This window comes from Staurois parvus, unplaced genomic scaffold, assembly GCF_062004578.1.
Source record: "Staurois parvus isolate SC_StPar_1 unplaced genomic scaffold, SC_StPar_1.0 ptg000630l, whole genome shotgun sequence".
NCBI lineage: Eukaryota > Metazoa > Chordata > Amphibia > Anura > Ranidae > Staurois > Staurois parvus.
The window spans coordinates 1307320-1451498 of record NW_028318426.1 but is presented as its reverse complement, the minus strand read 5'-3'; the positions used below and the strand labels follow the sequence as shown (position 1 = coordinate 1451498).

Genomic DNA, 144179 nt, shown 5'->3' with positions numbered 1-144179 from the left:
GTATATAAAATTGTAAAAATCTAATTTCGTTACATATTTACACCAAAATGTATTCTGCTACATGTCTTAGCTAAAAAAAAAAAATCCCAATACGTGTAAATTAATTGGTTTACGTGAAAGTTATAGCGTTTACAAATGGCGGTATAAATGCTGGAATTTTTTTTGTCTTTACTACTCAGCGACTTATAGCACAACTGCGGCAGATATTCTGATACTGGGGGGAACTGACTTGATGTCACTGACATCCCCAAAAAAAAAAAAAAAAAAGCAGATCCAGAGCAGTGTGCCTGAGCTAACAGGGAGGAGGACTATGGGTAATCACCAGGCAACAGCGGGTAATCACCGACCGGGACCCGGTGATTGACAGCCGCAAATAGTGGAGCGGGCAAGGCTCACGGGCCCCCTACCCAGAAACACAAAATTGCGTATACATACACGTGATTTTGCGCACCCATACCGCCCTGTAGCAGTATATCTGCTGTAGGGCGGTCGGGAAGCGGTTAAAAAAAAGAAAGAAAAAATAATGAAAAAGACCTACAACAGGGTTTTGCAGATTTTCAGACTCATGCATAATATTATTTTACAATCATAACTTCCATGTCCCAGGCAGGTAGCTTGATACAATCTACCTGTGCCCACTATCACTGAGACATCTAGTAGCAGCAGCATGCTTTTTGTGTCACTTGATGGGGTTAAAAACCAAAAATTAGCCCTATTATAGTACAAAAACAAATATATTTCTACATGAAGCGTGTGTGTGTTGAGGGGGGGATATAAATCTTTATATATTAAAGTTGCTTTAAAGGCCGAGACTTTTTTGTATAGATATCATTTTTAAATATACTGTAAATTTATTTGTAATGCCCTAATTTTCCTCCACTCTGGCAGCATCCAGCTTCTCTGGGTCAGATGCTGTTCTTGCCTGCACAGAGCTTTTAAGGATTATTTTTAAAAAACCGCCAATGTTCACAAGCATGTTATGTTAATAGTTTTGCACAGAGCATTCCCAAATCTGCTCTTCTGGGGTCCCCAGCTGGCTCCTCCTCCTGCCTTCCCGAGAGCCACCATTGCAAGCCGCTTGCTGGAGAGGCACTTCTATGGACTCGCGTACTGTGTGCATCTATTAACATACACAGTGCAGCTAGGGCCCACCCCCTACTCTTTCAAGCAATGACTCCCGCTGCATCTGAGTTCTGTGAGGAAGGAGAGAGAGCAGCATTGCTGTTTGATCAAGATCAGGCTCAGGTAACTATATAGAGGAGGCGGGGGAGGAGGAGCTGCTGGTCACGGAAGGTTTTTTACCTTGATGCAGACTGCATTAAGGTAAAATTTTATAAAAATTTAAAAAAACCTTCTCCCTTTAGAAGCACTTTAAACCACCCCCTTCACCTGCCCAGGACTGCATGTCCCATAAGCAAAGATTGGAAGGATTTGTGAAAAAAAAATTGAAAAAATGTTTCCTTTTTTTCCCCCCAAATCCAGTTTGTTTGTTTTTCCAGAAAAAAAAAAAAGAAAAAAGAAAGGAGTGTGGAATTAGTTTTTTTTTTTTTTACAATAATAAATATATCTATGACATGGTATACAAACTATATAACATGAAAACATTAATAAAAGATTTCTGAGACTTTATTATTATTGCATGTTCTCTCAGCTAAAGACAAACAAATCCTGGAATACAATTCAAGTAACACCATTTCTCCATGCTGTTCTCAAACTAAAGGGGAAATGCTCCAGTTCAGTTTGTTTGTGGGCTCCATATTGTTCCTCCTACAGCTGAGTGATTGTTTGGATACAGTAGATGATAGTTTCTATTCTCTCAGGCCTTAACTGACAGGTAAATTGTCTGATAAATTACGTAGTTTATCTTTATAACCTTTACATGATTCCTATTAATGTTCTTCATTATCACAGCATGTTTATCTATGGTCTATGGCAGGGCTTAAAATTTCAAGTCCTGAGCTACTAGCCAGGCCTTAGAGTTACTCGCCACCAACAAACACACACAAAACAGAGACACCTGTACACACACACAGACATGTACATACACACACAGAGACACATGTATACACACACAGGCACCTACAGACACGCATACACACAGATACATGTACATACACAGAAATACACACGCACAGACACATGTACATGCATACACAGACACATGTACGTACATACACACAAACACACACACACGCACAGATGCATGTACACACACATACATGTAAATACACGCAGACACATGTACAATAGTACATGCATACACAGACACACACACACGTACACACACACCCATAAAAAGTTGCATCACTTCGTTGTTCACTCACAGATCTGGGTACTGCACTCTAGGAGGAGGCAGAGAGCACAGCACACACTCCTTGTTTTGCTTTCACTGCGCTCAGCTATTGAGCAGTCTGACGGCTCCCAGTGCCAATGACAGATCTAGCCTGAGTTCTGAGCCTGCTCAGCAAGACAGCCCTGGGGAACACACTTGTCCCCACCATAATTTTTACTCGCCATTGGCGAGCAGGTAATTGGAAATTTCAAGCCCTGGTCTATGGCCTATAGTATGGTCAGTAAATTGTTTTTTCTTTTCAAACTCAGTAAAATGGTGAGAACAAAATCTAGAGTTTGAAAACATTTCCACAGTGCAATTTCTGCTGAGAGCAAAGCTGCAATTAACAAATAATGTGAGAAAAAAATATTCATTTCCAAATGCCACAAGGATGACAAAACACATCCTTGCAAGCCAGAGGAGCCCTAAAGACATTAAAAATGCTTTATAGAATTAAATGAGGACCAGAATAAAAGAAAGTTTAGTTTATTTACTGAATATGCTGTAGTTTAGTTTTAAGCATAATACTTTTATACATACTGCATTTAATGTCCCCAGTTTAACAAAATTACTTTCAATTTGTAAAACTATTCCACACTAATTCTTTTTTTCAATTTTGTCCATTTTGTCTCGGGAAAAATTTCAACATTTCTGGAACTTTTACACCTCTACCTATAAGGCATTGATCCTCACACATTCACATGTTCTCAGGCATTTACTGGTGTACGGAGCTGTATGTGTGCTGCAATGTGTATACTGACATGTAAACAAATAATGCGTTCTGTATGCCGACCAAATAATCAATAATGAAGAAATTGTTGACAACTATTATCATTTTATAAATGATTATGTGGATTCGTTATTTCAACCCTAGTGGGAATATAGTAAAAAATGCATCTAACTGCATCTGGTGTGAATGGGCCCCTACTGAGTATGTAAAAGCCCTGTGTAAATTGTTGGCACTCTATAAATGCCTGTAATAAATTATTAAGAGCAGAAAACTGTATACACAAAATGTCAGATCACACAAAAGGAACAGATTTCGCTATCTAACTGTTGAACTGCATTTTGTCTCTTCATCTGACAAAATCAAAATGCAGTTTAGTTGAAAAGGAAGGGAGACACAATCCTTATTTCACAGGCAATTAAATTGTAAATGAATCTTACAGGCTGAATTAAAATTGAAAAAAAAAAAAAATACACATTTAAAAGTGATGTCCTTCTCACTTCAGGTGTGGTGAAATGGCCACTGGCTATAGAACTGAAGTGTAAAGTCACACTAAGGCCAACACCCAATTATGCCATATCCTATCTTCTTCAAATCTCCCTGTTCAGTTTCAGTGTTTGTGGAAGGATAAATATTCAGGATACATCTTTTCTACACAAGTGTATAGTATATCAGAGCATGATATCCAATCATAATTAGAAATAAATGTCAGTATCAATACATCCCTCATCCACTTCACAAGCAGATTTAATATACAGAAGTGGATTTTAACTCACAATTAATTTCACGGCAAAGGGTCTGATACCTAAGTTTTGGCATAGCTCAGAGGTGCCGCGAGAAGAGGATTGGGTGAAAAGAGTGAACCAGATATGTAGGATGGAGAAACTGTATTATATGCAAGAAGACAAGATGGGGTTATATTACGGGAGGTGGGGAAAATGGGAAGATGTTGTGTCCAAGGTGAAATATACGAAGTAGTAGAGTGGGATAGGTGAAAGTACATATTACTTAGGAAAAGATGTAATGAGAAGTGCAGAGTGGGTGGTTTTATGTGGGGGGAGGTTGGTTTTTCGGGGCGGGTGGGGGTATTAGTTAGGGGGGATGGGGGTAAAGGGAATAAAGATAGAAGGGGAATAAAAAGATAGAAAGGAATATAATTAATGGTTTGGATACATTGGAAACTTCTGTATGTTATATGAGAGTTATGATGAAATTTGTATTTTATATGGAAAATGAATAAATATTTAAATTAAAAAAATATATACAGAAGTATACCAAAAATAATTGTATGGGGGGATGTTTTACAAACTGTGTGAGACAGGCACAGGTATACATGTTTGATTTCTACATCATTAAGGGAGAGATGGTCTGCTGGAGCCTCCTGAATGCCCATCTTACATGGGTAGCAACAGAAGGATAGTGTGGGACCTTATATCATCCTTGTTTCATCTGGGATACAAAGCCTACATGGATATTTATTATTCCATTGCAACACTTTTCATGCATCTTTTTCTGAAACAAATCATAACGTTTGGTACAATGCGACCAAATTGCAAAGAATTTCCTCAAAGTTTTGTCAACACAAAGTTTTAAAGGGGGTAGTTGGCAGGTCTGTGAAGGGAGGAATGTTTGGCCCTCAAATGGAAAGATAAATGGGATGGGAAGTCTGTATCCATTGATCTAGCCGTGCAGATTCCTCAGTCCAAAGCCAGGAAAGCAATGGTCTGGTCCAAAAAGCGCTCTCCAGTCATGACAATCTACATAAGAGAGATGTACATTTAAATGACTGGATGATGAAACCATCCCTGGCAAGCCAAAGATCAAGTTACTGGTGCAAAAAAGGGTCCCTCTATTTCAAATGGCAATCTAAAATTCATATGTAATTTATAAATCTGTAGGAAAACCTGGCTCATTCCTAAAATATCAAGAAAAAATCATAACAAATCTAATTAAACAGGAGGCCCTGCACATGAAAGGCTTCATTTTGATGCAGTCAATAGGCTGCTGCATGAGAGGTCTTTTCCCAATGTTATCCCCTCTACCTAGGCAGACACAACACCCCATAAAAGTGTATGTAGCAAAAATGCCTCACATATATATAGCATCACCTGATTTAGGAAGACTAGAAGAATGTGTTTTGGGGTAGAATTCGTAGTATGCCTATGCTATGCATGAGAATGACCTTATTAACATAACTTTTCTTCGTTCATTTCTAAAATCTTGTGGAAAAAAACAAATCTTCACATGACTCTTAGCAAATACCTTGGGGTGTCTGCTTTTCAAAATGGGGTCATTCTGGGGGTGTTATACCTGTCCTAGCCATTTATGGCTTAAAAAATGCTATAAGCAGTCAGAACATCAGGGCTCAGAAATATATATATATATATATATATATATATACACACACACACACACACAGTATATACCTTGGTTAGGTGTAAGTTGTAGACTAAATTTTACACAGACTGTACAAAATACCTATTTACAGCACGTTAAAAAGAGCATTCATACCCCTTGACATTTTCCACATTTTGTCATGTTACAACCAAAAACGTAAATGTATTTTGTTAGGATTTTATGTGATAGACCAACATAAAGTGGCACATAATTGTAAAGTGGGAGGAAAATGATAAATGCACAACAAAGGTGGTGCTCCACTAATCCTAAATAAAGTGAAGACAAACTATACATCACTAATCAACAAAACAGTATGAAATGAAAAAGTGAAAGGATATGTCCACAGATCTTTGGTCATGAATAAAATAACAACATAAATGATCCAAGTAAATGCACCCTAACTCAAAAATAGTGAACACACAAAGGAAACAGGTGCTCCACCACCCCAGTAAAAATGGTGAACAGATCTAAAAAACTATATAAAAAAATACACAAGTGAATATTGAAAACATATAGAAGGGAGAACGTAGCAGCAAAAACGTGATCATAAAAATAACATACCATCCAATGATATATGAAACAAGATAAACCCCCATTGTGATGGGTGGTTGCGTGAATGTACAGGAAGAAATAAATATATATATCAAATAGAAAAAAAATGACAAATATAAATGCAAGTGAAAATTACATGGACAAACGCATGAACAAATGTGACTAACGATATAATATTGAAAACTAACACAGTGGTGTAAAGTCCGAAATAACTTTGTGCAAAATCCGATGGTATAACTCCGTGCAAGACTTGATTGGTGACAGGTACGGTGATCAACCTAATACATGTATCCACCTCCGGGTAAAATGCCTCCTCACCTCCAGGCTGTGACCCCTAGGGGCCAACACACATCAAAAAGGCGCTCAGCCAAAAGGTCTATATCCAATTTGGGCTTTAGGTAGTAATCCATTAACCGTTCACAACAGTGGTGGTATCACACTCCTAGCGATGTTGGACTGGATAGCCTCTCCAGCGATCCCCATAAAGAGGTAAGAACAAAGGACTTCCATAGTGTAGTAAGTTAGAACATTTATTGAAGGCAACAAAACGCTAAAATTTGCACTCACAAAAAATAAACAGGTTCTGCAGACCCACGTGCTTCAAATCAGCATAGACCACACAGGGTGTACTTGCATGGGTGTAGCAAGATGGTGGCTGCCGTCCACGCCGGAAATGACGTCACCACACCTCCATCCTACGTGTTGCGTCATGGGTCACATGACTTCCTCAGGGCCTTTTCACAATTTTGTACAAATAAATATCTGAAACGTGTGGTGTACAATTTGTATTCAGCCCTTCTGAGTAAATACTTTGTAGAACCACCTTTCATTGCAATTACAGCTACAAGTCTTTTTGGGGATGTCTCTACTAGCTTTGCACGTCTAGACAGGGACATTTTTGCCCATTCTTCTATGCAAAATAGCTCAAGTTCTGTCAGAGTGGATGGAGAGCATCTGTGAACAGCAATTTTCAAGTCTTGCCACAGATTCTCAATTGGATTTAGATCTGGACTTTGACAGGGCTATTCTAACACATGAATATGCTTTGATCTAAACCATTCCATTGTAGCTCTGGTTGTATGTTTAGGGTCGTTGTCCTGCTGGAAGGTGAACCTCTGCCCCAGTCTCAAGTCTTTAACAGACTCTAACAGGTTTTCTTCTAAGATTGTCCTGTATTTGGCTGCATCCATCTTCCCATCAACTGTGACCAGCTTCCATGTCCCTGTTGAAGAAAAGCATCCCCACAACATGAGGCTGCTACCAACAAGGTGGGGATGGTGTGTTCAAAGTGATGTGCAGTGCTAGTTTTCCACCACACATAGCGTTTTACTTTTAGCCCAAAAAGTTCAATTTTGGTCTCATCTGACCAGAGCACCTTATATTTGCTGTGTCCCCTACATGGCTTCTTGCAAACCGCAAATGGGACTTCTTCTGGCTTTCTTTCAACAATGGCTTTCTTTTTGCCAGTCTTCCATGAAGGCTAGTTTTGAGGAGTGCACGATTAATAGTTGTCCTGTGGGCAGATTCTCTGAGCTGTGGATGTCTGCACCTCCTCCAGAGTTACCATGGGCCTCTTGGCTGCTTCTCTGTCAGTTTAGGTGAACGGCCATATCTTGATAGGTTTGCAGTTGTGACATACTCTTTCCATTTTCAGATGATGGATTGAACAGTGCTCCATGAGATGTTCAAAGCTTGGGATTTTTTTTTATAACCTAACCCTGCTTTAAACTTCTCCACAACTTTATCCCTGACCTGTCTGGTGTGTTCCTTGGCCTTCATGATGCTGTTTGTTCACTAATGTTCTCTAACAAACCTCTGAGGGATTCACAGAACAGCTGTATTTATACTGAGATTAAATTATACACAGGTGGACTCTAATTACTAATTAGGCAACCTCTGAAGGCAATTGGTTCCACTAGATTAATTTAGGAATTTTTTCAGAATTTTAAAAATTGTGCGTAAGTTTTAGGTCCCTGGGGTGTTCGTGAATGTACATCCAGGAAACCATCATTGCACCACCACTGAAATTGGTACAGGCTTTCTTGGCCCGGGGGAAAAAGGGGCAGAGCAGTAAGGATAATAGGGGAAGTTTAGGTGAAAGTTAGTTTGCCAGAATATTATACAGAGCCCCAAATTTCCAAAGTGTGTGAAGAAGTAACTTAATATTTTGGGTTAAATAAATCCACAAACAGACCAGAGGTGCTTGATACTTGGACATGTATAACATACAGTTAGGAACCCCACATTCCTGTGCTGCTAGCAATCCACTGGAGAAATTGGAACCTGCGCTCTAAAGCCTAGTACACACGATCAGAAAGTTGTACGAAAAATACTACTTTCACAGCGATCGTACAATAATCTGATTGTTATTACACAAAACTTTCATTCGAAATTGATCGAAGGGACAACCACAAAATGTTTTCTCGTATGATACCAGATTGTACATATTTTGTTTAAGCAGTACAGTTTTCGTTCCGAAAATTTTATACAAATACATTACATCACTTCCAAATTTTTAATCTGTCATACAATAATTTTCGCAACCATTAGTAACATCTGCACTTTCTATAGGAGACTAGCACGCAAACAAATAAAACAGACATACAATCATTCATCCAATATTCTCATCATGTGTACGGGGCTTAAAGTGTTATTAAACCCAGGACCCTGCATTCACTATATCTGGTCTCCCACAGTACACAAAACATGGAAATGCAATTATTTTAGTAATTATAAACTTCTAAATACCTTTTCTCAGCAGCATATAGCAGTATTGTGACTTCTATCAGAGCACTGGGTAAAGCTTGTAGGAGGAGATTTCTTTCTGCTTTAGGATGCAAAACCCCTGACCTCTGTCTGGACAGTGCTGATTGGCCCTGTGCTGATCACATGAACTTTCCCAAGAAATAAAAGAAAAAAAACCTCTCTGCACATGCTCAGTTTGGTGTGTATTGCCAGAGTGTCTCCACACAATATGTCTGGAAGAGGGGGAGGATCAGAGAAGTCAGGATCAAAACAGTAATTTTGCACAATTTAGAGGATTAACCTCTTAAGTTCCACAGTCAGTATAACAAGCCTGCTTTACTGTATATACAAACTGATTTTTCTGCTGTGGGTTTAGTAACACTTTAAGTGTGTAGGCAGGGGTATTAGTAAATATAAAGGATAGGAAGTAAGGAGGTAGGGGGGTCCCCCAAATGGTATGTAACTAGAAGGCCTGGAAAAGAAGCAGACTGTGAATGTGGTAAGAAGGTGAATCAGGAGTGATACATTGATAACAGATAAAATGTTTGTACATTTGGCATGATTGTTCAGGACCTAAACATTCACAAGATCTCCTGGTTAAGGAAAGGGATAGGGAGTGGACTATCTTCACCTCTCTGGTCACAGATAGTTCTACAGCAGATTGTAAAAAGTTATGTCCTATATTGGGAGGAGAGGGGGTGTTAGGAAATCCGCAGGTTACTCCGATCACATCAAAGGCCACACAGGGTGAAAGAAATGATGTCTTATTCAAATTTTCAGGGGAATTATAGCACAAGCAGTTTAACCACTTGCTGCCCTGGCACTGTAGAAATACGGCGGCAGGGCGGCACTGGCAGGCAAAACCTCGTTTTAAAACGTGTGTTTTGTAAACAGATAGGGGGCGCGCCGCCGCCCTATCTGTCCCGCCGATCACCTCCGCGGATGTCAGTCGCCGGGTCACAGCCGGTCCTTACTGGCTGTTTCCCGGCGATCGGTGGCAAATAGTGACAGACAGCACAGCTGCAGTAGCTGTACTGTCTGTCACTTCCCTGACAGCTCGAGGACGAGCTGATCGAGAAAGAAGAGTTTCTCTCGATCAGCCTTGTCCCGTCCAGCACACACCCCCGCCCCCTAGTAAAACACTCCCCTCACTCAGATAACATTTCCATGCAAAATAAAGTTAACCCCTTCCTCTCCAGTGCCATTAGTACAGTGTCAGTGTTTTTTTTTTTTTTGCACTGATCACTGTATTAGTGTTTTTGGGGATGTCAGTGACCCCAAGTCAGTACCCCCCAATGTCAGAATGTCCACCGCAGTCCCGCCATAAGTCGCTGGTCGCTGCCATAAGTCACTGATCGCCGGCATAATTCGCTGATCGCCGCCATTATTAGTATAAAAAAAAAACTAAAAATCCCAGTATCTTTCCCGCCATTTGTAAACGCTATAACTTTCACATATGACTAAATTTGATTTTTACATTTTTTTTTTACTGTACATGTTTTATAGTAAAAAGTCCAAAATATTGTTTTTTTTTTCCTCAAAATTGTCAGCCTTTTTTTTTCATAGCGCAAAAAATAAAAACCGCACAGGCAATCAAATACCACCAAAAGAAAGCTCAATTTGTGGGGGAAAAAAAAGGATGTAAATTTCATTTATGTACCGTATTGCATGACCGCGCAATTGTCCGTTAAACTAGCGCAGCGCTGTATAGCAGAAAAATGGCGTAAATTGCAGTATCTATACCATAGTTTGTAGACGCTATAACTTCCACACAAAGCAATCAATATACACTCATTGGGATTTTTTTTACCAAAAACATGGAGCAGAATACATTTTGGCCTAAATTTTTAACCAACTTTGAGTTTGCTATATATTTTTTATAGCTGAAAGTAAAAAATATTGTTTTTCTTCAAAATTTTTGGCTTTTTTTTGTTTATAGCGTAAAAAATAAAAAGCGCACAGGTGATCAAATTACACCGAAAGAAAGCTCTATTTGTGTGAAAAAAAGGACGTAAATTTCGTTTGGGTGCAGCATTGCATGGCCGCGCAATTATCAGTTGAATTAGTGCAGCGCCGCGTAGCAAAAAGAGGCCTGGTCATTAAGGGGGGTAAATCCTCTGGAGATCAAGTGGTTAAAAAGACAATACAAAAATCTTTATGAACAAATAGAAGGAACAACCTTTGATGTGCAGTAGGAACCATCATTGGCCAAAACTGACCAACAACTTAAAACACTTAGTCTGATTAGTGATACAAAACGAATAATATCCCCCCATCCCCCACAGCCATTTCCTCCATCCCCCACAGCCATTTCCTCCTGTACCTCTACCCCCTCCCTCCTAGATTGTAAGCTCGAAAGAGCAGGGCCCTCTTACCCCTTGTGTGCTGTTTGATGTTACTGTACTGTTTCTTGTATTGTCCCCCCCTCTATTGTACAGCGCTGAGTAAACCCTTTGGCGCTATATAAACTCGATAAATAAATAAATAATAATATTACTAGCATCGGCAATAACAAATAAACAGGTTTCTCAAGGGAACTCATGGAAGAAATGGGTAACATTCTCTCTGTAGGAGCACAAATATCCTATAGAATTATTCAGGATCAGGTTAAAAAGAGATCCAGTAATCACAAGGATGTAACCCCGATTAAATGTTATCTTGTCTCTGCACAGATAGAATCATTATATTCAGTATATCCAGTAAAAAAGGTCGTCTTTGGAAAACTGCAAGTTTAATTAGGTAAAAACAACTTGTTATGAATTAAGGTTTTCCCTGTTATAATTATGCATGTGTCTCAGTGGGGTGGCATTAGAACATGAAGCTGTTGTTTTAATGTTGTTCTAATGTCAGGGACCTCACTATCTACAAGTGATAAAGGTAAAGATAGTGGGCTCCCTTGGTTATGACTGTAACCCTAGCTCAATGCCTTTAAATTTCAGATCAGTAGCTGGGGTAAATGTAAGCCCCGTACACATGGGCCAAATATCAGCCAGTTCAATAGAAACCGGCCAATATTCGGCCCATGTATACACCCACTTGTCCAACAGAAGCCTGATGAATGGCTGACTTCTGTTGAATGGGCATGCTGGAAAACCGGCATCCGATCAGTGTTTGCAGCCAATGGCTGCCAGCGCTGACCGGTGTGTTCTGGTGGGGGGACAGTCCACCCTGTCGGAATGGCTCAGCAGAGAGATCACTGTACTAACATCAGTTAGTTAGTACAGCAATCTCCTTCTGAGCTCTTTAGTTTTTTTCGTTCAGCCCACTGGGTTGACAAAAAAAAAAAAAAAATTATATTGTGTACCCAGCATAATTCTGACATCCCATTCGGAGACCTCAATTCCTGACCTAAATGTAGCAGAGATAATCACTGCAGATATTCTTCATCAGATACTGAACTCACCAAATATGATGCCACATCTACATTGTATGTGAAAGGGTTAATGCAAAAAAAAAAAGTTAAAATATTTCCTTTATGACCTCACTACATTACAATGAGGAAGGAGGAAATTGCATCATACAAAGAAGAGGGTACATAGATAAATTAGTGCAAACAATGAACATAAAGGAAGGCATAAGAATTACACAAAAATGTGATTGCCATTATAATTGCTATAAACAGCACCCTCCAGTCTGGTATTATAAAATAACACTAGATTATGAATAACATAGGGACAGCTATATGATAGTATGAAAAGAAAGCTGAAGATGCTATAAAAATCTGACCAAAAGAAGAGATACATGCATATAATGCAATAATCAGTAACTTTAAATATGGTGCCGTATGTAGTATCGACACTTCTGGCTTTCATGTGACAGTACAATCCCTACTAAATGCAGGTTTAAGTCCCGAAAGGGCAAGAGCAATTATAAGTTCAGTCATTGGCCTGATGAAAGTTTTAACAGTACTTTAACAATGTGTTCTCAACATATATTAAATAGTTATTAAAAATGTATTAGAACCTTGCTCCAAATTATGCAGCTTCACAACATTACAATTAACAGCACTGTTACCTTCCATAACCACTTGCCCTCCAGAGGATTTACCCCGATTCCTTACTAGGCCATTTTTTGCGTTAGGGCATTGCATTACTTTAAGTAAGTTGCGCGGTCATGAAACGCTGCACCCAGATGAAATGTACATCCTTTTTTCCCATGAATTGAGCTTTCTTTCGGTGGTATTTGATCACCTGTGCATTTTTTTATTTTTTGCACTATAAAAAAAAAAAAAGACCGACAATTTTGAGAAAAAATATTGACTTTTTGCTATTAAACATGTCCAGTAAAAACATTTTAAAAACAACATTTCCAGTGAAAAATGACTGACATATACTGTTGACAGAAGTATCATTCAACCTATCTTATCATTAACATATTTCATGTACTTGCAATCTACTTTTTTTCTGTTTCTTCTCTTTCTAACTATAATATACTTTTCTGAATTTTACTTTTCAAAAGTGCCTTGTTTTTACTGTAAATATTATTTAAAAATTTGCTGTTATTTTACTGTCTACTTTTATTCAATAAAATCGTTTGTAAACAAAAAAAAAACATTTTAAAAATCAAATTTCGTCATAAATTTGGGCCAAAATGCATTATGCGACATGTCTTTGCTAAAAAAAAAATCCCAATACGTGTAAATTAATTTGTTTACGTGAAAGTTGTAGCGTTTACAAATAGCGGGATATATACTGGGATTTTTATTTTATTCTTTACTAGTTATGGCAACAATCAGCGACTTATAGAGGGACTGCAGCGAGCATTCTGACACTGGGGGGAACTGACTTGGTGTCACTGACATCCCCAGTGACACCAATACAGTGATCAGTGCTATAAAAAAAAAAAAAAAGCACTGACACTGTACTAATGGCACTGGGCAGGAAGGGGTTAACATGAGGGGCAATCAAAAGGGTTAACTGTGTGCTGTGTCCGTGTGCTTCACTGTAAGCACACTGCTTTGCATGGCTGTGCTGTGCACAGCCATCCAAAGCAGTGTGCACGAGCTGACTGGGAGGAGAACTGTTTTGTTTACAATCACCAGGCGCCGGCAAGTAATCACCGGCCGGGACCGGGTGATTGACAGCTGCGAGCGCCCCCTACCCAGAAATGCGAAATCACGTATATATACGTAATTTTGCACAACAGTGCCGCCCTGTAGCAGTGTTTCTGCTATAGGGCAGTCGGGAAGCGGATAATACAGTCGAAAAAATTATACTCCTCTCTTTAAATAGAGAGCAAAGTATGTCTGTCCAGGAGGAATAATGTCTCCAAGATCCGACTGGTTGGAACGCAACAGACTCACTATATTACTGCGCTGTACCGCCATTCTTTAATACTGCTGCAAAGACTGGAATCGCTTGCCTAATTGAAGGAGCATTAGCATCATGAGTCGAAGAAGTATTTTTATCCAATCACTGTCCAACTAGTCAGATCTTGGAGACTGTAATCCTCCTGGACAGACATAATTTGTCCTCTGTTTTAATAGAGGAGTATACCTTTCAGAAAGGTGACAGTGCTGTTAAATGTACTAAAACATTTAAATACAGTTTAATGTTTTTTAAGAACATAGTATTTAGTTCACAAAGAGGGAAAAAGAGTGCAGGAGTGTTTTAATGTTTTATAGTGTGGGATTCCTGGTATTGTCATTTGTGACTGCTGCACTGCCATGAGTCACGCATGGTTAATTTTTTTTTGGTTAATCTTTTAACAGTACCTTGTCTTGCAATCTTCACTGCTGCCTTGTGTACTGTGCCATCAATATTAGTAATGCTCCAAATGGTGAGTCCCATGGGTCAGTCAATCCTCTAAGATTAATATTTTTTTTTCATATAGCTTTGAGAATTTTAAGTCTTAATAAACAACAAACAAAAACTATCACATGGTGTATACATCAAAGCAATAATCAAAACTGTAAGAACGATACAAAAATTATCAGTGTCTCTAGATCTGGAGTGATTTCACATAATAAAACCACTGTCCCGGTGTAATATTAGTACATGTGGAAGCTCCTAGTCCTAGTTCGACACATCCTTTTAACATTCATACTAAATCAACCTTCCGCCTCTGTATGGTATTAACAGCAACATATACCGAACTCTCCTCTAAGCTGATCTTAAGGCTAGAAAAGACTAGAAAATATTGATGTTCAAGTACAAATGATACATTATAAACAATAAAGGCCTTAACAGCATTGTAGAAACCTATGGGAGACCAGCGAAAAAGGGGTCAGACTTGGTACTGCCAGCCAGTATTTCCAAGGTTTGTAGAGTTTATTTGGTGTACCCATTGTGGCAGGCGTACACCCAGAGATGGACATGGTTCAACCATTTTGGCTTCAACCTCCATCTTGGCAAAGGGGTTAACCATCCTGACAAACATATTTCCCCCTCATTCTCCCCCTTTCCTCTCTGTTCATACATATTGACATATGGCCCCTGGGTTAGGAGTGTCACAGGAGGCCAGAGTCCAGCAGGGGGCTACGAGCTATAAAACCCCCAAGGGAGCTGGGGCCTAGCTGTCCAAAGAACCTGTGCAACCTAGCACCTCGTAAAAAGATAACACAAGCCTTCCCAGGAGTTCAAAGACATTCCAACGAAGCACGACCAGATAACACTTTTAAATTATTAAAATAAAAAATTTATTTAAAAATAAATTTTTCCCCTATGTCTCATATCTTGGAATATGAGAGACTTACATAAAAACCAGGCATATCGTCAGATTGGCCAAGAGTAGACGAACAGTTTGATAGGTCACTCTCCTTGGCTGGAATACATAGGAAAGCAGAAAAGTAGATCCTGTGAACCATTCAGTGTAGAATTTCATATTTCATGTCTAATCAATCCTCAGACGTGTCTGCATAATAATGTACCCGCGGGTGGAGTGTCACTTGTGCATAGGAAAAGTTATGAGCCAAAATATGAACTACAAGAGATTTTTGCTCTAGTTTAGGTCTACGCCCAGAACTTCCCGCCCTAAACGGGGTATTGGTCCTTGACTTCAGAGACACCCCCTGCTGGGGAACTACAAAATGAGCTGTCAGGCCTAAGAGAGCGAAGTTGAAGAATTCTCCCGTTTTAACATCAGAACCAACTTGGGAGACCCATGCCCTCTCCCTCTGAAACTTGATCTGCTAACCTAGGACTTTAACCCTCTAACTTCTCTCTGTTATCTCTTTGCTGTGCTATTGTTCTCTGTGTATATGTGTATATATATATATATATATATATATATATATATATATATATATGTTACATCTTTTTCCTGTAAATATTTTTTTTTTATTGCACCCTTTTGACATTTTCGTAATAAATCTTTCCTTCTGAAAGTGTTGAACTGTTTCTATAGCTTTGTATTGCAATTTACGAATGCCTGCCTCTAAAAGAGTGCTACTGTGTTTGTTTAACCCTCTGTATAACCAGCCTGCGGTGACCGTGTTATACAGACGATTATCTTAACCATTATAGTGTTATAGCTGATATGGCCGAGTTTCCTCTTTCTCTGCACAAAAAGGAGGTGGTGGCAGTGTGAAGGGTTAATTGCGTAATTAACCTGACCCAGTAACAATCACTCCCAGGCTGCCGGTACATAGATTGTGGTCCAATTAGCTGGAAAATCGTTGTGCAGGGTGTAGCTAGGCGTGGCATTGTTACGCACATGACATCGCGGTTTTAGATTGGCCAGTCCTTCGGTCACGAGTTTGGTGAGGTCAGGGGTCTGACGCAGCGTTCGTCACATATTGGTGGCAGCGATCATGGGATCGTCACATATTGGTGGCAGCAATCGTGGAATCGTCACATATTGGTGGCAGCAATCGGTGGGATCGTCACACCCATATTTTGAAAATTCTATTGTTCCTTCAGGAGAGCGACCTTGACCTGAAGATATCACTCTTCGTATATGGAAGGACCAGAAGAAAGCCATTTCAATGCAATAGTAAATCTATTAACGGGCACTCTACGATCATGTGGAAATGTCTCCTCATCTAGGTTTTCTAAAAGGCATATCTTAGGATCTAGGTCTAAGCGTGTTTGGTAAGGTTAATCATTTCCAGTAGGTCTCGCCAGTATCTAACATGTTTGGGGCACTTCCATAACATATGAAGTCAGCTGGATATCCTTGACATTGCAGACACTCCAGGGTGTCTCTACGACCCCACTAAAATAGCTTGAGTGGGGTCCAGTGCACTCTGAATTACAGTTAGGTCCATATATATTTGGACACAGGCACAATTTTAGCTTTTTTCAGGTATTGACCAAAACATATTCAAGCTATAGTTATATAATGGATATGGGCTGTAAGCGCACTCTCGGGTTTAATTTGGGGGTATATACATCCAAATTGGAGGAAGGGTTTAAGAATTACAGCTCTTAAGAGTAACCATCCCCACTTTTTTAAGGGACCAAAAGTATTTGGACATTTGAATATATTCATAAATAAAATGTTCATTTTTAATAGTTTGTTGAGAATCCTTTACTAGCAATGACTGCCTGAAGTCTGGAACCCATGGACATTATCAAAGACTGAGTTTTCTCCTGATGCTTTCCCAGGCTCTAACTGCAGCTGCCTTCAGTTTTTGTTTGATTGTGGGTCTTTCTGAGCTTAGTTTTGCCTTCAGCAAGTGAAATGCAAGCTCAATTGGGTTGAGATCAAGTGATTGACACAGCCATTGCAGAATATTCCACTTATTTTCCTTCAAAAGCTTCTGGGTTGCTTTTGCTGTGTATTTTGGATCACTGTCCATCTGTACTGTGAAGTGCCATCCAATCAACGTCGCTGCATTTGGCTGAATCTGCGCTGACAGTATATCTCTAAACACTGCAGAATTCATCCGGTTGCTTCTGTCACATCATCAATAAACACCAATGACGCAGTGCCACTAGAAGCGATGCATGCCATCGCACTGCCTCCACCATGATTTACAGATGACGTGTGCTTTGGACTCCACACTTTTTTCTTCCCGTCATTCTGGTACAGATTAATCCTAATTTCATCCGTCTAAAGAATGCTTTTCCAGAACTGGTCTGGATTTTTAGATGTTTTTTGGCAAAGTCTAATCTGGCTTTTCTATTCTTCAAGCTTATGATGGGCTTGCACCTTGTGGAGAACCTTCTGAATTTGTTCTTGTGAAGTCTTCTCTTGATTGTAGATTTTGACAATGATACGCCCACCTCCTGGAGAGTTTCCTTCGCTTGTCTGGATGTTGTGAATGGGTTTTTCTTTACCATAGAGAGGATTCTGCGATCATCCACTACTGTTGTCTTCCGTTGACATCCATGCCTTTTTATGTTGCTGAGCTCACCGGTGCATTCTTCTTTCCTCAGAATGTACCAAACAGTTGATATGGCCACTCCTAATGTTGCTGCCATCTCTCTGATGGATTTGTTTAGTTTTTGATGTCTTACAATGGCCTATTTCACTTGCATGGACAGCTCTTTTGAACGCATGTAGGTTCATAGCAATAGATTCCAAATGCAAATACCACACTTAGAATCAACTCCAGACCTTTTACCTGCTTAACTGATAAAGAAATAACAAAGGAGTAGCCCACACCTGGCCATGAAACAGCTTTTGATTGAACTGTACAATTACTTTTGGCCCCTTGAAAAATGGGGGGTGACTACTCGTAAGAGCTGTAATTCCTAAATCCTTCCTCTAATTTGGATGTACATACCCTCAAATTAAACCTGAGAGTGTGCACTTTCAGACCATATCCATTATATAACTATAGCTTGAATATGTTTTGGTCAATACCTGAGAAAACTAAAATTGTGCCTGCGTCCAAATATATATGGACCTAACTGTATAAACAATTGGGATAGTCTCTGCATGGGTGACAGGGAAACAGAGGCCACCTGCTCGAGTGTAGTTTGCAAAGAGTCATCTGGAATGTCCCCCAAGTCTTTCTCCCAGAGAACGACCAAGTAATTTCTCAGTAGTTGTCGATACAGGGAAGATGTAAGGCTCCTTTAATCAGAGGTCACCGCTAAGGAATCTATGAGTGGTGTGGACTGTAAGGCTATATTGGTGTATTTGGACTGAGCTTGCAAAGCATGCCGAAATTCAAGATATTGAAAGAATCTATGGGCAGGCAGCTGGAATGACTCTTGCAGGTCCTGAAAAAACCTCAGTGCATTTTGAGAATACAATAGGGCAATATATTGTACACCCAAGGTGTACCAGTGCTCAAACCCCTCCAGTTTACCTAATTCTTTATAAACTACATTCTCCCAGAATGGCGTATACAGATGTTTTCTCATATTTCATTATAAGTCTCATTTCATGCCACATTTTATGCATGAGTAACAGCTTTGGGCTATGGGAAACATGAGCATAAGCCCCCAACTCCATCTGGGCCAGGACTCTAAAATTATTAGTCTTTCAGCAGGACAAGTTCTCCAACCTGTAGATTTGGGTTGAGATTTTTGTCATTTTATGCATGTTTGTAGAAGAATAAGATATTTAATCTTCCACTGATTCTAGAATCAATTGGCCAGGTGTTAAACACACACGTTGACTGTGGTACAGTGGAACAGGATCAGTCCCAAACTTTTGGGTAAGAAGCATTGCTAAAGTAAATATAGCTGGGGATGCTGGATCAGTAACACTGAAACAAGAGGTCTTGAACTGATTATGGCAGTCAGTTCTACCAGAAGGTGGTCAAGGTCTGATGAGTAAGTCTTGTTTAACTAAAGCAAGTCAACAAGTGTGTTATGCCTATCATGTTTTCCCATATACAGCCATTGTCAGTTAAATAGTTCTGGATTGGCTTAGAGTTGAGTTGCAGCTCTCAGAGAGCGTCAGTAAAATTAGTTTCACAACAGCCGATCCCAACAGCTTTACTGGTCCTCTGATGATGTGAAAATCGCCTTACATTGATGACACTTGAGCCATCCACAGATTCTAAAACTGTACACACACTTATGCAGGTGAACAACACTGCCCATCCTTTACCATTTTCTTGCCCACCTCAGGTTCTAAGTGCTGTTACCATTCATGGCCCAAAAACATCTAGACCAACATGAGAAAAGGACAGGTCAGGACTTAACCTGTAAGCTGGCAAGTCTGACATTTGTTGTTGATGTTTCCCTCTGGGTTTGCGAAACTTAACACAGTGCACATAGGGAACACAGGTTTTGACTTCAGGATGAATCTTGGTGTTATTTTCAGTTTTTAATTTGAAGACTACAGCAGTAGTTGCTTCATCCACATGACCTAGCAGGACATGTTAACCAGGATGAATTTGCAAAAAAACAATTTTGGACCCTGGTGGCATGATCTGCAGGATTTATTTCAGGTTCAATATAATGCCATTGTTAAGGCATTGAGGATTTCCTAATCCTTTCTAATTGATTGCTGTCTAGCTCATGCAGTAAAAAAAATGTGCAATTTCCATAGCCAACACAGTCAACCCTAAGAATTGTTGGCTCTGGCTTAGGTGATAACTTTGCTATCAGAGAAAGAGAAACCCAACATATGCTTGATTGTAAGAGTACTTTGAGCAAGGCAACAGCCACTATAGCTTTGTGAATCTCATTTCATTGATGTACAGCAAGGGAAACTCAAGTGTAGCAATGTGGTATGGGGATCCCATGAAGAGATTGTTTCCAGTACTGCTATATTGATAATTTGTACAGTTGGTTGCTGAGTCTCAAAATTTAGCAGCTTCTGAAAACTGTCTCAGTGAGTATTGTACTGAAAGTAGACTACCATTTATTAAATGGTTTGTCTGCAGCGCTAACGTGAAAGCCAAATGCATGTTTCAATTAGTTTCACTATAAACTCAGACTTCTCTTTTAAGAAATTACACCCTGTGGCATAATTGTCTATTTAGAAGGCTTTCATAACAAAACTTCAGAAAGCATACCAGGTCAATGGCTTTCTCATTTGCGGGTAAAGATTTAATTCTGCCATCCACAAAGAAGTCTTTCTCAATTAAATTGCAAGCATCTGCTCCATATTTTCTTTCACCATCAAGAGCAGTCCTTTGTAGGCTATATGTTCCAACAAGTGAGGGACTGTTTCTGAAGACAATGGAAGATCTGCAATGGACCATCACCTTCAGTGTCAACCGTTATGGGGACTAACTTGCTTCTAAACCTCAGGAGTACTCATACACGGTTGTTAGATTAAGAATAATGAGATGATCATTCAAAGGTATAGCTTGATATTTGTTTAGGTTTACGTAGATGATGCACTCCAAAGAAAGAGAGATACTAGCTTGATTTTTGCAGCATAAAGGGGCAAAGGTACAACAACCCAGCTGTTAGACTCATTCTTCAAGAATACATTGGTCATTATTCTGAAGAATTTTCTGTCCTCAAATGACAGGGTTAATTTATTACCATCATGTTTAGTACAAAACATTGTGCTTCCTAAGCTGTCATCACAGAGGACAGGAGTGACACTGGGTACTTTAATGATATCCACCGGCTTCTGCTTCATGTCATGATGAGGACATGGTCTGAAGTGAGGTGTACATCCATTTCTTAATACATGAGTTTTAAAGGCGTTGACCTTAGATGGTTTGCACATCTTGTAGGAATACACTACATCACACACCATTACCCAGCCTAGACAAGTCTTTGTTCATATGAGGCATTGTCAGAACCACTGGCACATCTTATGTACTCTGAGAATGTCTCTTCCCAGCAAGACTAATATTTCAGCACATACAGTGGGGATCGAAAGTTTGGGCACCCCAGCTAAAAATTTGTATTAATGTGCATAAAGAAGTCAAGGAAAGATGGAAAAATCTCCAAAAGGCATCAAATTACAGATTAGACATTCTTATAATATGTCAACAAAAGTTAGATTTTATAGCCATCATTTACACTTTCAAAATAACAGAAAACAAAAAAATGGCGTCTGCAAAGGTTTGGGCACCCTGCAGAGTTAATATCTTGTACTGCCCCCTTTGGCAAGTATCACTGCTTGTAAATGCTTTTTGTAGCCAGCCAAGAGTCTTTCAATTCTTGTTTGAGGTATCTTTGCCCATTCTTGCTTACAAAAGTCTTCCAGTTCTTTGAGATTTCTGGGCTGTCTGTCACGCACTGCTCTTTTAAGGTCTATCCATAGATTTTCAATTATGTTGAGGTCAGGAGATTGTGAATGCCATGGCAAAACCTTCAGTTTACGCCTCTTGATGTAATCCCCCGTGGATTTCGAGGTGTGTTTAGGATCATTATCCATTTGTAGAAGCCATCCTCTCTTTAACTTCAGCTTTTTCACAGATGGCATCAAGTTACCATCCAAAATTTGCTGAAATTTTATTGAATCCATTTTTCCCTCTACTCGTGAGATGTTCCCTGTGCCACTGGCTGCAACACAACCCCAAAGCATGATTGATCCAACCCCATGCTTAACAGTTGGACAGAGGTTCTTTTCATTAAATTCTGTGCCCCTTCTTCTCCAAACGTACCTTTGCTCATTCCGGCCAAAAAGTTCAATTTTAACCTCATCGGTCCACAGAATTTGTTTCCAAAATGCATCAGGCTTGTCTATATGTTCATTTGCAAAGTTCAAACGATGATTTTTGTGGTGAGGACGTAGAAGAGGTTTTCTTCTGATGACTCTTCCGTGAAGACCATATTTGTACAAGTATCTCTTTATAGTGGAATAGTGTACCACAACTCCAGTGTCTGCCAGATCTTTCTGGAGGGATCGTGCAGTCAAACGTGGGTTTTGTTTTTCTCACAATCCTGCGAGCTGTTCTGTCTGATATTTTTCTTGGTCTTCCAGATCTTGCTTTAACTTCCACTGTTCCTGATGACTGCCATTTCTTAATTACATTCCGAACAGAGGATATTGACATCTGAAAACCCTTTGCTATCTTCTTATAGCCTTCTCCAGCTTTGTGAGCATCAACTATTTTCAGTTTCAGTTTTCTAGACAACTGCTTAAAAGAACCCATGGTGCTGATTGTTGGGGCAAGGTCAGATGAGCCTGGGCATTTAAAACCTTTGAGATTGACATCACCTGGTCTTCCCAGACGATGATTGAGAACAATCCATGACACTGGCAGGTCTCGGCTTTGCAAAGGGGGCAGTGCATGCTATAAATTCTGCAGGGTGCCCAAACTTTTGCAGACGCCATTTTTTTGTTTTCTGTTATTTTGAAAGTGTAAATGATGGAAATAAAATCTAACTTTAGTTGACATATTATAAGAATGTCTAATCTGTAATTTGATGCCTTTTGGATATTTTTCAATCTTTCCTTGGCTTCTTTATGCACATTAATACAAATTTTTAGCTGGGGTGCCCAAACTTTCGATCCCCACTGTATGTCCATAGCAGTAATTGGATCAGCCTTAAGTGGGGATGGTAACACACAATTTCCAGAGTAGGAATCTCTTCCCTGTTGTTGGGTAACTGGTCACATGAAATGTGAAAATCTCCCTTGATTGCAACAATGTACCCATCAGTCCTTGTGCTGAAAGTCTTTACACAACCAGAACAGGTGCTGAGTATATGGTGTGTTTTAGGAAAGGTAATCTGCCAAAGTGATGCAGAAAAGAGTTAAAACACATCCATTCACTGCCTATGCACACATGATCCTCAATTTTTTTTTAATCAACTGACAGGTTTGCTTTAAACGTACACTGAGATGCAAAGACCAGACTAACTCACAACAATTCAAAACTTATGGTTATGTGCCTGGGGTTGAATTTAGGTCCTTCTGTCTTTGGGGTGTGGCTCTGTTCGCTCTGTCACTGAGGAACCAGAGTCTCTCAGTATACACCTTGCATAGTGCCTCTACTCCTAGTACTCCCTAGCCCCACCTGTCTTCCAGCTGCAATCAATCTACAATCAGATTGACTTAAATTGCAGGACTTCCTATGGACTGTGTCCCTTTGTTGGACTGTTTCTCTGGGTGTGCTATACTGCTGAGCTACTGAACTTCTGGACTTTAACCTCTGCCTGATTCCTGGATTACTCTTTTTGCCTGACAATTCTACATCACTCTGCCAATCTGTGTATGACCTTGCCTATAGCCTACCATGCTTCCAGATTCTGACTTTGTACCTTGCTGCCAAGATTTGATGCTGATCTGGCCTGCCTGACTACAAGAACATCTCAAAGCCTTGGCTCCACGCTGGACTAAACCTTTTACGGGAACATTACATACATGTAGAGTATATGCTAACTGAGCCTTCTGTTTTCTCAAAAAAAAAAAAACACTTTTTTTTTAAAGATTAATTCTGTTTTGTGCAAACAGTGGAAATTTGTATTGCTGTAGCAGCTTTCTCAATTACAATAAACATGTTCATTTTGGCCCTTTGCTATAAACACTAGAACCTGGGTTCAACATGGGGGGGACCTTTCATGTAGCTGCTAACTTGACAAAAAACAACAACGCTAACAAAAAACAACCATATATTATGATTTTAGCATTATAAAAACGATGGATGCTGGTAAAAATGAATAGGAATATACATATTAGCAGAGTGTTATACATTGTTAGTCATCAATGAATGCTGAAAGTTTAACCTAAGTTATTAAAGATGCAAGCTTTTCAAACATGTTAGGCTTATTTAATTCTAATATTGAGTTAGTCAAATAAGGGAAAAAATAAAACTCCAAACTTTCAACAGGATACCACACAAAAATATTAATAATGTGCCCAAAGCAAATACAGGCTGGCCCAGCAGTTTCCAAGAGCCCTAAGGCAATAAGCAGTTGGATCTTCATAGAAGTGTCAAAGTAGTAAAGAAAATAAAGGGATTGGTTAGAAAACATGTCCAGAGTAGAAGAGGTCCATGACTGAAGGATAGTACCAAAAAGCTGGAGTCCATAGAGTGGCTGAGATATACGAGGGTTCACTAGGGGGAGATCCCAGCAAAGCATTTGCCAATGTCGGACCCATGGTCTATGGCTACCCCACCTGTGTCCTGACATGCTGTGCAATTAAGATATTATTTATTTCCCACATAGATAATCTAATCTGAAACACCTGATCATCAATAATGATGGCCAATTCTTACAGATATGCATGTGAAAGGGGCTTACATGCACTTATGAAGATTTCGTATTTTGGCATCATTTATCCTATTAGTTTGATATTCAAGCTAATAACATCTCAAATGTCTGCATCAACTCATAAGAACCTTTCCTAAAATTGACCTTTCCATGCAGATAATCAGCCAGTGCATCTACAAAGTGTGCAAGAAGAGCAGCACACTGTAAGCTGTGCATTACACACTACTGACTGCTGTACCCCGTGCTTTTCATTTCATACTCCTGTATGCTGTGGTTTTTAAGCTGTGCTATACATTATATTCTCCGGACTGCTTTATTTTGTAAACTATCCAGTACATTACAAATGCTTGAATGCTGAACTCAGTAAGCACTTTGATCTGGAGTATGTATCGATAGTACATCTTACGGTTGCAATAGTTTCTGGCTGCTGGTCTCCATCTATCTGTATTACTTCTTTGAATTGACACATAACATTCTTCAAAAATAATCTATGCACAGCCACTACTTATTGGCCCTGTAATCTATATTTCAAGAAGTTGTATATTAATATGTTTTTCTGCCTCCGTGTAACATCTCCTGTGAGCTCCCAAACCTCTTCCCCCACCCCACCCCTGCTTGCTTGGAATAAGCAGTGTATGTTAGTTGCAGTGTACATGTACTGCTCTATACTCCCTACAAATACCATAGTCCACAGTCCCCAGTTCCTCTTGGGACTGAGCAAGAGAGGTGGGCTATGTTCCTAAATACAGCGAGACTATGGAGAACGTATCCAGCCAACTTCTAACAGGAAGCAGGATTACAGCAGCTTGAATAGAATTTTTTTTAACCAGACTTTAGTGCCACCTTAAGGAAGGCTCTGACAAAATGATGATTATATATCTACACAGTGTGTAGAAAAGCTTATGTAATGGGAACATTTAAATGCTTTATAATTTATAATATATAATATTCAGACAGGAGCAGCGCCAGTGCAGGTGGACGTACCCATACGTCCTCCCGCACCAGCCACTCGTGTGCGCTCTCTGGTAGACAGCAGATGATCCATCATTGTACAGCTGTTACAGTAGTAAATAAAGCTGTCATTTATGATGCCTTGTTTACTACTGTGTGATCTTTGTGACTGGTACAGCAATCACACAGTACTAGGGCCAATTACAGCAGTCCTGTACCATGTGATAGCTGTAACCTATCACAGCATGGGTCAACGGGGGCACACGCATGCTTGAAAACCTGGAAATAGGCAGCGATGTACATGTACGTTGCCTAGCCTGCAGTTGCCACCTGCTTGTAGTAGATGTACTGGCAGTGGGCGGCTAGTGGTCAAAGAGGTCATTTGTGCTAAAAAAAATTAATTAAAAATCAAAATCTTGAAGCTGCTGACCTTTACAAAAGGACACTAACCTGTCCAGTTATCCAGCACTGTCCTCTCCCAGGCTAGTCCTTCACTAGTCTCCAGGTTCCCAGCACCATTAATGTGGGAAACTGACTGACAGCTTGCTTCATAGCTGGCTTCCTTCTGTGCATGTGTGAGTCTCACTGTGCTTTTTGAATGGTCCTGCAGCCTTCTGGGACCTGTGATGTGTTTCAGGGAGCTGCAGGTGAAGGGAGGGGCGCCAAACTTTGCAATCCAAGCAGACGCGCTACTTGTCTAAAACAGGTATCTGTTTCCCCCAAAAAAATTACATGCCAAATGTGGTGATGGGGTGGTGGGGGACACACAAAGCAGAACTACCCCTTTTGGGTGAAGTTCTGCCTTAAATGTCATCAAAAGAAAGTTATGTCTCAAAAACAACTATTTCTTTTGAGTATGGTGTTGCATTACTGAGTAATTGTTAATCAAAGTCTGACAATGATGAAAAAAGAAAAATGGCCTGGACTGGAAGGGGGTGAAAGTGTCCGATCTTGAAGAGGTTAAAGTAAAAAAGATGAGAGTAATTACATTACAACTAAAATGTCAAATTTTTTGAACACTCCAAAAATCAAGATTATGTGCAAAATATGTAATACAGCAGAACAATTTCTTGATCAAATATATCAGACCATCAGTGGTTGGTTGTTTTCAGTGGATTTACTATCAGCTGTAGACTGACAGCGGCTCCTGTAGGGAGTATAGCTGTCAATACATCAAAGCAACCAGTGTCAGTTTTCAACTCTGCCAGCAGGGCCCTGGGGGGAGAAGATGAGACGGAGCAGTGGTCACGTGGCCACTAAGAACATAGTGAAATAAAGGTATTCACAGCTTTTTTTCATGTTTTCAAACAGGGTGTGTTTATGCAGCTTTGGCTGACTGAATTTGCCCACTCTATCTATCCTGGTGACCATTATCCCAGAAAGTGACAGGAAATCTAAAATGTTAGACAGGAGGTAAGGGCAAATACTCCAATGAAGACACTTGTTATGGGACAATTTAGAGTGACTGTCCAGTCCCTCCGTAGAGACGTCTCACTTCCTGTTGCTTCTCCAGGACAAAAGTGATGGGAAATTCCCCCATCCCCAGGACCCAAACAACAAAAAATTAAATCGACAGAGGCTATAACCTTCGCTACTCTATCCAAATTAAAAAGAAATCTCTTGGCAATACAAACACTTTCATGACCTTCAGAATATTTTGTCCCTAGCCTCTGTCACTGGAACAAACCCTGTTTCAAGTGGATGGCTCAGCTTGAGATGTAGGAAAGTAGTCCAGTGGCTAATATTCTCATGAAAATTTTTAGACCTGTATGTAAAGTTGAATTCCCATATAAGAAAGGTGCAGCGCTTATACATTAAACATGCAAAATATCAAAGTGTAAGAATATATCACTGCAAAACGCAGGTCGGGTATAGTTATACTGCCCCTTAAAAGTCTCAATTTGTCACACAAATATATAGTTCACAATCTCCCAGTGAGTAGGGTGAGGTGAAGGATCAAATGGATCCCTGTTGACACATGGTGAAAATCAAAAAAGGTGATGTATGGTGATATCCAAAACTGATAAAAGATTGTGCACTCACCAGATGCACAACCAATATGCGCATGTAACAGATAACCCCTCTCAAGGTATGATTCCAGGATTCATCAAAGGCAAGATCTGGTCAATCTCTACGAAGTAGACCCTCAGCTGTCATGCATGGCTCTGTCCCCTATTGCTCTTTACTCTGCAAGTAGTTGGAAGCTCACCAGAGAGCCCCAGAGAGAAACAAGGAGGCCAGAATAGCGTGATACCGCTTAAACATGCGTGCGTTTATTTCAGCAAAAAAGGGTATGGTAAAAACAATACTGACCAGACAAGAAAGTTGACCGCCGGGACCCCAGTGGTGCCGGCGGTAGTAAACATCACTGTGCCGCAGTTCCTCACTGACGCGTTTTGTGCAACCGCACTTACTCATAGGGGGTATGCTCTGGGCGCAGGACGTTTAGTAATGCATATATATATAAAGAAAAAACCGCGCTCGTTCAATAAACGTGCGCCATTTTGTGATAGACTTATGTCTCCAAACATGCCCCATTTTGTTGAAGTCCGCACATGCGCGATCACAATATATACGGGAACGCGTGAGCGTTGAATCCACCGTTCAGATATAATAGTGTCACCGCCAACCAAGAGAACCAGAAAAAAGAGAAGCAAACGATATTGAGTGAGATATCCTCACTACTCATAACCAGGGTAACGTGTATGGGCACCCGGATGTGTTATCCCAGGCTGGTCATATACAAATGTTATGACAACTTACATGTAGATGATAACAATGCCATGTATAAAATAATGGCGATCGCATAATAGTATATTAAAACACCCTCTATATACCCATATTATTGGGATTATCAGAAAGGATGCTAAATTCAAAGCCATCCCTACATATATGGTGTTTATATATAAAATGCTTGCCGCAACCCACCTTAAACATATAAAGATACAAATAAAGGTAATCCTTGATTGGAAAGGTGACACAAGAAAACATGTAAATCAGAAAACATGTACATTATGTATTTATCATTATTAAAATCACACTAAAGCAAAATATAAGAAAATGATAATCATAATGCGGCAAGCATTTTATATATAAACACCATATATGTAGGGATGGCTTTGAATTTAGCATCCTTACTGATAATCCCAATAATATGGGTATATAGAGGGTGTTTTAATATACTATTACGCGATCGCCATTATTTTATACATGGCATTGTTATCATCTACATGTAAGTTGTCATAACATTTGTATATGACCAGCCTGGGATAACACATCCGGGTGCCCATACACGTTACCCTGGTTATGAGTAGTGAGGATATCTCACTCAATATCGTTTGCTTCTCTTTTTTCTGGTTCTCTTGCTTGGCGGTGACACTATTATATCTGAACTCCAGTAAAATGGCGCCCGCACATGCGCGATCGAAGCGGTGGATTCAACGCTCACGTGTTCCCGTATATATTGTGATCGCGCATGTGCGGACTTCAACAAAATGGCGCATGTTTGGAGACATAAGTCTATCACAAAATGGCGCACGTTTATTGAACGAGCGCGGTTTTTTCTTTATATATATGCATTACTAAACGTCCTGCGCCCAGAGCATACCCCCTATGAGTAAGTGCGGTTGCACGAAACGCGTCAGTGAGGAACTGCGGCACAGTGACGTTTACTACCGCCAGCACCACTGGGGTCCAGGCGGTCAACTTTCTTGTCTGGTCAGTATTGTTTTTACCATACCCTTTTTTGCTGAAATAAACGCACGCATGTTTAAGCGGTATCACGCTATTCTGGCCTCCTTGTTTCTCTCTGGGGCTCTCTGGTGAGCTTCCAACTACTTGCAGAGTAAAGAGCAATAGGGGACAGAGCCATGCATGACAGCTGAGGGTCTACTTCGTAGAGATTGACCAGATCTTGCCTTTGATGAATCCTGGAATCATACCTTGAGAGGGGTTATCTCTTACATGCGCATATTGGTTGTGCATCTGGTGAGTGCACAATCTTTTATCAGTTTTGGATATCACCATACATTACCTTTTTTGATTTTCACCACGTGTCAACAGGGATCCATTTGATCCTTCACCTCACCCTACTCACTGGGAGATTGTGAACTATATATTTGTGTGACAAATTGAGACTTTTAAGGGGCAGTATAACTATACCCGACCTGCGTTTTGCAGTGATATATTCTTGCACTTTGATATTTTGCATGTTTAATGTATAAGCGCTGCACCTTTCTTATATGTGAATCTTTGGAGGTTGTTTTTTGGTGCCTTTTGTGTTCAGCGGCTTCGTTATTTTTAGCGCTCACTTATACCCATTGTTACAGTAAAGTTGAATTCCACTTTTGTTGAGAAAAAAACAATCCCCTCTGGGTAATCAATGTACATTGCAAGGATTTTAACAAACATTGTTGCAGCTTCCTACCTGTTTTTGCTCTGAAGAAAAAGCTGTTTGTTTCATTATGTCAATGTTCGAAGTGAATCTGAATGGGATTGACTTATTATTAATCAGCTGATAAGCTTGCAGTGTTCTAATGAGGAAAGTTGAAGGGTCTGCATCCCTTTAGAAGTAATTAACCCTTTGAGAGTGTCTCACCAAAATTAAATTCTTGTTGCAGATACCTAAAATCTGACTTTTATCTTAGTGCAGACTTCTGTGAAAGACAGAGAGCCAAATCATACAAATAGAAAAATTACATTTCTGGAGAAGTTCTATACACCAACTGTATTTAGAACACCTCCAGGTTGCTATATTATAATGAAATTTTAAGAAAATACCATCAGTGCAGATTGAAAAGAAAAGGTAATTGTTAACATTAAATTACTATACGGCTTGTGTATCAATTGTATACTGTATGTTATATTTTTTGCCACGAAAGTGGAGCTACCCTTTAACTGCTTCAGCAAAGCTTCCTGTCCATTATCTATAGGCAATGGGAGGATGGGAAGCTTTGCCGATGCGGGCTAACATACCTGTATGTCAGCCCGCATCAGCGGCTCCTGCGCAGCATACAGAGCGCACACCCAGGAGCCCTGCAATTGGTATGTCGCCCGGACAAAGCAGATCACATTACCGCTGTGTCCGGGCGATCACATGGTATTTTACCATGTGACTGCTGTGACCAATCAAAGCAATTATATAGTAAACACTAGAAACTGAAACTAAAGATCTGTTCTCTCTCTGCTCTCACTGAGAGTGGAGAGAAGTGAAGCCACAGCTTTTGAGTGTACAGCAGCCTGTCAGGCTGCGTGTATGCTCTCATACTGCAGTGCCAGCCACCCCAGTAACCCGGTTTACTGCCCAGTGTTGCTGATCACTGCCCATTGTAGTGAATAATAAACTTGCAGCCAGCCCTTCACCTGTTCCAGTGCTCAAAATAACATGGTCATACACCATACCAATGTCCTGATCACCGTCATACCCTGTACCAGCACTCTGACCACCACTATACCAGCATCCTAATCAACTCCATACCCCATATCAGTGTCCTAACCACCACCATACTCCATACCAGCGTTCTTATGACCATCATACCCCATAACAGCGTGTTGATCATCACCATACCCCATACCAGCATCCTGATCACATCATACTCTATACCAGCGCTCTTATGACCATCATCCCCCTTACCAGAGTATTGATCACCTCCATACCAGTGTCTCGATCTCAGTCATACCCCATACCAGTGTCCTGTTCACGCCATACCTCATACCAGCATCTTGATTCTCCATACCAGTGTCCTGATCACCGCCATACCTCATGCAAACTGCCTGATCACCGCCATACCCCATACCAGTGTCCTGATCACACCATACCTCATACCAGCATCCTGATTCTCCATACCAGTGTACTGATCACCGCCATACCTCATGCTAAACACCTGATCGCTGCCATACCCCATACCAGTGTCCTGATCACTGCCATACATCATACCAGCATCTGGCATTTTAGGATCTAAACTGATCAATTTTCAAATATATATCCCATAGTTTGTAGACTTAATAGCTTTCACACATGCTAAATAATATACACTGTTTTGGGTTATTTTTACCCCCAAAATGTAGCAGAATACATTTTGGCCTGAATTTATGAAGAAAAATGATGTATTTGCAAAATTACATAACAAAAACTAAACAAAAAAATACCGGGCACTTATACCCCCTTCCTGCCCAGGCCAATTTTCAGCTTTCAGCACTGTCGCACTTTGACAATTGCAAGGTCATGCAACACTGTACCCATATGAACAATTTTATAATTTTTTTTCACAGAAATAGAGCTTTCTTTTGGTGGTATTTAATCACCACTGAGTTTTTTATTTTTTGCTAAACAAAAAACACCTGAAACTTTTGTAAAAAAAAAAAAACCCGCACTTTTCTTCGTTTCTAATATTTTGCAAATAAATAACATTTCTTCATAAATTTAGGTCAAAATGTATTCTGCTGTATTTCTTTGGTGAAAATAATTGAATTTGAATTTTTTTAAAAAGTTTAATACATTTTTTCTTTTTTTTTTTACAATTTTATTTTTCAGCACACTGTGACCAAAGCAATACAATGTTACTATAGTAACATTGAACTACACTGGGCAAGTGATCAGGATTTTTTTTTTTTTTAACACATTATGATTGCTAATACCAATGAATTTTATTGATATTTGCAATCATTGTTACTGAATGAAACTGATTCAGTCTTTTGTTTCTTTAGCTGTGTTTGGCCCTCATTGGTATTCACATGATACAGATGGGTTGTGATTGGCCCTGTGTGTATCATGTGATTGTCTTGACCAGTCACAGCTAACAACATAATTGTATACAATGGATGGCATGACAGGAAGCCATCCATTGTAAACAATTGACATGTGATCTGCTGTGATTGGTCACATGACACTGGCAACAGGCCGGTGTAGTGATATGTCAATGACTGTGTCCCACGGCCGCGTGAGTGGCTCGTTTTGACAGGACGTCATATGACACCCAGTCACAACGGCGAGTGTCCCGCCCGGCCGTCAATCTGCTATAGGCTGGTGTTTAATACCACCAAAAGAAAGCTCTGTCTCAAAAAAATTAAACCATTTTCATTTGGGTACAGTGTTGTATGAGCAATTGTCACTCAAAGTGTGATAGTGCATTTCAATACAGGGCACTTTTACCCCCTTCCTGCACAGGCCCATTTTCAGGTTCCAGCGCTCTCACACTTTGAATGACAATTGCCCGGTCATACAACATTGTACCCAAACTAAAATTTTATCATTTTCTTCACACAACTAGAGCTTTCTTTTGGTGGTATTTAATCAACACTGGGGTTTTTATTTTTTGCCAAATTAACAAAAAAAGACCGAACATTTTGAAAAAAAAAAAACACGTTTTTCTTTGTTTTGGTTATAAAAGTTTGCAAATAAACAAATGTTCTTCATAAATTTAGGCCAAGATGTATTCCACTACATGTCTTTGGTGAAAATAACCCAAATTAGGATGTATTTTTTAGTTTGTAGGAAAGTTATAGAGTTCACAAACTATGGGATATATCTGAATATTGATCAATCCTGAAGTACTGACAGCCAATCTAATTTCTTGAGGTCCAAGAATGTCAGAACAGTACAGATATTCTTCAAATGACCCCTTTTTGCAAAGTAGACAGTTCGACGTACTTCATAAGAGGCATGGCGAGTTTTTTGAAGTTGTATTTTTTTTTGTCATAATTTTTCGGAAAATGAAAAAATTAAAAAAATTATTTTCACTATTTTCTTTTTACATACTGTCACCAGTGCAGTACAGTGTCATCATATCTGGCATGGCAGTGATCAGGGACACTGACTGGTGACAATATGAAAAAAATATATATAATTTTTAAATTTTTTTATTTTCAATTTTTTATTACATTTTACCATGGTAACATTGTACTACTTTGGGGAAGTGATCTTTTTTTTTTTTTTTTTTTTTTTTTACACAATTTGCTTATAGCAAAGAATTACTTTTTTTTTTGTGTGCTTAGCTGTGATTTGGCCACGGCTAATCACATGACACAGCTGGGCTTTGATTGGCGCAGCTTGTGCATGTGATCGCTGTGACCAATCACAGCTAGACACACTAGTATACAATGGATGGCATGAATGAAGCCATCCATTGTATACAACTGTCATGTGACCTGCTGTGATTGGTCACAGCAGGTTACATGGTACTGGCAACGGGGCCAGTACTCAGATCTGTCATCGGCCGTGTCCGAGGTACACGGCCAGTGACAGATCGTGCCACTGCACGGCTCTGCAGGCACGCAAACTGCGCATGCCCGGGAGGATGCCATATGGTATCCACCTGGAACGCTGGGGGATTTTGCCGGCCGCCAAACTGCCATTGGCCAGGCGGCAACGGGTTAAAATTGGCCTGGACTGGAAGGGGGTGAAAGTGTCCAGACTTGAAGTAAAGTAGTTAATAGTTAATATAGAGCTAAGGAGATAGCTGGGGAAAATTAGTGGATCCCTTTAATCCCTGTTAATAACAGATACATGTGCCTTAGCCCAGTTGCTGCCAGAGCCGTTTTTAAATTTTTTGCACACATTTAAAAAATCATTTTAGACCTTAAGATTACACAAAACCTCCAAACATTATATATTTTCTGAAAGCAGACAAGAAGAATTCAGAAACACAAAATTTCAGTATTTTCTCTGTATTTTCAGTGAATTTTAGGGCAAACAAATGCAATAAACTACCCAAAATGTTCGTAAAATATAAAAGAGTTTGCACAGAGTAAATAGATACCCAACATGTCAAACCTTAAATTTGTGTGCATCCGTAAAATGGCAACAAACTTCAGTACCCTATATTTTCTATTGGCGACGCTTCAAAAGCCCCCTATAGGTCATCAGTTTAGTTTTATAGAGGAGATCTTCTGCTAGAATTATTGCTGTCACTCTAGGGTGCGCAGCAATATGTAACATGTATCTCAATCAATGTTTTCATGCATAGGCACCCCCGACATGTATGTTTACATTTGTACGTGCGTATATGTGGGGGGGGGGCCTCAAAATATTTTGGGGGGAGGGGGATGTTATGTGCCAAGGTATAATTTTCTTGCAATAAAAAAAAATATTTTTTTTTTGCTTAACTGTTTCTTTCCATAGCAATATGTGATGATTTTTAGGTGACAGGTTATCTTTAATGAGACGTGCAGAGTTTAAAAAGACCCTGCAAGTCTCATCTGGGCTCCAATGAATGTATACATTCTTCCCTGGCTAGAATAGTGACATCACCCGTAAGTGACGTCATACATGTTGCTTTCCGCAGATGGGTAAGAGGAGCCCGGAATACATGCCAAGGGCGCCGCTACTGGGGATGTGTGGAAGCAATTGGGCAGCAGCACAGACGCCTGACTGCTTTCACCTGACAGGCAGGAGTCCGCTTGTCAGTTTTATACACAATCCCAGTGCCTGCAGCCACTGGGTTGTGTGTAAAACCCCCCCGCTGTCAGGTCCGTACAAAGTAAGGGTTAGGGGTCACTGGAGGTAAAGTAGCATCATGCAGCAGGCCAATAAATGCAAATCTAGAGAGTGAATCCAGCAAATCTAGAGTGAACCATGAGAGATCTATTAGTATGCCATTGTAGATCTGTGGCTCTCATTTATGCTAAAACACATGGATAGAGGAATCTGCTCTGTCAGCTGTCGTATTCAGTCAGCTGCAACAGTTACTATCTGAATACCCGAACAGTAACTGAATCTGAATGAACACTGTTCAGCCGACAATGGTCTACCTGGCCCCTTTGATTTTTTAAATTTACGTTTGACGCTCTATTTGACTAGCCTAACTTTTCTTTTTTGCATAAATTGAACAATTTGGCATTATCAGAATATTTGTGAGATATTTCACATGATTCATAATAAGGGACTAGCTCTCGTTTTTTTGAGTACTCTTGCTAGCATCCTGCCAAGTTTGTAACTAAAAGTCATAGATCAAATCTAACTTATTGAGCTTAAGCCTTGTTTATCGGGGAGTAAATTGAACTTATCTCTCATTACTCGGCGTTTCAGAGCTGTCAACTGAGCCAGATTAATTTTACAGACTATTTCTAGTCTCCTGATTTCAGTTAAAAGAGAGTTTGGGCTGTAAAGCATTTATTTCTTTGGGAGCCTAGTTTTATGAGGGAACCTCTTATGAAACACTTGTGTGTATATTGTATGGTGAGAGAACTGGAATGGGCATTAGATTAGTGCTGAAAAATAACATCAAATCCTGATTAAGTTATATAATTTCTCTGACTTCCAGTGCCCTTCCCACTCTGTGTTCTCCAAAGAAAACAGCAGTGAGTTAGTGCATAGTCAGAAATTTAGTAAGGCACTGCAATGGGGTACTAGGAGTCGGACAAATCATTTTCCCCTGTGCTCATTGCAGGATCTGTGTCTCACCCTGTGGCATGGGGAGTAGAATGAGTGAGCAGAGGAGATGTAGTTAAGAGTGAGGCAAGAGGCAGGGGGAGGGAAAATTCAGCATGTTGCTGAAATAGGGTTCTAGGTGCAAGGCAAACAACTTGGTCTTCTGCCCCTTGCAGGACCTGTGCCTCACTCAAAAGGTGTAGTGTATCTATGTCTTGAAGCCTTGCATGTGACGTCAGAAACCAAATTCAACAAGGATTTTGTCACTTCTGGTTTTGGTTCCTTTGTTTTTCATAAATTCAAATCCAATCAATATTTGGTGTGACCACCCTTTGCCTTCAAAACAGCATCAATTCAATTTTTTTGGTACACTTTTCAATGTTTTTTGAAGGAATTTGGCAGGTAGGTTGCTCCATACATTTTGGAAATCTAACCACAGATTTGGCTTTAGATTAGGCTGCCTTAAATGGAGATGTTGAGATCAGGGCTCTGTGGAGGCCAAACCATCAATTCCAGGATTCCTTGTTCTTCTTTACACTGAAGATACTCCTTAATGACAGTGGCTGCATGTTTGGGGTCATTGCCCTGCTGCAAAATACCTTTTGGGCCAATCACATGCCTCCCTGATGGTATGGCATGATGGATAAGTATCTGCCTGTATTTCTCAGCATTGGGAACACCATTAATCCTGACCAAATCTCCAACTTTATTTGCAGAAATGCAGCCCCAAACCTCCACCGTAATTCACTGTTGCCTGCAGACACTCATTGTACTGCTCTCCAGTCCTTTGCGAACAAACAGCCTCCTGCTACAGCATCAGTCCGGAGCTCCTGTTGCCATTTTTCTGCATCTTAGTTCCTATGATTTTGCATGTAGTTGAGTCGCTTAGTCTTGTTTCTACTTTCTATACAGTAAAAGGTGTCTGCCACAGGGGAGACTCTATTCTTTGCAAACTCTGGGTTTAATCCATCCTTCTTACCTGACAGAGCATTTGACTCTCCAGTCCCAGCAGTTGAAGAAAGCTTGGAATTCTTACAGATTGGAAAAGGTAGCAATTACCAAAGGCCCAACAGAACAATAAAATGTTTTGACAAGGAAAAAGGAGCTGACCCGAATTCCAAACCTGGGGATGGGGTGTGGCTGACAACTGACAACCTAAAATTAGCATGTCAGAAACCTTTAAGATTCATCCGGTCTTCCATGCATCCCTTTTAAAGCCTGCTGTGTTACATCCTTATCCTGGACGTCCAACACCTACACTGATCAACTGTAATGAGGAATACAACACTGAGAATAATTTGGAATATATGAAAAGAAGGGACCATATTAAATTAAATGGGAAGGCTACAGCTCAGAAGAAAATTCCTAAAAGAGCCAGAAATTAATGCTCAAAGACTGGTAAGGAGGTGTTTTTCAGGCTTTTTTTTCCAGATGGGCATCTGAAGGGCAATGTAAGGACTAATACACTTTACTATAAAGAAATCAGTGAGCGCTTATGCACATGTGCATACTCCTGTTCATTGTTGTGTATGTGTTTGATTGTGTTTAATAATACTTCTATCCATACCTCCATACAGAGAGTAACTGCCAGAAGTGCACTAGCTAGTAAGGACATGCACTGGTATTGGAGCTCAATTGCCTATACTGTACAAACTTAAGTACTGCAGAAGGAAGTTGCTGAGCAGTCTTCAGCTTGTTCCTGTTTACCTGGGACCTGATCTGCTGATTCGGTCTTACAATGTATGCCCTGACGTGCCTCCTGACCTGCTTCGGGACTTTTGCCTCTTCGCTGTGACCTCAGCCTACCTTCTGGACTCTGCTTACGGTCTTCTGCCTTGCACATTGCCTGGCTGTTACTGGCTATGCTTTATATTGCTTCCTGAACTGTCTTTGTTTCTTCATTTAGTACTTTGCTGCTCATCTGTTCCTGACCTCAGTTTGTGCCCTGACTATACCTCTTTTTCCTGATCCAGTGCCCCACTACCTGACTGTTTCCACCTTTGGCAAGGGTCTCAGCCTAATTCCTGTAACCTGCTCTGGTACCATGGAGTTCCTACTTCATGATCCTCATTTATCTGCTTCAACAACAACACAGATTCACACACTCAAATCTGTAGGCAAAAAGATGCTGTAAATCAATGCTACTTCGTGTACCTCCTACCAACACACGAGAAGGAGGGTGCTGGAGTTCCCTATGTGGGGTAATGAAAAGTGGCAAAAACATTGGGTGTGAGAGACACATAATAAGAACATGATGTAAACAAGCAACAACCAAAAGAAGACATGTTTAAACGTACACAACTAGATGAAAAAGGCACATATGTAAATCAGTAGTCTTGGTTTTGGTTTTAAAAGTACTGCACCATGATTTCTTTTTTGATTCCCCAAACATGATCTATGGTATGGAGACGTGAGGACTACCTGCTGTTAAAGGCTATTCCATATTGTGCTGACTGGCTGCTTGCAGTATATTGCTCCCAGTTTGGATTACTTCTGCTGATCATCGCTCCCAGAGCAAACGCTATCTTTGCTGATTTATAATCTGGTCAGCATGGAGCTCTGGTGAGTGTACCCATTTCATTCGGTGGTGGATTTTTTTTGCACAGTGTTTGATTTATACAAGATTTCAGAACTGTTTAATTACTTTGTTATGGTGGATAAACTTTTATAAAAAAAAAATTTCTATCATGGACATCATTATTTTAAACTAATAATTTTTGTATTTACTTATATTTAGCGCACTCTTTGATTTATTCACATTTTTACCTTTTTTTTTGGTTAGGAGTGCAACTTTTGTTCTATTTAGTTTGTGGCGCTTTTTTTTTTTCTATTTCTCATAAAACCTCCAAATGGGTGAAAGTAGGCAGAAGCAGCTACGCTACAACAGAGAATATATAGAACCATATATGCTGCAGTAGAAACGGGGGAGATGTGTGTGTGAGTATTAGGAGAACATAGTGTAAAAAAGAGCTTGCACATGACCCCCCCCTGAACAATTAGGGTTAATGCCTGCAGCAGGTGACCCATTCCAAAACTGAAAAAAAAAAAAAAAAAAAAAAAAAGAAAAAATAAAGACCTGCAGAACACCCCTGGGACCAAATGAGGTATAACGGATCAGGTGGGGATCAACCATGTGTACCTAAATAACTCTTTCCTGTCCATGTATTTCCCAGATCATCCTCAATGAATGGGCCAATTGCAAGTGGGCACCTCAATAGGAGATCAGGAGAAGCCCCAGATAAGGTGGCCAGTGAGAATATCGTTTACTGCAATCCGAGTGGGGTCTTTTTGGATCAAAAATCCCCAAAAGACAGGTGTCACTGTTCATTCTATCATGGCTCAGGTTCTCGGCTGCCATGGGCAGACCATGATCTTGAACACCTATGGTTTTTAGGCAATTGGGTGCTCGGTGGGCAAGGCAGGCGCTTTGCAGAAAGTGACAGCCAGCCTGGTACATCCATAGTCTCACTGTTCAGGAAAGAGAATAGATCTGGTAGTTGACTGGGAGTTTGCATTAGAAACAGTATGCGCAAATGAAAAAGCTTTCCCCAGCTGTAATACACCCCAGCAGCTTGAATGTTCTGTGGCCGGAGTTTCAAATGCCTTCACATTACAAGGTGCACCTAGAGAGATCTGGCAGGAAAGTGATGACAGCACCATCAAAAGTTGGTTGATTTTCTTCCCTACACCTTTTGCATTATCCCTCATTCACCCTGTAGTAGTGGATGCAACATAAAATGTCCTTGGGAGTAGGAGGGTCCGAATCCCTGAAGCCTGCGACCCTATGTATCCGGTCAATTTCTATAGCTGCATCCGCATCCAGGAGAATGTTAAAAAGTGTTGTAACCGTACAGAGCAGGTCTGGACAGCCATGGCCTCCAGAACACCACTGATCTGCAATTTTTTTGCGGCGACTACAGTTTTTGTTGTTATCTAAAGCTAATAGGAGTTAAATGAGGTGGTGTTGGTGAAGCTGGTATTTAGATTCAAAAGCAACCGAACAGAACTCCCTCAATGCACAAGCCATGGAGTCAACATCTAACTTCAGATTTGGAAACCGTTCCCGGGAACTCACTGCCACCTCTCCCGCCTGTGAAACTGAAGGCTAGGAGATGAGGAAGGTGGATAGCACTGAGGAAACTGGTGAACTGAAGGACAAGACAGTAGCAGGGGCACAGGGAATGCATGAGACCGGCAGTTCACCGCTGTTTGGCTGCAGTACAGGAGGATCTGATTCTCAGGGAGCAGAGCAACGTTTCAGGAGTGGGGCAATATTGGGCTCAGATGCCGATTCAGTCTCTAGCGTGAGAGGGGAGAAGAAAGATAGTAAATCCTCACCAGTGCGTTCCAGCTGGGCTCTAGAGGATTTTTTGCCCTAGGGCATGTGGTTGCTGGGGTGGATGCTGTTGCTGGGAGCTGTAGTAGAGCGTTGAGGTAACAGAACTTTCTCTGAGTATCTCCTCAAAGCGAAATGTCTTGGTCACTCCCTCCGAGAGATGTTGCATTTTATCGCAGCACACAGTTGTGGAACCGCGTGTTTTTGCACTGCATTGTGGTGGCATGAATGAAGTGTGTGTCACTTGGTGCACCAAAAAAGAAAACTGTGTGATGTGCTGAAGTCCCTCTCACTGTGGCTTCTGCAGCTGAAACTGACAGCTGCCCAGACACTAAACTGATGCGCTTAGTGTCCAGGCAGTGTAAACAGGCCCTTAGATGTTGTTTGTTTATTTATTTATTTCAGGTACTTGTATAGCGCCGTCAATTTACGCAGCGCTTTACATATATATGTTGTACATTCACATCAGTCCCTAACCCTCAAGGGGCGTACAATCTAAGGTCCCTAACTCACATTCATACATACACATACTAGGGGCCAATTTAGACAGGAGCCAATTAACCTACCAGCATGTCTTTGGAGTGGGGGAGGAAACCGGAGTACCCGGAGGAAACCCACGCAGGCACAGGGAGAACATGCAAACTCCAGGCAGGTGGTGCCGTGGTTGGGGTTCGAACCAACGACTCGAGTACTGTACTGCCAGGCTACTGTTAGATGATTTCATTCATAGATTCGCTCCTTGAACCCAAACATTTCAGCACATGAAAACATGGGAAGAGATCCATATGGTATTAGATCCTTTATTGCTCAGTTAGGCTTCATTCACAAAGGGTGAATTAAATCATAAGCCTGTATAGGGCCATGTTTACCAGCACAGGGATGCACAAGTGTTCACTGCATCTTCATGCAGGCAGTTCCACTGCCATCCAGCACACACACTGATGACAAATTGGGAGCAGCAGCTATGTCTGTGTAGCTCCTGCATCCCAATTGACATCAACTTGTAATGTACAGCGCTGAGCGAACTGTTGGCGCTATATAAATACTGTATTATAATAATAATAATAATAGGATTGCCTCCACAGTGATGCATGAACTGTGCAGATCTGTGAATTGAGGTCCTAAAGTGGTTCTAAAGGATACAATTTTATTTTTTAACTAAGATACAAGAAAAAAAAAAAGTATACTTATCTGCTCTGTGCAATGGTATTGAACAGAACACCAACCTCGTCTTCTGGAGTCCCCAGTCGGTGCTCTCTGCTCCTTCTCTTCTGTGTTTGCCCCCATAACAATAGAAGTAAGCGTTACCAGACCTGAAACATGTAGCTCTCCTACAACTTGTGGTTATATGCCCCGTTTTGGCACTATATCCACCGTAATATTTGCATTTTGCAGAGCAAAATAGGGACTGGCCAAAGAGGAATTACTGCGACGCTGTTGGTGAATGTAACCACCTCAATACTGGACACGTTCACCCTATTCCGGAAAAGGCCATTTTTACGTTTTCAGCGCTGTCACTTTAACAAGTTATGTCTCACACACAGCATAGGCATACTTATAATTACACCCCAAAACATATATCTGCTATGCCTCCCTAGCCTTTTTCACAACCTAGATGCATAAAGGGGCCCAAAGTCCAATGAGCATAAATTACACATCTAATTCCCTGACTACCTATCACACTTTGGAGACCCTGGAGCACCAGGACAGTGGAAACACCCACATAATTACCCCATTTCGGAAAGCACTCTACGGTATTTTCTAAGACGCATAATGAGTTTTTTGAAAATGTTTTATACCACACATTTTTGGAAAATGAAGTAAAGAAAATTAAAATGGGGTTTACATAAAGCTGACAATTAACAAGATATTTCTCACAAACATCATAGGCATACTTCACCATAACTATCGCTAACACCATCCTCAGTCCATCCCCTCACGCCAGGGTACTGGGGGTAATCCTAGACTCCCATCTGTCCTTCCAGCCCCAGATCCAATCGCTGACAAAATCATGTAGACTTCACCTCTGCAACATCTCCAAGATACAACCGTTCCTAACCCCGGAAACCACTAAGCAACTCGTTCACTCCCTTGTCATATCACACCTCGACTACTGTAACTCCCTCCTCATTGGTCTACCCCATCGTAGACTATCCCCCCTCCAGTCTATCATGAATGCTGCTGCCAGACTCATCCACCTCACTAACCGTTCTGTATCCGCCACCCCTCTCTGCCAATCCCTCCACTGGCTCCCAGTTGCCCAACGGATAGAATTCAAAACTCTGACAATGACATATAAAGCCATCCACAACACTGCCCCAACTTACATAACCGAACTTATCTCTAAATATCACCCAAACCGTACACTCCGCTCCTCGCAAGACCTCTTACTCTCTAGCTCCCTTATCTCCTCCTCCCATGCTCGTCTCCAAGACTTCTCCAGGGCGTCACCCATCCTCTGGAACTCCCTACCCCGATCTATCAGATTATCACCTACTCTACTTGCCTTTCGGCGTTCACTGAAAACCTCTCTCTTCAGGGAAGCCTATCCCGCCCTCTGCTAATTCTGGTATCCTCTACTCTTGCAACCACTCCATCCCCCACAGTGACCTACTGTACCACTCACTCCGCCCTCCTAGATTGTAAGCTCCAAGGCGCAGGGCCCTCTAATCCCTCTTGTATTGAACTGTATTGTTACTGTATTATCTCCCACTATAATGTAAAGCGCTAAGCAAACCGTTGGCACTATATAAATCCTGTATTATAATAATAATACTTAGAATTGCACCAGAAAACTCATTCTACTCTTCCCAAGTATGAGGATACCATATGTGTGAGATTTTTCATAGCCTAGCCACACAAAGGGATCCCAATTCCAAGAAGCATCTAATTTCCTCCCTACCTATGAGGCCCTAGAGCACCTGGACAGTGGAACACCTACAAAATGACTACATTGAAGGTATTGAAGGTATTTTCAAGAGACATGGTGCCACATTTTTGGAAAGTTTTGCCAAGTTTTTAGAAAATGCGTAATAAAAATGAACATTAATTTTTTGTCAATTTAAGAAGATATTTCTCACAGAGCATGGGTATACTTAGAATTACAGCCCAAAACACATTCTGCTACTCCTTCTGAGTTTGACAATACCACATATGTGGGACTTTTTCAGAGCCTGTACTGATTATGTACCAGATATTGTATCTTGTGTATCACACAAATCAACTACAAGAATTGTATCAAAAGCAATGTACTATGAAGGTCACATTCATACAAGTGGTCAGGGAATATAGCTTAGTGTAGCATCACCTATAGCAGTCCCTATCCCTTCAAGCCAAGCAAGCCTAGCCCACTGGTACATGGCTGCCCCCAGGATTGCCATGTTCACTGGTCATGAAGTACAGGAAGTGAAAGAAGGTAAAGCAAAACAAAAGGGTTACTGTGGTTCTAGGAGTGCAGATGTGGTCAACATATGGGCAACGGTTCAGTCCAGGCAACGTAGAGATATGCGAACAATGAACAGGCAAATTAGGAACACTGATTCTAGCCACACTGGTCTAGTGACACTGTGGCAGGTGGTGTGGTGATTGGAGAACTCTAACTGGCTGTACCATTAGGGGCTCATTCGATCAAGACGTTGGGGGGCACTAAAACCTGGCACTTGAGCTGCGGTTTTAACACCACTCAATTGCTACCCCTTTTAGCTGCAGAGGCTAGGGTGTGCACCTGGCTTGGCTGCAATGCTTTTCTTCACAGCTCTGGAAGGAATTATCAGGGACACTAACTGGTGTGGCGTGATCAGGGACCCTAACTGGTGTGGAGGTAGTCAGGGTCACTGTAACTGATGTAGAAGTGATTAGGGACAACATGACTGGTGTGGTGATGATCAGGGACACACTGTAATTGTAACACACTGACCTACTCAGAAGACATGACCCCACATTGGGGGAACTTCTTGCCCATAGGACTGGGAGAGTCAACACAGCCACGCGTGTCCAGAGAGACTAACAAACCTGCGCAAAAATCTCCAGATCTTCATTTTTAAAGTGACCAATCAGGATCCCAGTAATGACTCTGCAGAAGCATTTACCATCACAGTGGAAATTTTTGGAGTTCGGTCTTTTAAAGGGACAGTACAAAGGAAGTAGCTACTAAAGGACAGAGGTGGATAAGCAGAGATTAATCAACCTAAAAAGTGTGCGTGACCTATTTTATTATAGGTCAAAGAAGATGGTGAGTGCATAGTACACGTATTGGTGATGGGAAGTACCACGGATAACCACACACCGTGAGCATTGTTGGGTCAATGAAGGTTCGTTGTTTTTGGACACTGAAACACTTGCTGTTGAGCACGTTGAGATTTGGTTATTGTTTTTTGCCAAAACGGTGTTGCACCACTAAATTTTTTTTGTCTTGTATAGCACACGAGTGTCGCTTTTTATACTGTAACTGTTGTGGCGGTAATCAGGGACACTGTAATTGGTGTGGCAATGATCAGGGACACTGTAATTGGTGTGGAGGTGATCAGGAACATTGTGACTGGTGTGGCAATGATCAGGGACACTAACTGGTGTGGAGGTGATCAGCAACATTGTGACTGGTGTGGATGTGATCAGGAACTTTGTGACTGGTGTGGCGATGATTAGGGACAATACGACTGGTGTGGCGGTAATCAGGTACACTAACTAGTGTTGCGGTGAAGAGGGATACTGTAATTGGTGTGGCTGTGATCAGGGACACTAACTGGTGTGGCAGTGATTAAGGACAATATGACTGGTATGGAGGTAATCAGGGACACTGCAACTGGGTGGCAGTGGAATTTTTTTTTTTTTTTTTGCAAAATTTGCTAGAAAGGATATGTGGCTGTGTACAGAGTGTTCGTCCAGCATTTTTAGTGCCCCCATAGAAAGCCACTTGCAATGGGAAGCCACGTGGGCTCGCTCCCAATGCTGCCTCTGTGTCCTGTGAATGCAGGGAAAGAGAAGACCGCTACTACAGACAGGCAGTGTGGACTTGGTAAGTATTTAGAAGGGGGCAAGGGGTGCATTTTTTTAACCTTCATGCACAAGAGAATGCATTAAAGAAAAAAATGTTATGACTTTAGAACCACTTTAAAAACAACTAAACACTCACATGCACAAGTGCTATTCCAGTACTATTACTGATCACCTGAGAACAGAATGCATGCTGCACATGTAATAACATAATAAATGCCATTTTCTCATGCGCTCTGTGCCTGTTGTGGTCAGGCTTGCTCCAATGTATATCCAGGATGTAAATTTGAGATTTTATCAACCTTGGCAGCTCCAGGGAAATGTTTGGATCACGGTGCTCCTGTCACTAAGTCCACGTCATAAAAAACTATCAATAAATACTCTGTTACATGCTGTTGATACCCGCTCATTCACTATGAGATTCTTTTTCTGTAGTCTGCAAAAAACCTGGTTAATCCTGCTGTTCTCTATCTCCCCCTTCAGTTTATGTCCCAAGTACAGTTGGGGAATTAGTGTTGGCAGCAACTGCATATGCTCAGTTTTCAGTGCGTTTCTAAGCTGAGCATTTCCTCCCTATCACATCTGAGCAGCCCAAGTGACTATAGACTATACACAAAGGTAAATGACAGACCACTCCCTCCCGCTAACCAGCTAAGCACAATGGGGAGTGGGATGTTACCTCTTGATTGGTGGAGGCTTCACCTCCCTGTTACTCTAAGACACAGGCTGGAAAAGGCGTGACTGGCCAAAATCCACCCACGCTGAGTTATTGCCAAAAAATAATAAAGATTTGATTTAAAATATATAATTGTATAATGATTTAAAAGAGTTTATTGCTATTTATTTTTACTCTGTATACCAAAACCTGTTTTTATTTTTTTAGATTGTAAGCTCCAAGGAGCAGGGCCCTCGAACCCCTCGTGTATTGAATCGTATTGTTACTGTCTCATGTACTGTCTCCCACCATAATGTAAAGCGCTGAGCAAACTGTTGGCGCTATATAAATCCTGTATAATAATTTTTTTAATTTTGAACATGTAACCAGTAGCAAAGGACTAGAAGTGCCTCCTGCCACTATTCCCCCGAAGACAGGCTGGAAAAGAGCTTGGTCAAGTGACAGCTGTATATGGATTAGGAAAAAAAGTACTTTTTCTCTTAGTAAAATAATTACAGTGCCATTACAGAAAGAAGAGATAATGTCAATTGAACAGTGTGTGTTTAGGATCGATTCAAAATTAAAAGTACAGCACAGCGGCTAAATGGTTAGCACTTCTGCCTGGCAGTACTAGGGTCGTTGGTTCGAATCCCAGCCATGGCATCACCTGCCTGGAGTTTGCATGTTCTCCCTGTGCCTGCATGGGTTTCCTCCGGGTACTCCTGTTTCCTCCCACACTCCAAAGACATGCTGGTAGGTTAATTGGATCCTATCTAAATTGGCCCTAGTATGTGTATGTAGGAATGTAAATTAGGGACCTTTGATTGTATACCCCTTGAGGGTTAGGGACTGATGTGAATGTACAATATATGTAAAGCGCTGTGTAAATTGATGGCACTATACAAGTACCTGAAATAAATAAAAAGTATTTATAGTAAAGATAAAAGGAGCAACAGACATTTACCTGGACAAATGGATTTGTGTGGTCCCCTTGTAATTTCTTTTTAGCTACCGATGGTAACAGACCAAGCTGATCACATCAAAACCCGCAGGCCACAGAGTGATGTGACAACAGTGTCTTCTCCATGCTTACAAATTCCTCAGCACAGCTCTAATGACAGAACTGGTGCAATCACTTTGATCACCCGGTTGGAGGATCATCTCCTTTAAAAGGCAGACTGGGTGTAATGATGCACAGCAGAACAGATTCTTTTACAGACACCATCATCATCATGGTAATGATCACTTGGATTGTGCGTGTTAATCTGCTCACAGGATGTACACATAATACAAGTCATTTATTAATTACAGCTAATGTGACCTCTGGCAGTGTAAAGGTTAACCCCCTTTTTTTTCTTGTACAGGTGTTATGTCTGGCTAGATAAACCTGCAACAGGAAGCAATACTTCTTAATTAAGGCTGTAACTGGAGTCTAAGCAGACACCCAAACAGCCCAAGCAGTAGGCTGCAGCCTCTGAATGGGTCATGTTTCAGCGACGGGAATAAAGGATGAGATGGGGGTGAGAATAACAAGAGGATTGGGTGGCCAATGAGAAGCCTGCAATCCCCATCTAGGACTACTCCAACAAATAGCTGGCTTTCCAGTTCTGCACATGACTGCATTTGCTCCTGTCCATCAAACTGGTCATATATAGTTCAAAGCAAGTGCAGAAGATAGGGAGAAGCTAGTGCAGTTAGCAGGCATTCCAAAAGGTCTGAGCGTTCTTCTACCGGTTAATTCATTACAGCACACCCCAGGAAAGACATCTGCTGCTGAGGCTCCATCCACCACGCCGGCTGAAGACCCGGCATCGTCATGTGAAATAGCCTGCTGGGGATTCTCTTTCCTGCTGGGTGAGTATTTCTCTTTTCTGCTGTTAACTACCTTAAGAGTCAGCAAGTTGGAAACTGGAAAAAATGAACTGTTTGCTGAACTGCACTTGCTTTCTTTGTTCTTCTATCGCCATCTGTGATCCTGTATGTGTGTTCTGCAGGGATACACCGCTAACACTCAATTATTTCACCTAGTAGAGATTTCTTTTTCTTACGGTATGTAAGATTTCATATTCATGGCATGAATCTTTATGGACATCACAAGTTTTAAAGAACACAAAGCTGAGCTCGGCAAGGGCTGAAAGATGTAACCAAATACTCTGCTAGCCGCAGGGCTGGTTCTGCTAGACAGGGAGGGACTGAGCCAGACAGGGGGGACAAAGCCAAAGCAACTCCATCCAGGCACTTTGTGTCCTGATAGGTGAACACACAGGGGTCACGCAGCTTTTCTACAAGAGAGACAAAACGTAGCTGCTATTCCTTTAACCTCTCCTATGCCTGATGTTTGCCATCAGCAAACCAAGCTGGGACACAGACTGAGACACTTTCTACATGTCAAAGTCATTTGTGGGCATTGTAAGTAATATACCCCAAAGAGAAATGTACAATATAAAAAAAGCAACAAAGCATATTATTACAGGTACTTAAATAGCGCCGTCAATTTACGCAGCACTTTACATATATATTGTACATTCACATCAGTCCCTAACCTTCAATGAGCATACAATCTAAGGTACCTAACCCATACACATACACATACTAGGGTCAATTTAGACAGGAGCCAATTAACCTACCAACATATTTTTGGAGTGTAGAAGAAAACCGGAGTACCCGGAGGAAACCCATGCAGGCAACGCAGAACATGCAGACTCCAGTCAGGTAGTGCCGTGGTTGGGATTCGAACCAACAACCCTAATGCTGCTAGGCGCACTTAGTCACTGTGCTGCCCCAGTTGAATTATTTTTTTTTTCTTTACTGCCAACAACGCAACAATGATGTGGAAAATCAATCCTATAGCAAGCAGATTGGGGCGCCTGGGTTAAATATGGCTTGTCCATAGACCACCTGATGGAGGAGAAATCTGGTTATCCAAGATGATGGTGGAAGAAGTAGAAACTGGGCATTTGGCATCATGATTGATTGAGGCAAGAGAGGGTATCGGAGGCTAGAAAACACATCAGTGGGACATTTATAGTTAAAAACCTCCATATACACTATCCTATGCCCACAGTTGATCCAGAAGAAGGCAAAGAAAACCCCAATAAAGCTTAATCCAATTTGCTCCTGCATGGGAATAAATTTTCCTTCCTGATCCTCCAAGAGGCAATTGGATATTCCCTGGATCAACTTTACCTATAAATATAAAACCTTTTTTAAAACAATCTACTGCACTGGCTAGAACCAGCTCTTGAGGGAGTCTATGCCACACTACAGCTCTAACTGTGAAGAAGCCTTTCTGTATTTGGAGATTAACGTTAATAATTTATACATCACCATCTTCCATTCTAGCCATTAGCTGAGCTGATTATCTTTAAGCCTTGGAGATGGCCAATATTTAGCCCCGCCATCATTTGCCCAGGTCTAAAACTAACCTGCAAGATATTGTTCATGTGTATGGGCAACATGAGGACAATCGACACAAGGAGGGGGGGCAATTTCTGGATAGTTCCTCTAGCTTACTTCAACTCCCTACATATTGTTAAAAAAAGCTGTTACATCTGCACAGCAAGACAGGGAAAGTTTACTTTGAGGACATCGAGAAAGTGAAACACTTTCGAGGCTACAAATGTAATAGCGAATTAGAAATATACTATTAGGCCTCATGCACACAGGGCATTTTTGCAGCCACTTTTAGAAGCGTCAGGTGTTTTTTTACTGCTTCCAAACAGTCCTCCACAGAGACTTTTAGTAGCAGTAGCATTTACCAGCAGGAAAAAAAAAAAAAAAAAAGAGGGCTAGTGCGTCCAGGAGCAGCAGCGTTTTGGCAGAAAAAAATGTTTGACGTGTTAATGCTAGGCGTGTTTAGCACTTGAGTGTTAATTCATTTCAATGGTCAGAATAAATTATTATGGCCAATGAAATGAATTAACGGTCTGACATCTGTAAACGCGCCTAAACGCTTATAAAAGTGTTAGACACTTAGACAAGTGTCAGGCGTTTTTGTCTGGCAAAATGCTGCTGCCAAGAGGAGCAGCGTTTTTTAGCTGCCATGTGTGCATGAGGCCTTAAGCCCACTTTCAGTGTAAAAGTTTATTTTTTTGGTCTTTATTTGGAGGAAGGAGGCCTTTATCTTAGTTCAGATGAATGAACTTTGCTTGGTTGCTGTCGGTTACAGCACTTAGAACATCATTACTGCTCTTTCTGGTGCTTTACTATACAGCCTTTATGGTTTTGTTTTTTATTGTGCCTTCCTGTCTGACAGTTTTGCTCAGTAATGCCTGACAGAGTGTGACCTTGCACAGCCAACCTCACTTGAACTGTTGCTTTCTGAAAAACATGTGAAAAATGTTGCCAGCAGCTGCTGCCATTAATGGCGCAACTATCTGCCGATCCTACTTGGCAGAAGAAGAGTTAATCTGCTTAGCTGCTTGTGAACCCAGGAAAGTAAGCGTAATCGCAGCAGACAAAAGAAAGCAAATCAGCAACCAATGCAAAAACTAAAATCCCACAGTAAGTAATACAGCACGTAATGCCCCCTCGCCCAAATTTCCCCCAGACCAAGTGAAGAGGAATGTGCTAAGTGACAGGAAATGTTCCCAAACCTGCCCACTGCCCCCCCCCCCCCTTCAATCCTCCTCCCCTCCAGTCGCGCCTGCTTTTGTCTACAATGATCCACACACGGCTGCAGGAGTGTACGTCTGGCTTTAAGACTCTCTACAACACAGAGGGCAAGGCTGCAGATTCCTCAACTCTGAGGCTTATTTAAATAGACTGCTGAATAGCTGCTGTCTTTGGGTCTGGCCAATCAACAGGTAAGCCATCATACCTGCAGGAAAGGTGACCTGTGATGACTGCACCCCCCTGACTTCCAGGGTTAGCTAGATAATCTGTAGAGCTGTAGGGGACGGGGCTGTGCTTTTCAATCTACACTCCTGTGGTCATCTGCACCAGCTGCAGGATGTCACATGAGCGTCTGGCAGGGAAGCAGTTGAGGACATGGGGCAAATGCATGCGTACAAACCACAGCATGTACTAGAGCTGGATGTGGGAAGGAGTGTGATTTAAAAAAGAAAAAAAAAAAAGCTTACAAATCGGACATCTGCAAAGCTCACCGAGCATTCCCTCTGCTGGGCTTCCGCTGTGATGCAGTCTAGACATATGAATACATTAAATAAAATACTACACTACATATTATAGCATACTGTACAGAAATATAACATAGGCAGACACAATCATTGCCAGTCTGTAATATACTGGGCACACAGATACGAATTAAAAAAAATTCTCTCTCTCTCTCTCTCTCTATATATATAATGTGTGTGTATAAATATGAAAAAACAGTGTGTGTGTGTGTATATATATATATTTTATACAAAATATATGTGTTTTTTCTTTTTTTAAATTTGAGCCATACTCAGACAGTAATCAGTTAAGAGTCTGCAATATACATATTATGAAGTCAAATACTTAAGATATATATATTCTATATAAACATTTCTATGCATCTATCCTAGACATAGTATAGAATTACATCATTATTTTAGATTATATATACATACATATACACACACATATTATATATATAATTATCTGGTATCTGTGTGCATTATATGTGTGTTTAATATATATATATAAAAATTATTTTTTTTATTTAAAAATACAAACATGCATCTTAGAAGATCTACTACAGAACTCTATAAATATTTTAGCCAGTGTAAAACAAAAGTGATATTAGAAGCTTATTTGTTTTATTTAAACTTGTTCTTTTACAAAGGCTATTAGCTTTCTTTATTTTTTTTTTTATTGACGTGTTTGCCATTTACATTTGTTGTATTGAATGTAAACCGTCTGGTTTTCAGCTCTCCATATGTAAACAAGCCACTGGGTTCAAATAAGGATTCTGAACAATGTGTATGTAAAGCAGGTGCTGTGTTATTCCCATCCTTGTATCAATAATGCGTATCCATAGATGCATGCATTTAGTGCCGTGTACTGCAAATTGTGGCCTGCGAGACCTGCTGCCTCATGATGCAGTTGAAGCGACAGGCAGTTTTTTTTTTTTTTTTTACAAACGTGCTCAGTGCAGTCTGGCTGTACCCTATAGTCCTTTGCCAAGTCCCTCACGTAGCCACTGGAACAGTCTCTTTCATAGATACGGCTACCTGGATTTGAATAGAAACCAGACAGCAATTCTTCAGACCCCGCCAGCCCTCCATGCTCTGGACAATAGAGATTTGTTAGCAGGCAGCCACAATCCATAGGACACAAAGCTTAAAGCACCACAGACATGGGAGGGAGGGGGCGCTCGACAGGAAATTACAGCTTTTTAATGCCTCAATGGCAGGTCTGCTACAGGAGGAAAGACAGCTCAGTCTGTGCAGTGTTACAGAGGTAATTTGGGGAGAATTAACCCCTTTATCCCTGGGCGGCCACATTCCCTTACATTTTCAATTACTGCGGCTTTAGCGAATACTGCCCTCTGGTTACTACTAAACATGATCACGTCATCGGAATACAAAGACAATTTTAATAGAAGAAAAATCCCAGCAGGCTAACAAAGATTATGGAATATACAGAAACCACAAAATTGCTCATTACCAACAAATACAAGTTTTATCAGAAAAAGTACATTTGCCATTACCGGCCACAAACAACAGAATTTAGTTGGATATTCACAAAAGACTACTTTTTTTTTTTTTTAATTCTGTTAATTGTACTCAGCAGATATCCCCTTCAGAACTATACTCTAAATCAAGAAAAAAAAAACAAAATCCATCGGCCTTTCTAGCAACCCAAGAATTGAAGTGGGATTTAGATATTTCTCAGTGTTGTTTTAGGGCCAGTTCACACCAAAACATTGTGTAGGAAACACGTGTTCAAAACACATTGCCCCTTGCGATCTGCAGTGGGTGTCAGCGCAATGCTAACCACACCCCAAATCCAGGTCCAGATCGCGTGGCATAGAAGTATCATCCGATCCAGTTACTCTGCATTTGCACTTTTTTGTCCTCTATAAAAATTGTCTTTGTATTCCGGTGACGTGAACATGTTTAGTAGTATCCAGTGCGATTTCAGCCCATTCAAATACATGGGAGGAAATCGCACTGCCCCCACGGAAAGCACTGTATGTTCCTGTGTCATTTCTGGTAAAAACCAGCCCTTACAGCACACACATCATACATTTTTTGGCCTCCATACAGCTCCCCTAGCCCTTCTTTTTACCATTTGTCAGTATAAATAATTGGAATACGTTACAAACTGTCTCAGATATAAAAGAGGCAGCCTTAAGCTGCAAATATTAGCTCCGCTCTTTAATACTTTTCAGAACCAAGTGGATGCAGCCTTCCACAGGCCTAACGTGAACCTTGCATATTTATTCCATCCAGTTTGACCATCTATAGAGCCTCCTACCATACAAAGTTGGGACAAATGGCCATATTCTCATAACAGAGGACAAAGCACTCTTGGTCCACAATTTCTGAAAAACCACATAAAGAAAAATAGAAATGTAAGCTGTACAGTTCGTAAAGTTCTGTGGAATGGACGGGCCTTACAAATACCTATAATAAATAAAATATTGTAGCAACTATACAATTCTTATTGATTGTTCACAAAGTAGCCAAATATTTGAGGATATGATAGATTTGACCATCTATCTTAAACACTCTTTTATAGCTATAGTTGAATACAGCTACAAATCTAAGGCCTAGTTTGCTGGTGAAATCAGTTACAAAGAGATGATTATTTGACACGGTCATGTGAGAATACCATTCCCCGCCACTGTGCACACACATGTGAAATTACGGTACCATTTTCCTCAATTCTGGTGTGAAATTCTGCAAAGCAGATGTCTGCCTGAGAAACAGCTTCAAAGAACATACCAGGTCCTTTACTATTAAATAGATGATCAAATACTGCCATTCTATTATTATTATTATACAGGCTTTATATAGCAACAACAGTTTGCGCAGAGCTTTACAACTTGAGGGCAAACAGTACAGTTACAATACAATTCAATACAAGAGGAATCAGAGGGCTCTGCTCATTAGAGTTTACAATCTTAGAGGGAGTATTAGAAAAGAAGGAGCGCCCAATGTCCAAAAGAATGCGCTTTTGATGTTAGATTAGGAGGCATTTATTGAGAGTAACGACAAGTACATCGAGCCAATGCCCTGAGATGAAGGAAGCTACCTGAGAGAGAGTTACATGTGGAAATTGCTGTGTAGGAGAAAGAAAAGCCCTGAAGAAATGAGACTTTTCTCCCACAACGCTTTGGCGATGTACTTGTCATTACTCTCAATAAATGCCTCCTAATCTACCATCAAAAGTGCATTCTTTTGGACATCAGGCGCTCCTTCTTTTCTACTATTCCATGTATACATGTGGAAACTACCTCAAGGCCATACCAGAAAGGCAGTAGCCCAAACCCTAAGAGGGTTTGCCTCCAATCTCCACCATTGGGTACAATTGACTGGAGGGACTTCTCCCTATCCACCCACCCGCCTACGACCAGTAACTGATCCAGTCAGTCCAGCACAGTCTTCAGCACAAACAATCTTAGAGAGAGGGACAAGATATACAAAAGGTAATAACTGTAGGGGATGAGCTAATGGAGAAAATGGAAATACAATACAGTTGTTACATGGAAAGAAGAGAGAGGTTTTCAGGGATCACCTAAAAATCTAAAGAGTAGGAGCTAGTCGGACAGATTGGGGTAGGAAATTCCAGAGGAAGGGAGAATCTCATGAGAATTCCTGGAGGTGAGCATGGGAAAAGATGACAAGGGAGCTAGAGAGCAGGAGGTCTTGGAAGGAATGAAGAGAGAGCAATTTGGTTGGTATTTTGAAACTTAGTGGAAGCTGAGCTGTGGATGGCTTTGTAAGTTGTTGTTAGTGTTTTGAATTCAATTTATTGGGTGGATGGGTGGCAGTCAGTGCAGGGATTATTTGGCATTGCGCAAATGATAAACATTAAAGTGACACTAAATGATATTTTTTCCCCAAATATTCTCCATATACATTTACAACTTAAAGACCCTGTAATCCATTTTTCATTAAGTTCTGGCTTCTTGAAACACTGAGCTTCTGACTCTCTTCTTTTCCCTCTCACTTCTGTTTGTTTGGAACAAGCAGTGCACACTTATTGTGGTTGTGTGCACTGCTCTATACACACTACAAATTCCATAGTCCCAGGGACTCAGGAGCAAGCAAGAGAGGGTGGCCACCCTCCTACATACAGTGGGACCATTGAGAACTAACTCAGCCACCCTCTGAAGTCTGACTCATGAAGTCAGATCACATATAAAAATCCATTTTTTTTTTTTTTTTTTTTAGGAGGTTGAGAACAATAGAAGGTACGTTTTTTTTAAAATACTTGGAACAGAATTTATTTTTTCAAACCAGTTTAATGTCATTTTAATCTTTTAAGCTCAGTTCACTCTACTGCAATGCAATTGTAATGGAATGGAATTTGAAGTGTGATTATATAGTGCGACTTTGATGCAACTTTGGATGCATTTTGCAGATTTCATGGTGAACTCTAAATCGCACCAAAGTATCACAGAACCCTTCCCCAGTCACAGGCATCACTGGAAGCAATGTTATTCTATTGTCAAGCGATTGTGTGTGACCCAATTTGCATCTGAAATTGCATCAGTAGGAACCAGGCCTTAATCAGGCATATGTAGCTGCTTCCGGTGTACCCACAGCTCTGATGAGCTTATGTTCCAATCTGGAATAAAGACAGCTTGCACTCTCATATGAATATCAATATAAAAGGGATATGAATAGGAATAAGGATCTAAAGAGAAGATAATTGCACAAATACATTTTTTTAATGCAGTGTGGAAAGCGTCAAACCCCTAGCAAGTTTTTACAGCTGTGTCCCTCTTAAACTGGCAATAAACTGATCAAATTTTGGTCCAGCAGTCACTGGCCAAACTTTGGCCAGTGTATGGCCTCCCCTGCTCGACAGCAGTTGATTATTTAATCTTCGGTTGAAGGAACATGTTGGAAAATTTTCCAAGGACCAGAAGCTACAGCTACCAATCAGTGTATTTTGACAGCAATGGGTGCCCTTGTCAGAATACAATGTGCTAGTGGGGGGTCCTCTATCCACCTGGTTTGTGTAAATGGAGGAATCTGTTCCCACTGGCTGAGCAAAAAACAAAGTGTGTATGGGCAGCCCTAAGCTAGCCATCAATGAGTAGGAAATAGTTTGAAACTCCATCCACCTGTTCCCATTCACTGAACAAAAAACAAACTGTGTCTGGCCAGCCCTAAGCTGGCCATAAATGAGTAGAAAATTATTAAAAATTTTGTTTTAAAAGCCCGATCAATCAACTTTCTAAATGTTAGTGAGCTCGATTTTTGAAATTCAAAGATTTCTGTAAAAAAAAAAAAATAGAACAGTCATGTTGGAATTTTTTTAGTTTGAGCGAACGATTGAAGCGTGAGTAGCAGAATTGATCCAGAATAGCATGATAAATCAAGGTGCTCATGAGCACGAGCATTTATCCTGTAATGGCTCAACAAAAATGCACCGTTTGTTTTGTGCTTGAACGACAACGTCGACAAGTGGTGGGAAAAAATTGGTATCAATGATGGCATTATAACACACTCATTTCACAGATCTCTACATTTTCAAACAGTTTTCTACTCATCTATGGCCAGCCTTGGAGAGATTTCCCTTCTGCTACGGTTTCAGCTTGCTAGACAGGAAGTTAGGGAAAATCAAAAGCAACACGGACAGCAAAAAAAATGGTATTAGTTGGCTAGGGGAAAGATTAAAACCCCAGTGAGATTTTTTTTATTTTTTTAACTGGGGGCATGGGTTGAACAGGAAAATTCTAAAAAAATTCTTCCATCCACACTAAACTGTGCAAATGGATCTCTACTGCCAGCTATTGCATTCAGACAGCTGCAACAACTTCGGCTGCTTGAATTCCCCAGCAGTGACTGCTTCTGATAGGATGCAGTCGCTGTTTGACAATTTTTCAAAGGCTGTCGATCCAGGTGGAGCTGACAGGAGTACCCACAGCTTAAATTTTGGCAGATATAGCAGAAATTGCCCAAAATCCAAGTAGTAGATGGTCAACTTAAAACTCCAATGAAGTGAAAACATTTCACTCTATTAAAGAGGTTTCAATTTATTGGAGTTTTACTTTGCAAATTTCAGACCTTGCCTGATTCTGATGTGTAATCTGCTATTGCGTTTGAGTTTATAGAGCTGGCTCTCTAGTGGCAGCCAAGTCTTTGTAGTTTGTACTTATCCAGTGCCATTGTGCTCAGTGCAACTGCCTAATTCAACACAAACACTTTCAAATCATAAAATACGAAGATGACAATGATATAGGAAAAATAGACTATAAAACACTAATATGTCTTGATCTACATGTCTTGTGCCTGATCAAGGTTTTTGGCAGGCCATAGATTATGCAATTTCCTGTGGTTGAAGGTAAGAAAATTGCTTGATTACCCCATTAACACAGTCTGTGTCGATGGAGGAAACCTCCCGCCGTCAGAATTCAGTGATCGCACCAAAAAAGGAAAATATTGAAAAAAAGAAAAAAAAAAAAAAAAGGACAGGCTTCAGTACAACCAGCCTGCCCATAGACTGATCAAAATTTGTTCAGCTCCTGCTGAACTGGCCAAATTTCAATCTATGGCCAGCTTAAGAAAATATCTTGTGAGACGCAGCAATAGCAGCCTCCTCCAACCTATGCTGACTACAAGAACAAGATTCTATCCGATTTCAGGACGAAAAAAAATGCAATTGTTATGGCCACAGCAGGACTTTCTTTATAATTGCACTTGAAAATAAGCAAAGTAGTGGAATTCCACATCACACATTTCTAGGGTGGACCATATTAATCAATATAAAAAACAGTGGCAGGTATTAATACATTTTATGCCCTAAAACAGTGGCTGTTATAGAAGAAAACAGGGCATAGGTATCCAGGTCAAACAGAGGGACAGTTGGAATCTAGTTTTTTCTCTAAAGGAAAACTCCACGGTAATCCAACGGTTTAAGAAACTTTTCAAATAAAAATAAAAAAACCTTTATGCTTTAATATTAACTTAGAATTATGATCTATCCATGTAGGCTCCAGGGAAGGGGGTGCATGGCTATTATATTTTCGGCCCAGAGACCGCTATATAAATTTACTACAAAACTTGATAGTTTTGACACAACAAAATTTTATGGGGTCATCTAAAACCCATCTGGGAACTGATCGAGAAAATTTACAGCTCCACACAGAATGACCTGTCATGGGCTAATTTTGACCAACTGCTAGAGATTTTCAGTTGTATGGTCAAGCCCTTGGCTAGGCTGTGTGACCTGTAAGCCATAAAAACACTGACCATATTACAGTTTGGACACTTCTGGGCCCCTGGCAGTGGAATGGAGATGCACCATTACTGCTGAACAACATATACAGTACAAGTGTTCCTTTCACCCCCACATACTTTACTGATGAATTGATGGACTTTGAACTATGTAAATGCCCGCTCAAAAAATGGGAGGCATGACATCTGCTACGATGAATGGGATACATTACAGTGTACACAGTTGTGTACATCACATCCCGACAATTCTTGGGGCAAAAATATGTCACTTATCTGAGGGATGCTTACAGACTAACAGAACAGATGGCCTGAAAAATGATCACTGCAAGGCACAAATAACTGGGATACATAATGAAATTTGAGAATAAGTATTTCGACAATTTGCAAAGGACACAACAAACTAATAGGTTACGTGGAGAAAATTGCTATGGCAAACGTGTAGAAATATTCTAACCACACAGCTGTTTTAACAGCTAAAATCCGTAATTTTATACATCCTAATGATTTATGCAAAATTGAGCAACGTAACATAGGTCTTTTTTTTTTTTTTTGTTTAAACCAATCAGTGACATTTATTGTTTTGGCAGTAAAATGACCCTTCTGTCAGAAAGCATAATGACGGAATGTCTCCACTTTTCACCTTGAAATAATTAATCTACAATTTTTAGCCTCACTAGCCAAATCTCTGCAGTTATTAGCCATGGATACAAGCATGAGAACATGCTAACTAATGAGTTCCCCAGTTCCAGCCCCACCTTATAATTCTGGTGGCTTGAAGCTTTTTAATCTTAAATGAAGCTTGTACTGGGTGAATACAGAGGCTGCCATTGCTTACATTCTAAAATGCTAGATAAACTGGTTGTCTGACTACTCTGAGAAAATGACTTGGAAAAATCATGCAAACCAGTAGACATATTTGTTCTGACTCAGAAACTTGAAAAGTACCAATGGATCAGCATGGTAGTAAGCGAACTAGTAATTTCACAGGAAGAGCTCAGCAATGACAGCTTCCTTAGTTCCTCCCAATAGGTTAAAGAGACCCCCATAGCAATAGGGTCGTTCTAATAAAGTGGATTTTTTTTTCTCTTTACATAATAGTAATTTGATTACACAAGACTTTAACCAAGCCATTTCTATTTTTTAAAGCCTCTTGCATTCCTCCATTCAACAGAGAAGAATGGCGATATGTGTCATTGTTCTAAGCTGAAGGAGGCATTGTGCTGAACCAAAAAAATAAGTTTCATTCTACAGGTTCCTTGTCTTCTGAGAAACAAATTTTGTATTTTAGATCTTCTCAGATGCCCTCTTTTCATTCATTTTAATGTTTCCCACAACAATTTTGAGACTTGTAATTTAGTTGTAAAAATCAAATACAAAATATAAAACGAATGAATGAAGGCAACCAACCACCTGCAGTTGATATGTTTTCATGTATATGGCATGGATAGTGGTATGTTGTGTTTTGTGAAATCGCATTTTTCGAGAAAGCTAAAACCTGGTGTGTGTGGCCAGCAAAGGTGAAAGCTATAAATTCTTGGTGCTGGTATGTTTTGGCTTTTAGGATTTAGGCTCTCCCATGTTAAAAAAAGAAAAATGCTCCAACAGCCATTAAAACATTACTATATAAAGGTCTTGAAATTTTGTCACACATATGTCAAAGGGTGGCCAAAGACCTCAAAGGGTGATCTCTCATGCATGCACAATGAACCAGCCCTAAAGCACCAAACACAAACATGACATATCAGCTTGGTGGAGCCTCATGTTTGTTACTATTGCTGCCCTTGCTTCTTATCACAGGGAGGACCAAAAGCAATCAAAGCAAGTTTTCTAAAAAAAAACTCTTACATGGGCATCTTTGTAAACACAATATACAGGGATATGGGAAATTGTATTGACAAACACACCTATACAGGTTGAACTGGAAGGACTGGTGTCTTTATTCAGCCTTACAAACTAAGTAACTTCACGCAGTGCTCTACAGGCTAGAATAGTGATGCTAGTTATGCCCAAGAACTAGCATCACTTCTGGAATTTCTAGGGTTAGTTACGGTTAGTTCTAGAGCAGAACACACCTCATCAGCAATATGCACATCCTTCTCCCAGAGCCAACACCACTTTCAAAATGTTGAGCAAAAGCAGCCTCCAGCTCTGGATGATAGCCTTGGCTGCAAGTAGAATACATTTTAAAGTACACTATGTTGTTATAGATATTCCAGTGCCACTAGCTACATATGATTGTTTTGTTTAACAAAAGAATCTCTTGTCTTAAAAAGGCTGCAAACATATTGGTTTCCTAGAAACAAATACCCACTTGCAAGGTTACAATGATATAATGTGCACACAATGAACAGCACTTTACTTTTACCTAGAATAAAAAAAAAAATAAAAAAAAAAAATAATCAGCATATTCCTAGTGATTTTGAAGCTTTTTTTCCCCAGGTGTGTTAGACAAATTACAGGTATTTTTGCACGTGTACCAAACTTCAGGAGTTTGTTTCCTGGGCTGAGCAAGGGAAGAAGAGGAGTTCTATAGGAGGAGAGGAATTCTACAAATGTGCTTATCGAGCATTTACAGGCATTCCCATTGAGGTTTATGGGATCAAAAATGCCTTAATGTGCTAAAAAAAAAGCCCAGTACCTTTTTTGAGCATAGAGTGTAGGGTAACTTAGCGTACAAGTGTGAACATGGACAATTAGTAAGAATGGGATTCTGCAACCAGGAGTAGAGAAACAAGCAGAAAAAACACTCAAGAAAGGTAAGACAAATGGTAGACTATTAGGATTTTAGGCCATGCAGGAATTTTATTAGACGTTTCTTGGGTTTTCATAGACAGAGAATAATCCAGTGTGTCATTGGTGCGTAATTTGTGAAATGCCAAAGGGGTTCAGTCCAACTGCTCATCTGGCACATGCCTGAGGGAAACAGAGCTCAGAAGGGTAATTAGAGCAGAAATGTCAGTGAATTGCGTCACCACCCAAAAGAACTAGGAGTAACATTTACTGATGTCTTAAGAATGGTCACTTTGGGCCATATCATTTCTTGCTACATTAACCTTTCTGTTTCTGATATATGTTATAAAATGTATTGAAATGCTAGCTGGATTATGTTGTGTTTTACATTTACAGGTAAATTACCATTCAGTTTGCAATACCCTAAAAACTTTATTTAATAGTCTATCATGAAAGTAGACCTAACATTAAGTACAGTCAAAGTAGTCCTAAACATACCACCTTTGAAAAAATTCCAGGTTCAGTTGGCACATTATGTTTAGTAATGTTCTTTGACAATATTGACATATATTCTAAGGTCTACATTAATTTCACTGCCTTTACTTCTTTCCTTCACAAGCTTAAACCTTAAAATTTTAATATGAGTTATGGTGACTGGCCACAAACATTCTGGCCTAAGGCAAGAATTATTTGGGATGAAAATTAGGAAGAGGGCAGAACCCTAAGCAACCATGGTTCTATTAAATTTAGTGAAACGACGGCAATGATCAGTGATGAACAATAGCGCAGAGTAACCACCATTTTTAATTTTGTGTTGTAAGACTGATTAAAAAAAATACATATCCACAAGTACAGTGCTTGCTGGTTAAAAACTTCAGAATACATATGCAATGAGCTCGATGCTGATCGGGTATTTTCAGCAGAGAACTTGTCACTGCCCAAATGTTAAATGAATGAAAACATACATCTTGTTCGCTAACACACTGCATCAGCAGTCATATACTACACACACTCCCACACATAGTTCCTAGTATCATATTGCACTCTTCTCCTGCACAGTCAGCCCAACATCATACGCTTTACAAAGGGTTCTCTCTAAACCTTGCCCATTCTAGTATATAATACGAAAAAAAACAAAAAAAAACATGTAAATGCTTCCCTTTCATCCACATGATTTTCATTGGGACAAGTGCACATACACTATATTACCAAAAGTATTGGGACGCCTGCCTTTACACGCACATGAACTTTAATGGCATCCCACTCTTAGTCTGTAGGGTTCAATATTGAGTTGGCCCACACTTTGCAGCTATAACAGATTCAACTCTTCTGGGAAGGCTGTCCACAAGGTTTAGGAGTGTGTCTATGGCAATGTTTGACCATTCTTCCAGAAGCGCATTTGTGAGGTCAGCCACTGATGTCGGTTGAGAAGGCCTGGCTCGCAGTCTCTGCACTAATTCATACCAATGGAGTCCTGTTGGGTTGAGGTCAGGACTCTGTGCAGGTCAGTCAAGTTCCTCCACCCCAAACTCGCTCATCCATGTCTTTATGGACCTTGCTTTTGTGCACTGCGCGCATGTTGGAACAGTAAGGGGCCATCCCCAAACTGTTCCCACAAAGTTGGGAGCATGAAATCGTCCAAAATGTTTTGGTATGCTGACGCCTTAAGAGTTTCCTTCACTGGAACTAAGGGGCCAATCCCAACCCCTGAAAAACAACCCCACACCATAATCCCCCCTCCACCAAACTTTACACTTGGCACAATGCAGTCAGACAAGTACAGTTCTTCTGGCAACCGCCAAACCCAGACGTCCACCGGATTGCCAGAAAGAGAAACGTGATTCATCACTCCAGAGAATACGTCTCCACTGCTCTAGAGTCCAGTGGTAGCGTGCTTTACACCACTGCATCCGACACTTTGCATTTCCCTTGGTGATGTAAGGCTAGAATGCAGCTGCCCGGCCACGGAAACCCATTCCATGAAGCTCTCTACGCACTGTTGTGCTAATCTGAGGGCCACATAACGTTTGGAGGTCTTTAGCTATTGACTCTGCAGACAGTTGGCTATTTATGTGCACTTCAGCATGCACTGACCCCGCTCTGTCATTTCACGTGGCCTACCACTTGGTGGCTGAGTTGCTGCTGTTCCCATTTGCTTCCACTTTGTTATAATACCACTAACAGTTGACTGTGGAATATTTAGTAGCAAGGAAGTTTCATGGATGGACTTATTGCACAGGTGGTAACCTATGATGGTACCATGCTTGAATTCACTGAGATCCTGAGAGCAACCCATTCTTTCACAAATGTTTGTAGAAGCAGTCTGCATGCCTAGGTGCTTCATTTTATACACCTGTGGCCATGGAGGGGATTGGAACACCTGAATCCAGTGATTTGGGGGGCTGGCCCAATACTTTTGACAATATAGTGTAAGTACATGTCCAGCACATATTAGATGTCCCTAAGCTCTCCAGAGGTAACAGAATAATTTTAGGGCTATCGTTCAGATCTAATAACTATGTAAGGTTTTTATGGCATTACTTACAATTTTGGGTACAGATGTTTTTCGTAAGCACAAATTTGTGGCTGGATGTATTTATGCAACAGTCTTATCTTTTATATTAAATAGAAAATTTAGAGATTAGGTTTGTGTGCACTAAATTTTTTTCGACTGAACTAAAATTACTAGTCAGCTGGTGGCAATTTTTTTTTTTTTTACAGTAAGCTTAACACTGAAGGGAACATATTTGCTATGGCAATGAATGCTGTAAGGCTCGAAAAGAACCTGTCAGAACTTCCACGCACCTGTGAGGCACATTCTGCCCTTATGTGTGTTCTTGTTCCAAGATTCAAGGTAAAGCCACCCCACCCATTTCTGCATTATTACCTCAATTAAAGCAGAACGTCACTCTCTCAATCACCTGAGTCACTGACTATGTTTAATCCTTGTGCTTCTAGCATTAGTAAATAGATAGGAAAGTATATTATATTCACTTGTTTTCAACGTTTTTTTTTTTTATACATTTCTTCAGTTACTAGTTTTCAGGCCTAAGCAAATGATATCATACATCCCAAGAGTCTTCAGGAGGAGAGGGGGTTACTCCGTTAAGCATGCCCTCCTGCCTGCATACCTGAGCTAAGGGCAGATGGATTCTAGGAAGTAACTGATACATGAATCATCTGCCTTTACTCAAGATGGCCAGGGATATAAATGTTAGGGGGGGGGGGGGTTTCAAGGTGATTTCTTAGCAAAATAAAGCATGGAGACATTGATGGATGGGCAAATTTTCTTTGAACATTAAAAATTAATTAAACAGTGGTCACGGAACTGTGAAATGCAGAATCCTCTACTGTTCACTGATGATCTGGCACTTGACAATGACACAGTAGGAGTCAAACCTTATTCTTAACTTGGAGAGAAGCAAAGGCCTGGTGTACAGCCTGGGCAAAGGATCCAAGGAGCATCATAGGGAATGATTTCAATACTATTAAAAGGTACCAGCACTGTTAACCTTTTAAACGTTTTGAGGCAGGTTAGGTTTACTTTCTTAGCAAAACCAGAGTACCAGGAGGAAACCCACCCAGGCACAGGAAGAACATGCACTGAAGTCCTTTTCTGTACCACCTAATCTCACCCTACTTTCTCCTAACACTGAATTACCAGTCTTCCAGCCCTCCAATCTCTAATTAAAACATTAAGAACCTTAATCCTTTTGTTATCTTTGAGATTGCATTGCTACATGGTACCTGTAGTTACAGAGGTCAGTAACGGCCTATTTTAAATCATATTTTTAAAAATGTGTTAACACTTAAATATCCTTTTCTGCTACTGTGTACTACTGTACTTTCTAAAGAAGTCCTTAGAGACCATCAACAGCCCATTTTCCAGATCTTTCCAAAGGATCACAGGTGACATGATTAGTTTGCTTCTTTTAACCTAAGACTATTTAGCATAGCTGTGCAAGTGTCCAGAAAAGTGACATGTCAGTGGTACTTTAGGACTGGAGTTGGGAAACATTGAAGTGTTGTACAACATCTTCTGGTTGTTTAACTCTAGTACTGGATCGATTTGTAAATGATGGCCAGGTATAACTGTATTCACATACAGAACCCAACAGAAAACCTCCCCAAAGTGTCCCCAAGAGTTCTAACTCTTTTCTAAACCTATCAAAAAAACGAAAAAAAAAAAAGTTAGGGATGGAATTCTACTTTATAAAATGTGAAATAGCCCCTCAATACTTCTCAGGCAGAAAACACTGCTCTAGACTACCAAAGCAAGCAGTCATATGCCCATATTCTCAGGCATTGATTATATCATCTCAGCTGAAAGGGGGAGTGTTTAAGCTGTATTGTGGATTAGCGTAATTTTCCCAAAAGTCAGTCCACCAAGCCCATTCCATTTTGACCAGGAGACCAAATGCCTAGGCATATGGTCGCATGAATAGCTGGCATGGAAGTCCAAAGCAGCGTTTCTGGTTGGTGAGCTAGTTATTACAAAGCTTTTTTTTTTCAAATTATATTATTTTAAGAGAGCAGTGTAGACCAGATTGGGTGCATTGAGTGTATGTTAAGCCAAGCCTTTTTTTTTTTTTTTTTTTTAAAGATCGGGGAAGGCTGAGGTTAGTGGCTGCGACACGGGAGAGAAAGGAGTGCAAATGTGCGGAGCTCTAAACAAGAATGGCGCTCAATTTTATGATCTGGGGGCAAGTGTCCAATGGTTTACTCATTCTGGCATCAGGACAAGACATAATATCAGGATTCTTTTTGGAGGCTAGCTATGGTGGAGGCGTAGATGGTGTATAGGTATGGCAGATACAATAAAGAAGAAGCTGCTTATGCCCCATAGACACCAGCCTGGCCAGCTTCTGACGAATGGGCATTAGGGAAAACCAGTATCCGATCAGCATCAAATCAGTGTTGGCAGCCAATGGCTGAGAGCGCTGACCGGTAAGCTCTAGCGGGGGGGGGGGGGGGGGGTGTCATTCGGCATTCCCCCTGCCAGAACAAAGTAACGCTGTACTAACATTGGAAAGTTAGTACAGATTGCTCCTCCTGAGCCCTGCAGGTTTTTTGGGTTCATCCCGCTGGGTTGAACAAGAAAAACTGATAGTGTGTACCCAGCTTTAATCTATAGTTACTGCTAGGGCTTCTTGATTACATAGGCTTTTTTTTTTTTTCTTCTTCTTCTTTACACAAAAGGTGAGCTAACCCTTTATCAGTGTTCCAGAGACTATAGAAAAAATAAGGCATATTAATAAAACATCAATGTGTCACACTCCAGTCTTGGCTCTGTTACTGTGTATTATTCGTATGGGGACTGTTCCTTGATTATTTCCACATTCTGTAATTATCCTGAACATACACGAAATCCTTAATCACAGGCTCAAACTCGGAGAGACTCACAATTCATTGGGGAAAGCATGCCTTTGAAGTGAAAGAGATAAGGAGCAGTGCCAACATCTTGGTGCCCTGATTATATATTAATAGAAAATGAATGTGTGGACACATAAGTGAAAATCTCTTTGGTGTATTGGTCATGATGTAGAGTTTGCAAAAATCCCTATACCGAAGGTGCTAAGAGTAAAGAAAGGCAGGTTGTAGAGAACTGTCTCTTCTGTACCTACTGAGGATTTTTTTCCTTTTCCATCTATACTTGGATTTGTACAAACACCCCCTCCTCACCAATTTATTTGAAATTACAGGCATGTTTCCCTGCAATAAACTCCTCTACACTATGATAAAAACTAGGAGCTGAAGTGAGCACAAATCCCAAGCAGCCAGAAGAATTGGGGAGCTGAAATTAGCTCAGGGTCAACAAGAGAGGAAGTACCACCAGGGATTCTTTAGCGGGATCTGGTTTTTCCAGACTGGGGGCCAGCCATACAAGCATAGATTTCTCTCGTTCAGCCCACAGACGTGTTATTCCCCACTGGCTACTGTATTCATACATAATGCAGCCACTGTCCAGCCAACAATTCTCCACTTGACTGCTTCGATTTTTCAATTGAAGTTTGTTGAGACAAGTTGTGCCAACAGGACCATCTATGGCTCAAAAGGTGTCCAATTTTATCTGAGATCTCAGAAAAAGCATTGTTCAGAAATGCAATGTAATACTACTGTTAAATTGTATTTACTTCGTATCATTCAGAGCCAGATGCATATGCAGGGGTGACCTTTGATCCACATAGGATGTCAGAGAAAGTTAATTAAAAAGAAAATTATTTTTAACATTTGTTAATTTGTTGTTCATCCTAAATTAATCCAAATCGTCCCCAGTCTTCACCCCAACCACCACACTTAACAGTTTTTGTTCAGTTACATTTTTTTCTTGAACAAAAAAAAAAACTACATTTACACCTTTTCCCAAGTTTTTTTTTTTATCTTTTTGTTCATTACACCTTTTGACATTAAAAAAAATTTTTGATTCAGGTGTGGCCAGGTGAAAGGTGACACACCCATGGACATACTCAAATTTCAATATATACACAATCCAAATTTATTCATTTTATATTACTTTCTACACCTTTCAGATGAAACATCCCTAAGGAACACTGTATAAAAATCAAATGTTTCCCTTAGCAATTATTCTATCGACATCCTTATCATAGATAGCGAGGGGTAGGAAGTACTCCCACTATGGTTGGTGTGTGTGTGTGTGTGTGTGTGTGTTGCTGGCGCAGTATAAACAAAAAGCAGAGAAAAGCACGCTTTTGAGGTCTGACAAAGGGGGCAATGCCCCAAAATGCATAACCACACCCATTTACATCACAGCCATCTTGTGGGCCTGAAACACTTCCCCGCTGTCCACAGTTGCTCTCATCCATGAGATATATGCACACGGTCAGCTGTTTATTTGGCTCTTCCAGGTGTACCCCTAGTTACTTTTCTGGATCCTATTACCTTACATCAACATCCATCTGGAGGGGCTTACTCATTATATTATACAGGATTTATATAGCGCCAACAGTTTGCTCAGCGCTTGCTCATCACTTACCACCTGACAGGTCGCCACCTGCTGGAGACTTAGTGATATGCGATGCTATTTAATATCTTTTAAATGTGAATGCATTATTGATTTTTATTTCACTAATATGTTTTAATAAATGCTACACTTAGGTAGTGGTGCTTGTTTCTCCTTTTTGTTTACACATGGTTTTCTGGTGGGAGCCTCCCCAGATCCTGCTTGAGAGAGAGACTGCTGACATTGAAATAATGTGAACTTCATGCTACTGTTTTTTCTTATGGACTATTTTCAAGGACTAAAATTACTTTTTATGTCATTTATCATTCCATAGAGGGGATTTACTTAAACTGGTGCACTCAGAATCTGGTGCATCTGTTCATGATAGACAAATAGCTTCTATTTTTCAGTTTGTTCGATTAAGCTTTGGCAATAAAACCTGGAAGCCGATTGGTTTCTGTGCAGAGCTGCACCAGATTTTGCACTCTCTAGTTTTAGTAAATAAGTCTCCCATGTCTACTGTTATTTTTGTCAGGTGCACCAGTGCCTCCCTTTTTTGCACTTGGGTACATTTAGGGTGATCATGCCCTTTACAAATACTTTTTTAGCTAACATTGGAGCAGAACTTTTGCAAAAGAAGCTCTTATAAACTGCAATGAAGGCATAAAGGTTCCCCCAGACCAAACTTTATAGAAACGTCCCCTTAAGCAGACCATAGATGATGTAATTTTCTTTCTTGCAACCACAGGTGGCATGAAATAAACTTGTTAAAATCCCCCCTATCAACACAGTGTTGATGGGGGAATCCCTCCTGCAGAGCTTCCACGCACCTAGATTAATAACACAATGCATTTGCCTACCTGGCCATCCCTGCTGTCTTTGGGCACAAAAGAAGTATTCATAGAGCACACCAAGCGTGGTACAGGGGTATGGACAAAACCAAATATGGCCACTGTAAAATAAAAGTTCAGCATTTTATCTAGAAATGGGTATTCCCATGTAGGACCCTGGTTTCAAATACACAAATGGGTAATTTCATCACAAAAGCTCTTGGATTAAAATAGCTAAATAATCTTGAATAACATTCCATAGACTACTTCATATATTTGAGATCTGCAGTAGGCTGTCTGTACTGAAATTGTGAGACATGACTGCTGTCACAATGGGGTGATATCCACTTATAAAAAGAAAAAAAAAAAACCCTATAATAAAAGGGACATTTACAAGATATGCTATCTCAACTGACTGGGTTAGTGGAAAGCTCATTTCGGATGACTGTAAATTTATTTTGTGGACACCTGACCATCACACCTAGATGAGCCATTTCAAAATTCCGAGTAGTAATATGGCCCATTTGTGGCTATAACAGCCTCCCATCTTCAGTGAAAGTGTTTCACAATTTGGGTTTGGTCTGTGGGAATTTGTGTCCATTCAGGTAAAACAGCATCAGGTACTGATGTTGAACATGTACTCTGGGCTTGACATCGGCTTTCTAGTTCACAACAAATGTGTTCAATACAGTTCAGGTCAGAGATTTGTGCAGGTATGCTGTGTGAATGGGAACACAAACATAATGTGGAAGTTTCTTAAATCTGACTGCAAAAGTGATACACTTCAAGCCATGCCCAATATCAAAGCAAAATAACCTCGTCAAATGTTCTGCTGCTGTGCACCAAGGTGTCCCCCCCTTTTCAAATTCTAATGTTGGAATATATATATCTGTAAAAGATGACAATAGTCAACAGACTGAGCACTGACTTAAAGGCAGGGTTCTAAAGGTAATACAGGAAATGAAAAGCAGATGTGGCACTTACAGCAACAAGATATTAGCCTTCATATTCAATCCTGCATTAGAAAAATGACATTTAAAGTCTGATTTGTCACTACAGATAAGAAGACCACTCATCTTATTTATTAGCGATCACTTTGCCCCTGTGTTACCTTTCAGAAAGAAGGTTTGTAGACTTTATTTTAGACATTAAAGTGTACCTTTAGGCTAACAGTCAAAGCTTTACGGTTACTGACATAGGACATGGGGTTTTTGGTGGAAAGCACGCACAAAGCTATCAGTATCCTAGTCAAGTTGATTGCTATGATTGACACATGACATTTGAAACATGTTGCCTTGCATTAAAAGAAATCAAAGCAGGTTCTCTGATAAAGGTCATAAAATGCCAAATGGCAACAACCACAACAGCAGATGATCACTGAGCAAACATGTTGATTTTGGGAGGACTGGAGAATTATGGGGATGCTTGTGATAGTTGAATTCCAGTATGCATCCAGTGTAGTTGCCAAGGGAACGGTTAGGGAGAAAGGATAACAAACCTTCCACTACCCCAACAAAAGAAAGCAGGACATGGCACCCCTCAGGCGTTGTTACCTTTCCTTTTGTCAAAGCATTGCTGTAAGGCAGGCCACAGATGGTGGAAATCTCCTTCCTGTAACCACGGCTTGCAGGAAAGAAATTTGCTCAATTACCCCATCAACACAGTGTTGACAGGGTAATCCCTCCCGCCGAGCCATTGTGTTCTTCTGGTGGGGGGATGGGAGAAGTTGTCCCCACCAGGAGAAGACAGTGATTATTGCTGGCACCTATAAAAGCCCACAGCGATAATCTAATGTAAAATCTGGCAAGCTGATTGTACCCAAGTTGATAACTTGGGTACACTCAGCCTGCCCATACATGGTTCCACTCTCATCAGGTTCCTGCTGGACCAGCGGAGATACACTCTATGGCCAGATTAAGGGTGAGCACCAACAGAATGCAAATTCCAAAAAAGTCAATACAGAGGCATGACCCACCTGAGCTTAAAATGCAAAGTGGGTCTGCATAACCTATTGTCAGGTGCCTGCATTGCACTGTGGGATATGATCATACCTCGGAACATTCAAAAGTAGAGGTAAGCGGGGATCTTTGTTTACATCTCCTCCAGCTCAAAATGACCTAAATGAGTCATTAACTAAGCAGCGGTGGTGGAGCAGGCACAGGCTGACCTTAACCTTCATATATTTAGTAATGACTGAAAGCCAAAGTCCTTCTGCGCCTGTGCAGATGCAAACTGAGTCACTAATTTTGGGCCCAGAAGGAGATGTAAACATAATGCGTGGGATGGCTCAAGCACAGAATGACCTTACCGCTGCCTAGTGTCGCTTAGGGACACTTTGTTTATGTTTACATCGCCTGTGGAAAGCTTAGCCAGGCTGGTAACAAAAGTCAAAATTGTCAGCCCGGATCAGTCAAGGGATGGATCTGGTGGGCGTGTGCCTCATCATTGACAGTGATAGACATATGTACAGCGAGGGTCCTGGGTATTGCTAGCTCCTAATAGAACCTTGCAGTAATGTAAAGGGAAAGGCATTGTTCAGCACCTGTTTGTGGCTAGTCTTCCCTTCAAGGATTAGTTAAATTTGTAAGGGTAGTGAGAGATTTTTCATAAAGGGCAACTCAATGCTACAAGTGGAGATAATCAGTTAGCAGCTGGCCCTATCCAAGACACAATAAAACTGTATTAACCTCAGCAAGTTCACTCAATTTACTTTTATATCATCAGCACATCATTCAAATGCAACTACATTTGGTACCTTTTTTTTTTTTTTTTTTTAAAGGGTTAGGTGCAGCCTTTCATTGCAGAATTCTATCCTGTAAACAAACTAGCAGTCAGGCATACAAGGCCTTGCCCTCAACAGGTAAGCTATGCTCACAGCAATCAATCAAATGTTTGCTTTTCACTTTTAACAGGAGCGAGTTTTTGACATGCACAAGTAATACACAAATCAATAAATTGATGTCAAATATCAGCCCATGTAAAGTGGCTTTAGCATCCAAACCCTGGATGACTCTATCTAGCTCATAGGTTTTTATAAATCAGTTTCATCTGTCCATAAAACAAAATAAACCTATGTAACTGGAAAAATATGCTGAATAAATCACCTAAAAAAAGAACCTTAAATGATCAAATTTCATTTGTACAAGAGCCAAATACCAAAAAAACAAAACCCCATACACCTATAGCAGCATACTGCCTATATCTGGTCTGTCCATCTGCGCCCATCTGATCTCTTTTCCTCTAGCAAAGATGAATGTGGCTTTAACATATTTTCAATTTTCTGTTCAGTGAATATCGAGGTCAATTAAGAACGCTGTTTGCTTTCTGTACCCTAAGCAGATTAGACAGACCCCCTCCTCATCCCCATAGCATTGCCGATCTCTGTCGCCCTGACCCACATTCCGCTGAAAATCTGCTCCTGTGTGTTTCTGCATTGAAGGCTACGTACAATTGCTATTCTTTAGATTTTCTTTAAATGCAGCGATCCCGGTTACAGATCATAGATTAATTCAATTACGTCAGACAAAAACAGATGCACACACAAATAAATAGATGAAACACATCATATGTTGAATTTGATTTTTATTAAAATGAATTGCCACTATACAGTTTTTCAGCTTGGAAAAAAAAAACACATGTCCATCAGGTTAATAAAAAAAAAATGTTCTAAACCTACAGCTGATCCAAAGAATGGCAAAACCCTTTTACAGTGTGCTCCACTTTGCTCCAACTAGGAAAAATTATTTCCTGATAAATGAATTTGAATATCTGGTGTGAATGTATAATATATGTGTAAAGTGCTGTGTAAAGTGGCAGTGCTATAGAAGTATCTGTAATAAATAAATAACTCACAAGTTACATTCAAGTATATTCTTTCAAGTATTAGAAAGCATTGTTATTTTGTGCACTTAGAAACACAATCCGCCTTATGGGTTTGTACAGACGTGCTTGGAAATTTTAGATAGCATGGATGCCCATTAATGCGCCTATTGCTTTACAATGCATTATTGACGCGTTTTGAATGTGTTTTTGACATGCTTGCTTTGTGTTAAATAATGCTTTTTAGTTGCCTCCTCGGTGTTGGTTTTCTATTGTATGTATTCTTGTACTATCATCTTGGCTAGCAACACTTTCTAAACTCACTCAGATGCCATAGGGGCATATGTGGAGTGTTTACATTGTCCGAATGCTACATGTTAGATACATTTTCTCGTGATGCAACGCAAAGCAAAACAGATGCGACCACGTGAACAGCACTGTCCACTGCAATGCACAAAATTGATACAGCACATTGACAGACGTTCCTGAAGTTTCCGAAAAAAAGCAGATGAAACGCCTGCTTTTAATGCTAGTGTAAACTTAGCCCAAGGTAATCTATTGACCCAGCTAGAAGTAATTCCTGTAGAAGTCTAGTCCACCTTTTCTATGGCTTTGCCTTCACTTTCCTGCTTCGTGTGTCTTAAAATGACAGTGCAGTCCAACAGACACTTGAGTATAAGCGTTCACTATTTATTATGGTAACTCCATAAACATACAAATCTGCCACAATTTAAGATATGTATATGTATGTACATACATGTGCACATAATGGACATAAATGGGAGAACCCTAAATTGTTGATAAAGATTTCATGAGCGACCACAAATCAACACTTGTAATCGATCTATCTCTACACTAGTCATATACAGTGGGGATCGAAAGTTTGGGCACCCCAGCTAAAAATTTGTATTAATGTGCATAAAGAAGCCAAGGAAAGATGGAAAAATCTCCAAAAGGCATCAAATTACAGATTAGACATTCTTATAATATGTCAACAAAAGTTAGATTTTATTTCCATCATTTACACTTTCAAAATAACAGAAAACGAAAAAATGGCGTCTGCAAAAGTTTGGCCACCCTGCAGAATTTATAGCATGCACTGCCCCCTTTGCAAAGCTGAGACCTGCCAGTGTCATGGATTGTTCTCAATCATCGTCTGGGAAGACCAGGTGATGTCAATCTCAAAGGTTTTAAATACCCAGACTCATCTGACCTTGCTCCAACAATCAGCACCATGGGTTCTTCTAAGCAGTTGTCTAGAAAACTGAAACTGAAAATAGTTGACGCTCACAAAGCTGGAGAAGGCTATAAGAAGATAGCAAAGCGTTTTCAGATGTCAATATCCTCTGTTCGGAATGTAATTAAGAAATGGCAGTCATCAGGAACAGTGGAAGTTAAAGCAAGATCTGGAAGACCAAGAAAAATATCAGACAGAACAGCTCGCAGGATTCTGAGAAAAACAATTCAAAACCCACGTTTGACTGCACGATCCCTCCAGAAAGATCTGGCAGACACTGGAGTTGTGGTGCATAAAGAGATACTTGTACAAATATGGTCTTCATGGAAGAGTCATCAGAAGAAAACCTCTTCTACGTCCTCACCACAAAAATCATTGTTTGAACTTTGCAAATTAACATATAGACAAGCCTGATGCATTTTGGAAACAAGTTCTGTGGACCGATGAGGTTAAAATTGAACTTTTTGGCTGGAATGAGCAAAGGTACGTTTGGAGAAGAAGGGGCACAGAATTTAATGAAAAGAACCTCTGTCCAACTGTTAAGCATGGGGTTGGATCAATCATGCTTTGGGGTTGTGTTGCAGCCAGTGGCACAGGGAACATCTCACGAGTAGAAGGAAAAATGGATTCAATAAAATTTCAGCAAATTTTGGATGGTAACTTGATGCCATCTGTGAAAAAGCTGAAGTTAAAGAGAGGAGGGCTTCTGCAAATGGATAATGATCCTAAACACACCTCGAAAATCCACGGGGGATTACATCAAGAGGTGTAAACTGAAGGTTTTGCCATGGCCTTCACAATCTCCTGACCTCAACATAATTGAAAATCTATGGATAGACCTTAAAAGAGCAGTGCGTGACAGACAGCCCAGAAATCTCAAAGAACTGGAAGACTTTTGTAAGGAAGAATGGGCAAAGATACCTCAAACAAGAATTGAAAGACTCTTGGCTGGCTACAAAAAGCGTTTACAAGCTGTGATACTTGCCAAAGGGGGCAGTACAAGATATTAACTCTGCAGGGTGCCCAAACTTTTGCAGACGCCATTTTTTTGTTTTTTGTTATTTTGAAAGTGTAAGTGATGGAAATAAAATCTAACTTTTGTTGACATATTAGAAGAATATCTAATCTGTAATTTGATGCCTTTTGGAGATTTTTCCATCGTTCCTTGGCTTCTTTATGCACATTAATACAAATTTTTAGCTGGGGTGCCCAAACTTTCGATCCCCACTGTATATAGTACCCATTGGGTGGTACCATGGATACAGTAAAAGATAACCAGTACCACACCCCATACTTTTTCTGGAGACAAGAAAACGGACTTAGGAAAGTCACTAAGAAAATCAAGCTGTATATCACTAGCCTTGGACACGGGCATAAAACACAAAGATTTACTACCAGAATTGTTTTTCTACTTTGAAAACCATTAACAAATGAAAGAGAACTTTCACTTGAATGGAGAACTAGGCTTGTTATGGGCAAGCCACACAAGCTGGAGTAGGGATGCGCTTGATCGGGTACAGGGGTACTACTGTGTGTGTGTAGCCATGCACTGTAGAACTTTCCAAAGTGACTGAATGGGTCTATTCAGTTGTGACAATTGGTATCTGTAAATAGTAAAGAAAGAAATATCCTTCTTAAAGATTTTACAAGATGCAAAACAGAACAATAATTTCAGTCATATGACATTGTAAGGGTGGTCAAACAGCTCAATCCTGGTCCCAATTAGGCAGCCCAATGCAATGCACAGGAGAGGATCAGGCCATTTACAGCCACCTTGGGGGTAAGATTAACAAATTTTGGAGGAGCTCATCATCAAAGGCTTTCCAGCTTGTTGGAAAATTCCTGAACAATGGGGGTTTTAACCTGCTTTGCTCCCAATAAGTTAGAAGGAAGTTGTTAATCTCTCAATTGGACAAGTCACACAAACTGTAGAGGCAGTTATAAATAAATAACACGGACAGTAAGTATATAGTTTGGGAAAACATCTGTCCAATAACAAACGTTAAAAAATATGACATAGACCTTGACCGACTGCTAAGGCTGGTTGTTGAAAAAAACTGAAGAGATTCCCCCATCTACACAAGAAGGTGGATATGGTATTGTATTTTGATAGCAGGCACCCCTCCACTGTCAGAATACACTGATCACAGCTAATCGAAGGCAAATTTCCAGCAAGCCAATTCAAGAGAAATGGATTGTTAGATTGACTTCTCAGAAACAGGAATAGCCATAGATGGATTGAAATCTGGTACCTGCTGAATTGAACAAATTTTGATCCATCGCTGGTATGCAGAAGATTTACGCTACAATGCTAACCACTGCTATTGACACAGCAACAAAGGAATAGATAACTTGGTACTACAAGGTACTTCTCTGGCTGTGGTAAATGATTTCAAAATAGAATTATAGAATGTGCAAACTGGCTAAAAAGAATACGCAAGATTTAAAAATCTGCTTTTTTACGATTGGAAGTACACTGATTAACCGGCAAGGGCCAATTTGTTGTTAATATTCCAAATATAATACTAATACCCACTGTAGTTGTACAGTATATTATTCTTTTCCCTAAAATGATGGGAGTACTCTCAATGAATGTACCATACGCTCTAAATTCATTGTAGACAACAGAGGAGAAAAATCACTAGCACATGAAAAATTAAACACACATGAGAATTGCACTTTCCAAGCTGCACTACCAAAAATAACTTGCAGCAGTCAGAGCAAAAAAGATGCCCCAGAGCTTAAATTCCAAAGCTTTCACAATCCACCCCCTCCCCAAACATTAACCCAGGAGGAAATAAAACTTCCTGCCATCTGCACATATTAACCCTTCTAAAACCAGGGGGGGGGGGGGCGGGTGGATAAGACACAGATGGCTTCCGTGCTGCCTATTCATTGCCCCTGCTTGATGCCAATAGTAGGTCAGCATTAGAAAGACTCTTCATCCCCTAATCCAGGAGTTCCTAAACTTTACTGGCCAAAAGCTGTTATGTCTGTGAATCAGATTATGCATCTATGCTTCAATTTAGTTTTAGGTTTTACAAGCCAGAGCGATTTTTACACTTTCACTATGGGCCTGTTAATACACTAGTTACAGTAATATTCATACAAAGTAATACATTTTTTTTTGGGGGGGGGGGGGCACACTAAGCTTCTTTTAGCCACATTGTCTTGCAGAAAATTATTTTCTAGGTAATCTATAGACAAAATGCATAAAGAATTTTTTTTCCTATTTTGATCAGTATTTTCGTGTTAAAAAGCATACATTTTCTGTTTTAATATAACACTAGCACAAAGTAGTGCAGTTATTTTCCAACAGAAATTTTATTTTATTTAATTTTGTGCATTTTCTTTTAATGTGACACAAAAAAATCTAAACTATTAATGGTCAAAAAAAAATTAAGGATAACTATAATCTGCAGAAAAACAATAGCTAAAAAGAGAAAAAGGGCTGATAAGGGTTAACTTGGGGTAAACATTGGGTTAAATAGGGGGTTCATTTATTGAGCTTATTTTCTTTAAATTAAAAAAAAAAATGTTATTTTATTTTACTTGGAAGGTTACTTTATCTGATGTCATATGTAGATCAAAGGTCATATGAGCAGGACACTCCGATGCAGATCAAAGGTCTTATGAGCAGGACCCACCGATTTCTATTGTATCATATTATATTGTCACTGTAATGTCTCTCATTTTGTAAAGCGCTGTGCAAACTGTTAGAGCTATATAAATCCTGTATAATAATAAATGAATGAAGTAGTAAATGCAATGACACAAAACCTTCTTACATTGCATTCACTCAATGATACCTGCAGACTATATGCAAGTATCATAACACAGGAGCATCTGGACAGTAACACTATAATACAAAGTAATACCTGGCTGTAATTTGGACAGCCAGGAATTGCCAGTAATTGCATCAGCATGGAGACAGGAACTGGAGTTAAAGTGTTATAAACCCAGGACCCTGCATACACTATATCTGGTCTCCCACACTACACAGAACATGGAAATGAAATTATTTTAGTAAATATAAACTGCTAAATACTTTCTCATCAGCAGTTACAGCAGTCTTGTGACTTCTATCAGTGTTCAGCAGAGCACTGGTTAAAGCTTGTAGGAGGAGTTTTCTTTCTGCTCTAGGAGGATACAGAACCCCTAACCTCTGTCAGGACAGTGCTGGTTGGCACTCTGTCAAAAAAAAAATCCTCTCTAGCAATACACACCAAACTGAGCATGTGCAGAGTGCCTCCACACGGTATGTCCTATCAGGAGATAAGAGGGGGGCACTGGAAGGAGCAGAGGATTAGAGAAGTCAGGATCACAGTGTTTTTACACAATACAGAGGATTAACCCCTTAGGTTCTATAGTGAGTATAACAAGCATGCTTTTCGGCATATACAGACTGATTTTACTGTTGTGGGTTTAGGAAATGTGTCCTAAAAACCTTATTGAAGTTATTTCTTAGGACATATTTCCTACGTTTAAAATCCACAAGTGGTTGAGCATGCCCTTATTCTAGTAAGTCAATATGGCTTTACATAAAATAAAATGTGGAATTTTATCATCATAAAAGGACAATCTGTATGACAGTACCTCTCACTACCATTGTCAAGCATGCCACACGAAACTCAGATTCAAAGATTTTTTTTTTCCTGTCTCCTTTGCAGAAGAGAAAGTACAGATGATATTTCCACGCTTGCTTAAAAGGAGTTTTATCTCATATGACTGCTCATTGTTCTGCACTTTTATTCAGGCTGCTGCTTGGCTATAGCAGCACGTTTGTAGCAAATGTGTAACTGTAAAGTGATAGCTTGTATAACAAATCAAAGCAGTTGTGCTAGAGCTGACTTGTGAACACCCTCACTGCATCTTATCCTGATGGTGACCTTCTCATTTCCTACCCTGGACCAAGATCAGGGACCCAGCCTCGGTGTTCGTGTGAGCCCAATTCATTGTAATTGGGCACAGGCACATCATCATTACTTGTGGCTAGTAAACAAACAGAAGACCAACACAAACTAATGCAACTGGGCTTCAAATTAAAGATTTTCTAAGAATCTTGTAAAGCTGGCCATACATGGCGCAAATTTGATTAGAGGGTGGCCTTATCTGCACCACTGTGCCAGACATCCTTTGATTGAAAGATTGAAGGAGCCAGGCAGAAAATCGCATCAATTCTTTATTGGCTACAAGACAGGATACGCCAAGAAAACAAACGCGTTTCAGCCAAAGCCTTACTCATAGCCTTGCTATGGGTAAGGCTTCAGACGAGACAAATTAGCATGTTACTGTTGTATCCTGCCATGTCGCCAATAAAGAGTTGATACAATGGATGTTACCAAATAGCCATCTTTACTGTATGAGAGGATTACTGTTACATTCCAGAGGCATTTGGGCACGAGCACCGGTTACCAGTCTCCCAGGTAATCTGTGGCAGAGCAGGTTTTCTTGTCTTGTTTTTCAGGCAGAAAATAGTTGGCCAAACAGCACTTGCATCCAATCAAATGCAAGCACTGTTTGGGTAGTCTGACAGCGAGTGCAGCCAGCTGCCGGAATATAATAGCCACAGGAGGAGCACTGTACAGCATGGATGATGAAATCTTTCAGATTTCTTTTGTTCAGCAAACAGGAAAAAAATCTATGTGCCAGCTTCACTGCCACACTATAGCAGATATACTGCTACAGGGCGGCAGGGGTGTGCAAAAGCATGTATATATGTGATTTTGCTTTTCTGGGTAGGGCACGCACGCAAGCCATGCACACGCCCTACCCGCACCGCTATTCGCGGCCTTGGCTGTCAATCACCAGGTCCCGGCTGGTGACTACTAGCCGGCACCCGGTGATCGAGAAGCATTACCGACGGAGGGAGAGAACTGTAAGTAAACAATACAGTTCGCTCCCCTGTCAGCTCCTGCACACTGCTATGCATGGTAGTGTGCTTACAGTGAAGCACAGACACACAGCATACAGTAAAACAGAACAAAGTTATCCCTATGATCGCCCCACTTGTTAAACCCTTCCTGCCCAGTGGCAGTAGTAGTACGGCAGTGCTTTTTATTAGCACTGATCACTGTATTGGTGTCACTGGGGATGTCAGTGACACAAAGTCAGTTCCCCCCAGTGTCAGAATGCCCGATGCAGTCCTGCTATAGGTTGCTGATCACTGCCATTACTAGTAAAAATTAAAAAAGAATGTAGCAGAATATATTTTGTCCTAAATTTATGATGAAATTTGATTTTTTTTTACTGGACATGTTTAATAACAAGTCAGAAATGTTTTTTTTCTCAAAACTGTTTTTTTTTTATAGCGCAAAAAAATAAAAAGTGCACAGGTGATCAAATACCACCGAAGGAAAGCTCTATTTGTGGGAAAAAATAACAAATTTAATTTGGGTGCAGCGTTGCATGACCTTGCAATTGTCAGTCAACGCAACGCAGCGCCGTAACACAAAAAATGGCCTGGTCAGGAAGGGGGGTAAATCCTCTGGAGGGAAAGTGGTTAATTATTGCATTGCAGGTAACTTGGTGAAGAATGCAGTTATCCTTCAACATGACTTGATCTTTTTTTAACGCTTTTTCTGCCACTGATGTAGGTAACACGTCTACCTACATCAGTGGCAGTACATGTGGCTTCGGGGTGGTTTATACACACTCCTGAGTGTAAATCTGACAAACTGACTACCAGCTGTCAGATGGAAGCCCCCCTGTACATATCCTCGCCTTGTTCCCTGGGTCCCACACACATTGGCAGATGCGGGACCAGCATGGCAGGGGCCACCGGGGAATTGGAGAGATTAGCGAATTTCCCTTCGCTGATCTCCTCTTCCCACTAAAGACCCAAAAGTGAAGTGTAAAATGTCAGTTCTGGGTCCTGGGGTCATTTCCCCCCACCATTATGGCTAGGGAAAAAACTAATAGAGAGCGATCTGCACTCCATTAGATTGAGTGGAGGACAGGTGACATAGGGTTCTTTAACCACTTCCAGACCGGACACTTTTACCCCCTTCCTGACCAGGGCAATTTTCAGCTTTCAGCGCTATCACACTTTGAATGACAATTGCGCAGTCATGCAACACTGTACCCAAATTAATTTTTTACCATTTTTTTGAGACAGATAAAGCTTTATTTTGGTGGTATTTATTCACCGCTGGGATTTTTATTTTTTTTGCTATGTAAATGAAAAAGGCCAAAAATTTTAACAAAAGTGTTTTTTTTTATAAAATTTTGCAAATAAATATTATTTCATCAAATCTTTGCCAAAATGTATTCCGTTATCTTTTTAGTAAAAAAAAAAAAAATTTGTTTATAACCAAAAATTATAATTTTTAAACATTTTTTTTTTATTTTTTTATATTTATTTATTTTTTATTTTTTACATAATGTCACCCTAGCAGTACAGTGTCACCATGGTAACACTGTACTACTTGTGGGGGGTGATGAAGATTTTTTTTTTTTTTTATACACTGATTGCTTTTACACCCATATAGGATATAAAAGCAATCATTTCTCTTTCTCTCTGTGTGCATTCCTGCACTCATTGAGAAATACTGAGTGAGCTGTGATTGGTCACAGCTTGTCACATGGTACAAGGCTTTTCTGAATAGCCTTGTACCATGTGACCTCTGTGATCTTTCACAGATTTCACACGTAGTAAGCAATGATGTCACAAGTGACATCTTGCTTACTACTTTGCATGTGATCACTGATTGGCTCCCAGGGAGCGCGCACAAGCAGGGTGCGGGGAGGCCGTTCATAAACGGCCACCCGACCCTGTGCTGCCACCGTCCGGCCGTTTATATGCAACGGCCGGTCGGCAAGTGGTTAAGGCCTCTTGCACACTGCAGCTTGAAAAAGCGCAGTACAGCGGGTTTTTTGGCTGCTCTAAAATGCAACCCATTGTTTACAATGCACCTGAACAAACAAGTGTGTAAACAAGTGCTGAATATAGAAAAATGTGCTTTCCTGGTATTTTTCATAGGTGCACGCAATTACACGCATATTAGCATAAATACTATTGGATTTTGCCTAGGGATGTATTGTATGTGCAAATACGCGCAAAACAAAAGACTGAATGCAAGAGGCCTTAAAACCCTGGTGGCTCATTAAAAAGAACCTGTAACTAAAAAAATGCATCACACAGGAGACTCTGAGCCTATGAGAGCATGTACAAAAGTAATTACATGCGTCAGGGGCGGCTATGCATGAAAACGTGGATTGTGCTACACTTCCTCATATCACCATACTGCACATGCCAGAGTGAGCAATGATTCTAGGCCCATTATTTACAATTAACTCAAAACTTATGATGTAGGGGCCTTTAAAGCGTCACCTATGGAAAATACAAGGTTTCGGAATTTGTTGCTGTTGCACAGGAGCACACGATTTTAAGGCTCGACCTGTTGGTTATCTATTTACTCGGTGCAACCCCATCTTTTATATTTTACCAAAAAATGTATTTATGTGCCCTAAAATTAACTTTATTGTATATTTTTTTTACTGAAATTTTACATTTCATACACCATTGAGCTAATATCAAGTGACATAAAAATTTCAACTACCGCTATTTTATTCTCCAGGGTGTCTGCTTTCAGACACCCTTAATCTTAAAGGCCAAAATCTTAAAGGCGAAAAATTATTTATTTTCTTCCCGCCCCTCCTTAAACTACCTATGCCTTTCAAAAACACTCAATTTATTCATGGAATATTCCCAATAAGCCTGTTGTAACTGAGCTAAAAAGTTTCACTAGCACTTTTACCAATTTTCTCACAAAATTTGGTGTTATTCTGCTGCTCCAGATTCCAGTCACTCTTCGGCTAACAGCAAAACACACACACACACGTGTTTTCTTCTACTACTCCATAAGGACTGACCCAAGCGAGTCCAAGTCAGAACACGATCAAGTGCTAATGGCAGTGTGACTCACCGCCATAGTGCTATGCCACAGGCATTCCGGGAATTTGTCACACCTCGTATACCCAGTGACGTGGCTGGCCTCAGATGATACTAGATGAAACTAATTATCCTACATAAGTTGTTCCTGTTTATCTGCAGTCTTCTCTTCTCTACATCTGTTCAAAATGCACAATTTATACAGTTTGTCGGAGCTTTCAGAAAGCAAGGAGCAGGAAGCTGAAGTTACACTCGGCAGAACGCAGTGAGGAAAGCGGATTGGAAGGAAGGGACATCTCTGTTACAAAACACACAGGAACAGAGCTGAAGCTGGCAATCACAGGCTGTGTGCTGGAGATCCCTCCGGTCAGCTCTTTTCTCTTGGTTTCATGAAAACTTGTCCTTGCTCTGTTCCTGTTTCATGCCTGAGGTTTCCAACCACTTTAAAGCTAACCTGTTGTCCTACTATGCATATACAAAATTAGAGCTTTGTTATATTTAATATAACCTAAATTATAACTTCTTAATCCACATATAGGATATACAGTCTTTCCATGTGGGAAAGTTAGATAGGGGGAGAGATGTGAAGGTAGTACATTAGTTACTATCTGCTCTCTACACACTCTGCTCACCACCTCCCCCCCCCCCCCCAGCCCATCACATTATGTTCTCTTGCACCAGTCTTCATTCTCCTACTGTTCTTACTAGCACATTCTCTGGTAGCTCTCTGCTCTCAGTAACTGCAGATCTCCCTTATCCTCCATTCCAGACTTAAACATACAAGGACCTTCCCATGCTGTACTCCTCTAAGCTCTTCGCTCTCTGCACAGCTCTCCTTTCAGTGGTATCTAACGGAGAACACTGTCGCCACTCTTACATGGCTACCATAGAGGAGACAAATCCTGAGCAGATATTATTGCCACCTGATATTTCATAAATATGCAAGAGTCTTGCATGTGCTAAGCCCTGCCCATCCCAAGAAAGCCCCTCCCCTTTGTCTACGTTTCACCCCTTGTCAGAAGTGTGTCATGATTGTTGAACAGCTGCACCATGACTTTACAAATCAGGGTATGACACCTTGCCTCCGTCCATTCTCATCTCTTTCTTTGCCTTCTCTTCACTCCATGACCAGATTCTTCCACTCCTATTTCCTCCACCACTCGATACAAGCGAGTTCTCACTCTGCCTCCTCCCTCCCCAGTTCACATTCACTCCTGCTAGACCTCTTTCCCACCTCATCCCTAACATCCAACTGTGTCCCTATTGTCCCAGCACCAATCTACTATTCTTCCAATGGTCTATGATGAGACCACTTAGCCATCTCAAACTCGTTCGTGTCCTCTACATTTTCCCCTAACCCCAATCCATGTTCTGGACCAGCCATTATTCTGCCTCACTTTCTTCTCTCATGGCCCATCATCAGCTACTGCTCAGCCTCCTATAATCCCTTTGACTCCACAATCAGCTTACACTTGGTCTTCCACCCCCCTCTCAAGATCAATTTAGTGAGATGACACTTTAACAAATAATGTATTCAGAAAAAATATCGGATTCGGCAGCAATGCATGAGTGTGTTAAGTCTGCCTCAACAAACAGTTCGTAAACAGGCAAAGTTTGGTGAAGTTCTTTAAAGACAGAGCTTTTGACTACTATATCTGGCTAATGTGCATTGGTAGTGTGCAACAAAACCTATATTGTGACAGGAACAGAGAAAATGCTTGGCAGATAAATGCTTTGAAGCAGAACACCATGAATTTGTTTTTCCCATGCAGTGGGGCTGTACATGGGTTAACTGCTCATTTTGTCATGGGGTGCACAGACACACACACACACACACACACTCTAGCGGTCTTGTGCATGGACTGTTCCTGACATCATCACGCTCCTAGACCGGCTCTGGACGTGAGGACAGCAGGAGCAGTCCACCACTGAACATGGGCGAGCGCTGTGTTCAGAGGTGGACTGCTCCTTTGGAACACAGCGCTCGCCCATGTTCAGAGGTGGACTGCTCCTGCTGTCTTCATGTCCAGAGCCATCCTGGGGTTTTTCCTCCCAGATCACTGACCTCATGGACAGTCTGAGGTGCAACCTAGCTGTGTTGGATGGACCAAACATGATATCCCAGAGGTGTTCTATTGGATTTAGGTCAGGCGAGAGTGGGGGCCATTCAATGGAATCAATTCCTTCATCCTCTAGGAACTGCCTGCATACTCTGGCCACATGAGGCCGGGCATTGCCATGCAGCAGGAGGAACCCAGGACCCACTGCAGCAGTGTAGGGTCTGACAATGTGTCCAAGGGTTTCATCCAGATACCTAATGGCAGTCAGGGTGCCATTTTCTAGCCTGTAGAGGTCTGTGCATCCCTCCAAGGATATGCCTCCCCAGACCATTACTGATTCACCACCAAAAACGGTCATGCTGAACAATGTTACAAGCAGCAGAACGTTCTCCAGGGCTTCTCCAGACCCGGTCACGTCTGTCACATGTGCTCAGGGTGAACCTGCTCTCATCTGTGAAAAGCACAGGGCACCAGTGGCGGACCTGTCAATTCTGGTGTTCAATGGCAAATGCCAGTCTAGCTCTATGGTGCCGGGCAGTGAGCACAGGACCCACTAGAGGATGTCGGGCCCTCAGGCCACCCTCATGAAGTCGGTTTCTGTTTCTTTGGTCAGAGACATTCACACCAGTGGCCTGCTGGAGGTCATTTTGTAGGGCTTTGGCAGTGCTCATCCTGTTCCTCCTTGCACAAAGGAGCAGAAAACGGTCCTGCTGATGGGTTAAGAACCTTCTATGGTCTATATCCAGCTCTCCTAGAGTAACTGCCTGTCTCCTGGAATCTCCTCCATGCTCTTGAGACTGTGCTGGGACACAGCAAACCTTCTGGCAAGGGCACGTATTTATTTGCCATCCTGGAGGAGTTGGACTGCCTGTGCAACCTCTGTAGGGTCCAGGTATCACCTCATGCTACCAGTAGTGACACTGACCCTAGCCAAATGCAAAACTAGTGAAAAACAGTCAGAAAAGATGAGTAGGGAAAAAAATGTCGGTGGCCTCCACCTGTAAAACCATTCCTGTTTTGGGGGTCATCTCATTGTTGCCCATCTAGTGCATCTGCTGTAAATTTCATGAACACCAAAGTAGCTGAAACTGATTAACAACCACCTCTTCTACTTTACTGACCAGATCAATATCCCAGGAGGTTATATGACTTGGTAGTATACTCTGATTACAAAGTGTTCCTTTAATTTTATTGAGATATGCTGTGTGTGTGTATGTGTATATATATATATATATATATGCACACACACACACACATATACACATATACATACACACACACAAAATGTAAAGCTACACTATATTTTCAGTAACCACGTTTAACAAAATGCAGTGGACAACAGACGTTTTTTCCTTTTTTATTTCACACTAATCTTTACAGACCTACAAAAATATTTGACCACTGAAAAAAAATACATAGGAACTGATCTAATGCATTGCAAAGGGCAGTAATATGCAGCACGTTTAGCTTCAGTCTAACACAAACTCTAACAGCATGAATCCAATTTGCTGTTTGACTATGTTCAGGTTTGCACAAGGTTGCAATAGAGGATTCCAAAGCTGCTTCTATCTGGATATGGAAGATGCATGAAAGAAATTGGAAAAGTGGCACAATGAGGTTCAAAGTGACATCCATGCTATGATCAGAAGTGACAGCTGGCAATGATCTCAAACAGCCAGATGCTCCCTTAAGGGAGACTGCAAGCTCAGTACAGGAATCAGCAACTGTCTAAAGAGAATTAGGCAGGCCACAAGCCTTAGTCTTCTCCCTTAGCAGCTGACAGAAAGATCTCATCTGGCCAGCAGCATGTGCCAACAGGCGGGTAAATTCAAAGCAATGAGTGGAATAAAAAAAGGGCAAAAAGGAAGACAGAGACAAACAAGAGATTGCACGGTTTTTTTTGTGCAGAGCATTTCAGATGATTGCCATAGCAGGGAAGTTTCCGATTTGGTTTTGATTTGTGGATCTCCGGGCTGCTTGTAGTTCCCTTTGGCTTAAACATCAATTGGCTGACAGGAATAGTGGCAGTAGATACAAGTCACCTATTGGCTGGAGAGGCAAGCTTGTGCTATAGATGAGGAGGGAATGGGGAAGAGGTGTAGGCTGTACTATCTCCTTCTCCTTGGCTAGAGAACTGGAGTAAAGCCGTGGGAGGGTTTGGCCGACTCTAGTTACTGTCACAATTATTTTTTATCACCAACCTATTGTCCCAATTACCCATGCGTTATCAAGATTGCCTCTTTCTTGCCTACATAATGTCACGATTGTCTCTGCGGCCAATGTATTGTCATAATTGCCCATATATTGTTGCAATAAAATGTTAGTAGCCCACGTGTTGTAAAGATTTGCAGTTTTTTTGCAAATTTATTGTCAGTGCTGTTTAGAGGATCATATAGCTATAATTTCATCACTTTAAGGTCTGCCACTATAAAACACCCCTAAAACACTGCACTATGCTACGCAAGTTATTATACCCCCAGTTCCTCCCTTCCAGCTGCATATAGGGATCACTAGGGAGCAGCTGTAGAAGAAGAGAGCATAGCCCACACCTCTTCCCCATTATAATCTCTCTTCCTACAGCACAAGCACGCTGGCCGATGAATGGTAGGAATGTCACTACTCCTGTCAACCAATTGGTGGATAAAGCCAAGTGGGAACACAGGAAGATCAAGTAATCAGACTTCTAAAACTTTTCAAGTATGATAACCCCACTTTTTTGAATCAAGTCTGAATATATTCTAACACAAAAGGCAAAATATGGTGCTTGGCATACAAAGCATCAGCTTCCCAAACAGTGGTCTGGTGAACATTGAAAAGGCCAAAATCTGTTTGTATAAAAATTTGCAAACTGGCACATGAACACTGACAGTGCTCAGAATGCCTTTCTGCTATGTGCCAGCTGCTCCCTAGTCAACAAGCAGTCATCTTACAGTATAAGGACTTAGAATGCCTGTCATGTTTTTATTGCTGCCCGCCCCCCCCCACAATTAGAGAGATTCACCCTCGCTACTTGTCATGTTTACCGTCATGACAGAAAACCCCTAATTTTGGGTTGTCCCCAGAAAAGTAAAAGCAGGGAGTCTTCCAATGGGGGCCACTAGTTCTGGTGACAGCCAGGAATTCCCTCATTTCAGGACCGGAAATGAAGGTACATCTACCCAATGGGCAGGGGTTATAACCCTCCCTTATTCTATCCAACATGAAAAAAAAAATATTGCCTTCAGTTCTACTTTAAGGGTATGTGAACACATATTTTTATTTAGTCACCATGTAAATTATTATAATTAAACATCATAAAAGAATGGTCAGTTAAATTTTAGTTTTTTCAGAATTTGGCAGTATTAACAGTTTGCATATAACAACGTTCAGCCACACTTCAGGTTTGTCCACTGTCAGTGACTCTTGTGGGAAGCAGGCTTTTCTCAGTGATACAAAGACTGCTGGCCTCACTAATGCAGCTGACAACAGATTAATCTGTCAGCAGTCAGCAAATGTGCCTGTTCACACTTGGACATATTAAATAAGATACAAAAAGTAATGTGGCGCTACTACCATATAAATCCTTCACATATTGACACACTGAATTTGCATAAATATAAGTGAAATAGTGCAAATGAGTGAACAAAGACCAAATCAACAATACATAAACCATGATGGACAACAGTGTAAAATTACCTCACACAATAGCATGTGTAACAAGTGCCAACCAACAGGTCCAATTAGGGACCAAGCTTAGGATGATAGTGCCCCAAATGATCCAAATAGATCTAATAGTGATCAACAGACAACATAAAAAGTCCAAAAAGGGGACTCAGCATAATTGCGTGCTGTAAAACATCCCACCAGAACAACCACACGAAAAAAAAAAAATCACAAGTGCATTCCAAAAAACATAATTAGGTCTAATCATGCAAAAAAATTTTTTTATATATAAACGCATAATACAACATTTAATATAGTGAAATATAGTAAAAAAGTCCGGTGAAGTGAAAAAACACTTATCAGCAATCAACAAAATAAAGTCCACATAAATTCATTAAACACAAAATGATGACAAGTGTGCGAAGATATCCAAAATGGCTGAATTGCCCGCTCACCGGGTCAAAGAGCCTTTAGGATCACTAATACTTGGCTCCTTAATACCCGGGACTCCTCCACAGCTCTCCACACTGGTCTCCCCTCAAGTACAGGTTCAAATACAGGCTCACAGGACAGCAGATCTCCTCTCCAGGCAATAAGATGGTAAATAGCCACGCAATCCCTCAGAAAATATAAGTAAATACTTGCATAGTGTAAAACCATTTATTCACTGATACAGCAGTAATAAAATCTAATATGCTCTCACATTATATCTCTTTCCCATCGCATTTAATTCAAACCTCAGATCAGATGTAGTTGCATGGGTGTCCAAGGTGTCTCAAGATGGCGTCCAACCAGAAGTGCGTCACCACCTAAGCTTGATCCCTAATTGGACCTGTTGGTTGGCACTTGTTACACGTGTTATTGTGTGAGGTAATTTTACACTGTTGTCCATCACGGTTTATGTATTGTTGATTTGGTCTTTGTTCACTCATTTGCGCTATTTCACTTATATTTATGCAAATTCAGTGTGTTAATATGTGAAGGATTTATATGGTAGTAGCACCACATTACTTTTTGTATTTTTTACTTGTCTATAGGTATATGACTGAATGTTGGCAGCTTTACCTCTGTGATTAGCTGATAAGGTTTTAGTTAGGAGCGCAGGTCGTCTATCACATTTATATATTTATTAAATAAGATACTTTGGCATTCAATGTTAACCAGGAGAATCATTACAACCAGGAGAATCATTACAATCATGAACAAATCTTGTGACTTGCGAGTTTTTACTCATTACCTTAGTAAATTGTGTAATGTTTCTTTTTTATTGAGCAACGCAAAGAAAAAAAAAAATTTTGCTCATGGAGGTTTGCTCAGGCCAGTCTTTTTTGTACTGGTTGTCAAATGATTCTTTGTTGCATCTAGTACACACGATCAATACCGCTTTCGAAGCGAGTGTACCATAATCTGATTGTTAGTACATAGCTTTACCTAAAATTATTCGGAGTGTCACGCACGAAAACCTTTCTTGTACGATACCAGATCGTACAATTTTTGTTTAATCAGTAGTTTTTGTCTGAAAATACAACACAAATACATTACATTTGAATTTTTATTTTGTCAAGAATACAAGAATTTTCTTAACTTTAGTAACCTCTTCACTTTCCATATGAGACTAGCATGAAAAAAAAAACAAAAAACCAACAGGCGATAATTCGTCTGATATTCACATCATGTGTACGGGGCCTAACTGCTGTTGATTGCACTATATCAATGACTGCATTGTCTTTTTCCAGGACAGGTTTCCTAAATGTAAGGTACAAGGAGATCATGCTTGCATAATGTCTGTTGATTTGACCACTTGTAGTCTTTACTATAAACCTGTGTGACAGGTTGACAAAAACCAGCTGAAATTGACAGTGTAGTCACACTAACAGGAAAGGGTCTGAACAAGATCAATAGGCATTACTTTATTAAGAGCAATGGATTACAAAATATTGGAAATAACACTAACACGTTAAATGTTATATGGGATTTAGTTATTAGGTTTGCATGCACTTTGAAAAATATGGACCTGTGTGGTTGGGACAGGGGAAACCTGTGATTCAGACCTCTTGCACATGGCCACAAGAGTGTCGTAGAGCACACATCTGGGCATAATTCTCTGCCCTAGAGTGACATAATCAGTCACTTCTGGCCTGAAAAAATCTCCCAAATGTGTGCTGTATGGACCTCTTGCAGCTGTGTGAAGAGGCTTTATTGGTATCTTTCCCAACTTTGCAATGGTACTGCCTCTTTATATGATGCAGTGTGGGAGATGGGTACATGCAGGACCTTTCAGGGTTCGTTAACACTAGCTTCACCCACTGAGGAATGATCCATCACATCTCAGAGCATATTTGACAGGCGGTGAGGAGGCATTAAGTCATCTTGTCCATGATTGTTTTAACCCCTAAAAACCTGCACCATCACACTAACTACGTGCATTGCAAGCGGTTGCAGCATGGCCCCATATGGTTGAATGGGCCATATTGCCTGCTGAACACAACAGGGGGAGAGTTTTTGCAACACCACAATGCAAACCATTGTGCCTGCCCGATGTGTACACCCCACCTACTCCTCTGCAGCTAAAGGGGAAGCGGTTGGGAGTGGTAAATACACAACTCAACCACGTTTTTAAAACCTCAAGTGTATACCTAGTCTTAGAGTGTCAAGGTAGTTGACTGCAAAGGAGATGACTGTTATAGACTGCTAGTTTCTTGGCTGTAATTCTTAACCTATCATTTTACAAGGCTGACCCTAAATGACACATTTTTCTTTTATCAGCTAGAGGACTGATAGAGAAAAAAAAAAACAGATTTCCCATCCACATATGCAAGGCGGATGGTGGAATTCTCCCCGCTATGCCATTGTATTCTAACAGAGGAACTGCGGTTAATCAATAAAAGCTCTTCCAACAGTCCCTGTCGAGATAGAACAACCATAGATGGAACAAAAGTCGACCAGTCCCTGTTGAAACAGCAGAATGTGCAACTTAAATAGTGAAGCTATAAGCTAAAAATCATAGCCAAATAATGGCAAATTTATAATAAGTCATAACTGGCATCACCTATATTACTAAAATGACAAGTTTCATTAGAAACAGAACTCCTGGATTTAATCTGTCGGTTTACTTCCGCTTTATTAAACCCATCGGTACTGTGCTGTATTACAGACCCAGCACCTCAAAAAAGACATATACATAACTGTTCTAAAAATTAGAAGCCAATAAGTTATGACCGCAAAAACTTGCAAGAAAGGAAATCCAGCTGAGATCAAAGATGAGAAATTAGGATCAAATCTTAAAACATGTATTCCAGTTGTTTACACATGCGGTTGGCACTGTCACACCTCTAAGAAGCAATCTTCTGACTCCGAGGCATTGCACGCAGTTTCAGTGCGCTCCCATTCGCTTGAATGGGTCGTATTCGGCGGGCGGCAGGATGAACAATTTTTGCAAAGTGAAGCATCATGGCCCCTGCGTGTGTACACAACCCAACCAAACCCTTACTTCACATCTACAAAACATTTTCAGATTTTGAAAGAATAAAAGTCTAAGCACAGACCTCTATAGAAGCAGCAGCAACACTTTTTATAGCTCACAAAAGAATGCAATAAGCTGCAGCCTATTACTTAAACTTTTTTTCTTCTCTGTCTCCAACCGCAGAATTAAAGCCAAGCCAAGCAAGAGATGTCGGCTTTACTACCCCTACACTGCCGCTTGCCTGAATATGTTCAGCAACCAGAAAATGAGGTCAGTGCTTGCACATATATGAGGCTTGTTCAACTCAAGCGTTGCCTTAAGAATCCCTCGTCACCTTAAACGACACTGGCTTTGTGCCATCACATACAATCGTTTATGAGTTCTCCTCTATTTTACTTCCCTGTTGGCTGGAATGAAATAGACATGTGCGTGTACATTAGGAGCAGTCAGATTTCATTATGAAGACAAGTCTATAGGTAGAGCAGACTCCTGGACAAGGCACCACTCACTCATTTACAACTCCGTAAAGCAATTAAGAGAGCAGCTAAAGATTGAAAGGTTCTTTTAATTATCTGTCAGGTAATATTTCTTGTTTATTACAGCAGAGCTTGGCCTGGCAGGGACAGATTACCTATAAAGCATAGAAACCTTTCTTATGGACAATCCTCTAGAAATTATTATTATACAGGACTTATATAGCGCCAACAGTTTGCTCAGCGCTTTACAATATAAAGGGAGACAATACAGCAACAATACAGTTCAATACAAGAGGGATAGGAGGGCCCTGCTCCTTGGAGCTTGCAATCTAGGAAATGGATCTAAATACACCAATTGTAGCATGTGTAGAATTAACATTAACTTAGCAATAAAGTAACTAGTGCCCAACTGGATGATATTTAGTGTGCCTACCACTGTGTTTCCCTAAAGATTGTTATAGCTGTTTTGTCATCCTTTTTTTGCCCCCCAGTGTTAAAGACTTCCTCTAGTCTCTTTCAGTCACTTGTTGTCCACATGCACTCGCTCCACATGATGGGCTGCATATCATTGCTCTTGACCAGCTTCTTGAAAGGATCAGTGGTGGACCATGCCTGCGCTATGTGGAGGGTCTCACTAATTGTAGTCTCCTCCATGGGTGTATGTGATAGGGATGACAGCACAGGAGCAAAATTGGGAAACTAGATCATGAAATGCTTGAACAAGCACCTTCATTGCAGGGTCACAAGGTATTCTTTAAAAAAATGCTGTATATTTGAAAAGCGTTTTTTTCTGCCAGAAAAACGCTCTCAAAAAAGCAACAGAGGTTTTTTTTTCTGCCTCTAATCCCCGAGCCTCTAGATTGCCTAATGTGCACTGACAAATAGGATAACAGTTGCTCCTACAGGTAAAACACTAAACTCTTCTAGGAGCAGCTTTTTTTTAAGCCAGTGTGCATGGAGCCTAAATCCTACTAGGCATTGAGAAGAAATTCTTCAGCTGCACTCTTAAGGGTCCAATCTGCAAAAGTGTTGTGGTAACAGGCAGAAAAACTAATGTTTTAGCATGTATCATTACATACGTAGTGCTACTTTCATTTTGAGCCAATGCACTAAATCAACGCACCCCCAACACACCTGCAAGTCTACACACCCCTGTTAAAATGTCAGGTTTCTGTGATGTCAAAAAATGAGACAAAGATAAATCATTTCAGAACTTTTTCCACCTTTAATGTAACCTATAAACTGTACAACTCAGTTGAACAACAAAATTAAATCTCTTAGGTGGAGGGAAATAAAAAAACTAATATAATATGGTTGCATAAGTGTTCACACCCTTTCACTAATACTTTGATGAAAAACCTTTTGATTTTATTACAGCACTCAATCTTTTTGGGCATGAGTCTATCAGCATGGCACATCTTGACTTTGCAATATTTGCCCACTCTTCCTTGCAAAAACACTCTAAATCTGTCAGATTGCGAAGGCATCTCCTGTGCACAGCCCTCTTCAGATCAGATTTTCAATTGGATTCAGGTCTGTGCTCTGGCTGGGCCATTCCAAAACTTTAATCTTCTTCTGCTGAAGCCATTCCTTTGTTGATTTGGATGTATGCTTTGGGCCGTTGTCATGCTAAAAGATGAAGTTCCTCTTCGTGTTCAGCTTTCTAGCAGAAGCCTTAAGGTTTTGTACCAATATTGCCAGTATTTGGAACTGTTCATAATTCCATCTACCTGGACTAAGGCCCCAGTTACAGCTGAAGAAAAACAGCCCCAAAACATGGTGCTGCCACCACCATGCTTCACTGTGGGTGTTCTTTTGTGCAGTGTTTTTGCACCAAACATATCGTTTGGAATTATGGCCAAAAAGTTCAACCTTGGTTTCATCAGACAATAACACATTTTCCCACATGCTTTTGGGAGATTTCAGATGTGTTTTTGCAAAATATAGCCGGGCTTGGATGTTTTTCTTCGTAAGAAAAGGCTTCCGTCTTGCCACTCTACCCCATAGCCCAGGGGTAGGCAACCTGCGGCTCTCCAGCTGTTGCAGGACTACAAGTTCCATCATGCCTCTGCAAGTCATAGCTGTAACTGTCAGTTTTGTAATGTTGCAATGCCTCATGGGAAATGTAGTTCCACAACAGCTGGAGAGCCGCAGGTTGCCTACCCCTGCCATAGCCCATACTGTATAAAAAATGCGGAAGATTGCTGTCGCATGTACCACACAGCCAGTACTTGCCATATATTCCTGCAGCTCTTTTAATGTTGCTGTAGGCCTCTTGGCAGCCTCCCAGACCAGTTTTCTTCTCGTCTTTTCATCAATTTTGGAGGGACGTCCAGTTCTTGGTAATGTCACTGTTGCGCCATATTTTCTCCACTAGATGAGAACGATCTTCACTGTGTTCCATGGTATATCTAATGCCTTGGAAATTCTTTTGTACCATTCTCCTGATGGACACCTTTTAACAATGAGATCCCTCTGATGCTTTGGAAGCTCTCTGTGGACCATGGCTTTTGTTGTAGGCCGTGACTACGAAAATGTCAGGAAAGACATACTAGAACAGCTGATTGCATGATTTTGATTGCTTAATTCTGAACACAGCTACATCCCCAGTTATAAGACGGTGTGTACACTTATGCAACCACATTATTTTAGTTTTTTATGTTTACTTCCCCCCTAAAAGATTTCAGTTTGTTTTTCAATTGAGTTGTACAGTTTATAGGTCACATTAAAAGGTGGAAAAAGTTCTGAAATTATATATCATTTTTTTACATCGCAGAAACCTGACATTTTAACAAGGATGTGTAGACTTTTTATATCCACCGTAATTTGTAATAACTTACTTCACTTTCATATTTAGGTTAACATAACCCACTCAGTACTAGAAGAGTAGACTAGATCAGACATTCTCAACCAGGGTTCCTCCAGGGGTTTGCCAAGGATTCCTTTAGCTGTGGCTGATTGGCCTCCTGTTTGATGCAGCCTATATTTCTCTAGACAAAATCCACTTGACAAAGCCAGCAGCATGGCACCAAATATCTCTATAGCTGTCAATACAAGTGAAAATCTGACCACCACCATAAAGGTTGCATCCTTCTTATGGACCAACGTATGGAACAATTTTCCCATTGGCCCCCAATAAACTGGCCTTAGTAAGGTTTCCCTGGGGTCTAAAAATTATTTTAGGGGTTTCTCCGGGGTAAAAAGATTGGGAAAAGCTGCATTAGATAGTGAACAGAAATGTTTGGCATCTGTGTTATTTAGAAGATGAATATTTTCTGTTACCTTCTTATCCGATACAACAACCTGCCTGTCATTTATCCTACTCACTATGCACTGTTAATGTTGCTGTAAACAGACCTCAGTGCAAAATAAAGATGGCAACAGGAAATTGTGTACGTACACATACTCCAACAAATTCACACAAGACATCCATCACTGCAAGCATGTGCAGGTAAAAAAAGGATGATTATACTTACCATAAAATCTAATTATTGGAGTCCATTGAGAAGTACAATAATATACTAACTCTTGGATCTATGGATTATATGCAGCTGTCTACAGAAGGGAAATGCTGGAAAACAGAAAAACAGTTGAAGGCCCTCACACTAGATCTCCAGGCTTACCTGTAGGTATTGTAAATATCTCCTAAACGTGCACTATGTAGAGCACCGGCGCAAGTGCTTGAAAGGAACGGCATTCCCGTGCTGTTCCTTCAGAGCTGTGTGCCGTAAAAAGCATGTGTTTGGGAGTGACATCATCACGGTTCAGCTATTCACCGGTGAAGATGGAAGCCCTGTCTGTGGTGATAGAATGTAGCTGGAAGGCTTTGTTTTAAGTCAAGTTTCACATAATGTGCTAGTATGCACTGCACACTAGCACATTATGGCAATGCCTTGCAGGTTTTTTGTTTTTTTTTGTAAAAAGGTTGTGGTTTACTACCGCTTTAAGTAAATGCTAGTGTCCTGGAAGGACACTTTCCCCATCTTTTTTCTCTTATTCTTTCTTCTTAATTTAGGCCCTATTCACACTAGCAGAACAATCGCATCCACTTGTCTGTTTTTCAGGCAGACCCAATTGGACTCACCAGTCTCCTCTATAGAGCGTAAACAGACATGTGTTTGTTAACACCCGCCAACATCCAATCCACTAAAAACAGATGGATGCAGATCCACTTCCCATCCGTCTAGCGGATCGGATGGCAGTTGGGTATAAATGGACAGGTAGCTGGTTTTCAGGAGAGTGGGCTGGGTCTGTGTTTGCTCTGCATAAACTTTGCGAACACGGACTACCCATCCACTTGCTCAGTGGGGATCAACAGACAGATCCCCCACTGAGCAAGCAGACTGCAACGGAGCCCGCCCCATGTGGAAGGGACCTTACTCTGAAGTTTCTTTATCTTCAATCAAGAGCTGCTGAATTAAAAAATCTCTATACAGCAGCTATCCAGATTGGCTAATCTTCGGCATAGCCTTGGAGGTCCTACCCAGACCCCGCTGATTTGAAGATTATGGGACCTTCCTTCAGTCTAAGTGATGTGAGTGATAACTGTTGCTCAATAGAGTTGAGGAGCAAGCATCCAATCCATCCAAAAACTGAAGCCTGGTGGTTAGGGGCAGGGCTTCAAACGGACAAAAAATGTTTGTAACTGCTCTCAGTTCAGCTTAATTATATGAGCAAATACTAAAAAATTATAATACTGACTCCCCTGGGGGTTGAGGAAGTGTGTGTGCAATGTTTGTAGGTCAGCACGACAGCCTAAACCAGTCCAATAATACCCTTAGATACAGTTAGGTCCATATATATTTGGACACAGGCACAATTTTCATACTTTTGGCTCTGTACGTCACCAGAATAAGTTACAACGAAACAATCCTAATGAATTTGAAGCGCAGACTTTCAGTTTTAATTCAAGGGGTTGAACATAAATATCAAGTACAAATTTTAGGAACTGCAACCATTTTTATACACAGTCCCTTCATTTTCAGGGGCTCAAATGCAATTGGACAAAAGAATATAATCATTAAAAAATTTTCATTTTTAATATTTTGTTGTGAATCCTTTACTGGTAATGACTGCCTGAAGTCTGGAACCCATGAACATTACCAAAGACTGGGTTTTCTCCTTTCTGATGCTTTGCCAGGCTCTAACTGCAGCTGTCTTCAGTTGTTCTTTGTTTATGGGTCTTTCTACCTTTAGTTTTGCCTTCAGCAAGTAAAATGCATGCTCAATTGGGTTGAGATCAGGCAACTGACTCAGCCAAAGCAAAATATTCCACTTTTTTCCTTCAAAAGCTCCTGGGTTGCTTTTGCAGTGTGTTTTGGATCATTCTCCATCTGTACTGTGAAGTGCCGTCGATTCAACTTTGCTGCATTTGGCTGATAGAAATAATGAAGCAGTAGCCAATGAAACAGCTTTTGATTCAATTGTCCAATTACTTTTGGTCCCTTGAAAAGGGGGGATTGGCTACTCTTAAGAGCTGTAATTCCTAAACCTTCCTCCAATTTGGATGTACACACCCTCAAATTAAACCTGAGAGTGCGCACTTTCAGCCCATATCCATTATATAACTATAGCTTGAATATATTTTGGTAAATACCTGAAAAAAACTAAAATTGTGCCTGTGTCCAAATATATATGAACCTAACGGTACATCAATTCTCCTGGCAAGCACCAAACTGCCAGATCAGGCCTATAAGCATGTTTATACATCTGATATATTAAGCACCACAAGGGTCATTCTCACAAGCTTACTAATAAATTGACTGGCTACATACAAACATAGGTAACTGTTGTCCAATTGCTGGTTTAATTAGCACCGATGTACCATAAGAACAACTGCGACTATGGTGAGCACTTTCTATGCTACCCCCAGAAGCTTTGAATGCATGAGTACTCAGATGCCATTAGATGTAATTTATTTATTATTCTTACATAGCTCCATCAATTTACGCATCGCTTTCCATATATATTGTACATTCAAATCAGTCCCTAACCCTCAAGGGGTGTACAATCTAAGGTCCCTAACTCACAATCATACATACACATTTAGACAGGAGCCAAATAACCTACCAACATGTCTTTGGAGTGTGGGAGGAAACCAGAGTACCCGGAGGAAACCCACACAGGCACAGGGAGAACATGCAAACTCCAGGCAAGTGGTGCGTGGTTGGGAATCGAACCAACAACCCTAGTACTGCCAGGCGGAAGTGCTAACCATTTAGCCACTGTGCTGCCCTAGATGTAATAACATTGGTAAGCACAAGAATCTAATTCATCTTCCTACATGATCATTTACTGGAATGCTTTAAAAGACAAAGAATGTATACAGTATTTGCGGACTACCGCCAAAGTGGGTCATATGACAATTCATCGTTAGACTTCGGCACTCCATATACTGTTCAGCCCCACTGAGAGAGGTTAGGTTGGTGACTGAATTATAATGAAACAGCTTGAATCTTTAACAAGATCTATACCTCATCATAAATAAGATCACTTACAGAGCAATCTTTAAGAAGCAAGAAGCCCTGCTGAGAGCAGATAGGCAGCATCAGAGACAACACAGGGAGGGTTCCCCTAAGCTAGTTCTTTTATGTGGTAGCTTTTGAACAATCGGTTTGATTAAGATGCATTCTGTGATGGAATCATGTCCCTCTTTGCTTTCTAGGTTCTGCCATTCCGAGTTAACAAGTACCTGGCACAGTTCGGAGTGTGTGCCCCAGCTATGGCTGAAACGGTGAACTATTATTGGACAATGAAAGGGTCTTGTCTGAACTCTGGTCCTAGACAACTGGCAGCAAGCCAACTCACACAAGGGCGGTATGTCAGACACATGATGGGGGTGGGGATCACTGGCAATCAGGACAGACTCATTCAAAGTCTGTAATGGGTTAAATGACATTCCAGACAACACAAAGCCACTGAGCTCACTTCACCCATTTCTAGGCTGTGCTCTGGAATACTGTATACATCAAATCTCTGTTGTTCATAGGACTTTTTCCTTTTTTTTTCTTTTTTTTTAAATGTAGAGCAAAGATGAACATGTTAATAAAAGCTCTCTCTTTGCTTCCCTTTCAGTGGCTGTTCACAATAGATTTGCTAACATTGATTTTGTATCCATGGGCAATGCTGAGAATTCACGCTTTCAATAGGACCTGTTGACCCGAGTTTGTTGCATTGTAAGCATGCCATATGTTGCATTTTACATTGACCTGAATGTTACCATTTGTGTCACTAATAGTGGTGCACCGAAATAAAAATTCTGGTGCCGAAACTGAAAATTCAAAATGCACTTGGCAGAAAACCAAAATGCACAGTTTTTAAAAAACAATATATATTTTTTGGAAAAAAATACACTTTGATTAAAAAAAACAATATACCCCAATTGTTTTGTAAAATATGTAACAGGATGTTACGGCAAGTAAATAGATACCCAACATATCACGCTATAAAACTGGACGCACTCGTGGAATGGCATGAAACTGCGGTACTTAAAAATCTCCATGGGTGATGCTTTAAAAATTTCTACAGGTTAGTAGTGTAAAGTTACAGAGGAGGTCTAGTGCAAGAATTATTGCTCTTGCTCCGACGTTCGTGGTGATACCTCACGTGTGCGTTTTGAACATCATTTACATATGTGGGCATGGCCTACGTATGCGTTCACCACTACGTGCACATAGGGGGACGGGGGCACTTTAAACTTTTTTTTTTTAAATGTATTTAATGTTTTGGGGTTTTTTTGCACTGTTCCTTTTAAAAAGAATTGTAATCACTTTTATTCTTATCACAAGAAATGCATGCATCCCTTGTGATAGGAATAATTAGTGACAGGTCCTCTTTATGGGACCAATAAGACCCCACATCTCTCCTCTGAAATGTAAAGCATTGAATCAAAAAAGCATTGATCTAGTGCTTTATAAAAAAAAAATAGCCGGAACCGGAGGTGACATCACTCCGGTCGTCCAAGGGCATAGAGATGTGTGGCGGCCATCTATCCTTTGCCCATCTCTATGCCCAGCGCTGGGATAGATGGTTTCTCAGATAAGACTGAACTACTGAGCGACGGCGGCGGGCGGCTTTCAGGGGCGGGGTTTTTTCGGCACCTGTAAAGGTGCTTTTTTTTTAAAAGTTTGGCCGACAGCCGAAAGGGGTGTATCAGCTGAAACGTTTCGGCCACCAGAATAACCTCTGTCTTATAAGACACAAGCTGGAGAGGCATGACACAGTTTGTGACTGGCAGAAATCCACCCACACCATGTTATTTCCACAAATAATAAAAATTTGATTTCAAGCATATTATTTATATGCTGTTTGATATTTATTTTTACTCTGTATTCCAAAGGCTGTTTTTTTTTTTTTTTTAAAGTAACGCAGCGTCGTAACACAAAAAAATGGCCTGGTCGGGAAGGGGGGTAAATCCTCTGGAAGGCAAGTTGTTAAATGATGTGTGTTTAGTATCACTTTAAGACCATTAGTAAACTCTGGCCAATGTGCAACAAAACTGATCAGCACGTGGCAATGCAAAGCTCACTACCTAAGTCATGAATCCAGCCTCAATGAAAGTATAAAAATGGCATTCTTTTGGTTTACTTGAGAGTTTCAGTACACAGCTAAGTTATGGATCATGCTAGAAATGAGTTACCACGTGTGACGGAAGTGTAGGCAGGACAGAACACACATGGAGGATGATAAACACACAAAGTTTTATTGATATATGGGAGACATTCAATCAGGATAGGAAGGTAGCATCCGGATACCCAAAAAAAGGGGAAGAGAGGGGTGGAGCCCAAAACAATTGTAATCCGGCCCACTGTAGGGTGATTTGGGTAGCGATGGCCCGAGCAAGTATTAATCCAAGCGGGCAAGTCCGGCAAGGGTAATAGGGAGGTTCAATGGGCAATCCAGGCAGAAAGAATAGGAAGTTTCACAGACACTCCAGGCAAGGTAAAATAGGGGGAGTCATGGACAGTACAGGCAGGGAGGATAGGGAGGTTCACAGACAGTCCAGGCAAGGGAAAATAGGGACACTCACGGTTTTGGCAGGAGTCACCTCTGGCACACACAGCGGGCAGCAGGCAACGATACTCCTTGGCACACAGCGGGTAAAAGCATTCCTGAGTATTCCTGGGCACATACAGCAGGCAGGTAGCTGTACTCCTTGGCACACAGCGGATAACAGGCTGCAGGTAACGATACTCCTTGGCACACAGCGGATAACAACAGAGTATTCTTGGGCACACACACAGCAGGCAGGTAGCGGTACTCCTGTGCACACAGCAGGTAACAGCTGAGTATTCCTGGGCACACACACAGCAGGCAGGTAGCGGTACTCCTGAGCACACAGCGGATAAGCTAGCAGAGTATTTCTTGGCACACAGCAGGTAACAGGCAGCAGGTAACCCTAGCCCCAGGGATCAACAGAGTGCTCACTGCGGATGTCTGCGGGGGTCTGACCTCAGCTCAGACCTCCCAGCAGCAGCTCACGGTGATCGTGATCAAAGACACGGGCTGGGTCCCGCTTCGGCCTTCTTAAGACGGAGCAGGACGCTTCCCGGTTCCCCCGGCAATGGCCAGCCCAGCATCGCGTTGCCGGGGCAACGAGGCACGCCCCAGACTCTGGCTGCGCTTTAGGGAGCGCAGCCTTTGTCTCCGGCGGGCACAGAGTGTGGGAAGCCTCGTGCCCACGCTGCGCCCGCCGGGGGGACGCGCGGAGACACCCCGGTGGCCTGCAACTGAGATCCTTGGTGGGGGGGCCCCGGCTCCTCGGCAGCTTCGCGGAGGAGAGGTGCTACCCGCACCACAGGGGGCATTTCCTCCCGTCCTGCATAGCCTTTGATGTAGGCTGCAGCAGGACAAGAGGAATCTGGAAGGGGGGAGGGAGGGATTGAGCAAAAGGGACAGAGGGACAGCAGGCAAGGGGGGTGGGGGGTGGACCGTGACAACATGGTATGTCGAAATGTATTGCTTCATGATAAAGCGGAGCTCCACACAGAAGGGGAAGTTCCGCTTTATGTACTGGCCCCCTGCTCCCTGTGAGGAATTGGCATCTTTGGGGAGTGGGTAACTGATTTTGACAAGTACCCGCTCCCACTTCTGCTGCGACCAGCTACGCAATTGGAATGCAGAAGTTGTCCTCCCCTCTCCTTCCTCCCTGTAGTCTTCTGGGACACGTGAAAGGTCCCAGAAAACTACAGGATCATTAACAAGACACAGCGCTACTCACGCATATGCAGTGGGCACCCAGACAGATGTCCACACTTAGGATCCCAATGCTGGGGAGCGAGGACGGACAGTGAAATTGGCTGCGGTGAGTACACCATGGGATCAAGGGACAGGTGAGTGGCTGTTTTTTACAAGTCAGCTGCTTAAGTTTTTGTAGTTTTTGTTTTTTTACGATTGACTGGAGCTCTGCTTTAAGTACCACATTCAATTCTCTTGAATGCAGATGCCAGCATACAAGACTTTTTTTTTTTTTTACAATGCATAACATTATATTCCATTGGATGTGTATTAATGCCCTGAAAACGATGCATTTTGTCTGTTTTAAGACTGGTGGAGGTCACTTTACTTCCAGAAATCCAGTGTTCTATCTTCCCAACCAGCTACCCTATATATTATGGAGATGAAAAGAGAGGGAAGTGTCCAGCAGAAAAGAGGTGGGCAGGACTAATAATACTTCACTGAATGTTGATTCAGCAAAGGTGTTGTATTATTCATTACAGGTACTAAACCACTTGCCAGTCACCCACAGTAATTTTACTGTGGGCAGGCGGCTTGTACAGGCACCGTCACATACCTGTACATCAGCACCTTCTTCCAAGTTCTGTGCGCCCACACCTTCCCTCGCCGATACCTACTGTGACTGGATTGGACACAGTGGGACTTTGTCAGCAGATTTCATCCAATGATTCATGACCGAGACCTGCTGATCCGCTGTGTCCAATCACAGCCCAGAGCCCTGTGTTGACAAACACACAGCACTCTGAGGGGACCTTCTGTCAGTTTCTCCTCCCTGCAAAGCAGGGAGAAGAAACAGTTTTTTGTTTTTTTTTTTAGTAAAAAGCAGCACATGCTACACACATTAACACTAGTTAGACAAACACTCAAGCCCTTCATTACCCCAAGATGTTAATCTCTTCCCAGCCAGTGTCATTAGTACAGTGACAGTGTATAGTAGTATCACTGGTGATGTCAGTGTCAGTCAGTCAATAGGTCTCCCACCCAGTATCAGATTGCCCACCGCACTTTCACAATTCCACTTTAAATTACTGATCACCGCCATTACTAGTATAAAAAAAAAAATTCCAGTACATATACACCATCGTTTGTAGACACTATAACTTTTACAAAAATCAATCAATATACACTCATTGGGGTTTTTTTTTTTTTACCAAAGACATGTAGCAGAATACATTTTGGCCTAAATTTAAAAGTTAGGAAGAAATTAGATTTTTTTTTTTTTTTAATTGGATAAGGTTTATAGCAGAAAATAAAAAAATTCTTTTTTTTCCAAAATTATCAGTCTTTTTTAATTTTATAATATAAATAAAAAACTCAGTAGTGATCAAATAGAAAAGGATTTACTATTTGTGTGGGGAAAAAAAACACGCAATTGCCAAAGTAGTGTAGTGTTGAATAGTAAAAATGCCCTGGTCATGAAGGAGGTAAATCCTTCCGGTGGTCAAGAGGTTATAGTTATCTGCTCAAACAGGAAGTTTGGAACATACCATATTTGTGCAGATCAACATGGTTTTACATTTTTAAAGAAATAAAACATGGGTAAATGTGCATGTATTGCATTTTTTTGCCTGAACCTACAATTTTAAACTTTGGTTATACTGACTCTGCATTTTATGAATTTTGAAAAAGAACCATACCTACAGCTAGAGTCTAAATGACCCATGCTTTTGTCCCTTTTTTATCTACATATATTTTTTCTTTTGCAGGCTCATCACCTAAATATAATTGATGATGTACAAACATGTCAGTCATCAAATACCATTCGTAGACGATCCAACAGACCACACAGCAAGTGAAAGTGTTCCATCTCTCCGCTGGAAACTTCAAAATGAAATAATGGACCCCAGAAAGGCATCATCTTGTACTTATATAGCAGAAATCTCTGGTTTTGAATGAGTTAACGCTTTCCGATCCATCTGAGCTCCCTGTAACTAAATCTCCGATGACCTAATTGAGCTGCTGGAATGTGCTGAACTCGACAGACTTTCCTCTTCTCTAATAGGGTGTGGATCTCGTTTATTCACACAAGCCCCCTGATGGCTTCAGAGAACATTCAACGCTGTCGGTGAGTTTGAGAAAGTGTAAAAATATAAACCATCGGCCGTTGACTGTACCCTGAGGCTCTTCATTGCACAAAAGAGAAAAAAAATGACAACATGAGAAGAAGTGATCAGAGCAGTCACCTCTTACATACTCGAGATCTGGGCATCAGCGGAGGTAAGTTATGCTGCACTGTCATGTCCTTAATAAGCCAACACAAAATAAAATCCCCCACAAGATAAATATCAATACAAAGGATTTACCAAACAATTACTATTTTTTTACCAATTTGTATAATGTGAGTCTCAAATTTCTGACAAGTGAGAAGCCTCAGATATCAATATGAAAGTAAAAAAATGTCTCCACTCTAAGTCTCAACATCTCAGGTCATTAAAACATATGCTAATTATAATGCCTAGTGTACAGGATAAGAAAATTGGATGAAAAATACAGTTTGTCCGATAATCTGATTGTTAGTACACAGCTTTTGAGAGTCGATCACGACCGTTCATACAATATTATCTGAAGGGACAATAACGAAAATTTTACTTGATAGGTAACAGAACGAACAATTTTGTGAATCCAGGAGGAGAGGCGAGATTTAGGGTCATGTGACCGCCATGATTGGCTGTCACAGCGGTCATATGATCGGAACGGTTCCAATCGCAAGCAGACATTTGGAACTTTCCGTGAGGCACTAGTAAATGTGTTCGGAGCATGCAGGGAACGCGCTCTCGACACAAGTTTTCTTTGGGTACACAAATATGTGGCCTCTCGGAGTCCAGCCCCAGCCACTGACAGGACTCAGATTTGTGTACAGTCAGTTCCAGCAAGTTCATTATTGCAGTATTCGTCCGTAAAAAAGTGAGTGACCATGACCGCGCATGCTTTGAAACAAAAGGATAAATTACATCATTGCGGGAAGTTGTAATCTGTCTTACGAGAATTTTCGTAACTCTAGTATCTTATTTGTTTTTCTATACGAGACTAGCATGCAAAAACAAAAATATTCCATCCAATATTCTCATTGTGTGTACCAGGCATAAGGAAGGCAGGGTGATATTTTGCAAAGTACAACAAAGATTCAACAAACGTTCATGATTATAGATCAGTGTGTTATTCAGAAAACAAATCTTTTTGGACAGTATGGAATTTTTTTTGTAGACTATTGGCAGATTTGCAAACTGCATCTCAGTTTAGTTTGAAAATGTTCAAATCTGGATCATGCTGGTTAACAAATGGATATGTATATGGTCATTATAGCTATATGTGACTTAAAATTATACTTTGGTTGCTATTATAGCCAACAAAACCATTGTTTAGTGCAGCTCTCCAGCAATAAATTATCTCTTTTTTCACTGGCACAGACATCTAATCATTTTTTAACCAGAATAGTTTGAGATATCTTAAAACAGGAGAAAAGTAGTTAAAACCCTCAATGCCGTCTCTCATTACAAACTTACTCCAAGGTCAACATAATTAGGGAGAGTCTGTTGGATTCTGCAGTAATTAGGCAAAGGGAGAACAAGGCACTCCATTGATTCAATTTAGTGCATAACAGCAGCAGAGTCTTAAAAGAACATTTGACGCCTCCAGCACTACCATCCTATACCAGGAGGCGACGCTGTTACCCATTCTACACAACAGCAGGAACTAGGGACTTTAGGGCCAGTTCATACCACAACATCCTCCAGATCCGTTTCCGGATGCGTTTTTAAACACTTTTTTGATGCATTCTAGTATATCTTTGATGCATTTCCAGATGCTTTTTTCCTCCTTTTTTGGGTTCATTTCAATTGCAAAATCTTTATTTTCATCAAGACAATGCTTTTCCTTTGCTTCCTTTTCCTGTGTTTTTCACTAAACTGAGGTCCGGTATGTTTTACAGTTCCAATACAGTTCTGTGCAGGAAAAAAAAGCAGTGTGTTGCACTTTTTTTTCTGGCACTGCTCTGATGTGAGCTATGCCACTGGAACCCATATAACCTACTCTCCATGCTTTTTTGATGCAGAAAAAAAAGCAGTGCATTGCATGTGGTGTGAATGGACTTTTACAGTTAAGATGGAACCATGTAGTTAATATATACAGTATGCATGTATACAAAGCACTAAAGGTTTTCAGGAAGTAGAGTAGGAGGAACAGTAAAGGTCGACGAATAAAACTTAGTGATATACAATACAAAAAAAAAAACTAAAAGCCTACAGACAACCAGCTCGATTGAGTCTCTGCATGAATATGATTCATTTCATATTCTGCCCTCTTAATTAGTTTGAAATCCTCTGAGGATGTCTTTAGACCCTGAAAATTAGACATGAGCCTCTACGGCCCAACGTAACTCGAGATGCAGCTAAACCCTCATATTCTGCAATAAGCCAGACTGAATGTAATCTTGAAGCCATATTATCAAATCACGGGGGGTGAAACTATTGAGAAAACAAATAAGATATACATACAATCTATGTGTGAAACATACAGAACACAAAATAAGCTGCGGATGGCAATAAGCCCATGCTCACCAGCAATGCTGCCTGCAGAGGATGTAAGTTCAGTCCACAACATGTGCTGCAGAGAATCATGGCTGGTTCTTTCCCTCAGTTCTTAAAATGGAGTCAGCTTCCAGGATGCACCCGTTTCCTTTTCTTAGATTGAAGGAGTTTTTTCTATTAAGGCCAAAAAGTCTCTAGTTTCGGTAATGCAATGAACTTGTTCTGGGCTGCATTTAGTGGCAAAATGTATTATTGCAGGCTAAATGTTCTTTTGGGAGGCAAAACAGCCAGGTTCACTATGAATACACCAAAGATCAATTTAATAATTCTAGTTAATTCACCATAAAAACATCTAATCTAGACAAAAGACAAACACGGCAGGCTTGTCCTTTATCAGGCAGATGCAACTTTTAAAGCCCCAGTAGGTCAGAGCTATACCATTACAAGGTATACTCAGAATTAATATTATACCATAACGTATACCAATTTTTATTTTAAGAAAGAAAATGTCAACGTCTTGTTAAAATCCTTCAAACTAGTGTCCCAATTTTCCATTTTGCAAATATAAAGAAAAGTTTGTTTTCATTTAAGGAGGAAAGCAACAACATGAAAAGGATTAGCTGGCCAGGTAAGTGCAAAAAATGAGTTCACCAACACATTTTGCTTCAAATTCAATATCATGGATGAAAAACCTATCAACCAATACAGATCTGAATTTATGCAGATTTTTTTCAAGAAAGAAAGGTTTGGCTTAGAACAAGCTGTAATACATTATATGCAGAATTTAGGTTAAAAAAATAGGCTGGTTGATGAAAAATGAACCTTAATGGACAATGACATCTACACACCCAGCAAACAATAATGGCTGCAATCAACATTCATTGCTGTCGGTGGGTTGTAGTTTAGAATAGCTCATTGATCAATGAATGCAAACTGCAGACCACATATCAAGAGGGTGAGATGGACGAAAACACTGATTTGCTTCGAATGGACACAACCTCAACCAGATCAACATGGATACAGTTCCAGAGAGACATCCAACAATTCTAAAGCAGTCATGAAGCAAACTGATCATGTGAAGACGTATGCAAAGCATCGAAACAGTTGGTATATTTTGTAGTGATAATGTATACATTAAAGTATAAATTCAACTTTAATAACATTTTACAGCCGTATTCACTATTAAAGCAGCAGCCTCCGCACCTCCCTGACCCTTCATTGTAACAGTGGGCGGTGGAATCCTCTCTTCAAATCTGCTGTCACAAAAAAACAGAGCGGCTGGCATATTGGCAATCAGGGTAATTGATACAATGCCTTGTTATTTTGCATCCCTTCATCCTATGTTGCTCTACATATAACAGCTAACAAAATGCCCACCACTATGCCCAGCTGAGTCTGTCCAGTAGAGCATCCCTTCATAGATATCCACTTCTGGACCAGCAACGTACCCGTACGTCACTGGACTTGCGGTGGTTATACCGAAGTGACCCCAGTACTGTTTTTTTTTTTGAGCTGGTGGTCGGCTCTCTTGCGCAAGCAATCTGACAGGCTACGTAGCCACTTGACTTCTTGTACAAGCAGCAGGAGGTGGCGGACATCCCGTCTCTTGGGATCTCCCATCCCACCAGGATTCCTGAGCAACAAGCCGTCACATCCGTCGGCTGGCTGGACAGCTGAAATCGGCTCTCCTTTTTTGTAAACCGGAAGCAGACCTGACATCACTTCCAGTTTACTCAGAAACTTTCTGCGCCATTTTTAAAATCTGAAAGCATTCAAAAACACCTGTCTTGGTGTTTTGGAATGCTTTAAGTGCAGAGGTGGGATTTGGGGTCATATAGACTTTAGATCCCTTCATAAAAATACATTCCTTTTGGACAGCAATAAAAGTGATTAAAATAAACAAATTTAAAGTGACAATGTAAAAAAAAAAAAAAATTAATAAATTAAAATACCCCCGCTCCCCCTCGCTCGCATGCAAAGGTGAATGTTCGCATCAGTCCTGCACACAGCGATCGTCCAACACATGTAAGGTATCGCTGTGATCGTCAGATCACGGGGAGTAATTCTAGTTCTAGGCCTCCTCTGTGAATCTAAAGAAGTAACCTGTTTGTCGCCATTGCATGATGTTGCGGGTGTGCCTAATTTTAAAGCGTGACATATCTAGTTACTCAGCATAACTTCATCTTTTATATTTTACAAAAAAATGGGTTCTGTATTGTGTTTTTGTGCAATAAAATTTAAAAAAAATTAAAATTTTTCCCAAAAATTGCATTTGGAAAACTGCTGCGCAAATGCCGTATGACAAAAAAATGCAAAAACCATCAATTTATTCTCTAGGGCCTCTGCTTTAAAAACATATATAATGTTTGGGCGTTCTAAGATGTTTTCTAGCAAAAAAAATACTGGATTTTAAAATATAAACCAAAAGTGCCAGAAATGGCTTGCGGTGAAGTGGATATATGAGCATACCTATTATTAAACATACTGTTTAAAGATGAAGAACAATGGTGTCAGAAATTGTGAGGGTAGAAAACTGGGTCTGGAGGTTACTTGCCTTAGGCCTCATTCACACCGGATGTAAAAAGTGCTGCTAACAATGCGTGCTGGGTCTAGTTCTGCATGCATCTGTATGCAGCATTAAAATGAAATGTGCCATTCAGACCAGCTGGGTAGGAGGCCATTATGTGGCGCTGCATTTGGCAGCATAAAAATAATAGAGCAGGGATGCATCCGTGGGCACCCTGTCTTTTAACCGCATATACACGTACAAACATGAATTAGAATTTGTAAACGCGTCTAAATGCATTTAAAAGTGATGGATATAAACATGCATTAAACGCAATGGAAAGAAACACATCTAAAAAGGATGATCCAGCAGGATTCTTTGTGCCCCCCGAAAAATGCACGTCCGTGTGATCAAGACCTTACTCTTTGGATTAAAGCTTCCACGAACGCCTTGGTGCTATCTGTGATACAACAGGTACAAAATTAATTCACCTAAGAAATGCCTATTAAACTTTGATCTGCTCTTTATCCAAATTAGGTAATAATAAATACAGTCTTGCTTAAAAAAATACACACGGCATTTCATAATGTCATTTCTTTATTGAACAAATGGTTTTAACAAACAAGATCATTGATCCTTTAAGAGACTGCTTCTAATCTCAGCTTGTTACCTGTATGAAAGACACCTGGTAGCCAGAAATCCTGCTGAATGATAGGGGATCAAATACTTATTTCCCTCATGAATATGCAAATCAGTGCATAATTTGTTAGACATGCATTTCTTTTGATTTTTTTGTTGCTATTCTGTCTCTCAGTGTTACAATATACCTACCTTTCGATTTTTAGACTGATCATTTCTTTGTGAGTGGGAAACATTCAAAATCAGCAGGGGATCAAATACTTATTTTCTTTACTGTATGTGAATCCTTTATGCTCCATAACAAGTGAAACATGCTTTATTAGGAAAAACCCCAAACATTCATAATCAAAAGATTCTGCTAATTAGACCTATTTAATAGTTCTGAAGTATTTTGGTCTGTTCATTTATGCAAAAAGGATTCAGTTAATGTACATTTTTAGAAAATGTTATATATATTTTTTTTTGTACTGTCACCAGTGAGTGTCTCTGATCACCACCACACCACCAGTTAATTGATGACGCCGTACTGCACTGGTATCAGTATGTAAAAAAAAAAAAAAAAAAAATTGTGGAACATTGTATTTTTAATTTCTTCATTTTCCAAAAAATTATGACAAAAAATTACAACTTCAAAAAACTCGCCATGCCTCCCACTAAATACCTTGGACTGTTACTTTGCAAAAAGGGGTCATTTGGGGGATATCTGTACTGTCCTGACATTTGTGGGCCTCAAGAAATTAGATTGGCCATCAGTATTTGATTGATCAATTTTCAGATATATACCATAATTTGTGGACTAACTTTTCTACAGACTAATTAATACATCTTGGCCTAAATTTATGAAGAACAATTATTTATTTGCAAAATTTATAAGAGAAACAAAGAAAAATTTTTTTTTTTTTTAATTTGTCTTTTCTTGTTAATTTAGCAAAAAAAAAAAAAAAAAAGGTGATTAAATACCACCAAAAGAAAGCTCTAGTTGTGTGAACAAAATGATAAAAATGGAGTTTGGGTACAGCGCTGTATGACCAAGCAATTGTCATTCGAAGTGCGAAAGTGCTGAAAATTGGCCTGGGCAGGAACAGGGTAAAAGTGCCCTGTATTGAAGTAGTTAATCAGCTGATGCACTTGCAGTGCTCTAATGGGGAAAGTTGAAGTGTGCATCCCTTTAGAAGTATTTAACCCCTAGTCAGTGAGACAATCACACAAGCAGGAAATTAAATTTCTGGGGCAGTTCTGTACACCAACTGCATACAGCAGACTTCCAGGGAGCCATATTGCATTGTGGGAAGAAATCTGATCATTGGAAGAGAGCAGGTTCAGCTGTTAGCACAGCTAGAGAACTGACCACGCTGTGCTCTCCTGCCTAGTGTAGTCATTTTTTTAAACCAGGAAAGCAGAGAAACTGGCAGGAACATCAGGGATTTCACACAAATGAAGCAAGACAAAAGGGAACAAGGTACTATTTAGCTGACAGATAGGGTACATTTTCTTGATACAATTTGAAATTCAGTTGTTCCTGAGTGATTGGAAACCATCCAGGATTTTAGAAAGCCCACCGTTAAACTTTCTCCTTCATGCCCCAGTTTCAGTGTTTCTCTACAGTCATTTATCCAGAAACTGTATATTTAGCAGAATGTCCAACTTTTGTCTCATCTGTCCACAGAAAATGGACCTAACAGTGCTGGGTAAAACTGAATATTCACCTTCACTAATAGTAAGAGGAAAGTCTTTAACAGAATGCTGTTGCATGAATCGGAGTCCCTATTGGAAGAATTTCCCCATATTTCTCTTGGCAGCTATAGAATTTTGGGTTTCCCATCACTTTTTGTCCCACTAACAATGGTAACCAAGCCAAATCGAGAGGGGAACAGATAGCATTGTAAATCTGACGTTCTAAACCTTCCTACCCTATTCTTTCCAAAAGCAAAAAAAACTAAATTTCGGCTAGGTACACTAGTGTCTCATCTGTTGAGGCTCATATTGCCTACTGCTGCACCAATGTACGTAGAATACTCATTCCTAAGGAAAGTTGTAATGGTGATCAATTTCTAGTCTATCGACCTGACTGGAATGATGGTGAAAAGAGCTCCAGAAGTCATTCTCTAGGAGTCTGCTCACAAAAGCCAGGCATTTTGCAGCATTGCTTTCAATATGTCCTGTTCACACCTACACATTACATTGCAGTGTGCTGTGAAGAGTACCTTATGTTGCACTTTAGATGCACTGACCTGAATCTCATCATTCAAGTCAAAAGAAAAAAAGCTATAAAGTAACACACACAGTGGATTTAATTCCTTGGGCCACTTCCTGACACTTGTTTGAATTGAATAAGTGCCTTGGAGAAGTTAAGAAATCTCTTCAACGTTACAGAACAAGTCTAGCTGAATGTTACTAACTACTACTACCTCAATGCTAAACCTGAATCCGAGAGACTTTGAAAACTATGCTTTAGGAGCCATTATAAGGCATTATTACTGACCTGATGCCTCACTCCGGCCGGCTCTGGGGCTCTCTTCCACTCCCTGAAGCTCCAGTCTGTGTGCAAGACCTCAGCATCATCACATACAAATCAGGGCTTTTAACCTTGCATGTGCATGGTGGGGATGATTATGTGACCACAGTACAAAGCATCAGAGAGGAAGCTTGGGTCTGGTTGTAATAATGTTTGCCGGAGCCAAGAGCGGGGTATTCTCCCTTATATCTGCATCCCTAGAGATAACAAGCATTTATGCCTAGCAGTGTGGAGGGCTCCACTATAAGGGATGTTTTTATCACATTCCAGGTGTTCCGCTTTAAAGTGAAATAAAGTTAAATATAGAAATTGTCAGTGCCCACCTTGTTTTACAAAATCTGGTTGTCTGGCTGTAATGCTGACACTCTGGCTTCAGTTCTTTCTGAATTACTGAGGAAAGCTTGGTATAGACGCAGGTTTTTTATCAATCAAGCAGCGGGTTGAATGAAAAAAAAAAAAATAAGATTCCCACATCAACACAAGAGATGTTGTTGTGGCGATCTCTCCTGCTGAGGCATTGTATTCTGACAGTGGGGACTCCTCCCCTCAGTATACACCGATCAGTACTTGCAGCCAGTGGTTGCAAGCGCTGATCGAATGCTGCCTTTCAAGCATGCCCATTTGACAGAAACTGGTCGTCAGACAGTTGTACACATGTAAGGAAAGTTGTCCAGTTCCTGTTGAACCAGACGATTTTTGGCCCTTGTGTACCGGGCTTAAGTATGTGTATCATAAAATTCAAAGTAAAGTCAGAAGTATTTATCGTCATTCTTGTTCTGAGATAGAGTGTCAAAGTATTGATGGCAGAGGATCATTAGGACAGCCATTTGCAGAATAAGGCCTCATTCACATAGCTATCCAAGGCCGTATAGAACCAAGATTAAAGTATTTCTCTGGTGGATACTGCAAGGTGTTTGTGAACAGCCACAGGCAGGAAACTCGTACAAATGAGGTAGGCCGACACTGTCCATGGCGGTTCTTACATGCGATTAGGGACAGATGGGTGGTCCTGAGCACAGGCAGCTTGCATCAAGGTCCGCTCATCTGTCCTCAGCTTGCATCACTGGATTCAAACACCCGCAGAGCCTGTCAGTCTGTAATTGACCTCTATAGAATAAGGGGCCACAGCTAAGTGCAAACACCTGGTTGTATTCACCACAGAAATCGCTGATATGGCCAGTGTACAGCCCTGGACGGCACAGCGAATGAGGCTCAAAAAGTCAACAATGGTTTGAAAGTTGAACTACAACAGCAATCCAGACTAGGGTTGGCAACACTCAGTGTGTGTTGGCTGCAAATGCAGAGTGGCTCCAGCAGTTGGGCTCCTGCCAAGACCCTCAGCTGCAGCTCCAGAAACCCTCACCTTTTGCTCAACAGCTACTCCATAAACTACTGGCTTAGCTCGAAAATGATTCATAGGCTGCATGATCAACAACATTATTTTTATAATGTTTAACTTTACCAAAAGCACACTTTTATTAAACAAAGTTTTTTTTTATTTATTTGTATTAGCCAAACTTCTTAAAGCAGAGTTCCACCCAAAAGGGAAAGTTTGGGTTTAATGCTTTGTCCTCCACTCCCCATTAAGGATTGGCACCCTTGGGGAGCAGGGGGGGAGTGGGTACCCGAATTTGACATGTACCCGCTCCCACTTCCGCTGCGATTGCGTAGGCGATCAGAAGCAGAAGTTGTCCTTCCTCCCCGTAGTCTTCTGGGACACATGACAGGTCCCAGGAGACTAGGGAAAAGGAGAGTAAGGCGCCTCTAAGTGCAGTATTGACAATTTATTAAGTAAACAATGGAAAATTTGCACTTACAAGATAAACGGTTAAAAGGACTTATCGTGTGGTGATTAGATCCAGGTGGGACATCCAGCCGTCCAGCTTCCTTTGAAGAAGGAGCCTATTGAGCATGCTCCAAAATGCCACATCTGACTCTGCTCTCCAAGCATCATTTTTGATGCACAGGCACATCCTGGACTCTACTTCCTGTTCCTATAGGCATAGTTTGCTGCTGGACGTCCCACCTGGATCTAATCACCACACGATGAGTCTTTTTAACCGTTTATCTTGTAAGTGCAAATTTTCCATTGTTTACTTAATTGTCAGTACTGCACTTAGAGGCGCCGCCTTCTCTTTTTCTTGCTACTACATTAGAGCCTTGCTTCCACTCTAAGAAGAGCTGCCTCAGTGTTACTGCTCCCATCCATGATATCCATCTGGCACCCTTATCTTACAGCTACAGAGGTTGGGCTCCAACAAGCACGCCCTATATAATATAATAAATATCACAGTGCAGCGCTGATAAAACTAAATAATAAATAAATGGTGATCAAAATAAACCAACTTAGTACATAATATTCAGTCCCCTTGATATCCACATCAGGGAGATCCACATATAAATAAATATAAGTGCATAATGATATATAAATGATAGTGTAATACGTGAATCCCCTCTCACTGGGAATATACAGTGCACATAGTGAAATATTAACCATAACACAATACTGTGAAATGATACACAAAAAATGTGCAAACCAACTGTGGACAAATGGTTATAAAATAGTCCCAAAAATAAAATAGTCCCAAAAATAAATTCCTCCCCGCGTACCGACGCATTCCGTCACGTTTGACCCTGAGGAAGTCACGTGGTAAACGTGATGCAACGCGTCGGTACGCGGGGAGGAACTTCTGGGAACGTGGTGACGTCATTTCCGGCGTGGGGGCCATATTGGATCACCTTTGTCAGATACCCATGCAGTACACCCATAGCATGTGGTAGATGAGCTGAAGACAAGAAGATTACTATGTGAGTGGGCATTTTTATTTGGATTATATACTTAATAAACAGGTTACACTATGGAGGGTCTCTGTATTTTATTATGATCCTGGGAGGAGCTGGCTGCTAGTTGGTTGAAGGCTGGAGATGCTTACCACCATTGAAGGGAACCCTGGGAGGAGTCTGTCCTTGTAGGATCGGTTGATCCCCAAAGCGAGCTGGCCCTTTGGGGTCTAAGTAAGGAGGTGAGGGGGCATTCTGGCTATTGGAGGATTGTCACTTGTGAATCACCCACACAGCACGACAACTGCATGAGAGTGAAGTGGGAGTACCACTATATGTGTTATTTTTGGGACTATTTATAACCATTTGTCCACAGTTGGTCTGCACATTTTTTGTGTGTCATTTCACAGTATTGTGTTATGGTTAATATTTCACTATGTGCACTGTATATTCCCAGTGAGAGGGGATTCACGTATTACACTATCATTTATATATCATTATACACTTATATTTATTTATATGTGGATCTCCCTGATGTGGATATCAAGGGGACTGAATATTATGTACCAAGTTGGTTTATTTTGATCACCATTCATTTACTTTATTTAGTTTTATCAGCGCTGCACTGTGATATTTATTGGTTTATTCACTTATTGGGTATAAGGTTAGTATCAGCAGCTTTGAGGTTAGGACTCCATTTAAGCGCAGGAGGATCCTCATTATATTTGCCCTATATAATATACATTTCCCAGTAGACTAGGGGGCCATTCACAAAGCTTCTCAAGCATGCGCAGTGGGCACCCAGCTGCCTATGGCTCAACTAAATTTACAACTGATGTTATCTGCCAGCACAATACAGACAAGGTTAATCAAGATAAACATCATCTCCTTGGTCTCTTCCCCAAGCAGTTCAACTTGTTGTTGAACCTGAAGACCAGGATGTCCACATCTGGAGCTCCCCATTTATGGAATAGAAGATTGAAGTCTGTTATGACTTTTGAAAGCTAATTAGCCAACCGAAATCATGAAGCATATGCTATTTCTTTGAAGATTTGCAAAGAGTTGAAGGGGAGAGGAGAGGGCAAATGGCAGCGCAACAAATTGGAACTGTTTCCTACTGTGAAGAACAGGAAGCGCTGATAAAATGGGTAAACAGGGATATGTAGAAAAGCATCTTAGATGACTAATGAAGCTAAGCATTCCCCTCATCTTTGAGAGACCAACCTTGTGGATTCCACATGAAACATGGGAATGTGAAAGTGCTTATTTAGGGGTATTATTATCCAGGACAGGACCATTATCCCCACTGGTACTGTGAACAAGTTTGAATAGAATCTCCGAACCTGTCATCCGGAGGGACCTGAACAGCCAGTCCCTGGAATAAAAGATTGTTCAGGGTGGTTCGTAAAACCGACTGTCCATGAGAGGATTTTGATTGGTTTGAGAGAAAACAACAAGGGGGTAGTAAGTTTGAAATATATTTTGTATCCCCCCCCCCAAAGAGCTCTTCAAGGTCGGGGTTCCATGGGGATGGACCACAAGCCCTGGACCTGCATCTAACTACATGTGCTGCACTAAGTGTTGAGGTTCTTGCTTGGGCAAGATCCAGTGCCCAGAGCAACATGGGCTTTCCCCTTGGCATTGGGTCTGGGTATGGCTCTGAAGGGTTTACCAAGGTTGCACTAATCAGATCTATAAAAGTCTAGCCTGTGCCCTGTACTGTATGATTGAGATACACACTGATTCCACCCTTCCTTAGATCAATAAACACATCTGATAATAAACAATCCAGTCATGGATTATACATGCACAGAGGCCATAAAAATAGTAATAACTACGGTTACATTATAAGCTTCTATCAAACCAGCATATTTGTTACAAAACAAAGTAAGGCTAGGCATAGAAAACTTAAATGTTGCTTGTTCAGCCAACAAGAGACAGAAAGTAAATCATTCCATTCCCCTATTCATGCTAAATAACATGGATGGAGCAATCTTCATTGTATGCAGGCTGCTAGCGCTGCCTATAAGTGACTGCATTTGATAGGATGCAGCCACTGTTCAGCAAGTAATGGTACTTGCAGGGCTACCCATGACTGAAATTTCAGCTTATTCAGCAGGTCTTGGACAAAATTTGAGCCATCTAGGGGCCTTAAAGCAGAACTCAACTCTCAACAGTTATTTTTATAATCCTAATTGCTGTTAGAATTAGTAAAAAGATCTGAAAGTATATTATATTTATTGTTTTTAAACAATTTTTTTTTACATTTCTTCTGTTGCTTTCTGGCCTAGGCCAAAATGATGTCATCTCAAGATTCTTCATCGCCATTTTTCTTTTATCTAGCAGAGGGGGAGAAGGGGCTTTGTCCACGAATCATGCCCCTTATGTCTGCATACTTGAGCTAAGGTTAGATGGATTCCAGGAAGTAAATGCTACATGATTTTTTTCTTTTTGGAAATCGGTCTTAGTTTATTGTAAATAGTACACCATGTATGGTATGGTGGCAAAGCGGGGAGATTAAACTCATAAATCCCAGTACCCCAGCCTAGGACCAGAACAAAGTCCACCAACACTATTTCAACCATGGATCTGTTTCTTTGAAGGAAAAATCACTTTACGCTAGATCCATCAGAACCAACTTTCACTTATACAGGTCCAGCACACAGGAAGAAATAGAATTTCTGGTATAATCAAGTATTTTATTCAAATGTTTTGAAGAGATAACAAATGTCTTTCAATGGCATGTTTAAAAGACCACAAAGTACCAAAATAACACAAGTTCATTGTTAGTTCAAATTTTAGGAAAGACATCTTGTCCACTTGATCCATTGATGTTCCACTAATTTGAAATATAAAAAGGAACTAAATGCATAAATCTGAACTTTAAAGGTTCTTACACATGGTATCGATACATGAACATCAGATCTTCCTAGCAGAATATTGTTGCCAAAAAAGCAAGTATTGTCCACAAAGTACACGTGTTTACTTATGTATATGCACATATACGCGTGTAAAAATTCTACTTCCCAAATATAATCTACTATTCAAGTAGGGAGGTGTGATTTACATGCGTATTCACATATAAAATACTGACCAGTAATGCAGATTTTTATATTCTTTTTACTTTAGGGTGTTTCATTTCAGTCCCTTGCCGAAACCCCTATTTGAGAAAATTCATACTCATTTTAAAACTGGGGACGATGAAAATTTAAATACATTTTTTAGAGATCTTCACTTTTCTGTTCTTCTGAAGAGTGAAATTAATTTTTTTTCTGAGAATCTCTCACTAAAGCGCCAAGCAGTTAATCAGAATCTCGCTACTGCTGGATGAAGCATTAGTTTCTGCTGGAAGAGAAAGTCATCTATAAGGAAGGAGAATTGGTTCTACCATTGACATGCCTTTAAGCAATGTGAACCATGCACCCCTGTGTCATCATGTAGCAGTGGCAATTACCTCTGCTTGCTCTGTCCATATTTTCTAGTACTCGGAGTAGGATTGGCAGAATGGTGAATGTATCTGCTAGGTCAAAATGTCACCTATAAGGGCATCCAATGTCTCTAGAAGGGGCTCCTAGTTGAGAGAGAAAAACATGGTAGCATAGCATAGGGGTTCTACAAGATACTATTTCTTGGGAAAACATTCCCATTTAGCCACTACCTTGTGTGATCCAGATCCTTCCAGAGTAGGAAGTCCAGGCAGCCATTTTTATTTTCTTGAAGATGGACCATTTAGGGCAATATGTTTCTCAGAGCAGAAACAATTCTGTTGGCCGTGCAAACAAATTCTTTCTTCCTTACTGTGTCTTTAATCTCCTCCAAGCCCTTATAGGTTTTATAATAAATCACTGACTTAATCCTAAGTACGGTACCACCTGCCTGGAGTTTGTATGTTCTCCCTGTGCCTGCCTGGGTACTCTAGTTTCCTCCCACATTGCAAAGACATGCTGGTAGGTTAATTGGCTCCTGTCTAAATGGGCCCTAGTATGTGTATGCATTAATGTGAGTTAAGGATCTTTGATTGTATGCTCCTTGAAGGTTAGGGACTGATGTGAATGTGCAACATATATATGTAAAGCGCTGCGTAAATTGAAGGCGCTATACAAGTACCTGAAATAAATAAAACACCTTACAGTAACCTTAAACATGAACGTTGGTCATGTTTTGGTAACGCCTTCTCCCCCAATATAGTAAGGGTCTAATGCTCATTTAGTCAAGGGGATATGTAATGGACAGAATAAATTATAGAATATAATATAAAATAAATCCTAGGTCCCCTCAGTTTTCCTCACCAGCCCCCCTTAATGCACTCCTCTTTGCTAGTTGCAAAGATGCTCCCTTGGCAAAATCAAGGACCTGCCCATATTATAGCGATGGAGTAGAGAAGGGTGCTTGCTGCTGGGGCAGTGAGGAATAAAGCAAGTATTCCTCTCTGTTATATCCCCTAGAGTTAAAATAGCATTAGCCCCTTTGTATACAGGATGACAAGAGGGGAACTACCAAAATGTAATTAAATGGGTTTTTTTGTTATTTTTTTTTAAGATGGCAGAATTCAGCTTTAATTAATTCCTCCTCCCTTTGTTCCCCACAAGGAAATCAAATAAAATGATCTCTTTACTTTTGTCTCCTTTGTAGGCTATTACTCGGATTCAGATAATTCAGGGAAAAGAGGAAAAGATGGCTTAGTTATTGCCTGAGGAGGTGCAAAATTGTTAAAGGTTAAACCGAGCTATGAATTTCCGTTTAACAAAATTCCATCAAAGTTTGCATGACAACTACTTTTTCCCTACATTTTGTACACAGTGGCTTCAACTACAATGAATCTGAATCCCTGAATTTAAGGGAACAAAATGCACTTTTTTATGCTTTCCTTCCACCATAACAGTAGATGGAGAATGGTAATGTCTCTTAACACTGAACAATGTAGTGATAGCAGATTATGGAAAGAAAAATGCTTTGATGGCAGAGGATACATAACAAAAAAAAAAAATTCTTAACTGGTTTCTCCCTCAACTGCTACCTGGTCTGCATTACACTAGACCAGTGGTCTCCAAACTGTGGCCCTTTGCTTGTTTTTATCTGGCCCTTAGGGCATAAGCAGCAACAGTGTGGCATAGTTCCTTCCAATGACAACGAGGCACTATTTCTCCCAATGACACCAATGATGGGGCACTATTCCTTCCACTTACACCAATAATGGGGTATTATTCCACCCACTGACACCAATGATGGGGCACTGTTAACTCTTACTGACACCAAGACATGTTCTACTCCTGCTGGCCACAGTCCAGCCCTCCTAAAGTTTGAAGGACAGTAAACTGGCTCTTCATTTAGACAGTTTGAAGACCCCTGCACTAGACCATAAGAGACAATTTTGAAGCCCTCATATTTTACATTCTGGCAATCACTATATGAATCACTGGAGGAATTCATGGGGTATTCAGTGCTAGATTAGGCTGCAGCTGTAAACGCTTGACTAGCTACCAAGGTGTTAGCCATCTACAGGCCCAAGATTACCTGCCCACTGCAGAAGTTACTTAGAAGTCAGTGGAACTTTAACGTGGAACTTTAAAGCGCCTACCGCTTCAACATGCTTTCCGATGCGAACGTGATGCTTTTTTAAGCTTTAATGAAGCATGGAAAATGTCCTGTGTATGTGTTGATTTTTGATTTGATATTTTAAAGGTGCCCAGTAGAACCCCAGCTCAGTAGTATCCCCACCTCATTAGTACCCCTGTTCAGAAGATCCCCAGCTGATTGGTACTCTCATTCAGCAGATCCCCAGCTTATTAGTACCCCCCTACAGAAGATCCCCTGCTCAGCAGTACCCCCAGCTCTGCTGTTGCCCCAATCAGTAGTATGCCCAGCTCTGCTGATCCTCCTCTCTTTCTGGTCCCTGCTCACCTCCAGCTATATTGCTTCCACACTGTGCACCACGTGCGACACTGCTAGTTTTTCCTGCTTCAATCCCCCAGCTCTGCTGATTCTCCACTCCGTCCTCTCTCTCTGGTCCCCACTCACTTTCAGCTAGAGTTCCCATGTTGCACACCATGTGTACCTTCTGCTAGTTGCTCCCTGTGGTCCAGACCCCGCTCACCTTCCCGCTGTTTCTCGCTACACACCAGATGCGACGTCTGCACTTGACACTTCCAGAGTATACACATGAAACAGATGTAGCTGATGATAACGTCTTTCTGGTTCACCTGTTGGTTTCCCAGTGCATCCTGGGATGTCGCATACCTGCAATACCTCCAAAACAAAGCAAACCAAAAGCTGAATAAAAGCCCCTCAAAAGCTGCAGGTGCTGTTAGTGAACTCTGTCACAGACTTCTATGGAGGCTTTGAAGCGCCAAGAAAGCATCATCGGTATAATTTTTGAAGCAAAGCAAATGCAACGTGTAAATAGGACTGTAAGCTCTTTTATTTAGTGACAGGTGCTTTTATTGGCATTAGAGTGCTTTAAAAAAGCGTGTACAATGCCAAGTTTTGAAGCACGTGTAAACGAACCCTTAATGTAAAAGGCACCCTCCACCTAATGTAGGAAATATCCACCCCTATTGTGTGTCACTGGCTGCTCTGAACCCTCCCTCCTGAGGCATCGTGTACACTAAAAGGTATAAAAACACCAGTAGCGTTGTCGCATTCAGTGTTTCACCACTTTTTTCATTAGCGTTTTAGTATTTTGCCACGGTTGCGTTTTTTTAGCAAGAAAATACCTCTCTGCTATTTTTAAACTCCCACCTTCCCACGAAGCATCTCTGAAAAGTCATTGATTAGTCACCATTTTTCAAGAAGAGAGCACTAGAGCAGGGAGAGCACAAAGTTGTTCAGGAGCTATCTTTTTTTTTTCCTTGCTGCGTCCTTTATAGATCCTGTAATGCAGGAAATTGATGAGGTTATGCTACTGATTCTGTTAAGAATGGCGAGGAGGTAGCAAAAGACACTGAGAAATGTTCCTATTTGTACCCTGCACAGGTCAATGTAAGTAAGCAAAGCACACTGAGAAATGTGGGAATTTACTGTAGAAAAATGGTAGTGTCCATAAAAACTGCTTTAAAAACAAAAAAAGCTCAAGTCTCAAAAACACATGAGTGTTTTTACAGCTGAAAAACTCCTCTTCAAAACACAGTAGTTCTGGGGGGGGGGGGGGGTTTCAGCCAGAAAACACCCCTGCCAAAAAATGCTGATAAAAGCCTATGTATGCACACAGGATAAAATGCAGGGGAGTTTACTGGTTACAGGAAAAAAATGCCTGACGCCAAAAACAGCAGCAGTAAAAATGTCCAGTGTGCATGAGGCCTAAAGAAGCCATTTTATCAAACGCTATCCCCACTAACCTTACCTTTTTCTCTGTTTGAAGATGATACGTGACATCTGTTGAAAATTGTTCTCCCTGATATGGCAGTCTGCAGGTTTATGAGCTGCTGATATCTTTTTGTGTGGGATTTGGGTTGCTGGGTTTGCTAATCAGTTTCAGCTGCTTTGGTGCTAATGAAGTTAACAGGTGCACTAGATTGGCAAAAATGAAACAAACCCAAAAACAGGAATGTTGTTACAGGTGGAGACCACTGACATTTTTTTCCCTACTCATCTTTTCTGACTGTTTTTCACTAGTTTTGCATTTGGCTAGGGTCAGCGTCATTACTGGTAGCATGAGGCGATACCTGGACCCTACCGAGGCTGCATAGGCAGTCCAACTCCTCCAGGATGGCACATCAATACATGCCATTGCCAGAAAGTTTGCTGTGTCTCCCAGCACTTTCTCTAGAGCATGAAGAAGATTCTAGGTGACAGGCAGTCACTCTAGGAGAGCTGGACAGGGCTGTAGAAGATCCTTAACCCATCAGCAGGACTGGTATCTGCTCCTTTGTGCAAGGAGGCATACGATGAGCACTGCCAGAGCCCTACACAATGACCTGGTGTGAATGAGGGTGGCCTGAGGGCCCAATGTCCTCTAGTGGGCTCTGTGCTCACTGCCCGGCATCATAGAGCTTGATTGGCATTTGCCATTGAACACCAGAATTGGCAGGTCCGCCACTGGCACCCTGTGCTTTTCACACATGAGAGCAGGTTTAAAATGGAGGACCGCGTCCATCTCTGTGTGCACAATTGCTACAACACCTACAATTCGAATTTTAGGCTGATAATTTTTTTGTGAGTGGGCAAACATTCAAAAACAGCAGGGGATCAAATACTTATTTCCTTCACTGTAAGTGATAACCGGCATGTAACTACTGGTATACAGACACTGGGATCAATCTCCACAGTTGAACTACACTATATTGCCAAAATTATTGCAACGCCTGCCTTTACACGCACATGAACCTTATTGGCATCCCAGTCTTAGTCTGTAAGGTTCAATATTGAGTTGGCCCACCCTTTACAGCTATAACAGCTTCAACTCTTCTGGAATGGCTGTCCACAAGGTTTAGGAGCGTGTCTATGGGAATGTTTGACCATTCTTCCAGAAGTGCATTTGTGAGGTCAGGCACTGATATTGGACGAGAAGGCCTGGCTTGCAGTCTCCACTCTAATTCATCCCAAAGGTTGTTCTATAGGGTTGAGGTCAGGACTCTGTGCAAGCCATTCAAGTTCCTCCACCCCAAATTCGCTTATCCATGTTTTTATGGAGCTTGCTTTGGGCACTGGTGCGCAGTCATGTTGGAACAGGAAGGGGTCATCCCCAAACTGTTCCCACAAAGTTGGGAGCATGAAATTGTGCAAAATGTCTTGGTATGCTGATGCCTTAAGAGTTCCCTTTACTGGAACTAAGGGGCCAAGGCCAACCCCTGAAAAACAATCCCACACCATAATCCCCCCTCCACCAAACTTTAACTTGGCATAATACAATCAGGAAAGTACTATTCTCCTGGTAACCGCCTAACCCAAACACGTCCATCAGATTGCCACACAGAGTAGCGTGATCCGTCACTCCAGAGAACATGTCTCCACTACTATAGCGTACAGTGGCACTGTGCTTTACACCTCTGCATCCAACGATTTGCATTGCACTTGGTGATGTAAGGCTTGGATGCAGCTGCTCGGCCATGGAAACCCATTCCATGAAGCTCTCTACGTACTACTGTTGTACTAATCTGAAGGCCACAAGAAGTTTGTAGGTCTTTAGCTATTGACTCTGCAGTCAGTTGGCGACTTCGGCGCACTGTGCGCTTCAGCATGCGCTGACCCAGCTTTGTCATTTTACGTGGCCTGCCACTTCATGGCTGAGTTGCTGCTGTTCCCAGTTGTTTCCACTTTGTTATAATACCACTACTCAGTTGATCGTGGAAGATTTAGTAGCAAGAAAATTTCACAGATGGACTTATTGCACAGGTGGTAACCTATCACGGTACCACGCTTGAATTCACTGAGCTCGAGAGTGACCCATGTTTGTAGAAGCAGTCTGCATGCCTAGGTGCTTGATTTTATACACCTATGGCCATGGAGGCGATTGGAACACCTGAATCCAATTATTTGGAGGGGTGTCCCAATACATTTGGAAATATAGTGTATATGCATTTGTCACATTATGGATAGCGTATCAAACTTAAGTAACGTGTCAAAACATAGCGGTGGTTACCCAGATACATGGCAACGCACTAGTTTCATATCCACTTCCCAGTGGTCACAGGAGCCGTATTGATCTCCACCAACTACTGCAACTTACCATGGTGTGTTCTGCTACCAGGGACCTTCGCTGTACAGTCTTCTGTTATCTGACACATTCCGTAATTTAGGGTTTTGGACACCACTGTTTAGTTTTATTTACTTATCTTGATCTGACTACCCTGCTGTAAGGCTGCTTTCACACCGAATGGGCGTAACCCCGAGGACGTGCTGTCGCACGAAACGCGTTGACTGAAGCCATCATTGCTGACGTCACGCCGTCATCTCCTAGGTAAGGAGCGGCGACCATTTTGGTACCGGATTTATATTCTACTCCACGTGGATTGCTTTCTTTATATGTATACCAATATTTAAGCAATAAATCCTATACTATATTAGTCCCTTTTGCTCCTGTGGTTGAGCTATCTTCTCCAGATCAAAGATACACGCACCGCCGGTAGGGAGAGGATGCTGGATGATTAACTCTTAAACTGCTTCTCTACTCCTACACCCAGATGTGACAGATTGTAACCAATGCTTCTATACATCAAAGTTCTGGTGAGTGCACACCCATTAGAAGTGGTAAATTACCTTTTAAGATATACGCACATCTGCACTTTGGTCACAAGGATATATCGTGTCTTAATTTGAGGACTATTTCTGCTGAATTATTTTTTTGTTGAAATCAGGATTGATATGGAAATGTATTCACTTTATGCACATATTGCACTAAATAGCACTTTGTATATTTTGCACTGATCACTTTATGAATTGAGAATTCATTTATATATATTTTAGCGCTGCACTTTATATATATATTTTGATGCATTATATTTAATAGTGCCCTTCTAATCAACTCAGCACAGTGTGATTTTTCGAAAAGGTTCCAAAAATGTTATCTCACAGAACCTGCATCAGCATAGATAAGAAGCATTCCTATAGGCCTTTGAAGGACAAGGGAGGAGAGCCTCACCTCTCCTCCCTGGTCATCCTTCATCCATGAATTTTGATACAACTGCGATTTTGGAGCCTTCCTTCGATCGATCGACCCTTCATTCGATAAAAGGAAGGATCGTTAGGCAAAAGTAAGGATCAATAGTTCGACAAAAGTAAGAATCGATTGAATCGATTTTGGAGCCTTCCTTCGATCGATCGACCCTTTAATCGATAAAAGGAAGGATCGTTAGGCAAAAGGATCAATAGTTCGACAAAAGTAAGAATCGATCGTCAAAAGGATCGATCGACAAAAGGAAGGATCGATCGATAAAAGAAAAGATTAAAACCACTTCAGTTCAAACCTAGGAGAGGAGGTGAGGGTAGAAAGAGGAAAAAAACAAAAAAAAACAAAAACACAACAACACTGATACATCAAAGTCGCATAGGATTGTTTCTAATCATTCTTCACCCAGGAAGTTTGATTCAGCTGCAATTTCAGAGCATTCCTTCAATCGATAGACCCTTCAAATCGATCAAGGGAAGGATCGACCCTTAAATCGATCATAGGAAGGATAGATCGGTAAAAGGATCAATCGATCGGTAAAAAGAAGGATTAAAACCACTTCAGGAAGAAGAGGTAAAGGTTAAGAAAAAAAACAAAGGAATGCAAAGGAATATTTCTTATCCAAGCCTCCCCTCTCCTCCCTGGTCATCCATCTATGAATTTTGATAAGGCTGCGATTTTGGAGCCTTCCTTCAATCGATCAACCCTTCAATCAATCAAGGGAAGGATCGACCTTTCAAATGATCAAAGGAAGGACCGCTCGGTAAAAGGAAGGATCTATCGATTGATAACAGATAGGACCGATCGATAAAGGGAAACATCGTTTGGTAAAAGGCAGGATCAAAATTGTTTCAGTGTGAACCTAGAAGGGAGAGGTGAAAAGAAAAAAAAATGGTCCAAAGTCGCATAGAAATGTTTCTTATCTATGCTGATGCAACTTATGTGAGATAACACAGAAGTCTATGGGGCTGAAATTGCACTGAAGTAAGAATATAATTGGATTTCTTTTTTCATGCAATTCTGTAAACCCAGGCTTCAGAAACTTCTAAAGAAGCATCAATAGCCACACTGTAAATCAACATCAGAATAGTGGGACATGATATTTTTATTTCAGGTACTTATATAGCGCCGTCAATTTACGCAGCATTGTACATGCACATCAGTCCCTAACCCTCAAGGGGTGTACAATCTAAGGTCCCTAAATCACATTCATACATACACATACTAGGGCCAATTTAGACAGGAGCCAATTAACTTACCAGCATGTCTTTGGAGTGTGGAAGGAAACTGGAGTACCAGGAGGAAACCCATGCAGGCACAGGGAGAACATGCAAACTCCAGGCAGGTGGTACCGTGGTTGGGATTTGAACTGGCGACCCTAGTACTGCCAGGCGGAAGTGCTAACCACTTAGCCACTGTGCTGCCCATGATATGGGGAAACCACAATGCAAATGTGGCAAAAATGCATCAAAAACTTTAAGTTTAACGCCGGAAACATGACATTTTTTATGCATTTTTCATACAGACCAGTGTGAAGGTAGCCTAATAAACAAATTAATCTACAGCTCTGTCTCTTTCCAGTTATATTGAGTATCAATGAACTGTGCACTTTACCACAAGGCGGATGATCATTAGTGATTTCCCATTTATTATTATGATAGATTAACCAATTTCATTGGTTTTATGGTACAGTTCATAGAGGCCAATTTTATGGTACAGTTTATAGAGGCCCCAACTAGGAATGATGCTCTGCTGGACCTGGTAATCTAAAACCATGCAAAGCTTATTACGAATGTCAATATAAAAGAACATCTGGGTAGCAGTGTCCATAACATGATTTCATTTATTGTTAGCTGTAAACAGCAAACACATACGGGAAAAATAAAAAACCGCTCAATTTTAAGAGAGCTAATTTTCCAAGGCTGAGAGCTGCTCTCCAAGACTTAGACTGGGAGGGAAAACTGGCATCGATGAACACAACACAGAAATGGGAGTTCTTCAAAAAGACTAAGTGAACACACTGCAAAATTTATTCCAAAGTTTAAAAGGCTAAAAATCAAACCTCTCTGGCTTACGACCAAAGTTAAAAAAGCTATAGATAATAAGAAAAGAGCTTTTATTAAATATAAAAATGAAGGAACGCTATCCTCGTTTAAACATTACAAAGAATATAACAAAATATGAAAAAAGGAAATAAAGGCCGCAAAAATTGAAAACAAACAAGAGATTGCAAAAGATGGCAGGACCAACCCCCAAAAATTCTTCAAATATATTAATAGTAAAAAGATTCGCTCCGAGCATGTAGGCCCTTTACAAAATAATCTAGAGTGGGTGACTGGGGACAAAGAGAAGGCAAATGTATTAAATACCTTCTTCAGTTCTGTGTATACAAAGAAGCATGGGGGAGCTCTTGTCCATAATGGGAAGGGTATTGACACAGCTCCAGATGATCCACATTGGCTCACAATTGATATGATTAAAAAATATTTAGACAGTATAAAGGTGAATAAAGCACCTGGACCGGACGGCATACACCCACAGGTCCTTAAAGAATTGAGCTCTGTCATTTCAATGCCATTGTTTCTAATTTTTAGGGACTCTTTAATGACTGGCATAGTACTACTGGATTGGCGTAAGGCCAATGTGGTGCCAATATTTAAAAAGGAGTCAAATCTTTACCAAGTAATTATAGACCTGTTAGTTCAACTTCTATAGTTGGGAAGATACTGGAGAGTTTAATAAAAAACCACATAGATGAGTTCTTGCTGGAAAAAAATATTTTAAGCAACAGACAGCATGGATCCATGAAAGACAGAAGTTGTCAAACAAATCTGAATTCTTTTTATGAGGAGGTGAGCAAAACCTTGGACAGAGGGGTGGCGGTGGAAGTGGTATACATGGATTTTGCAAAAGCATTTGACACAGTTCCCCACACACGGCTAATGTGTAAAGTAAAGTCTACAGGCTTGGAAAAATCTGTATGTAAATGGATAGAAAACTGGCTAAAAGATCGCATTCAGAGAGTAGTGGTTAATGATTCATACTCTGAATGATCTAGGGTTGTTAGTGGTGTACCCCAAGGTTCAGTGTTGGGACCCTTACTTTTTAATATATTTATAAAAGATATAGTGTGAGATTGAAAGTCCCATTTAAGTCTTTGCAGATGACACCAAGCTGTGCAGTGGAATAATGTCCTTACAGGATGTCTTCAATGTACAAGTCGACCTCAATGCACTATGTGATTGGGCAACTATGTGGCAAATGAGGTTTAATGTTGATAAATGTAAGGTTATGCACTTGGGGGCTAAGAATATGCATGTATCATACATACTAGGGGGGTACAACTGGGGGAATCAATGGTGGAGAAGGATCTGGGAGTTCTGGTAGATCACAAGCTTAATAATGGCATGCAATGCCACGCTGCGGTTTCTAACGCAAACAAAATCCTCTCTTATATTAAAAGAGGTATAGACCCCAGAGAGAGAGAGAGAGAGAGAGAGAGAGAGAGAGAGAGAGAGAGAGAGAGATCATTTACCCCGGTACAAATCATTAGTAACACCTCATCTGGAATATGCAGTTCAGTTTTGGGCACCAATTTACAAAAAGAACATTGGAGAACTGGAGAAAGTACAGAAAAGGGCAACTAAACTGATAAGAGGCATGGAGGAGATCAGCTATGAGGAAAGATTAGAGAAACTGAATTTATTCTCTCTTGAGAAGAGGAGATTAAGGGGGATATGATCAACATGTATAAATACATCAGTGGCTCATATAGAGCTATTCACCCTGAGGTTATCACAGAGGACAAGGGGGTACTCTTTACGTCTAAAAGGAAAATAAATGTAATCTCCAAAACACGGAAAGGTTTCTTCACAGTGAGAGCAGTGAAAATGTGTAATAGCTTCCCTCAAGAGTTGGTCCTAGCCAGCTCAGTAGATTGCTTTAAAAAAGGCCTGGATTGTTTCTTGGATACACAGAATATAACTGGATACTAACATTTAAAGGTAAAGTTGATCCAGGGAACATCCAATTGCCTCTCGGGGGATCAGGAAGGAATTTTTTCCTCTGCAGGAGCAAATTGGATCGTACTTTGCTGGGTTTTTTTGCCTTCCTCTGGATCAACTGTGGGTATAGGATTATAACTTTTTTTTTTTTAATGTTTGAACTGGATGGACTTTTGTCTTTTTTCGGCCAGAATAACTATGTAATTGAATTATGTTTAATAAATTGTGAAAGTTAGAATGATTACTCATTATTAAGTTCTACAGATTTTAAGGTATATAGTACTATGGTCATATTTCTTACACTAAAAATACCTTGTCTCAGTTGAATGGTATTCAGCTTAGCATTCATTGATGGGTAAGGAGACTGTAGTGTGTATATATCACAAGTTTATGTACCTTGTCCCTATGATTTTAAAGTAGAATGCTGTCCAAAAAAAAAATACATAGTCAAAAAAAAAAAGTCTATCTAGTTCAGCCAATAAAAAAAAACAACAAATAGAATACGGTTACTAAACCCAGGACCCTGCATTCACTATATCTTGTCTCCCACAGTACACAGAACATGGAAATGCAATTATTTTAGTAAATATAAACTGTCAAATACATTTTCTCATCAGCAGTTAGAGCAGTCTTGTGATTTCTATCAGTGTCCAGCAGTGAATGTTAAAGCTTGTAGGAGGCGTTTTCATTCTGCTCTAGGAGGATGCAGAAACCCTGTCCTCTGCCTGGACAGTGCTGATTGGCCCTGTGCTGAGCACATACACTCTCAGAAGAAAAAAAAGCTCTCTAGCAATACACACCAAACTGAGAATGTGCAGAGTGACTCCACACGATATGTCTTATCAGGCGATAAGAGGGGGAGGAAGAAGGGGAGGATCAGAGAAGCCAAATCAAACAGCCTTTTTACACAATGCAAAGGATTAGCCCCTTAGGTTACACAGTGAGTATAACAAGCATGCTTTACTGCATATACAGACTGATTTTACTGTTGTGGGTTTAGCAACACTAATTCAGAGTAAGGCAAAATAAAAAAAAGCCCTTGTAAAAGCATGGTCCAATTTGCTCGTAAATAAAAAAAAATTGCCAGAAGGCAATCCGATATTCACAGAAATAGCAATCCTTGGTGTTATTAAATTTACATGGTAAATAAGTTTTTTTCTAGAAATGCCTCCAGCTCTTTTTTAAAATCAAATAATCTACCTACTGGCCAGAACGCGTTCTTGAGGGAGTCTATTCCACATTTTCGCAGCTCTTACTGTGAAGAGGCCTTTCCGCATGTGGAGACATATGCATTGTAAAAATATATTAGCACTAAATGAAGGGTGTGCTCTGTGTGAAGGCTGCAGCATTCTGGAAAACTCTTACTCTTATTCACCCAAATGCCCGATGATGAGATTTACACTCCTGGCCAGTTCTGACAGCAGGTGACTTGTTCCATAGTTCATCCGTTTAGTAAATGTTTTGCATTCCTTTCACAGAATGCAGGGCATTCTGTGATCGTAGGAGTGGATATCAAAACGTTCATATGCACGATATACCAGGGTGTTCATGATGATTGTTGTTCTGTACTTTTCTCCTACTGTTTGTATTTTTTGAAAACATTATTATAAAGAAAGCATAAAAACATTCATATGCATCTCCTCCACTCACAGAACACCTTGTACTTTATTAGTGCTAATTTATTTTTAGAGTGCACGTCCAAATATTGTTTGTGGCTGGAGTTCAGCTTAAAGTTCTGTACTTTCAATACTCCTAAAATACAATTTATCAAACAGTATATATACTTGTATGACTGTCACAAAAGGCAGTAGCACAGAATTTTATTATGCCTAGGTTCACACATATGTGTTGTAAAAGCTGCTGTGGTGCAAATGAAATGCATTTCTGTTTGAATAGCAATGAGATTTTACTGCATTTTTCGATATGCCTTCTGCATACACAAAAGTGAAAACTTATCTGCCCCTTTCTGTTTTTGTTTGGCATATTTGTCACACCTAAAGGTTTCAGATCAAACAAAATTTATTACACAAAAATGACTCAAGAAAATACAAAATGCAGTTTTGAAAATGATGATTTCATTTATTAAGGGAAAAAAGCTGTCCACACCTACCTGGCCCTATGTGAAAAAGTAATTGCAATCCCACCTCCCCACTCCCACCCGAATAGGAACGGTGACTAACCACATTTTTTGGAAAGCGGAGTTAAATTTCACTTTCCACACCCAGGCGTGATTACTGTCAGACCTGTTGAATCAAGAAATCATTAAAACAGAAGCTGTCTGACAAAGTGAAGCACGCTAAAATGTCTCAAAAAGCAACACATCGTGCCGTGATCTAAAGAAAAAAATATAATTGACATGTATCAGTCTGGAACAGGGTACTTACAAAGCCATTTCTAAGGCTTTGGGATTCCAGCGAACCAAGGTGAATCACTGTCCACAAATCGAGAAATCTTCAAACAGTGGTGAACCTTCCCAAGAGTGGCCGGCCTACTAAAATTACTCATCCAGGAGGTCATAAAAGAACCCAGAACAACATCTAAAAAACTGCAGGCCTCATGTGCCTCAGTTACGGTCACTGTTCATGAATCAACAATCAGAAATTGGTTGTGCAAAAATGGCATCCATGGGAGAGTTCCAGGGCCAAAGCCACTGCTGACCAAAAAGAACACAAAAGGAGTGTCTCATATGTGTCAAAAACCATCCTGATTATCCCCAACACTTTTGGGCAAATATTCTGTGGACTGATGAGACAAAAGTTGAACTTTTTGGAAGGTGAGTGTCCGGTTTCATTTGATAAAAAGAACATCATACCAACAGTCAACCATGATGGTGGTAGTGTGATGGTCTAGGGCTGGTTTGTGGCTTTTGGACAACTTGCCATAATTTGTGGAACCATGAATTCTGTGCTCTACCAGAAAATCCTGAAGGAGACTATCCGGCCAGCAGTTCATGACCTCAATCGCAAGCGCACTTGGGTTATGCAACAGGACAATGATCCGAAACACACCAGCAAGTCCACCTCTGAATGTCTCAAAAAAATAAATAAATAAATGTAAGTTTTGGAGTGGCCTAGTCAAAGTCTGGACTCATCTCTCTGGATTGAGATGCTATGGCATGACTTTAGGCTGCTCATGCTGGAAAACCCTCCAATGTGGCTGAATTAAAACAATTCTGGAAAGGAGTGGGTCATAAATCTTCCACAGCCATGTGAAAGACTCATTGCCAGTTATCACAAACGCTTGATTGCACCACCAGTTATTAGGTTTAGGGGGAAATTATTTTATCACATAGGGCCAGGCAGGTTTGGACAGCTTTTTTCCCTTATAAATGAAATCATTGAAAAAAATGCATTTTGTACTTACTCGGGTTATCTTTGTGTAATATTAAAATTTGTTTGATCTGAATTACTTAAGTGTGACAAATATGAAGAAAAAAAATCAGGAAGGGGGCAAATATTTTTTCACTACAATGTAGGTTATCCCTCTTGAATTCGCAAGCTCAAAATGCATCACAAAACGCACATATGTGAACCAGGACTAAATATACAGAGACAAGTTTTCCACATTTCTTCTTGTCCATTTCTGGTCTCTTCTAAATCGGCTACTTGAGCATTTGGCATAACTATTCAATGTTACAAGAGTGCCCACTAGTGGACAGATAATAGAAAATTAGTGTGTGCATGTATATATACTGTATATTCATTTATAATACTCCTTGTGCTGATTATACACATAGAATTGACTTACCTACTCTTACTTGCATCAGATAAAAGACAATGAAACATCTTCTCCTAAACAACTTGTTTTTAATAGAAAACTGATCTTAGATTATTTAGAGATCACACTAGCGATTTGTCACTGAATAATAAAAAAAAGTATGTTTTCAAATGGAAAAGGCTATACATAACCAAAATTCCAGGTAAAAATGTATATAGGATTTAAAAATGTTGATCACAGATAAACTTTAAGTGCTGCTTCCTATATGCAAACTGAATTCTGATTGATATGGGTACTACACTAACCCTCACTCACATTTCTCTTGCTACAAAAGAATCACATTATTTCCAATTGTGCCTGTTCACGCTTGTATACTTTGTCGCCCTATGCTCAAAATACGCTTTGTGAGCATATTCAGGCATATTCCCATAGATTTCAATGGGAATGGCTGAAAAAAACAAAACACATAAGTATATTTTCACTCCTGTAGAATTCCTCTTCTAGAAAACTCCTCTCCTTCCCTTGCCCAGTCCAGCCCTGTACAGCACAGGAAATTGATTCCTAAAACTTTATGTATGTGCTAAAATGCCTGTAAACCATCTCTAATATGCCTGTAATACTTCTGTGCACATGAGCGGGATGACTTCATATCCCAGCTGGCCAATCAGATGGTAAAAGACCGGTAGCCAGGGGAGAAGATGACAGCAGCCAACAAGGGAAATCAAATCAGTGGAAGCTGAACGTTAGTATTTTGCAGATATAAGTTCCTCTTTACAAGCCAGTCCTTACCATGGTACATGGCAGTATTATGTACTGCAATGTGCATTACCACAGTCCATTCATGTTTGATGTGATCCAGTGCAGGAAAAAAAACATCTTTCTTGCTCTATTTTTTTCACTGCAGAGCACAACAATGCACACAGAGGGTAAGTCAAAGAGGCATCTTTGGTGTATATGTAGTTAGACGCCTTGCATCAAATTCAAAAACTCCTGGAACATTTTAATTGTTAGTAGCAACATGTGCGACAAATTCATGTAGTTCTTACTGTTATTTATGACACTTTTATTGACTCTATTGTTGTGACAAATTTATAAATAAAAAACACCATATTGGTAATAAGGAAAGTGGGTATTTGACAGGCAAGAAGGAGATTTTTTTTTTGCATCCTCAGGGCCTATTTTAACCCCTAAAAACCAGCACCACCATGCTGTACTGTACTGTGTACATTCCAAAGAATTGCAACCACACCATGTGTAATCCACTGGCCACTGCTGTTGCAGCTTAACCACTTCCCGCCCAGCCTATTGTAAAATGACGGCCAGGTGGGACTCTCGTCATTGCGGGTGGACATCATATGACATCCTCCCGAAACGCAGCCACGCCATCTATCACCGGCACCTGATGACAGATCACTGTACTGGTCCGTTTCTGGTACCATGTGATTACTGTGACCATCTACAGCAGATCACATGACAATTGTAAACAATAAATAGCGTCAATTCATGCCATAGTGTACAATTGTGCTGATAGCTGTGATTGGTCACAGTGATCACATGGTACAGACAGGGCCAATCACAGCCCATCACAACAATATACACTGAATGAATTAATTTCAGTCAGTAAAAATGATTCCGTATACCAGTGAAATTCACTGGTATAAGCAATCATAATATGTGAAATCCCAGATCGCTTCCCCATAGTAAACTATGGTAAAAACTCACCTTGCCTCTTACTAAATACCTTGGACTGTCAACTTTCCAAAAAGGGGTCATTTGGGGGATATTTGACTGTCCTGGCATTTTAGGGCCTCAAGAAATGAAATAGACTGTCAGTATATCAGGATTGATAGATTTTTCAGATATATACCCGGATTTTGTGAACTCTAACTTTCCTACAGACTAAATAATAAAAATAACCCAAATCAATGTTTAACAAAGAAATGTAGCAGAATACATTTTGGCCTACATTTATGAAGAACAATTTATTTACAGAATTGTATATAACAGAAACAAAGAAAATCTTTTTTTTTTCCATAATTTTTGGTCTTTTTTCTTTTATTTAGTGAAAAAAAACCCAGTGGTGATTAAATACCACCAAAAGAAAGCACTATTTAAAAAAATATATAAATTTCATACAGGTACAGTGTTGCATGATGGCGCTAGGGGGAGCGGTACAAATTTAACTCAATTACATGTTTTTACAGCCCCCAACTATAAGTGCAAACAAGGCCTTATGGAGCAATAAAAGCAAAGCACAAACTAACGCAGGCCATAGATGGGTCAAAAATCGGCCGATTTCTCGGACGATTTTCGGATCGTTAGTGGGTTAATAGGTTGGCCGTTTTTCGGTATTTTGGCAGATTTGTTTTATCGGTAAAGTTTGAAAAAAAATTGGCCGATTTACGTGAGGAGGAGGAGGAGGAGGAGGAGGGGGAGGGAGGAGGAGGAGGAGGGGGAGGGAGGAGGAGGGGGAGGGGGAGGAAGAAGAGGATGAAGAGGATGAAGAGGATGAAGAGGATGAAGAGGATGAAGAGGATGAAGAGGAAGAAGAGGAAGAAGAGGAAGAAGAGGAAGGAGAGGAAGGAGAGGAAGGAGAGGAGGAAGAAGAGGATGAGGAGGAAGAAGAGGATGAAGAGGATGAAGAGGAAGAAGAAGAGGATGAAGAGGAAGAGGAAGAAGAAGAGGAAGAGGAAGAGGAAGAAGAGGAAGAAGAAGAGGATGAAGGAGAATTCCAGTCCGGCAAAAAGTGTCCCTGCAGGGAGCTCCGCTATATCTTTGACATTTTTTTGACATTTATAGCGGCTGCAACAATGTATCTATTTGTTTCCGAATAAAAACATCTGTATCCAAAATGGATACAAATAGATACAATGTTGCAGCCACTAAATGTCAAAGAACTGTCAAAGAAATAGCGGAGCTCTCTGCAGAGACACTTTTTGCCTGCTGTAGACGGGATGAAAATCGGCCGATTTTTTTTACCGTTCCTGGTAACGTCGGCCGATTGAACGACCGATTTTTCGTTTTTTTAAAGGAAAATCGGCCAGTTTTCTCCCCATCTATGCATTACACTATATTGCCAAAAGTATTGGGACAGCTCTCCAAATCACTGGATTCAGGTGTTCCAATCACCTCCATGGACACAGGTGTATAAAATCCATCACCTAGGCATGCAAACTGCTTCTACAAACATTTGTGAAAGAATGGGTCGCTCTCAGGAGCTCAGTGAATTCAAGCGTGGTACCGTGATAGGTTGCCACCTGTGCAATAAGTCCATCCGTGAAATTTCCTTGCTACTAATTATTCCACGGTCAACTGTTAATGGTCTTATAACACGGATGAAGCAACTGGGAACAAAAGCAACAAAGCCACCAAGTGGTAGGCCACATAAATTGACAGAGCATGGTCAGCGCATGCTGAAGCACACAGTTCACAGAAGTTGCAAACTGTATGCAGAGTCAATAGCTAAAGACCTCCAAACTTCGTGTGGACTTTAGATTAGCACAACAACAGTGCTAATCTGAGAGCCTCATGGAATGGGTTTCCATGGTCAAGCAGCTGCATCCAAGCCTTACATCACCAAGTGCAATGCAAAGTGTCGGATGCAGTGGGTTAAAGCACGCCACCACTAGACTCGAGTAGTGAAGACGTGTTCTCTGCAGTGACGAATCACACTTCTCTGTCTGGCAATCCGATGGATGTGTCTGGGTTTGGCAGTTGCAAAAACGATACTTGCCTGACTGCATTGTGCCAAGTGTAAAGTTTGGTGGAGGGTAAATTTGGGTGTGGGGCTGTTTTTCAGGGCTTGGCCCCTTAGTTCCAGTGAAGGGAACTCTTAAGGTGTCAGCATACCAAAACATTTTGGACTATTTCATGCTCCCAACTTTGTGGGAACAGTTTAGGGATGGCCCCTTCCTGTTCCAACATGACTGCACATTAGTGCACAAAGCAAGGTTCACAAAGACATGGATGAGCGAGTTTGGGGTGGAGGAATTTGACTGGCCTGCACACAGTCCTGACCTCAGCCCAACAGAAAACCTTTGAGATGAATTAGAGCAGAGATTGCGAGCCAGGCCTTCTTGTCTGACATCAGTGCCTGACCTCACAAATGCGCTTCTGGAAGAATGGTCAAACATTCCCATAGACACACTCCTAAACCTTGTGGACAGCCTTCCCAGAAGAGTTGAAGCTGTTATAGCTGCAAATGGTGGGCCAACCTAATAAAAGAACCCTGCAGACTAAGACTGGGATGCCATTAAAGTTCTTGTGCATGTAAAGGCAGCCATCCCAATACTTTTGGCAATATAGTGCATCGTAAAACCTGCTGCAAACTAGCACATAGTATGTCTGCAAATTGTAGTAGCAGTACTAGATAGCTAAAGTGCTGCAACATATGTTGGTAAAGTGTAAAGAAACAATATATGTAATAAATGGCTACTGGTCTAAAGTAATTGCACCAAACAAGACGTGACTATGCAGCAGAAGTTCTTGGTACTGAGGCGCTCATTCACAGCGTTAGTTGAGCAGCATACTGCATACACTGTATGGCCTGAACCCCCACAGAAGGATGGCTTTCTAATGTTTAACCTAGCAGGGGTCAGCTCCCGGCTCAGCAGGGGGGCAGTGAGGGCTAAAGGCAAAGGTCAGCAGATGGTCAAGCATACCTGTTTGTGTATATACTGTCCACTAGAACAGTGCTGCCAGATGGCGAGGCCTCAGTCTTTAGGTCACAAGCAGCACATCTGCTGGTCACAAGCCCCCACGTACTTCTCTACACCTGCCCACACATGATCATCTTCCAGGAAGCCACTGAGATTAATAAGCAAATCTATAACACCTACTCCATCTGAAGAGGTGGAGACATTTATCCATCTTTCAGTAGAAAAGACAAACCAAACACATGGAAAGAAAAGGCAAAAAAAATTTTAAAATCTGCACACGTCCAAAGCTTATAGTGACCAATCACAGCACAATTAAAAGAAAGGACTGAGGCACTGATTTGGAGATCCTGGTCACATAAGAGTTAATAGACTGATAACAAGCCCTTCTGAGTGTCATAAGCTTGCATTATTGCGCAGAGATTTTGTTTTACGCTGCAACACTGCAAATGATTGCTGGATTTGTTTAAATCGTATTAAATAATATTTAAATCGTAAAAAAGAAAAAAAAACACTCATAGCAGCTATATCCTAATGATGATTGGTCCTTTCTATGCTACTAAAAGAAGTAGCTTAACATAAATAGCTATGAAAACTAAAAAAACAAAAAAAAACAAAAGGATAAAATAACAGCTCAATCCTTCTGATGATCTGTCTTCCCTCTGTCAGGGTAGGGCAGGGTTTGGATGTTGTCATCACCAGTCACATGCACACGTTCCAGGAGATGGAGGATAGGGTGGATCGTTGCTGGGATGTTAATTTAGGCTTAGAAATTGTAGATATTTTTAATAAAGCAAAGTGACACTTCACTATTTGGAGCATCTATGTTTGGAGCATCTTAAAGACGCTGCTTTAAGGCCTGGTACACACCTATGCGGTTTTTAGTGCATTTTTCAGAAACGCACTACAGCCCATTTAAGATGGTTTCCTATGGGACACATTCACATCTATGTGTTTTTCAGCTGCTGCATTTTTGGAATAGGTCAGGGACTTTTTTTTTTTTCTTTTGCTAAGAGTAAAGTATTGACTTTGACGTCACTTTGATGCGAATTTGAATGGGTGTGACTGATGTGACTTTTTCTCTGCTAATAGGAAAGTATGACAGTTCTGACAGTTCATGTAATGCGACATTGATACAACTTACACTCTCTGGCACTCAAGTAGCATCAGAGAAGCATCCAAAAGGAGCATTCCAAATCACACCCATCCAAAGCTGCATCCGAGACGCACCCATCCAAAGCTGCGTCCAAGACGCACCCATCCAAAGCTGCACCCAAGACGCACCCATCCAAAGCTGCACCCAAGACGCACCCATCCAAAGCTGCACCCAAGACGCACCCATCCAAAGCTGCACCCAAGACGCACCCATCCAAAGCTGCACCCAAGACGCACCCATCCAAAGCTGCACCCAAGACGCACCCATCCAAAGCTGCACCCAAGACGCACCCATCCAAAGCTGCACCCAAGACGCACCCATCCAAAGCTTCATCCAAAAGTGGGCAGCACAGTGGCTAAATGGTTAGCACTTCCACCTGACAGTACTAGGGTCGTTGGTTCGAATCCCAGCCACGGCACCTCCTGCCTGGAGTTTGCATGTTCTCCCTGCGCCTGTGTGGGTTTCCTCCAGGTACTACGGTTTCTTCCCACACTCCAAAGACATGCTGGTAGGTGAATTGGCTCCTGTCTAAATTGGCCCTTGTATATGAATGCGAGTTAGGGACCTTAGATTGTATGCCCCTTGGGGGTTAGGGACTGATGTGAATGTACTATATGTAAAGCGCTGCGTAAATTGACAGCGCTATATAAGTACCTGAAATAAATAAATAAATCCAAGACGCACCCATCCAAAGTTTCACCCAAGACGCACCCATCTAAAGCTGCCTCCAAGACGCACCCATCTAAATCTGCCTCCAAGACGCACCCAAAGCCGCCTCCAAGACGCACCCAAAGCCGCCTCCAAGACGCACCCAAAGCCGCCTCCAAGACGCACCCAAAGCTGCGCCAAAGTCGCACCCATCCAAAGCTGCGCCAAAGTCGCACCCATCCAAAGCTGCGCCAAAGTCGCACCCATCCAAAGCTGCGCCAAAGTCGCACCCATCCAAAGCTGCGCCAAAGTCGCACCCATCCAAAGCTGCGCCAAAGTCGCACCCATCCAAAGCTGCGCCAAAGTCGCACCCATCCAAAGCTGCGCCAAAGTCGCACCCATCCAAAGCTGCGCCAAAGTCGCACCCATCCACAGTTGCGTCAAAGTAGCACCCATCCACAGTTGCGTCAAAGTCGCACCCATCCAAAGCTGCGCCAATGTCGCACCCATCCAAAGTTGCGCCAATGTCGCACCCATCCAAAGTCGTGCTAAAGTCGCACCCATCCACAGTTGCGCCAAAGTCGCACCCATCCAAAGTTGCGCCAAAGTCGCACCCATCCAAAGTTGCGCCAAAGTCGCACCCATCCAAAGCTGCGCCAAAGTCGCACCCATCCAAAGCTGCGTCAAAGTCGCACCCATCCAAAGCTGCGCCAATGTCGCACCCATCCAAAGTTGCGCCAATGTCGCACCCATCCAAAGTCGTGCTAAAGTCGCACCCATCCACAGTTGCGCCAAAGTCGCACCCATCCAAAGTTGCGCCAAAGTCGCACCCATCCAAAGTTGCGCCAAAGTCGCACCCATCCAAAGCTGCGCCAAAGTCGCACCCATCCAAAGCTGCGCCAAAGTCGCACCCATCCAAAGCTGCGCCAAAGTCGCACCCATCCAAAGCTGCGCCAAAGTCGCACCCATCCAAAGCTGCGCCAAAGTCGCACCCATCCAAAGCTGCGCCAAAGTCGCACCCATCCAAAGCTGCGCCAAAGTCGCACCCATCCACAGTTGCGTCAAAGTAGCACCCATCCACAGTTGCGTCAAAGTCGCACCCATCCAAAGCTGCGCCAATGTCGCACCCATCCAAAGTTGCGCCAATGTCGCACCCATCCAAAGTCGTGCTAAAGTCGCACCCATCCACAGTTGCGCCAAAGTCGCACCCATCCAAAGTTGCGCCAAAGTCGCACCCATCCAAAGTTGCGCCAAAGTCGCACCCATCCAAAGCTGCGCCAAAGTCGCACCCATCCAAAGCTGCGTCAAAGTCGCACCCATCCAAAGCTGCGCCAATGTCGCACCCATCCAAAGTTGCGCCAATGTCGCACCCATCCAAAGTCGTGCTAAAGTCGCACCCATCCACAGTTGCGCCAAAGTCGCACCCATCCAAAGTTGCGCCAAAGTCGCACCCATCCAAAGTTGCGCCAAAGTCGCACCCATCCAAAGCTGCGCCAAAGTCGCACCCATCCAAAGCTGCGCCAAAGTCGCACCCATCCAAAGCTGCGCCAAAGTCGCACCCATCCAAAGCTGCGCCAAAGTCGCACCCATCCAAAGCTGCGCCAAAGTCGCACCCATCCAAAGCTGCGCCAAAGTCGCACCCATCCAAAGCTGCGCCAAAGTCGCACCCATCCAAAGCTGCGCCAAAGTCGCACCCATCCAAAGCTGCGCCAAAGTCGCACCCATCCAAAGCTGCGCCAAAGTCGCACCCATCCAAAGCTGCGCCAAAGTCGCACCCATCCAAAGCTGCGCCAAAGTCGCACCCATCCAAAGTTGCGCCAAAGTGGAATCAAAGTCCAGACTTTCCTATTGGGAAAAAGAAAAGTTCTTCAATCAAGTGTTCAAAAACACACCACTAAAACGCATCAATCCCAACACACAGAAGGGTGAACCTAGCCTCAGAGATATCTGGTGGGGGTTTTTTTGCCACTAAACGCCCTCCTATGTTGGCATGTGTGTCCATTCACATATACGCGTTAAGAGGCATTTAGAGGCAGAAAACAAAAACCCAGTGCCAGTGCATCCAAGAGCAGCAGCATTCTGCCAGAAAAAGATGCTTGGCGTGTGTAAATGCATCTAAACACATGTTAACTCTAGGCACATCAAGTGAAGAATTAATTATTATTATGGTCAATAAAAAAAATGAACATGCAAGCGCTTGACGCACCTAAACTCATCTAGACGCTTTACGCACGTCAATCGGTTATTCTGCCAAATCACTGCTGCCAGGAGGAAAGGCATTTAGGAGAGTCGGGCAAACGTCCTGTGTGCATGGAGGCAAAACATTACCCATAAATGAGGTTTGTGGCGGATGTTGGTTCAGGATCTCACAATACACAAGGTGGTAATAGGAGATACAAGCCCCTGGATCGGAGGTGGGTATGTTCAAGCATTATCTGACATTCTGTTGATGTGGGGGAGGTAGCATTGGAGGAGCTGCTTTCCAGTTTTGGGTGGAGGCACAGTATGTTCGAAGCACAGAAGAATCACAAGCATTTTGTTTTATATATGAATAAGGACTTGAATCTACACTTGTTTCCAGTTCTCTTTTGATTTTCTGTGAATTGCACGCTTTGACTAAACGCAGTAAAAGGACAAAGAAAACACAAATTAGTATATTTATTAATAATTTTCTTCAATATATTTTTTAAATGCAGCTAATGTAAGTATTATACTTGGTATCTACTAGTGGTGCACCAAAATGAAAATTCTTGGACCGAAACATTTGGCCAAAAACCGAAATAGACAGTTTTTGGTTTTAATTTTTTATATATAAAATTGTATTATATTCGACTTTTTAATTATCATCATGAATTTAAATGACTATGAATTTATTTTCAGCACCTTTTTGGCCAATAGACTGCTTTCACTCTGAGCAGTTTTTGCAGTGCTTTTTCGTAAAAAAAAAAAAAAAAAAAAAAAAAAGGCACAAGAAAAATGCATCCCTTTAAATTCAATCTATGACTTCACATAGGTCTGTTGTGCTTTCCCTACACTGTTAAAAATCCTGCTTACTGCATTCTTGGTGAATATTTGGCGAGTTAAAAAAAAACAAAAAACTACAGTCCATTTAGCATAGATTCCTATGGACACGTTCACATCTATGATTTTTTTGAGCTGCTGCATTTTTGAAAAGGGTCAGGGAATTTATCGCAAAATGTTGCGTTTTTGATTCAATAGACTTCAATGGAGATGCTGCAGAAAATGCATGTAGTGCATTTTTAATGAGTTTTCACATTTTTATGTGCAAAACGCGTCAGAATTATGCGTAACGCAAAAACGCACTGCAAAACCAGGCCTGAAATGCATTGAAAACACATTAAAAAAGCACATAAAAAATGCACGTGTTGTAGTTTTTATGTGTTTTGTATTTTTAAGCTGCCCAACAAGTTGTCCAAAAACATTTTCCAAAAAACGCATAAAAAAACCTTTACAAATGATTGCAAAAACATGGGTGCAAAAATTCAAAACACAAGGTAACACGGAAAAAACACAAACTGCACTGGTGTGAACCAGGCCTGAAATGCATTGAAAATGCAGCAAAAACTCAGCAAAAACAAAATGCATCAAAAAAATGCATCCAAAATGTTAGTGCAAAAATGCACTGCAAAAAAACGGACAAAATGTAGACAGCATTGGTGTGAACAAGGCCTAAAATGTATTGAAAATGCTGCA

The 144179-nt window shown here is 40.9% G+C and overlaps 1 long non-coding RNA gene across 2 annotated transcripts; it reads left to right on the top strand.

Annotated features, from left to right (window-relative positions):
- Positions 1 to 47693: 47693 nt before the first annotated feature.
- Positions 47694 to 110591, top strand: LOC149449332 (uncharacterized). Of its 2 annotated transcripts, none has more exons than XR_016315424.1 (4): positions 47694 to 47881; positions 92187 to 92273; positions 99144 to 99295; positions 104422 to 110591. It is a non-coding gene; the product is annotated as an uncharacterized LOC149449332 (long non-coding RNA). The 2 variants fall into 2 exon arrangements; XR_016315423.1 differs by lacking the exon at positions 47694 to 47881 and adding an exon at positions 50696 to 50832.
- The last annotated feature ends 33588 nt before the right edge of the window (positions 110592 to 144179 follow it).